The sequence below is a fragment of the Salmo salar genome, chromosome 18, assembly GCF_965601325.2.
Source record: "Salmo salar chromosome 18, fSalSal1, whole genome shotgun sequence".
Taxonomy (NCBI): domain Eukaryota; kingdom Metazoa; phylum Chordata; class Actinopteri; order Salmoniformes; family Salmonidae; genus Salmo; species Salmo salar.
This window is the reverse complement of record NC_138308.1, coordinates 78,730,709-78,859,535: the sequence shown is the minus strand read 5'-3', so window position 1 is coordinate 78,859,535 and position 128,827 is coordinate 78,730,709. Positions and strand designations below refer to the sequence as shown.

The following is a 128,827-nucleotide window of genomic DNA, read 5'->3' as shown; positions in this document are numbered from 1 at the left end:
GTTTAAAAAAAATGTACATACTGCTTTACTCATCTCATATGTACAGTATATACTGTATTCTATTCTACTGTATTTAAGTCAATGCCACTCTGACATTGCTCAATCGAATATTTATATTTTTCTTAATTCCATTATTTTACTTTTAGATTTGTGTGTATTGTTGTGAATCGTTTTTAGATACTACTGCACTGTTAGATATTACTGTCCTGTTGGAGCTAGGAACACAAGCATTTCTCTATACCCGCAATAATATCCGCTAAATATGTGTATGTGACCAATAAAATGTGATTTGATTTGATTAGAGGGGTTAGCTTGGGTGCCAGTTCCTGCTCTCTTGCTAGCTCTTTATGGAAGTGTTGTGCCATGTTTGGGAGTTGGCAAGAGCACAAACAAATCTGGGACTAGGCTATAGTAGTTTCTCTAGTCTGGATGTAAACTAACCATGCTTGTATTGGCAGATTGACTCCATTGTTGGCCTCATTAATTTCCTTGTGAACATCTGTTATTATCTTCCCATGATTAAACTCTACATCCTCTTCTACCAAGCTATACTAATGGCCCATTCTAACACATAGGCTGTGTCTGTAATGGCACCCTTGTCACTATAGAGCCCATAGTGCTCTGGTCAAACATGCATTATATAGGATGCATCCCTAGAGTGATTTATAGAGGTAGAAATGTAAAATTAAAGGATATTTTGGGAGGGTGAAAGAATGGTGCTGAACCTCTCACCACCTGCAGTTTGTCATTTTGACAGAGGGGGGCAGCAGACTGCAGTGTGTACTTCCCTTCCACTGTCATCAGCTCCACCACAATCAGAAGTATGGGAGTATGTGATGGCATTACTGTCACTTTCACTTTGCTTTTCAGCTATTTCAAAAGACCTGAGTACATTCATAAGACATCACAGAGTTGTTCTTTATTCCTTTTATCCTGTGGAGAATCTGAATAAACAATATTTTTGTTTTGTTTCCACAATGATTGTGGTTAAAGATGCTTGCCGTAAAGATACTGTAAGTTAATGTATTATTTAGGAAATACTTATAGCTGTAGTTCACTCTTCAACTATTTTTATAGGATTTTGTCATTTTTATTTTCATGTGACACCTACTATTAATAATTTCAAAAAAGTTGCCCATGTTGAAAGTAAACTGGTACTAAACAACATACTCAAACTGTTACCTAACCTTGTCTTTGCATGCTCCCCCTTCTCTCCTCATCTCTAACCCCACCCCTTGATTACTTTCAAGTGCACGGCTACCTAGCAACCCCTGGACTACACTATGTGCTTTGTAACCCTGGGAGCAGCAGCAGGTGAATGAATGGAGTTGTAAACAGGCTGTTGACGTATCGATACACCATTCTTTGGTCTCAAGAGTTGTTCCTATGAGAACTCACATACCGGTGGCCTATAACTGGCCTCACGTTCAGTTTACTCTACTGTCCAAATATATTTACTGTACATTAATTGGAGGTCCTGTCTTCTCATTGCCAGGTCTCCTTTGAAAGAGAGGTATTTTAATCTCAATGTGACAACCTGGTAAAATGAAGGTAAAATAACAATAAACCAATTGAGGTATAAGAGCATTATGACATTTGAACATACTGTACTTTTCTGTGTAGACAGTCATCAAAACATGTTCTCTCTCCCGTACAGATGATATGGTCAATGGGTCATAGAGTTGAGTACACACATACAGTACTAAAGTGAAATAACATTACCTCTCTCATTACATCATGAGAAAAATGAACAAGACAATGTCCCTAGGACTATCCTGCTGTCTCAGGAAATTAGACAAAGCGAGGGAGAGCAATGTAGAGAGAAATGAGGGAGAGTGGATGAGGACAGAAGAAAGGAGGAGGAGGACATTAGCCCATTGTGGACTGTTGGCTTTTCAGGGAAAGCTTTAGGACCCAGCATGTTTTATTGTTAATGGTTCAGTAGCTTCCAAGGGAGCGTACAGGACTTTAATCACTGCTTTTCAGTCTCTCCAACACCCGAGGAGGGTTGGGGGCCTGCAGGAGAAAAGCAAAGAGGTGTAAGCCTTGCCCTTCTTAAGGGCTGATTTAGCTGGTTTTGCTCTCCCATCGAGCATTGTGCAACGGCAAAAAAAATTACAAGACAAATATGTGTTTACCAGGGGGGAAAAGGTGGTAAAAGAGAACGGGAAGGAGAGAGGGAGAGAACCGTTGATTTTGTGTGTCCTGGTGACTCAGGGGACTCTGGCCCCTAGTTCCAATATGGGCCAATAGGACGGTAGATAAATCACATACTGTAACTAGGAGCAACAGCACTATAGTGATCAGTGCTGAGAGAGCTATTGGTGTTCCATGAAGAGAAGTTACTTACTATCTCTTCCTCCAAGTCAAGCTATACGACTAGAGGACATTCCTTAAATTACAAGGACCTTCTTCCCAGCAACAATGGGCCCTTTGTTGACCCCCTGAGCCCAGCATCGAGGCCCTGGGCTTAGCTAGGAAGTGGCTGAACACTAGCCTAGTTTATACCTGACACTAATATGCGTCCTTTGACCTGATCTTGTCCACATTCTGATTGTGCCCACATTTTCAGAAATATGTCTACACATGGTATTAAAATGTGTCTCATGTCTGTCCACTGTGTCCGCATTATGACCAGATTTCCTGCTCCCTCCCTGTATGCAAATTATTTGATTTTACAGGTTAATGACGATTTAAATGGTTTCACTGTCCATATCCGTCTACATTTGTAAGTAATCCAGACACACTGTGTGCCTGACTACCGCAGGAGGTGGTCAGGAAGATCTGATCACAATCAGATCCCAATGCATCTTTTAATTGTCTATCAGGACAAAGGATGCATGTTAGAACCAGTTATAAAAGGGGCTATTGGCTGAATGGGAGGGAGATGGAGGCTGCTGGTGGAGGAGGGGAGGGAGGGAGGAGATTGAAGGGATGGAGGATTGGGGCAGGATCGCCCCTGCCTTTGGGACATCCTACTGTCTACTGTGTTCTGTGAAAAACAACCATTTGATTGAACTCCAAGAAAACACCATCAAACTCTATGTATTATATACCTTTAATCCACTGGTGGCTTGCAAAAATCCCAGTATTCTGGCACTGCAGAGATCGTTTCCTCCCAGAGTGTCTATGATTATAGCTTCCTCCCGGGGTCTGGCTATGGATCGTGATTTCCTAGCTATGTGAAGTAACACACACTGTGGCGCCAGTCATGTTGCTCTCGGGACAATGGGTAGAAATCAGAAGGCAATGAGTGCCAATCACAACCAGGAAGTGAGCTGAAGTGCTCATTGGATGATTAATTGACCCAGCCAGCGTGACGGATTAAGTACTGTAGGTGGATCATTATACGTGGACAAGTAGGGTAAGAGAGCACTGTCTATGAATTTGAGAGTGGTTTCATTTGTCCAGCCCCATCCCTCATCTGTTTACCAAAACAACAGCGGAGTGTCGCTTCGTTATTTTTTGAACTACAGATTTCAGCTTTAAAGCGGAGTAAGGACAATGTACATCAGTGGCAGTTGGTGTCAGTATGCTGTGATTGCTAGTGTGAGGGATTGAGATGGTTGGTGTACAGTCGAGCTTACATAAATGGTTCTCTACCACGCCAGTCAGGTATTTACGAGGCTAACAGTCTACTGTGAGAAGAGAAAGGGAGAGTGAGTTATGGCCCACGGCTGATCTGTAGCCTACCTTACTGTACAGAAGTAGGTCAGTGGCACTGCAGCAGTTAGGCTCCAACACACATGTGAACGCACACACACACACACACACACACACAGAACTCTAGGTCTTAGTGAGTACAAATAATATTATTCCCCCAAGGATTTTATTCTAGATTGTTAATGAGATATTCTATTGAGGTATATCCTGTTTTTAATTACATAACTTCACAAATAAGTTTAACCTACTGACTTGCTGAACTGTGGACTTGCACAACGCAATCTGACTGTTGAATATTTCGGTATCACTTAAAACACTTAAAGCATCCAGGTATAATGTTATAAGCATGCATTAGCCTTTATAATGTTATTAACAAGACTTATCAAGTTGTCTCTCTGTATAAAAATACAGAAATGTAAAACATAGGAGAGCTGTGGTGATTTTAGCATGTAAATCTTGGTGGGGGGGATGCATGCCAGCAAAGCCACTACACAACACATTAATTGTGCTATAATGTTGACAAACAGTGCCCACAAACTCTTAGGGCCTACATAAAGCTGTCCCAACAGCAGAGTCCCAACAGCAGTCCCAACACCTTACCACTGTTACACCTGGCTATCAGCGGAGCCTTGTCTGGCAGCGAAACAGTTCATTCAGCCTCTTTTACTGCCTTTTAAAAAAACATAGCTGATGTGGCTGACTTGCTGAAACAAATGTGGTTCCTACTGACAATTAAGATGTACAAACTATGGCATAAGGGGACAACAAGCGGATAAGAGGCAATCCGTAATTTTGATTAAGACATTAATGAGCGAGCTAGGACGGACATAGTCAATATAACTATTTGTTCAGCACTTTCGAAATGTACAGAATTCAGAACATGAGCCGTTCTTACAGTGTTCTCCCTGTACACCAAATCAGAACCGTTCGATAAATAAAGGGGGCATATAATCAGACAACGAAAGCTCTTACAACATTTGATGATTACATTTCTCAAAATCAGGGTATAGGCTACATGTGCACCACCAAGTCAGAAGAGTAGGCGAAATTAACCTCTATGGGATCGGTGTCCTTAAACCTGGACAGTTGTTGCTCAATATGCGATAATGTGACTAGAATGACGTTGTAAACAACAGCCAACTTTCTGGGACATAGACATGTCTTATATTGTCAAAAAGCATAAATGACTGATAATCTAACTGCGGTGTCCAATCTACAGTAGCTATTACAGCGAAAAAAGACCATGCTATTGTTGAGGATAGTGCACAACATTAAAACACTTTTATCATGGCAACTGGTTTGATACATTCACTTCGGAAGGTAAATAAATAATATACTTACATTCAGTAATCTTGCTCTGATTTGTCATCCTGAGGGTCCCAGAGATAAAAATGTAGCGGAGTTTTGTTTGATAAAATCTGTTTTTATATCCAAATGTACGAACTGGGTTCTAAAGTTTGACCCCACTGCTGTCTCTGGCTCCACACCCACCGTGCCTGGCCATCTAGATGAGTGAAGGTTAGTGTCTTTTCTGTAGGGAAGCTAATGATCCAACGTGTATGTATGACATTCCTGGGAGTGTGTAGACTTTATTTTTTTATTGCCATAGCATTTTTGTATGTTCTCTATAGTTATGCACTTGAAAATGTATAAATTGACCAATTCAGCACATTTGGGCAAACTCCTGGAAGACTTGATACAAAATATTGTGTAATGATGTAATTCTTCACTGGATCAGTCTGACACTTTGCACACAAACTGCTGCCATCTTGTGGACAACATCTAAATTACACCTAGAATCCTACATCACTGTCTGGCCTTTCTCTTGCATTTCAAAAAGAGAAAACACATGTTTTTTTGCTTGTATTATCTTTTACCAGATCGAATGTGTTATATTCTCCTACATTAATTAAAAATTTTCACAAACTTCAAAGTGTTTCCTTTCAAATGGTATCAACAATATGCATTCAGGTCCTGAGCTACAGTTCAATTTGGGTATTTCATTTTAGGCGGAAATTGAAAAAAAAGTGTCCGATCCTTAAGAGGTTTTAAGAGGTGGAAATATACCAAATTATTAGGGTGCGGTACATGGGCTACTAATAACTTATTCAGCAGTAAAGAAAATATTTTTGGACTCACCTTGTTGTGCTGTGCTCACTTGAACAGGAAGGTGGCCCGTCGATGCTTCGTGGGGAAATTTTGTCATCAAACTTTGTCATCAAAGTCTGGCATTCTCTGGATTTATGGTGCTTTCAAGACAACTGGGAACTCCCCCCAAAAAAGGTTGAATCATGATGACGTCAGTGATCTTCAGGTCGTAGCTCTAGGCTCGAGTTCCGAATTTACAATTCCGAGTTGGATAAAAGTTCAAAATGTATTTTCCCAGTCGTAGCTCATTTTTCCTGAGTTCCCAGTTGTCTTGAACTCACTAGTCATATTTTTCAGTTCTGGGTTAACAGTTGTTTTGAGCATGGTATAAATCATGCTTCATTGACAGCATGGCCAATGTTAAATGTTTATCATTTTAAACTAAGAAAAGAGACCATTAATCTTAGACTTGAGACCACACAGCCACTCCACTGAATAGCAGTCGAATGATTGCTTTGCAATGCTTGCAGTTAGTCACTGATTCCTTCCAAACCACTCATTGTTGAATTTGCGATTTCCAACTTGTTGTGTAATGTTTATATCCAATGGCCGATGTGCACCGATACATTTTATCTATAATTTCTTAAATGTTTCTCTTTATATGACAAGGATTAAAAAGGATTTGCCAGTAGATTGTCAACTTGATTTATGATGATGACTGCAAGCTAAGATTTTGAAAGTATGATGTTGACATGATCAGTCCAATCAAAGCTACTGTAGATATGTAATTTATCTGTGGCCAATGACCTTGAGCCTTCTTGCATGGGCACTTCTAAGGGGCTACAAATTTCTAGTTCTACCCTTGGTGGTGATGTAGTGTCCCCATGAGTGACAGAACACTGAGCCAATCAGGGCATAATGCTCCGTATTTTCTGCTGGCTTGCCCCACCACCACAGAAAGCACTGAGCTAGGCTGAAACACCTGCATTTTGGAGCTGCCTTACTCAAGAAAACAAAAAAGAGACCATGTTTGTATGCTGCTTTATTAACTCAATGATATATATATCTATATATGTATTACATTGTTTGTAAACTGATATGTGACACATATAAATGCCAAAATAACATGCAAAAACAGGAAAGCCCCCCAAAAATATGGGGCTAAAAATGTAATGAAGGGTCTCCTCTGAAGGAAAGGCATCCCTCACTGGAAAACAAGTTCTAAGAAAAAGTTCATTATTGTCATTTGGTCAGTTCTTGAAGGTAAAATATTAACCTGATGTGTCTCTAGACAGTTCAAGGAGCAAATGTACAAACAGTTTAATCTTTTCAAAAATGTGGGGGTGATTTTTTTCAACGGATAAGGCCTGGGAACACCTGTCAGCTAAACAACGCTGGCATTCTGAAACTGAACAAATAGTTACCGTCAGCCCGGTAGGAACTGTACCGTTGTTTTACAGTACCGACTTGCCCGAGAAACAACTGTAGCTTCCCTGGAATGAAGAAGTACCATGGCCAATGGGCGTGACATAACGGTAAGGGCCCTGGGAGGAGGGGATGAGAGAAGAGACCTCTCACGCATCACCGGGCACGATGACTGGACACACACACCCCCTCGCGGGCCCTCATGCAAAATTTAAATCCCCCTTCCCGCAAGCTCAGCACTACAGTATTCAAGGTGCGGCTCGAGCTATAACAGGTGGAAAGGAGATCAAGAACGACAACAAGATTGTGTTTACTGACGCTATTCTGACGCTTTTAATGAAGATAGGTAGATCTACCTTGCAAATATAGACTGCATTAAGAGAACCGTTGTGTGCCTGTGGACACGCACAAAAGGATTCATAGTTTTTTCGCCAACAGAAACTTATTTATTTAGTCATTTAAAAAAGAATCGCCAAAATAATTTTCTTTTTAAAGATGGCAAACTCGGGAATTCAACTTTTAGGATTCGCCCTGTCACTCGTTGGTGTCATTGCACTTATCGTGGGGACCATTCTTCCACAGTGGAAGATGTCTGCGTACATAGGAGACAACATCATAACGGCGGTTGCCATGTACCAAGGACTATGGATGTCATGCGCTTTTCAGAGCACAGGGCAGCTCCAATGTAAAATCTACGACTCGATACTGCAGCTAGACGGTGAGTATAAAGAAGCTAAATATTTATTTGACCGTTATATTTCTATGACGGTATGCGCGTCCTGTGCGCACCTCACACACTGTGAATTACGCATGCATATAGGCTATAGGCTATCTTATTATCAAAGGAGGAATGTCATGGGTATGGTGACTTGTTTCGGGAGAGTCTCATGTTGTACCAGTAAATGGAATTGATTGACGGGATATACAGGTGAGCAGACACCTGAGACGGTCAGTTGAGGTCCCCACCCATTTTCCTATGGAGCAGTTCTTGTTCAATGGAGCACATTGGTGTCACTGATAAAGGCGTCGCCTCGGGACTGTTAGTCGTTTAATTGCCCCTCTCATGGTTATCATTTAGTAGCACCTTTTGTATTATTATACAGTGGGATACTGTTAACTCCTTTCCAGGTGCCACACTCACTGACACTTCAATCACTCTGGATATTACTCTTGAAAAATCAATTAGAAACGTATCTGACGTTTACTCTTATCAGAACCCCTTGTACACCTGGAGTTGTCATTCCTGTTAATGTTCCCTGCAACCTCTCCCCACCTCCCAACCCATTTTCCCCTCTCTGCTGTATATTCTCAAACGGCTGCGCCGGTCCACCCCCAAGGTGGTAAGGCCCCGACTGGCATGCCCCCTGCCTATTCATCACCCACTATACCCTGGCATAGAAAGGTGGCACAGGGAGGGTGCTGACTGGGGCTCCAGATGCCAGAGACGTCCTGGTTCTAACTAAGTAACGGTAAACATCCGAAAGAGTAGCCATTGCAACAGCAACACAGTAACCTGTGCAGGAATTTGACGCCCTTCCCCTCCCTCTTCCTCCCACCTCGGTTTGTCCCAGACCCTTAGGGCACCATGATGAAGAGAACCTGGGTGTAATTTGATACAACTCCCCGTCTACTCTTCTTGGTTTCTCATGTCATACTGGTTAGTGAGAGGGATTTCATTGAACAGAGATGCCTGTTCAGATTTAGAACACTTAAGAGTTCCAGTTTTTACTGGTTGGAAGTGCTGACAGTGAGCAGGTTTGGGGGTTCTAGGAATGGTACAGGGGGGGAGTCAGGGTGGCACCGTGGGGTACAGGGGGGGTCAGGGTGGTACCGTGGGGTACAGGGGGGTCAGGGTGGTAACATGGGGTACAGGGGGGTCAGGGTGGTAACGTGGGGTACAGGGGGGTCAGGGGAGGTACCGTGGGGTACAGGGGGGTTAGAGTGATATTCCATGGTATCCCCAATTTGCATGCCTGGCATGCCCTCATTGTGTTAAGAATATAGCAGAAGAGGAATTTTTCTTCCTTTCTTCCTCTCTCCTCCTCCATCCCTCCATCCATCCCTCCCTCCCTTTCTCAGGGCTGGAGTTTTTTTGTGAGCTCAGGAATGGCCTGGACTGGCACAGACTGGTTTGGGAACGCCTCTGCTTCTCCCTCTCTGTCAGTTTTATGAGATGGGGTGACAGATTAGGGGGTCCTGACAGTAGCTTTCAATCCACCCTCCCCTAAACAACAGCAGACTGTGTGATCATGCTCTCCACAGCCGATGTAAGACCTTTAATCAAATTAAAATCAAATTGTATTTGTCACATGCTGCCAAATACAACAGGTGTAGATCTTACAGTGAAATGCTTACTTAATGCCCTTAACCAATAATGCAGTTTTAAGAAAATACCCACCCCCAAAATTATAATAATAATAATAATAATAATAAGAGAGAAGAAAAACAAATAATTAAAGAGCAGCAGTAAATAACAATAGCGGGGTTATATACAGGGGGTACCGGTTCAGAGTCAATGTGTCAATGTGCGGGGACACATTGTCGAGGTAGTTGAGGTAATTATGTACATGCAGGTAGGGTTATTAAAGTGGCTATGCATAGATGATAACAGAGAGAAGCAGCAGCGTGGAGGGGTGCAAATAGTCTGGGTAGCCATTTGATTAGCTGTTCAGGAGCCTTATGGCTTGGGGGTAGAAGCTGTGTAGAAGCCCCTTGGACCTAGACTTGGTGCTGCGGTACTGCTTGCTTGCCGAGCGGTAGCAGAGAGAACGATCTATGACTTGGGTGGCTGGAGTCTTTGACAAATTTAGGGCCTTCCTCTGCCACCGCCTGGTTCAGAGGTCCTGGATGGCAGAAAGCTTGGCCCCGGTGATGTACTGTGCTGTACGCACTACCCTCTGTAGTGCCTTGCGGTCGAAGGCCAAGCAGTTGCCATACAAGGAAGTGATGCAACCCGTCAGGATGCTCTCGATGGTGCAGCTGTAAAACCTTTTGAGGATCTGAGGACCCATGCTAAATCTTTTCAGTCTCCTGAGGGGGAAAAGGTTTTGTCGTGCCCACTTCACGACTGTCTTGGTGTGCTTGGACCATGTTAGTTTGTTGGTGATGTGGACGCCAAGCTTTCAACCTTCTCCACTACAGCCCCATCAATGAGAATGGTGGCGTGCTCGGTCCTCCTTTTCCTGTAGTCCACAATCCTCTCCTTTGTCTTGATCACGTTGAGGGAGAGGTTGTTGTCCTTGCACCACACGGTCAGGTCTCACCTCCTCCCTATAGGCTGTCTCATCGTTGTCGGTGATCAGGCCTACCACTTTTGTGTCATCGGAAAACTTAATGATGGTGTTGGTGCATTGCCCTCTTCTACGCTGTTGCTACTCTCTGTTATTATCTATGCATAGTCACTTTAATAACTCTACCTACATGTACATATTACCTCAATTACCTCGACACTGGTGCCCCCGCACATTTACTCTGTACCGGGACCTCCTGTATATAGCCCCACTATTGTTATTTATTTATTCATTTTGATCTAACCTTTATTTCACTAGGCAAGTCAGTTAAGAACAAATTCTTATTTACAATGACGGCCTAGCAAAAGGCAAAAGGCCTCCTGCGAGGAAGTGGGCTGGGATCAAAACACACATCACGACAAGAGAGACAACACAACAGCACATAAAGAGAGACCTAAGACAACATAATAGCAAGGCAGCAACACATGACAACACAGCATGGTAGTAACACAACATGGTAGCAGCACAAACATGGTACAAACATTGTTGGTTAAGGGCTTGTAAGTAAGCATTTCACAGTAAGGTCTACACCTGCTGTATTCGGCGCATGTGACAAATACAATTTGATTTGGAAGAGAGAGAGAGAGAGAGAGAGGGAGAGGGAGAGAGAGGGGGAGGTAGAGAGACTTGCTGATCTTTTATTTTAATTTTACATTCTGCAATACATCCCACAAGTCTATAAATTAAAGCTATCTATAACTGCCACACCTCTCTCTCCCTCTATCTCTCACTATCTTGCTACTCCTTTCCCTCCTCTCCCTTTCCTGCTCTCTCTCCTCTCCCTGGTGTGTGTATGTGTGTGCGTGTGTTCCTCAGGCGCTCTCCAGGCCACCCGTGCCCTGATGATTGTTGGCATCATCGTATCCATCGCTGGGCTGGGCGTGGCCACCATGGGCATGAAGTGTACCACCTGCGGAGGAAACAACAAAGTGCGGAAGTCTCGCACCGCCATGACTGGAGGCATCATCCTACTGGTTGGAGGTGTGAGAGAGAGAGAGAGAGAGAGAGAGAGAGAGAGAGAGAGAGAGAGAGAGAGAGAGAGAGAGAGAGAGAGAGAGAGAGAGGCTATGTTAAAGGGGCTATAGAGAGCGATCAGAATAATCACCACAAACATTATCTTTTCTTATGGTCCAGAGTTTTCCTTACATGGTCAAATGACTTGGTCATGAAAATCTCAGGGCCCTACTTTTTTTTTTACATTCTTTCTAAGCTGGTCTGAGATCTGTGCTTATTATGTCACTTGGTCATTCTGGTTCCTAACAGGGGCTATATAGAGAGATCGAGAGAATCATCACAGACATATACTGTATTTTCTTTATGTGTAGGCACTTCTTACATTTACATTTTAGTCATTTAGCAGACGCTCTAATCCAGAGCGATTTACAGTAGTGAATGCATACATTTCATACATTTTTTTTCTTCTGTGCTGGCCCCCCGTGGGAATCGAACCCAACAACCCTGGCGTTGCAAACACCATGCTCTACCAACTGATTTACAGAGAAGGCCATTTAACATTACATGAAAAGATCTGTGTTAGAGGTCACTTGGTTATTCTGGTCCAGCGTTTGAGATCTTAGAGACTACTGTATGTAGGAGGTTTGACCCTCTATCTGGCCACCAGCTGCTCTCCCACTCATCTAAGCCTGACGAAGACCTTCAGGTCGAAACGTTGCACAATAAAAGTCACGAGAGAATGGGGCGTTTTTACTGACTCTGTGGCTATTACTCTGACACTATTCCCTATTTAGTGCATTACTTTTTACTAGAGCCTACAGGGATCTGGTCAAAAGTAGTGCACTATATAGGGAATAGTGTGCCATTTGGGACGCTGGTTGTTACTGTTATATAAGAGGTAATTATTAACTCTCATCAGGCAATGGCAGTAAAATCTAATGGTTAGGGCCTGTTATTCACAAAGGGTCTCAGAATAGAAGTGCTGATCTAGGATCAGTTCTTTATTTTAGATTATAATTAATGGACAGGGGGGACTAGATCTTAGCTCATTTGAAGACTCTTATAGGTCAATGGCAGTAAACAGCTAATGACTGGAACTCAATAGCTAGCCTCCCATTGACTTCTTGAGTGTTTGGCTCCCCTCTCTCAAATACCTCTTTATGATGTCTCGATGTACTGATCTGTCTGTATCTGTTTGATCTTCTCCTTCAGCTCTGTGTGCATTAGTGTCCTGCTCATGGTTCGCTCACAATCTCATCCGGGCCTTCTATAACCCATATACTCCTGTCAACACCAAGTAAGTATCCCTACAAAATGAATGTATTGGCCTTTTCCCTTCTATTGAGTGGTCTTATTTTTAAAATGGTCCAATATGCAGAAATCGTGCTACCATTTCCTGGTTTCTAAAATTCTAATAGTTCACCAAATTTCAGTTTGTGACAAAACAAACAACCCCTAGTGTAGTGCAGGAGTAGGTAGCCATGGTCCTCGTAGAATGCCGCATCCACTTCATGTTTTTTATTTAACTGACCTGGAAGACCAGGTGTGTTGAATTTAGGCAATCACTGAACTGATAAATTAACTCAGTTGGGCAGGTGGGGTGCCTAGTTGGGACAAAGGGTTTCCTAACCCTGGGTTAGAGAATCATTGTACGATCTGAACCACTATGAAATATATTTTCAATAACCAAAAATATTGTATTTTCAGATGTTTGAATCTGGTGTACAAAAACAAAAGTAAATTACACAAAAACGAAACGAGAAAAAAAAGAACGAGAAGCATAGAAATAGCGCACATAGAAGATATCTACCACTTCTTAGACTTGCTTTCAATGCAAATTACAGATCTATAACTACCATTTCTATGTGCAGTAATACATATCAAGCAAAGTTGGCTTGGCGCCGTCTTAAGTCTTTGATTATTGACTTAAAATAATGCAAGGCTGGAGAAAAAATGTGCACACCACATGGCTTTCCAGGAGAATAATGTAAGAACACTGTTCTAGAACAACGTCTCACTCTTCTCTCCATCTCCCCAATAACAGGTTTGAGTTTGGGGCAGCCATCTTCATCGCCTGGGGGGGTTCTTTCCTGGACCTGCTGGGGGGAGCCATGCTGGCATCTTCCTGCCCCAGGAGTAAAAAGCCGGTGCCCAAATACCCTGTCATGAGTGGCGTGAGTGCTCGCTCACCATCCAGCAGCACCAAGGAGTACGTGTGAGCTAAATCATGCTGCCAGATTATAATGAGATTCACAGAAATTGTTGTGAGGTTTACAGATATGCCCCCACCCCACCCCACCCCAACAGGACCGTTGTGATGTCTCTCACCAGCTCCCAAAATTCCACAATTGTTTATTAGTGGGCCTCACAAATACACTATAATTGGTTATTAGATCCCACCTTATATTATGTCTTAGGGTGCATGTTCTCGTATTACACAAACACACACACACTTCTCTTATTACAGCCAAGATGCAGCATCATGGCAAACACTCACCTCCCTGTAGGAAACACTGTCTACTTAAATTAACATTTCCATTGTAATTGAAGGTAGTCAATTAAACTTGTTGTGGTGCTAAGGTCCTACTCTTGGCATACTCATGGGACAGCTATGTATGTAAAATAGGAAACGGGACAAGCACACGACCAATATTTTTACAATGGAGTTTTCTGTAGACATGACCGTCTCCAATTCTGTTCAATGTTCAAGCCAAGTGGAACTTCACACTAGTTGTGAGTGATTGTATACGCTATGGTGAATCACCGGACAATTCACTATTGCACTCCAAAAGGAAGGGGGCTTTTCATACAGGACTGCAATGTACTCTGTCCCATTATAAAATCTCTCAGAACAGTCATTCTCAACAGGTACATTATTACAAGAAGTGTTTATTTTTATTATTGTAATACATAATATACAGTGCATTCGGAAAGTATTCAGACCTCTTCCCTTTATCCACATGTTGTCACGTTACAGCCTTTATCTAAAATGTGTAAAATACATTTTTTCCTCATCAATCTACACGCAATGTCCCATAATGGCAAAGCAAAAACAGGTTTCGAAGTTTTTGCAAATGTATTAAAATAAAAAACAGAATTACCTTATTTACATAACTATTCAGACACTGCTATGAGACTCGAAATTGAGCTCAGGTGCATCCTGTTTCCATTGATCATCCTTGAGATGTTTCTACAACTTGATTGGAGTCCACCTGGGGTAAATTCAATTGATTGGACATGATTTGGAAAGTCACACACCTGTCTATATAAAGGTCCCACAGTTGACAGTGCATGTCAGCGCAAAAACCAAGCCATGACGTCGAAGGAATTGTCCGTAGAGCTCCGAGACAGGATTGTGTCGAGGCACAGATCTGGGGAAGGGTAGCAAACAATGTCTGCAGCATTGAAGGTCATCAAAGAACACAGTGACCTACACCATTCTTAAATTGAAGAAGTTTGACACCACCAAGACTCGTCCTAGAGCTGGCCACCCGCCCAAACTGAGCAATCGGGGAGGTGACCAAGAACCTGATGGTCACTCTGACAGAGCTCCAGAGTTCCTCCGTGGAGATGGGAGAACCTTCCAGAAGGACAACCATCTCTGCAGCACTCCACCAATCAGGCCTTTATGGTTGAGTGGCCAGACAGAAGCCACTCCTCAGTAAAAGGCACGACAGCCCGCTTGGAGTTTGCCAAAAGGCACCTAAAGGAGTCAGACCATGAGAAACAAAATTATCTGGTTTGATGAAACCAAGATTGAACTCTTTGGCCTGAATGCCAAGCGTTACGTCTGTAGGAAACCTGGCACCATCCCTACGGTGAAGCATGGTGGTGGCAGTATCATTCTGTGGGGATGTTTTTCAGCGGCAGGGACTGGGAGGCTAGTCAGGATCGAGGGAAAGATGAACGGAGCAAAGTACAGAGAGATCCTTGATGAAAACCTGCCCCAGAGTGCTCAAGACCTCAGGTTGGGGCGAAGGTTTACCTTCCAACAGGACAACCCTAAGCACACAGCCAAGACATTGCAGGAGTGGCTTTGGGACAAGTCTCTGAATGTCCTTGAGTGGCCCAGTCAGAGCCCGGACTTGAACATCTCTGGAAAGACCTGAAAATATCTGTGCAGCGACGCTCCCCATCCAACCTGACAGAGCTTGAGAGGATCTGCAGAGAAGAATGGGAGAGATTCTCCAATACAGGTGTGCCAAGCTTGTAGTGTCATGACCAAGAAGACTCGAGGTTGTAATAGCTGCCAAAGATGCTTCAACAAAGTACTGAGTAAAGGGTCTGAATACTTATGTAAATGTGATATTTCAGTTTTCAAAATTTCTACAAACCTGTTTTTTCTTTGTCATTATGGGGTATTGTGTATAGATTGATGAGGGCAAAAAAAATGATTTAATCTATTTTAGAATAACGCTGTAACGTTACAAAATGTGGAAACAGTCAAGGGGTCTGAATACTTCCCGAATGCACTGTACATTATCATCAAACTTGTTTTTTTATGTGTTTTATCATTTGTTCATTATTCTGTATGAAGGCATGCTCTGTTCTGATGTCCACACTAGCATTCTACTTAGGATGGACCAATATATTTGGAATGCATTATAGATAGTATGCTAGTTGTGTTCTTAGAATGTAGCCTGTGTTTTAAATGTAGCAGACTACGGTAGTACCATTCCTAAGTGCTAGCGTAGTCCAGTTCAGCCTTGTGTTTTTGCCTTTGGCTTTAAACAGCATAAGGAATATTGGATCTTTGTGCTGCACATTGCGAAAGCTCAACCATCCTGCCTGTGCCTGAAAAAGATGTTCAGCAGAATTTTAGTGCTGGGTCCTTTTGTATTTGTTTGTTGTAAGCATATAAATGAAATTGATAGATAGTAATAGTAACTACATTACTTATTTGTCATATTTCTATGGTTGTAAGATTAAGATGTTCTGAAAGGTTTTTCGAAATGTTTGTTTTAATAAAATGCAGCTTTAGTTTTTTTCTCTATCTAGCCCATTAATTTTAATTATTGAAAAGTTGACTCAGTGTTTTTTCTCATTACAATAGTTGAAATGCAATGTCTTAACTGTCAACATCCCATTATACAACAACCCTGGTAGTAAAATACACAACAGGAATATTATACAGCTTGTGATGTGTTTTTTGTCGTATTTGTCTCGACATGGGGGCTCGTATTTGGCTGTTTAGAAGTTTGACATAGGTTAGCGTAATTCTGGACGATGCTTAGCAATCAAATGTTACATTAAAAAAGAAAAGCTCCTCTTTTATTTCAAATAATACATTATTATGCAAAACTCCTCCCATTTTCATGCAAATGTTCCCAATGCACATTACAATTCCATCCATTTAAGTCATGTGATAATGAAAGCATCACAATGAGCTTTGATATGAAATGCAATGTTTCACTGAAAGACGTGACCAAAGTATACAAGAAAGTTACAGGCTTTGGTCAGGTCAATATTGTCCATATGACATTGAAAGAGTGTGTGTGTCCCAAACAGCACCATATTACCTATATAGTGCACTACTTTTGACCAGGGCCCATTGGTCCCATGTAAGGAATAGGGTGCCATTGGGACTAAGTCATTATTATAATAATATTTACACACCAAAGAAGAAAGTAGCCCTTCTGGACAGGAAAATTGTCCTGACATGTTTTGATGCTTCAATAGAATCTGTACATAGGAATATGTAAAGTTTCATCATTACATACAATTTAACAGTCATTCCCACAAAGTGTACCATTACGCCATAATACGAAAAAAACAACATAACCCATATATTATATAAATTCTTTGAAAAAATCTGCTAAAAATTGTATAAACCAAAACTGTATTTTGTTGTAAATATAAATTATCATCAGTAGCCATCTTTATCATCAGTAGCCATCGTCCCTGCATTCCAAAATAGTGATTATTCAACAGTAACCTGACACTCCACAAGGTGAGAGAAGCACAAATTTAGGTTAAGTCACAACAATTAGTAACCCAATGTTCCATCTGCACGTTACACGTTAACAGGCTTCCTTCCTTCCAAAGATGGTTTCCATTTTATCTTATCATTTAAAGAGTGCAACTTTTTTCAAATGTTGCCCTTCAGAAGCTTTAGAGACAAGCCACACTGTACTTTTCCACGTGCAGATATTACTGCCGTAGTGGACTAGGAGCAGAACACGTTTCAGTACAATTCATTCACAGTATAAGAACAGCTAAATAAAGCACAATATACAAGCTTTAGATGCAAAAGTCTATAGAATCCTACAATTCCGGCAATAGAATTGTCCTATTTGTGCCACGATGACCGTTTCCATCTAATTTGGAGGTCACTTGTAATATTGATGGATTAAGGCCAAATTGATTCAGTTGAGTTTGGCTTCGAAGAACTTCATGGTCACATGTGGTGTTTAGGAGATGGGTGAGAGGATGAGGGTCCACTGGAAAGCGAGCAGTAACATGAGAGTTAAGGTTTAGTAGTTGGAATCTACTCATACAGTTAGTGTTTAAGGTAGATAATATAGGGTGACCATACGTCCTCTTTTTCCCGGACATGTCCTCTTTTTGGACCTAAAGAAATGCGTCCGGCCGGGATTTCTAAATCGCCCAAAATGTGTGCGTTCATTGTGTGCGTTTTTGGGGGTTTGCATTACTTTGACCTTTCTCTTTTGGTCCCGCCTTCTTACACGCCACCATTGGTGGGTCATGTAGGCCTATGCAAACATTGGTCAAACTGCATCTCAATCATTACCCTCACCATTCAACAGCCAAGAGACAGAGCAGCAGCTTGCTTGTCAACAGTGGCACATGGCTCCAGAACAGCGTAAAAATGCCCAAACGCAAATGTACATTCACAGACGATTTACAGAGAACATTCCCGTGTTTTCGTCTTCGTCGGGATCCGTGTGAAGCAGAATGCATGACCTGCAAAGCTAGCACGTACGTGTCAGTGTCAAATAAAGGTGCTAGCGACCTAGAAGCCCACATAAGCTCCGCAAAACACAAAATTGCAGCTAAAGGAGAGAGTTCGTCAGGTAAATTGACTGACTATTTTGTGAGAGCAGGTAAAACAGAAGATGCTGTTACTGCTGCGGAGGGAGTTTTTGCATTCCACAACACGAAGCATCACAATAGCTACAGATCAATGGACTGCACGTCTGCCTTGTTAAAAAAGGCTTTCCCTGATTCCGAGACTGCGCAAAAATGTTCAAGCGCTCGTACTAAGACCGAAGCAATTGTTAACGCTGTGATAGCACCACATTCTGTCGATATAGCTCAGAAAGCACTAGAAGACATACCTTACTGTGGTGTTTCTACTGATGGGAGCAATCACGGCGCTGTAAAAATATTCCCTCTGCTTATTCAGTATTTTGATTGGTAGAATGGTGGCGTGCAAAGTAAATTTATCGAAGTTAAAAACACACCAAATGAGACAGCTGATACGATCGCGCAATACATCAAAGAAACACTGGAAAATAATGGGATTTTTTCCAAATGTATTGCATTTAGTAGGGTGACCATACGTCCTCTTTTTCCCGGACATGTCCTCTTTTTTTTAAACTAAAATATGGTCACCCTAGATAATAGCAGAATCATATTTTCTTCTTATTTGGATAAGATAAAGTTATAAAGTGATGGTTTTAAATGAGTCTCTGATGCAAGATACCCTCTTGTTCTATACTCACAAAAAAAACAGACATTATCACAAAAATACAATATGGTATATCTCGCTCTCAAAATATGTGGGTATACAGTGAGAACATATATCTTTCCACTTAAGGCTACTCACCTTTCTTAGAACGACCAATTTGTCCGAGCTTGGGCTCACGGTGCCCTAGTCTCTGTGGGTTCAGGCTCTCACCGTGTCTGTTCTGTGCTACCACCTGGGTGGAACTGACCTGTCGGACCTGGCTGTCTTGGGCCATTAGGTGGAATCAAATCTAGCATCCGTACATCTCTACTCTACAGCTAGGCGCGCGCTCTTCTCCGTTTCGTCCACTAGATGTCCTCCTTGATTCTCTCTTCTCACGTTGCCGAGGTTTACTTCCACAATGGCATTAAACAGTGTTCTGGGATTGTTTATAAGCGAAATCAGCAGAAATAGCCCGTTGACACGATGGATGGGGAAATTGTTGCCATGAAAACATGGCGAGACTACACGGACACACCTAGTGCCCAAATGGACGATTTAAGAAGTGCAGCTGAGAGTCGCGTGTGGAGACGAATGGATTGGGTTCAGGTTGTCAGTCCTTATAAACCCTTCCAAATTAGTTTATGCTGGCTAGCTGGCAACAACAGCAGCATGGCGCTAGTTACAACTTGAAAGTAAGTTATGTTTATTTCGTTGGGCAAGGGGAAATAACTTTGTAGCCTATTGCTCACCATCTCCAATTTTTTCCATGCCACTTGATTTTATTTCGATTAGGATAGCATCCTACACGATAAATAACATTTAATATCGGTAGTAAACATCTGGATGTCACCATGATACAGTCTATACTGCTCAATGGGTAGAGTTTGCACTGCAAGCCGATAAAACAACAACACCAGACACATTGCCCTTCGCTCCAGCTTGCCGCATGATACAGTACCACAGGATGCCGCGCGGTGAACCACCGCTTCCCATTCATTTCAATGGAAGGGGGGTCTTTGGCGGTGCGAATGCGAAGGTGGCGTGAGAGGTGGTGAAAAATATAAACTTTTCCCAACTTTATGCAAATTACCAGCGGTGACCGCTGGGCGATAACCAATCATATCGAGTGGTTCCCATGACGAATTTGACTGCTGGAGGCTGGAGACTCCAAGGCTGGACACTTTCTTCAGCAAAGATGGCTGACAAAAATACTAGGATGGAAGCAAATGTAAGTGGTTATAACGTCATAATGAATCATGCAAAAAATGTACAGTTGACAGGAATATGGTAGTTAATGTAGAGACAAACAATTATTTATCTTTTTTTATCATAAAGTTAATTTACGAAAATTGCAATTTAGCAAGCTAGCTGACTAGCTAAAATTAGCCAGCTAGCTGGCTAGCTTTGTTGGTGTTGTGACATGAGTATGACATTGTAATTCTGATTGTTTAATGTTTTAGGGACTGTGGGGTTATTTTTCGGTTTTATGCTTCTGCAGATATTGAATGTGCAACTATAATTATGGTTTATAGTACATCAGAATTTAAACAGGACAGCAAAATGGGTAGACAAAGAGAACATTGTGTAACAAGGTGTAGGCAGCTGACTTAGTGATAGAAGGTTGTGAAATCAATCACAAGGGGAGCATGTGAGGAACATATAGAGTGGAGAAACAACTGTATGAGTGAATAACAGGCAACTGAGTGGTTGCTGACTCTTGAGTATACACTAAGAAGATAAGTTCCAACGCCTGGCAACATGTGATGCGCCAGGAGGCTGGGACCAGCCTGTGCGCCTACGATAGGCTGAGTAAGTCTAAACCACACTCAGCCTCTACTCTGACAGGGGCCCGCTCTGAGCGGGAACTATCTCTGTCAGAGTATTAAAGAAGAATTTTGTGCTTAAACAGTTAGTTCTCTGTTTTGCCCTGCGAGGCTGAGTAAGTCTAAACCACACTCAGCCTCTACTCTGACAGGGGCCCGCTCTTAGCGGGAACTATCTCTGTCGGAGTATTAAAGAAGAATTTTGTGCTTAAACAGTTAGTTCTCTGTTTTGCCCTGCGAGGTGTTAAATTCACCGTGAACCCGTATATACGAAAATTGCATTTACCATTTCTTATGCTTGACTAAATTCTATTAATAAACAGCTGAAAATATATTCAGTAGCCTAGTGTTAACTTGTTATGGATAGGGGGCAGTATTTTCACGGCCGGATAAAAAAACGTACCCGATTTAATCTGGTTATTACTCCTGCCCAGAAACTAGAATATGCATATAATTAGTAGCTTTGGATAGAAAACACTCCAAAGTTTCTAAAACTGTTTGAATGGTGTCTGTGAGTATAACAGAACTCAAATGGCAGGCCAAAACCTGAGAAGATTCTGTACAGGAAGTACCCTGTCTGACCATTTCTTGGCCTTCTTTGTCATCTCTATCCAAAACAGAGGATCTCTGCTGTAACGTGACACTTTCTAAGGCTCCCATAGGCTCTCAGAACGCGCCAGAACGTTGAATGATGACTCTGCTGTCCCAGGCTGAAAAAAAGTAGCACATTTGGATAGTGGTCGATCTGAGAACAATGAGACGGGCGTGCGCGTGCACGAGACGACTCCATTTTCAACTTTGAGTCTTTGAACGAAAACAGGGTTTCCCCGGTCGGAATATTATTGCTATTTTACGAGAAAAATCGCATAAAAAAATGATTTTAAACAGCGTTTGACATGCTTCGAAGTACGGTAATGGAATATTTAGAATTTTTTTGTCACGATACGCGCCGGGCGCGTCACCCTTCGTTGCCCTTCAGATATTGTCTTGAACGCACGAACAAAACGCCGCTATTTGGATATAACTATGGATTATTTGGAACCAAACCAACATTTGTTGTTGACGTAGAAGTCCTGGGAGTGCATTCTGACGAAGAACAGCAAAGGTAATCCAATTTTTCTTATAGTAAATCTGAGTTTGGTGAGTACCAAACTTGGTGGGTGTCAAATTAGCTAGCCCGTGATGGCGAGCTATCTACTCAGAATATTGCAAAATGTGCTTTCACCGAAAAGCTATTTTAAAATCGGACACCGCGATTGCATAAAGGAGTTCTGTATCTATAATTCTTAAAATAATTGTTTTTTTTTTTGTGAACGTTTATCATGAGTAATTTAGTAAATTCACCGGAAGTGTTCGGTGGGAATGCTAGTTCTGAACGTCACATGCTAATGTAAAAAGCTGGTTTTTGATATAAATATGTACTTGATTGAACAAAACATGCATGTATTGTATAACATAATGTCCTAGGAGTGTCATCTGATGAAGATCATCAAAGGTTAGTGCTGCATTTAGCTGTGGTTTTGTTTTTTGTGACATTATATGCTAGCTTGAAAAATGGGTGTCTGATTATTTCTGGCTGGGTACTCTGCTGACATAATCTAATGTTTTGCTTTCGTTGTAAAGCCTTTTTGAAATCGGACAGTGTGGTTAGATAAAGGAGAGTCTTGTCTTTAAAATGGTGTAAAATAGTCATATGTTTGAAAAATTGAAGTTTTCGGATTTTCGAGGAGTTTGTATTTCGCACCACGCCCTACCATTGGATATTGGAGTGGTGTTCCGCTAGCGGAATGTCTAGATATAAGATGTTAAATTCTGTTCTGATACCAGATTCGATTGAAGCAACCTAACAGGACTCCTGAAACAACCAGCAAACCAGACTGTCGTCTTGTGAAGCAGTGGATGTAAAGAATCTAGCTAGCTAAAGCATTTACTGCAAATTGAATGTACAATTTTGTAAGCTTGCCTTGCTGATATTTGCCATGCAATGCAGATACAGTTGAATTCCGGAAGTTTACATACACCTTAGCCAAATACATTTAAACTCAGCTTTTCACAATTCCTGACATTTAATCCTAGTAAAAATTCCCTGTCTTAGGTCAGTTAGGATCACCACTTTATTTTAAGAATGTGAAATGTCAGAATAATAGTAGAGAGAAGTATTTATTTAATATTTTATTTCTTTCATCACATTCCCAGTGGGTCAGAAGTTTACATACACTCCATTAGTATTTGGTAGCGTTGTCTTTAAATTGTTTAACTTGGGTCAAACATTTCGGGTAGCCTTCCACAAGCTTCCCACAATAAGTTGGGTGAATTTTGGCCCATTCCTCCTGACAGAGTTGGTGTAACTGAGTCAGGTTTGTAGGCCTCCTTGCCCGCACACACATTTTCAGTTCTGCCCACAAATGTTCTATAGGATTGAGTTCAGGGCTTTGTGATGGCCACTCTAATACCTTTATTTTGTTGTCCTTAAGCCATTTCGCCACAACTTTGGAAGTTTGCTTGGGGTCATTGTCCATTTGGAAGACCCATTTGCGACCAAGCTTTAACTTCCTGATTGATGTCTTGAGATGTTCCTTCAATACATCCACAGAATTTTCCTTCCTCATGATGCAATCTATTTTGTGAATTGCACCAGTCCCTCCTGCAGCAAAGCACCCCCACAACATAATGCTTCCACACTCGTGCTTCACGGTTGGGATGGTGTTCTTCAGCTTGCAAGCATCCCCCGTTTTCCTCCAAACATAAAAATGGTCATTATGGCCAAACAGTTATATTTTTGTTTCATCAGACCAGAGGACATTTCTCCAGAAAGTACGATCTTTGTCCCCATGTGCAGTTGCAAACCGTTGTCTGGCCTTTTTATGGTGGTTTTGGAGCAGTGGCTTCTTCCTTGCTGAGCGGCCTTTCAGGTTATGTCAATATAGGACTCGTTTTACTGTGGATATAGATACTTGTGTACCTGTTTCCTCTAGCATCTTCACAAGGTCCTTTGCTGTTGTTCTGGGATTGATTTGCACTTTTCGCACCAAAGTACGTTCATCTCCAGGAGACAGAACGCGTCTCCTTCCTGAGCGGTATGACGGCTGCTTGATCGCATGGTGTTTATACTTGCGTACATTTGATTGTACAGATGAACGTGGTACCTTCAGGCGTTTGGAAATTGCTCCCAAGGATGAACCAGACACTTTTTCTTGGATGATTTCTTTTGATTTTCCAATGATGTCAAGCAAAGAGGCACTGAGTGTGAAGGTAGGCCTTGAAATACATCCACCTCCAATTGACTGAAATTATGTCAATTAGCCTATCAGAAGCTTCTAAAGCCATAACATTATTTTCTGGAATTTTCCAAGCTGTTTAATGGCATAGTCAACTTAGTGTATGTACACTTCTGACCCACTGGAATTGTGGTACAGTGAATTATAAGTGAAACAATCTGTCTGTAAAGAATTGTTAGAAAAATTACTTGCGTCATGCTCAAAGTAGATGTCCTAACCGACTTGCCAAAACTATAGTTTGCTAACAAGAAATTTGTGGAGTGGTGGAAAAGCAAGTTTTAATGACTCCAACCTAAGTGTATGTAAACTTCCGACTTCAACTGTACATGCAGACACAGCATAATTCAAAGACGGGGATATGATACTCCTGGTATTGGATATGACTGAAAAATAATCTCAAAGACATTCATACCTGAACTGCACCTTTATTTGCTAAGGTGGAGTACATGATCGGTGAATATATTAAATGTACAGGCTACAATATGGGGATCTCATGCGTGGTAATAACTACACATATATATATATAACTTGAATCCTTGGCACAAAGTTATATTATATTCTACTACTCAATCCATAGGCTTCATTAATGTCATTCAGACTGTTTTGAAGTCGATACAACTGGCTATGAAAGCTGAGGTTCATAGCTAGGTTCTGAACTAATATGTATACCAAACGTTTGGGTCCATACACAGATCGGCTAGATAGCTAGCTACACATCCATAAGCATACAGGTGTTTTTATCCTCCACTGCACAATAAGCAAGAACATAGTTAGCTACTTTATTTAATCTATCTGCATTGCATGGCAAATATCAACAAGGCAAGCTTACAAAATTGTACATTCAATTTGCAGTTAATGCTTTAGCTAGCTAGATTCTTTACATCCACTGTTTCACAAGACGACAGCCTGGTTTGCTGGTTGTTTCGGGAGTCCCTAAAACATTAAACAACCAGAATTACAATGTCATATTCATGTCACAACACCAATAAAGCTAGCCAGCTAGCTTGCTAATGTTAGCTAGTCAGCTAGCTTGCTAAATCGCAATTTTGGTAAATGAACTTTATGATTAAAAGAATATGCATAATCGTTTGTCTCTACATTAACTACCATATTCCTGTCAACTGTACATTTTTTGCATGATTCGTTATGACATTATAATCACTTACATTTGCTTCCATCCTAGTATTTTTGTCAGCAATCTTTGCTGATGAAAGTCTCCAGCCTTGGGTCGCATAGCGTCATATTCGTCATAAGAACCATTCGATATGATTGGTCATCGCCGGGGATTTGCATAAGGTTGGGAAAAGTTTATATTTTTCACCGCCTCCCACGCCACCTTTGCACCGCCCAAAGGTCCCCCACCCTCTCCGCTTCTCACTGCTTTCCTTCCATTGAAATTAATGGGAAGCGGTGTTTCACCGCGCGGCATCCTGTGCTAGTGTATCATGCCCGAAAGGAGAGGGAAGTAGACCTACGCTAGACAGAGCCAATATCAGGCCAGGGTGACAGCTCAAGTACATTTATTGATGTGATTTATACCAAAAATGTATAACTACGACATATAATTACTTTTTGCGCAATCCACTGTCTCATCAACCCAGCCAGGCACTTTATAAACTTGATCTCCACTATAAAAAGCATCTAGACATTATCTCATACTTCTTTTAGACTAACATTTAGTTTTCAACAGCGGAGATTTGCATAAACCTTGATATCTGTCTTTTGCAACATTGTTTCACTATTCAAATTCGATCTCCAGCTGTCGCATAGTAATGAAGGTGTCTGGAGTCAGGATGAGATGGACAGGGAGGCATCCAGTCAAAATCATGAATCAGCATTTTTATGGATATATGCAAAGAACTATCAATAGAAAACAGGTCAAACGGAACAAAGTGCAGCTAGTTTGTAGTCTTTCCAGCTTCAGTTTGAAGTGATTGTGTTAGCTGTGTTGTTGGCTAGCTCCTCTGAACAACAGTGTCCTGACAAGAGAACACATTTTCTATGCCAGGTGAAAATACGCCTCATTAGCTTATTGTTATGGTCTATCCAAATAAAATGTCACTAAAAAGCTTAAACAAATGCAAATGCACCTACTTTGCTGTTATTCTTGTGGCACTTTTTGACGTGACTGTAAGTTAGCCACAGTTGACTAGCTAGCAAGCAAGGGATAAGAACATTGCCAGCCAGTATGGCAATGGAACATTTAAAACGAACGACTGGGTCGCATCCATTGATACAGAACAAAAAGACTGAGAGACTGGGCCACGTCTCTGGCAACCGAACCGATAGAACGAACGACCGGCCAGCTTGGGTAGTAACCCTAGATTTGTGTCAGGACTATAGCTTGTGAAAGGATGAAATAGTATGAATACATTAATCAATATAACATTTTTAATGAAAATATGTCAATCATTATTTGAATATGTTGGTAACCCGTTGTATAAAAGTGATAATGCCTTGAAACCAGTGTTTGGAGGATATATTGGTATGGTTTGCCGGCCCTCGACTTCATCTCGGGCCTAACAAAACCTGTGCAAATATATCCTCCGAACACTGGCTTCTCGGGCATTATCACTTAACTAGAACCAACCCGCTCCATCCACTCAATGCATAATGAATTATGCGCAAACTACACAAAATAGGTGACTCATGTGGAGTTAGTTGCTCGTGTTTGCCAGATGCATTGAGGTCAAATGACAACATTTCATGGTAGCCCTTTAGCATCTATAAAGGGTTTGTAAAGGATCTTTAGGCCTATGTAGAAAATGCAATGTTAATATTTCATTAAGAAATACTTTAAAACACAATAATAATAGGCCTAATGTGATCTGATTTCACCGTTTTCATAAGATTCAGAAGAGTTAGGCCCCAATGACCAAAAAAAAAGTTTTAATGTCAGCCAACCATGACTGAATATTCCGGGTAAGTAAACAGATATGATCAGAGTTAAGAAATTGTAGTTTTTACATGTACAGGTCCAGCGTTGTGGAGTAACTGATTACAGTTACATGTAATCTGATTACAAAAAAACTAACTCTAATCAGTTACGTAACCAGCCAAAATATTGTAATCAGATTACAGATACTTAATAAAAACTTTAGGATTACTAATTGGATTATTTTTAAATACATTTTAAAAATATACATCATGATAACTTTCTGTTTTCTCAATGACATTCAGTTCAGTATTGTAAAAAGGCACAAGTTAAAGTTTGGTCTGACCACAAGTCAGAGACCACTATGATGACACATCAAATCCGTTTGATGGATCCTTTTTGTCTTCTTCTAATGCCTCTTAAGGAGAAAGTAATCCGAAAATAACACAAAGTAAACAGATTATATTACTGAGTTGGGGTAATCCAAAAGTTACATTACTGATTACAATTTTGGACAGGTAACTAGTAACTGTAACAGATTGTGTTTAGAAAGTAACCTACCCAACCCTGCAGGCCTATACCTTGCTTTTGAATACTTACAAACTGAAAAACACATGGGTAAAAAAGCAAAAACTTAGCATTGGACAATGATCATCCACCTTGCAGATTGTGACTGTAATTATGGATTTAATCTTTGCCAGATGAATAGAAACACTGCCCCAATCAGGCTCCACAACCACCACAACAACTCTTGAGTTATCGAGGCTGGCCGAAGAAGAGCCCTCATAGGGGTTTGTGTTTCACTTCCTCTTATGCTGCCCTATCTATCTCCCTCATCATCACATATCAGATGTTAGGGCGTGCATGGTGGCAGAGAAAAACAAAAAGCCCCTTAAACCTGTCCAGACTTATCTATCTAGCTCTCTGGCTATAACACAAATAAGACGCATAGAGAGGTGATTATTGCCTGAGATTATAATGTAAAATAAACGGCTACGGAGAGAAAAGAGCAGATGCTCTGAGCTTTCCTCCCAAGACCAAGGCACTACTACTACTATTCCTGTAACAGATTGTGTTTGGTTTACCATTCCACTTGAACACACTGACTCTACATTACCAAGAAAAGAGACACAGCACTGCTCTACTCTGTCCAGTGTCCACGACTGCCATCATCATGTCCAAGCTCATCTGTGTGACTCTCTTACTGGTCTTTCTGGTCTCCATTTGGTGCCACAACACAGGTAAATATGCAGAATACTAAATGTGGATTTACAATATAGGTGATATCAGCTTCATGTCACACTTGAACAGTGGTGTAAAGTACTTAAGTAAAAATACTTTAAAGTACAATTTAAGTCGTTTTTTTGGGTAGCTGTACTTTACTTTACTATTTATATTTTTGACAACTTTTACTATTACTTCACTACATTCCTAAAGAATATAAGGTACTTTTTACTCCATATGTTTTCCCTGACACGCAAAAGTATTAGTTATATTTTGAATGCTTAGCATGATAGGAAAATGGTCCAATTCACACACTTATCAAGAGAACATCCCTGGTCATCCCTACTGCCTCTGATCTGGCGGACTCACTAAACACACATGCTTCATTTATAAATTATATCTGAGTGTTGAAGTGTGCCCCTGGCTATCTGTTCATTTTTTTTTATTATACTGTCTGGTTTGCTTAATATAAGGAATTTAAAATTATTTATACTTTTACTTCTGATACTTAAGTATATTTTAGCAATTCCATTTACTTTTGATTCTTAAGTATATTTAAAACCAAATACTTTTAGACTTCTACTCAAGTATTTTACTGGGTGACTTTCACTTTTACTTGAGTCATTTTCTATTAAAGTATCTTTAGTTTTACTCAAGTATGACAATTGGGTATTTTTTCCAGCAGTGCACTTGAATTAAACAACAAAGTATTTCTTGTCTGCATATTGTCAATTGTGTACAGATAGATTTATCACGCCTGAACATTACTAGGTCAATGACTAACAGATCTTTTACAGTTAATGTACCTTTTGAATGGACTGTTGTTTTCTCAAGGCTTGTTCAGTAATACATTGTTGCAGTATTTCAACATTTATGACAAAATGGGACCAATGATTAAGTTAACTCTTCCTCCACTCTGTGTATAGTCTCTTCTACCAAATGGTCTGTGAGGGACGTGCGTAAGTGCCGGTGCAAAGGTGAGCATGTCTATTTAGTAAGTACTGTAAATGATAAATACCAATGGTAACAGATTCATTGTATTTGTTGACTATAAAGCAATTACTGTAAGTTAACACCACTGCCTAATTAAAAACTTGAACTCAAACTTAAACTTAATTCTGTACAGTCTCCTACAAAGGTTATCATCATCATCAACATCCTCACTTGCATACCTATGATGACTTATTGAATATGCTATGAATATAAAGAGATGTGTGTAATTTAGAACTGTGGATGTCATTCTCTCTCCAGTTCTTCCCAATGGGAGAGAGATCTGCCGCAAGCCACTCTTTCCCAAAAGCCCTGAGGAGACAAAGCAACTGATTAAATGCTTTTGCAGGAAATATAACTTGTATAGTGAGTATACAGTGTGTGTGTGTGTGTGTGTGTGTGTGTGTGTGTGTGTGTGTGTGTGTGTGTGTGTGTGTGTGTGTGTGTGTGTGTGTGTGTGTGTGTGTGTGTGTGTGTGTGTGTGTGTGTGTGTGTGTGTGTGTGTGTGTGTGTGTGTGCAATTGTTTTTTGCTTTCTATAACTTTGTCTGTCTGTCTGTCTGTCTGTCTGTCTTTGTAGAACTCAGTGCAAAGCTGAACTTGGAGACAAAGCGGGACTTGGAGAAATGTTCTTTTATCTGGTCCAACCCCTTCTGAGGATGAGAGGGCAAGGGGGTGAACAAATTATTTTAAATCATTGTTACACCAGCATAATCAGTCTTTTAAACATGTCAATCAAATAAATAAATGATTTTTCTATATAATCAATTCACGTTGTCACGTCCTGACCATGGTAAGCTGTTATTTTCTATGGTAGAATAGGTCGGGGCGTGACAGGGGGGTTTATTCTATGTGTTCTATTTCTATGTTCTTAGGTTCTAGTTTTTGTATTTCTATGTTGGTTTGTTTGGGATGATCTCCAATTACAGGCAGCTGGTCCTCGTTGTCTCTAATTGGAGATCGTACTTAAGTAGGGGTTTTTCTTCCTGGGTTTTGTGGGTGATTATTTTTGAGTAGTGTTTGTTTCACCTCTGCGTCACGGTTTGTTGTTTTGTTTATTCAGTTTATTTATGTATTGCATAGTTTCACAGAGTAAATAAAATGTGGAACGACACACGCGCTGCACCTTGGTCCTCTTCTCCTTATGACAACTGTGACAGATGTTGTGTTTTTATTCATTTTTGTCTATGTGTGTTGCGTGATAGTCATAGTGTGAAAATATAATCACAACTTATTCAATCATATTTTGCATGCAGAGCCCCTATACCTAACAGGTGAGTGCTTACAGTAGGTTTCACAGTGGCGGGTTGTCCCTGCCCTTTTTATACCTGCCGTTAACATGCGTCCCTCATGAAACTGGTTGAGAGAATGCCAAGAGTGTGCAAAGGGTGGCTACTTTGAAGAATCTCAAATATAAGATATATTTTGATTTGTTTAACACTTTTTTGGTTACTACATGATTCCATATGTGTTATTTTATAGTTTTTATTTTGCAATGTAGAAAATAGTACAAATAAAGAAAAACCCTTGAATAAGTAGGTGTCCAAACTTCTGACTGGTACTGTGCATAAATTCCATATATCATATGATACTGTACTTACTATAAAGTCACCTTTGGTCATTCATAACACATACATAAAGGCTTAATGGTGTAAATATACATGTATTAATACTTAGGGAATTATTACTAACAGCTAAAACAAAAAAACATTAAAGACATGTTTTAAACATACATTTCCTTTTATTTGTATTTCTTTTAAACAATACAAATACATAAAGTTTCAATGTCTTCAACCAGGATCTCAGCGATCACTGCCTCATTGCCTGTGTCTGTAATGGGTCTGCGGTCAAATGACCACCCCTCATCACTGTCAAACGCTCCCTAAAACACTTCAGCGGGCAGGCCTTTCTAATCGACCTGGCCCAGGTATCTTGGAAGGTTATTGACCTCATTCCGTCAGTAGAGGATGCCTGGTTGTTCTTTAAAAGTGCTTTACTCAACATCTTAAATAAGCACGCCCCATTCCAAAAATATAGAACCAGGAACAGATATAGCCCTTGGTTCACTCAAATCAAATCAAATCAAATGTATTTATATAGCCCTTCGTACATCAGCTGATATCTCAAAGTGCTGTACAGAAACCCAGCCTAAAACCCCAAACAGCAAGCAATGAATGTGAAAGAAGCACGGTGGCTAGGAAAAACTCCCTAGAAAGGCAAAAACCTAGGAAGAAACCTAGAGAGGAACCAGGCTATGAGGGGTGGCCAGTCCTCTTCTGGCTGTGCAGGGTGGATATTATAACAGAACATGGTCAAGATGTTAAAATGTTCATAAATGACCAGCATGGTCAAATAATAATAATCATAGTAGTTGTCGAGGGTGCAACAAGCACGTCCGGTGAACAGGTCAGGGTTCCATAGCCGCAGGCAGAACAGTTGAAACTGGAGCAGCAGCACGGCCAGGTGGACTGGGGACAGCAAGGAGTCATCATGCCAGGTAGTCCTGAGGCATGGTCCTAGGGCTCAGGTCCTCCGAGAGAAAGACAGAAAGAGAGAAAGAGAGAATTAGAGAGACCATATTTAAATTCACACAGGACACCGGATAAGACAAGAGAAATACTCCAGATGTAACAGACTGACCCTAGCCCCCCGACACATAAACTACTGCAGCATAAATACTGGAGGCTGAGACAGGAGGGATCAGAAGACACTGTGGCTCCATCCGATGATACCCCCGGACAGGGTCAAACAGGCAGGATATAACCCCACCCACTTTGCCAAAGCACAGCCCCCACACCACTGGAGGGATGTCTCCAACCACCAACTTACCGTTCTAAGACAAGGCCGAGTATAGCCCACAACGATCTCCGCCATGGCACAACCCAAGGGGGGGCGCCAACCCAGACAGGAAGACCACGTCAGTGACTCAACCCACTCAAGTGATGCACCCCTCCCATGGACGGCATGGAAGAACACCAGTAAGCCAGTGACTCAGCCCCTGTAATAGGGTTAGAGGCAGAGAATCCCAGTGGAAAGAGGGGAACCGGCAAGGCAGAGACAGCAAGGGCGGTTCGTTGCTCCAGCCTTTCCGTTCACCTTCACACTCCTGGGCCAGACTATACTTAATCATAGGACCTACTGAAGAGATACGTCTTCAGTAAAGACTTAAAGGTTGAGACTGAGTCTGCGTCTCTCACATTGGTAGGCAGACCATTCCATAAAAATGGAGCTCTATAGGAGAAAGCCCTACCTCCAGCCGTTTGCTTAGAAATTCTAGGGACAATTAGGAGGCCTGCGTCTTGTGACCGCAGCGTACGTGTAGGTATGTACGGCAGGACCAAATAACTGACTGCCCTTAACCAGCACAAAAACATCCTGTGGCGTACTGCATTAGCATCGAACAGCCCCCTCGATATGCAACTTTTCTGGGAAGTTAGGAACCAATATACACAAGCAGTTAGGAAAGCAAAGGCTAGCTTTTTCAAACAGAAATTTGCATCCTGTAGCACAAACTCCAAAAAGTTCTGGGACACTGTAAAGTCCATGGAGAATAAGAGCACCTCCTCCCAGCTGCCCACTGCACTGAGGCTAGGAAACACTGTCACCACCGATAAATCTGCGATATTTGAGAATTTCAATAAGCATTTTTCTACGGCTGGCCATGCTTTCCACCTGGCTACCCCTATCCCGGTCAACAGCCCTGCGCCCCCCACAGCAACTTGCCCAAACCTCCCCCATTTCTCCTTCACCCAAATCCAGATAGCTGATGTTCTGAAAGAGCTGCAAAATCTGGACCCCTACAAATCAGCCGGGCTAGACATTCTGGACCCTCTCTTTCTAAAATTATCCGCCGAAATTGTTGCAACCCCTATTACTAGCCTGTTCAACCTCTCCTTCGTATCGTCTGAGATCCCCAAAGATTGGAAAGCTGCCGCGGTCATCCCCCCATCAAAAGGGGAGACACTCTAGACCCAAACTGCTACAGACCTATATCTATCCTACACTGCCTTTCTAAGGTCCTCGAAAGCCAAGTTAACAAACAGATCACTGACCATTTCGAATCCCAACGTACCTTCTCCGCTATGCAATCTGGTTTCCAAGCTGGTCATGGGTTCACCTCAGCCACGCTCAAGGTCCTAAACGATATCATAAACACCATCGATAAGAGACAATACTGTGCAGCTGTATTCATAGACCTGGCCAAGGCTTTCAACTCTGTCAATCACCACATTCTTATCGGCAGACTCAACAACCTTCGTTTCTCAAATGACTGCCTCGCCTGGTTCACCAACTACTTTTCAGACAGAGTTCACTGTGTCAAATTGGAGGGCCTGTTGTCCGGACCTCTGGCAGTCTCTATGGGGGTCACAGGGTTCAATCCTCGGGCCAACTCTTTTCTCTGTATACATCAATGATGTCGCTCTTGCTGCTGGTGATTCTCTGATCCACCTCTACGCAGACGACACCATTCTGTATACTTCTGGCCCTTCTTTGGACACTGTGTTAACTAACCTCCAGACAAGCTTCAATGCCATACAACTCTCCTTCAGTGGCCTCCAACTGCTCTTAAATGCAAGTAAAACTAAATGCATGCTCTTCAACCGATCGCTGCCCACACCTGCCCGCCTGTCCAGCATCACTACTCTGGACGGTTCTGACTTAGAATATGTGGACAATTACAAATACCTAGGTGTCTGCTTAGACTGTAAACTCTCCTTCCAGACTCACATTAAGCATCTCCAATCCAAAATTAAATCTAGAATCGGCGTCCTATTTCGCAACAAAGCATCCTTCACTCATGCTGCCAAACATACCTTCATAAAACTGACTATCCTACCGATTCTTGACTTCGGCGATGTCATTTGCAAAATAGCCTCCAACACTCTACTCAGCAAATTGGATGCAGTCTATCACAGTGCCATCCGTTTTGTCACCAAAGCCCCATATACTACCCACCACTGCAACCTGTATGCTCTCATTGGCTGGCCCTCACTTCATATTCGTCGCCAAACCTACTGGCTCCAGGTCATCTATAAGTCTTTGCTAGGTAAAGCCCCACCTTATCTCAGATCACTGGTCACCATAGCAGCACCCACCCATAGCCCGCGCTCCAGTAGGTATATCTCACTGGTCACCCCCAAAGCCAATTCCTCGTTCGGCCGCCTTTCCTTCCAGTTCTCTGCTGCCAATGACTGGAACGAACTGCAAAACATCACTGAAGCTGGAGACTCATATCTCCCCCACTAGCTTTAAGCACCAGCTGTCAGTGCAGCTCACAGATCACTGCACCTGTACATAGCTCATCTGTAAATAGCCCATCCAACTACCTCATCCCATACTGTTTTTTATTTTATTTATTTTGCTTCTTTGCACCCCAGTATCTCTACTTGCACACTCATCTTCTGCACATCTATCACTCCAGTATTTCGCCACTATGTGTCACGTCCTGACCAGTAAAAGGGGTTATTTGTCATTGTAGTTTGGTCAGGGCGTGGCAGGGGGTGTTTGTTTTGTGTGTTTTGGTGTTTTTGGTTTAGGTTCTATGTTTTCTATTTCTATGTTTAAATCTAGTTTTCTATTTCTATGTTGGGTTTTTGGTAGGACCTCCAATTAGAGGAAGCTGGTTGTCGTTGTCTCTAATTGGAGGCCATATATAGTTGAGGTTTGTTTCACTTGTGTTTTGTGGGTGGTTATTTCCTGTATAGTCTGTGCACCTTATGGGACTGCTTCGTCGTTTGTTTCTTTTGTTTAAGTCTTATTTCTAATAAATTAAGTAGATGAGCACTTTACCCACTGCGCCTTGGTCCAATCCTTACGACGCCCATGACACCATGGCCTATTTATTGCCTTACCTTCCATGTCCTACCTAATTTGCACACATTATATATAGACTTTTTCTATCGTATTATTGACTGCATGTTTGTTGATTTCATGTGTAACTCTGTGTTGTTGTTTCTGTCGCACTGCTTTGCTTTATCTTGGCCAGGTCGCAGTTGTAAATGAGAACTTGTTCTCAACTAGCCTACCTGGTTAAATAAAGGTGAAATAAATAAATACAAATCATTGAACATTACACAGGGCTGTGAATAGTGTAGCTTGTCCCTGAGCTGGCGGACGAACGGTTGTTGCCTCTCTTCCTGCTGGAGGAACTACATGTTGGTTCCAACCTTAAAGTAACAACAAAGAAAGTTAGCAGGTCTGTTAGGAAATGCCTTTGTCACACCATCTGGATAAGGGAATTTCTGTGCTGTGCCAGAAACTGTAAATGTGAAGATGAGAAACTCCATTCAATTCGTATTACTATATTCCTCTTTCATATACAAATCTCATGACGTGACAATGAGATATGGCTGTATCTAGGGGGATTTATATTTAGCTGAGCCTGCTAGCTTGCACAATTTCGGCTAGCTAGCAATTGCTGTGAATTCACCGAAATTATTTGAAATAACGACTGAGGTAGCTACAGTATATCATCTAAAACTTAGCTACAATAAACTCATTTCAATTACAATAAATAAAGGCTAAACTTGTTTTTTGCTGTCCAGTGGCAGCATAACATATTTACACAAGAAGCAACCTATTATCACACAGTCAAACTCTCATTTCATTTAGTAAGTTCACCATTCTGCAGTTCACATCACATGATCAGCATCTCATCAGCAACACTAATAAAGTACTTCTGGGTCACAGAATAGTAGAAAAGTGTCAATAACCATTCATGATATATGAAAAATAATTCTCTAACCATGAACAATTATTCCTATTTGGGTTTTGGGTTTCACATGTCTTTGTGCTTTGGGTTTTAAAACATGTTCCAAGTTCAAATAAATTCCACTAATGCAAACCACTGTATATGGAATACATATTGGCTTAGAGCAGGAACTATTCTGGGTGCTGTCACCTGTCTTTGTACTTGTCTCCACCCCCTCCAGGTGTCACCTATCTTCCCCATTATCCCCTGTGTATTTATACCTGTGTTCTCTCTTTGTCTGTTGCCAGTTCGTCTTGTCTTGTCAGGTAATACCAGTATGTTTTCCTGTCTTCCTGCCTTTTCAAGTTCCTGTTTCCCCGGTTCTGACCATTCTGCCTGTCCTGACCCAGAGCCTGCCTGCCGTTCTGTACTTGGCTGACTCTGACCCGATTACAAACCTCTGCCTGCCCTGACCCCGAGCCTGCCTGCTGTTCTGTACCTTATTGACTCTGCCCTGGATTATGGACCACTGCCTGCCCTGACCTGTCTTTTGCCTGCCCCCTGTTTGGCTCAATTAACATCTGTGATTCTAGCTGTCTGCATCTGGGTCTTATCCTGAGTTCTGATAGGTGCAGCTGTTAAAGTTTTGTAGGGAATACTCAGTAGCGTCTGTAGAATGTATATATGGTGTCATTTAATGGGGCTCTGAACAATACGAAGTGTGGCTGGTCTTTTACTCCACACATTCCATTGGCGGCCGAATCACATCACATGTGCGCTTACTGCACTACAGAAAATCAGCTAACCAAACAACAATGCAGTTTCTTAGATATTTCCCAGACCTCAAAAGTCATCCCTTGATGTGGTTTAAGCATTGTTGTGAACATAGCAAATCAAATGTGGTTGTTTTTCTATAACAAAAAGTGTGAAAAAACTTGGGTTAACCAGAAAATAACGGGGAAATCCGAAACCTGGAAAAACAGAACCAAGAAAACATAATTTGAGAAAAAACAGAAGTAGGCAAAAAATAAAAACAGATTTTAAAACGCCCTTCCACTTTTGAGTGTGTGTCATCCTGCAGCACAGCATTTTGAGGGAAATTGAGATCAGGTCAAATATTGACTAAGCACCCAAGAGGGAAAGAGGTTGGTTCATCCTACAAATGTTTTAATGAAATAAAATATAATATATACAACTTAGCAGACAGTTTTATTCAAAGTGACTTACAGTCATGCGTGAATACATTTTTACATGTGGGTGGTCCTGGGAATTTAACCCAATATCCTGGCATTGCAATGCTCTACCAAGATGCATTACAGGGTTAGAAATGCTTTTTGGGGCCTCAATTGAATATGATTTATAAGACCTATATTAAGCAGTGCTTATGTCACCCTTTATAAAGCACAGGTTTATGTCATATTTGACATAGTGGGTTATGTCACATTTGACATGGGTGGTTATACCACACCCTTTATAAAGCATGAGCTGCAGTTATAGATGATTTGTAACACATTTATGTAGTGTTTATGAAGGATTTATGAAGCCACAAGCTTGATGTAGTCATTGCATGCTATGAATAAGGGACCAAATACTACACTTTTGACTACTTTAATACACATATAAATTAATTTGTCACAATATTTTTGGTCCTCTAAAATGGAGGGACTATGTACAAAAAGTGCTGTTCATCCGATATGGATTAAAATACCTTCAAATTAAAGCTGGCAGTCTGCACTTTAACATCATAGTCATTGTATCAATTTAAATCCAGAGTTCTGGAGTACAGAGACAAAACTACCAAAAATGTGTCACTGTCCCAATATTGGAAGAATTGAATAAACTACCTTTGGGCTATGAGCAAAAGTATGCCTCTGGGGTCAAAATGACCCCAGTCGGTAGCTTGAGGGTTAAACATGTAAATCAAATAAATAAAGGATTTTGCTATATTTTACATATAAGTAACATATGTCTTTTTGTGTTGATCCACATTATTTGCAAGTGGAAAAGCATAATGGTATTGGGTGTGTATATAAATTGGAAAGTAGCAATCACTACCATACTTAAGTCATTTGTTGAATGCATTGTGTCTCAGTCAGCAGTAGTCCCTATACACAACAGAAGAGTACTTAGGTTTCAGTGGTGGGAATTCACACTCTAGGGCTCTCCTGATCTCTATCAACTCTCACTGACATCAGGGTCATCATTATATCTCAATGACAGGTCACACACACACCACTGGACTCTGGTGTCAGTTACATCATCAATCAACAACATGAAATCACAATCTTCAGGTGACAGTTTAATACTGTGAGAAATGTTTAATAGTTCTATTCAACATGGGTGATATACACCTGATTTGATCTAGGATTTACGCTCTTGGATGAATAACAACAGCAAACAAATAAAGGTCTGTATAGAAACAGGTTAGACAGCCCTGTGGAGCCTCAAAAATCTGATCAGCAAGTTTTCTGTAAGCTTTCGTGGGAACGTGAGTCCACTGCTGTTTACTCCATGTGGTTCAGCCATTTTACACTATAAACCCCTGGTAAGGAGGAGGAGCAGAGAGGTAAAACGTGATAGTCCAATAATCTGAGAGGACTGAGCGATGGGTAAACACTGATCTAGAGAGTCCTGTACAGGAACCCAGTCTTCTGTCCTCTCTTCTTCCTTCACACACTCTTAGAAAAAAAGGTGCCAGCTAGAACCTGAAAGGGTACATTGGCTGTCCCTCCAGGTAGAGCTATCTCGGGTTCCAGGTAGAACACTTTCCACAGAAGGTTCTACGTGGAACCCAAAAGGGTTCTACCTGAAACCAAAAAGGGTTCTCCTATGGGGACAGCCAAAGAACGCTTTTGGAACCCTTTTTTGTTTTGCCTGCCTGTTTTACCTGTAAGACTACCAGTGTGGTGGTGGGGTGTCCCTGTCTTCGTCTGCTGGACTGTATCAGTTATGTGCCCCCTCCCTCCCTGGCCAAGACATCCTCTAGCAGGGAGTGATATGGCATAGAGGTAAGGTCAAACTAAAGGCCCTTCTTCATTGATTCATGGTATTACACTAATTAATCAATTGTTTTATTGATATAGTACTATCCGAAAGGCATATTATTATAATATATTAATAATATTATAATAATATACAGTATATCCTCCCACGTCACCATGGTAATGTAATAACAGTCCAACAAAATGGTTTGCCAAAGAAAAACGTCCATATTTTTCTTGGTAAGCACAAATGTCGTTGTTGTTCAGTACCCCTAGTACCTTTACTTTTTGCCGTACAGTGGAGGCCTATCTGAACTCTAATGTAATAACAGTGTAATAAACATGCATCTTGATATGCAGACAACGTGCGCAGACACTAGTAGCTGGTAGGTGTTGTTTGTCAACACAATACCCTGACATGGCGCCTGTTTGTCTCTAGGACCTTTGAAACTGATGATCATCAGCTCACACAGTCTCAGTCACTGACTGCACTTGGCAGTAAGCAATTCTGGGCAACACAGTGGATCAAAAGTATTACATTTCTATGGTCTGACTCCAAGAGATGGTCTCAGCCCACTGCCAGCGCTCATCAGTTCCTCTCTTATCGCTCTTCTTCCTCTCTATCAGAGACATTCAGTTCTGTCATTTTGGTCCGAACATGCCCCTTGGCCCAGGCACCCTCTTTTTGTTGATAAAGTGGCCTGTTGCTACTACTGCAGTCTATAAGCTATAGATACTTTCTGCTAAGCAGTATGTGTCTGAAGGTTTTCTTATGGAGGATCATCTGATTTTCTTGTCATGACAAATAGAAAGAGATTTATTCACCTGCGTCCGCAACATAGCAGATCAAAAACACAGACCAAGTAGATCAAGAGGAGGGCGTCAATGTTCCATGGCCTGTTGGACACCAAACGTGTTCCTAACACATGGAATTATGTCCTAACCATGTGATCTAATCAGAAATCAACTCAAATCAGGACCGCAGTTATGATTACTCTGGGGTGGTCCTGCAGTACACTGCTTCTGTCTGTAGAGAGAGCTGTTTTACTTGTTTCTGCTTGTCACCCATTGATGTTATAGAAAAGCAAGGCAATTAAAATACTTGAAGACTAAGTAAAGATTTGAGCCACGCATGTACTGTATGTAATGTCTGTTGTCAAGATGTGTTCAGTTTGAGCAGTTCTAGAAGTCATTGGCATGTGAACACTAGATTATTCTATGTGATATGTCATGTAGGCTACGTTAACACCCGTAGACAAATTCAGTTAACACCCTACAAGGGCTTGTTTATTGTTTGTTTATAACCACCTACACGGTTTCAGCTATTTGCTACCCTCTCTCTCTCTCTCTCTCTCTCTCTCTCTCTCTCTCTCTCTCTCTCTCTCTCAGTTTCAATTTAAGGGGCTTTATTGGCATGGGAAACATATATATTTACATTGCCAAAGCAAGTGAAGTAGATAATAAACAAAAGTGAAATAAACAATAAACAAAATGTACAGTAAACATTATACTCACAAAAGTTACGAAAGAATAGAGACATTTCAAATGTCATATTATGTCTCAATACAGTGTTGTAATGATGTGCAAATAGTAAAAGTACAAAAGGGAAAATAAATAAACATACTGTAAGTATAGGTTGTATTTACAATGGTGTTTGTTCTTCACTGGTTTCCTTTTTCTTGTGGCAACAGGTCACAAATCTTGCTGCTGTGATTGGGAGTTATGGGAGTTTATCAAAATTGGATTTGTTTTCGAATTCTTTGTGGGTCTGTGTAATCTGAGGGAAATATGTGTCTCTGATATGGTCATACATTTGGCAGGAGGTTAGGAAGTGCAGCTCAGTTTCCACCTCCTTTTGTGGGCAGTGTGCACATAGCCTGTGGCAGCCTTTCTAAATAGCAAGGCTATGCTCACTGAGTCTGTATATAGTCAAAGATTTCCTTAATTTGGGTCAGTCACAGTGTTCAGGTATTCTGCCACTGTGTACGCTCTGTTTAGAGCCAAAAATAATTCTAGTTTGCTCCGTTTTTTTGTAAATTATTTCCAATGTATCAAGTAATTATCTACCTCTCTCTCGCTACCTCTCCTCTCTTTCGCTCCCTTACTCCCCCCCCCCCTTAAACAATGGAGAATGAAGGGATTATGAAAAACAGGGATGATGAGTGATATGCAGTATAAGTGGGTGACTCAGCTTTAAAACCCTTTCCTGCAGTCAAATGAACAAATCGCCCTCTATAGTTGCCTCATGGGTGGAATGTTACTAGTATTTTTCATAACATTATTTCCAAAAACCCGCCGAAAATATGAGTTTGAAAATGTTTCTATGTCAAACGGTTTTGTTACATTTCAGTCTTCTGTGATGTATATAAAGTGTAATATTGGGATGCAAACAAAAAATTGAATACATTTCAACTCTATATATGACAGCTGTGGTACAGCTGTCTTCTTTTTAAGCCCATAACCAGGTGTGTGAGGTGAATACCTGTGCTTCAAAGTAGATTTGTTTAAGACTACCAAGGATCACTCTTTGTCACCCTGATTTAGCCCACTGCAGTATTAAAGTAGCTATAATCAATCATGTTGATGCTGACAACTGGTCTTTCCAGTCTGGGTAAATAAACAGAGAGGGTAATTTCCATTGCTGCTTCTCTTTGTATTCATTCTGTACAACATGCACACAATGGAGTTACCTAAATTATTGCTTGTACGGGCTGTCGTGAGAAGAAGACCAAGGTGCAGGGGAGTTAGTGTTCATCTTGACATTTAATTCAAACAAAGAGAACACTATACAAAAAAACAGGAAAACCGACAGCCAAACAGTACTGACAGGAAACACACTGAACAGAAACAGAAACAATTACCCACAAAACCCAAAGGAAAAACATGCTCCTTATGTGTGACTACCAATCAGCAACAACGAGCTGCAGCTGTGCCTGATTGGGAGCCACACACGGCCCAAAACAAAGAAATACAAAAACATAGAGAAAGGAACATAGAACGCCCACCCAATGTAACACCCTGGCCTAACCAAAATAAAGAACAAAAAACCCCTCTCTATGGCCAGGGCGTTACAGTACCCCCCCCACCCCCCAAAGGTGCGCACTCCGGCCGCAAAACCTGACTCTGAAGGGGAGGATCTGGGTGGGCCTTCTTACGGCGGCGGCTCAGGTGCGGGACGTGGCCTCTGCTCCACCCTTGGCGTCGCCCTCTTAGGTGGCGCACCTGGCCGCGCCGAAGGTCTGGTGGGCGACCCTGACTGTGCCCGGCTGGCGGGCGGCGATGGCTGCGACCGGCTGGCGGGCGACCCTGGTTGCGCCCGGCTGGCGGGCGGTGATGGTTGCGCCTGGCTGGCGATCCTGGTTGCGCCCGGCTGGCAGGCGGCGATGGTTGCGCCCGGCTGGCAGGCGGCGATGGCTGCGCCCGGCTGGCGGTCGACCCTGGTTGCGCCCGGCTGGCGGGCGGCGATGGCTGCGCCCAGCTGGCGGGCGGTGATGGCTGCGCCCGGCTGGCGGGCGGCGATGACTGCGCCCGGCTGGCGGGCGTCCCTGGCGGCTCCAGCGGCACTGACCCAGGATTCACCAGGCTGAGGCGACATGTTAGAGGCCCCGCCCTAGGCGTAGGCACAGGACTCACCGGGCTGGCGGGCGGCTCTGACTGCTCTGGACAGGCGGGCGGCTCTGACTGCTCTGGACAGGCGGGCGGCTCTGGCGGCTCCGGACAGGCGGGCGGCTCTGGCGGCTCAGGACTGGCGGGCAGCTCTGGCTGCTCCGGACTGGCGGGCAGTTCTGGCGGCTCCGGACTGGCGGGCAGCTCTGGCGGCTCCGGACTGGCGGGCAGCTCTGGCGGCTCCGGACTGGCGAGACCCACTGGAGGCCTAGTCCTGGGAGGTGGCACAGGACGGACCAGGATGGGGAGATCCACTGGTGGCCTGGTCCTAGGAGGAGGCACAGGACGGACCAGGATGGGGAGACCCACTGGAGGCCTGGACCTAGGAGGAGGCACAGGACGGACCAGGATGGGGAGACCCACTGGAGGCCTGGACCGAGGAGGAGGCACAGGATAAACCGGGCTGTGGGGGAGCACTGGAGTTCTGGTATGTACGCTCGACATGCTTACTCCAGGCGGAATGCCCACTTTGGCCCGGCACGGGCGGAGAGCAGGCATTGGGCGAACTGGACCCTCCCAGCGCTCTGGAGACACAGTACGCAACTCCGGCGCAGGATAACCTGGACCGAGGAGGCGCACTGGAGACCAGACGCGCTGAGCTGGCACCATCCGCCCTGGCTCGATGCCTGCACACGCATGGCACTTGCGGGGGGCTGGTAAGTAGCGCACCGGGCTATGCACGCGCACTGGGGACACCGTGCGCTCCACAGCATAACACGGTGTCTTACCAGTACCACGCTGCTTCCGGTAAGCACGGGGAGTTGGCTCAGGTCTACCGCTTGACTCCGCCAATCTCCCCGTGTGCCCCCCCCCCAAAAAAAATTTGGGGGCAGCCTCTCGTGTCTGCTGCGCTCCCTTTCCTCATACCAGCGCCTCTCAGCTCTCGCCGCCTTGATCTCCCACTGCGGGCGGCGATAATCCCCAGCTTGAGCCCATGGTCCTTTACCGTCCAGGATTTCCTCCCAAGTCCATGAATCCTGAACGCTCCTCTCCTGGCGCTTCTCCTTCCTCCGCTGCTTGGTCCGTTGTTGGTGGGTAATTCTGTAAGGGCTATCGTGAGAAGAAGACCAAGGTGCAGCGGAGTTAGTGTTCATCTTGACATTTAATTCAAACAAAGAGAACACTATACAAAAAAACTGGAAAACCGACAGCCAAACAGTACTGACAGGAAACACACTGAACAGAAACAGAAACAATTACCCACAAAACCCAAAGGAAAAACATGCTCCTTATGTGTGACTCCCAATCAGCAACAACGAGCTTCAGCTGTGCCTGATTGGGAGCCACACACGGCCCAAAACAAAGAAATACAAAAACATAGAGAACGGAACATAGAACGCCCACCCAATGTAACACCCTGGCCTAACCAAAATAAAGAACAAAAAACCCCTCTCTATGGCCAGGGTGTTACATTGCTACAACAACAATTGTCTCTCAGTGACTCTTTTAACGCCACTTTGGGTGTCATGAGGTGGAGGTGGAATGCAGTCAGTCAATGTTCTACTATCTCTCAGGTTTATGTTTTAGAGGTTGAGATGACCTCCTTCAACCAACAAACCCAGATTCCAGGAAACATGAAAGGAATTGAGTCATTGTCTATCTTTTTCTGAAAAATTACACTGGTCACTCACAAAATGTATTAAGTTAAAATAGACCTCACTTTAGATTATCCCACACAAAAATACTTAACTAATGATTACTAAATGGTTTATAACGACCTATATTAAACATGTTATGAAATCTTATTAATCAAAAATGGTTTATACATGTGTTAATAACTAGCTTACTAACATTTACAAATGTAGGAGAAAAGATTAATGAAGATTATGAATCAACTATTTACTAACCAATTAGAAATACTTAATAATTATGATTAAGGGTTCTTATTGGTGTTAATATAAGGCGCTACCAGACACATTTCTTCAATATTTTAATTGTTAAACATTTTTGGCCCCAGACTTTTGCAAGAAGTGGGACAGCCAAGGTAAGCACTGATCTGTTTGCGTACAGTATAGCACATTATTTTAGGTGATTCTAGAGCAGGGTTGTTCCTGGAGAACTAATCTTGTAGGTTTTCGCTCCAACCCGCAGTTGTTACTAACCTCATGCAGCTGATCAACCAGCTAATTATTAGAATCAGGTGTGGTAGATTAGGGCTGGAGTGAAAACCTACAGGACTGTACCTCTCCAGGAACAGGGTTGGAGAGCTCTGTTCTAGAGAAACAGTAGCACTGCAAGCTTTTTGGAAGAATCTTGATAAACTACAATGCTAACATACAGGGAGATCATATCTTCAATGCTACCAGATATCATAATTGCTCATTAAAATAACTTGCGTGGTTTGTCAAGCTAAACTTGTTTGGACACAAAAAAGGCTTGATGGTAATGATTAGGGCCCTGACATTTTCCTGACCATATGACCTGACCAGGAGAAACTGTGCATATAACAGTACGTTACAGTGCCCCAGAATTTCGAATTTGTCGTGGTCAGGTCAGTCTTTTGAGGTGTGGAGCTTATGAGGATAGCCTGTGTCTGACAGTCTCAACTATTTAGCCAAACTGGATGAACCAGTTAATAGGTGAAACAGTGGTTTGTAAGAAATCACAACTGTGTCTGTGTGTGTGTGTGTGTGTGTGTGTGTGTGTGTGTGTGTGTGTGTGTGTGTGTGTGTGTGTGTGTGTGTGTGTGTGTGTGTGTGCGTGTGCGTGTGTGTTGAGCCTTTCCTACTTTCCCTGCCCCTACATATAGCATGCCATACTTCTTGCTTGGTTTCAGTCACTCAGCATTCCTCTTCACCATCCTCTTCTCTGAAGCTAACTCGGGTAAGACTATGTCTATGAGCAAAGACCAGGAAGCTTAGTCCCTTTATACGGAAAATCAATATTTGTGAAAATATGAAATATCTTTTGGCTATATTTTATATTTCACATTTATTTAGAAATATAAACATTTGCCAAACGTATATTGAATATTTACACATATATTAAAACATGTATTTATTTTCTGTATGACATAAGGAATGAAAGGGAAAGGGGAATTGCATACTGCTGAATGTAATGATAATTTACAAGCCTGGTCTCACCAGATGTAACACTGTAAACATAAATCAGGGACTCTCAAATTAGAATGATATGTTCCGTATAGTATGGTTACATAAGACAGAAGGTTACTTGTAGGGTGGTTGGTCATGGTGAGAGGGTGTATAACGCGAACATCTAGCAACCCCAAAGGGTGCGGGTTCGAATCTCATCACGACAACTTCAGCGCTTTAGTGAATAAGCAACTACTTACTACTTTTGTAGCTTTTTAACATTAGTGTTAGCCACCTAGCCAATTAGCTAATGTTAGCACAACAAATTGGAATTCGTAACATATCATATGTTTTGCAAATTCGTAACATATTGTACAAATTGCAATTCGTAACATACACTCTTAAAAAAAATAGAGAACCTTAAAGGGTTCTTCGGCTGTCCCCATAGGAGAACCCTTTGAAGAACCCTTTTTGGTTCCAGGTAGAACCCTTTTAGGTCCAATGTAGAACCCTTTTAGGTTCAATGTAGAACCCTTTCCACTGAGGGTTCTACATGGAACTCAAAAGGGTTTTACCTGGAACCAAAAAGAGTTCTACCAGGAATCAAAAAGGGTTCAACTATGGGGACAGCTGAAGAACCCTTTTGGAACCCTTTTTTCTATGAGTATATAATACGAAATGGGTGACGGACATCAACAAATGAATACATACCATACCATACAAAATGTAACATGTCATACTAATTGGAGTGTTATGGATTTACAGTTTTACTCTATTACGTCTACCCCTGAGTCCAGGTTGAATTTACAGTTTGAGTTGGACTATGACTGCTTCTAGCTCATGTTCAAAGGAGCAGTTGTAAAGCCTCGGGACAACTAAGCTCTAAACACTAGGCTCTCTGTACAGCATACAGCATTTTGAATAACTTCAACTCATTTTGAAGAATTTCACAAACTATCTTGAACTAGTTCTGGCACCATAATTGTGAAGCATGAAACATCACCCTGTATTGATTTGCTGGTGGTGTGACTTCTGTAAAAAAATATATATATATATATTCACTGGGCCAATTGTGCGCCATATATATATATATATATATATATATATATATATATATATATATATTTATCCTAACAGAAGACGCCACCATGGCAAACACGATGGTCATCCAGCAGCCCAAGCCCTTTGTTCAGGCCATTACCTCAAACCAATGGAGCTCCGACATCTGTGACTGCACCAAGGATATGTCTTCGTGTAAGTGTGTGTGATCGTGTGTAAGTACGAGCATGTTTGTGTGTGTAGATATATTGATCGTCTTTGAACAAGGCCTCTGTTACCGCTCAATTCCATTCAATGGGGGGCAAACTTGTTTCAATCAACAACATAACACATTCGTTTAGAGTTTGGGCCCCCGAGTGGCGCAGCGGTCTAAGACACTGCATCTCAGTGCAAGAGGTGTCACTGCAGTACCTGGTTTGAATCCAGGCTGCATCACATCTGGCTGTGATTGGGAGTCCCATAGAGTGGTGCACAATTGGCCCAGTGTTGGCCGGAGTAGGCTGTCATTGTAAATAAGAATTTGTTTTTAACTGACTTCCCTGAATAAATAAATGTCAATAAAAAATTATCCCATGGGTAAATCACTGTCATTTCTTGTCCTCTATCTCCCTTTATAGGTTGCTTAGCATTCTGGTGCTTCCCCTGCTTTGCCTGTATAACGGCAAGGGAGGCTGGGGAGTGCCTGTGTCTGCCCCTGCTAAACGGCTTCGGCCTTATCCCCCCCGCCACCATGTCGCTGAGGGTGGGGATCCGCCAGCGCTACGGCATCGAGGTAAGGACACACAGAACGCCATGACCTTGTCTAAAGTCATGACGTTTGGTATAGACCTTAGCACAAATCAAATCAAAGCAACGTTTATTTGTCACGTGCGCCGAATACAACAGGTGTAGTAGACCTTACAGTGAAATGCTTACTTACAGGCTCTAACCAACAGTGCAAAAAAGGTATAAGGTGAAAAATAGGTAAGTAAAGAAATAAAAACAACAGTAAAAAGACAGTGAAAAATAACAGTAGCGAGGCTATATACAGTAGCGAGCAGAGGTGGGACCAAGTCATTGTTTTACAAGTCCCAAGTCAAGTCTCAAGTCAAGACAGGCATGTTCGAGTCAAGTATCAAGTCAAGTCTCAAGTCCTAAACCTTGAGTTTCAAGTCCTAAACAAGTCATAATGTGCTCTTCAACAAATGTAATACCATTTCATATTTTTAACAAGAGTAATAGTTAGTATATTACATTTACGCAAATCATGAACGCTTTTAAAAATATCAATATATTTATTACTTTCCAAATAAACGTTATATTTCCATGGAAATACATGGGTAGCCATGAGAAAGACCCGTCCCCCCCCCCCCCAATAGTGCTCGACTATCGCTATGGGGCGCAGTAGACTTGTACACAATCGCCCAACCTTAACTCTCACACACACACACACACACACACACTCTGTGTGGTTACAGTAGGCTAACGTATGTCAGTGGTTTTAGGAACAGCAGTAACATCAGGCAGGATTTAGGCTACCAACTGCCTGGCCAGTTGTAGCTCAATCTTGGGTGCAATGATCACGTTCCCGCACTGACTGACTGTGTGGAGGCTCATTGATTTAACGTCACGTTAGCCTACATGATACACTAGTAAAGTAATAAAATATATAGCTGTCGGCTATATTAGCCACGACTTACCGTTCTTTGTCGAACAAAGTTGGAAATTGTTGCGCCTCCGTCTGTAATTTTCTTCCCGCATGTTTTGCAACTTGCAATCAATTTTTTTGCTGATACAGCGTCGTCTTTATATCCGAAAATAATAATTTGGGGTATCATCTTTCCAAGGGCTCCATCTGAATTCACCCGCCGACATTCCTCTGCACTGCCACACACAACGTTTTCTCAACTGGCACAATTTGATTGGCTGCTGCCCGATTCAAACTGTAATCTGTTAGATGAAGAGTTGATGCGCTGTACACTTTTTTTAATAGCATCATTTTTTATATTTGGGCTTGGGGAGGGTATCAAGTCAGGTCGAGTCATAAGGCTCAAGTCCAAGTCAAGTCACGAGTCATTAGTGTTAAAGTCAACGTCGAGTTGCAAGTCATCATATTTGTGACTCGAGTCTGACTTGAGTCCAAGTCATGTGACTCGAGTCCACACCTCTGGTAGCGAGGCTATAACAGTAGCGAGGCTACATACAGGCACCGGTTAGTCAGGCTGATTGAGGTAGTATGTACATGTAGATATTGTTAAAGTGACTATGCATATATGATGAACAGAGAGTAGCAGTAGTGTAAAAGAGGGGTTGGCGGGTGGTGTGTGGCGGGACACAATGCAGATAGCCCGGTTAGCCAATGTCCCGGAGCACTGGTTGGTCGGGCCAATTGAGGTAGTATGTACATGAATGTATAGAAGAACACGAGTCATAAGGTTTGGCATGCCTTATGACTAGAGTTTTTCCTGATCACAGGATCTGAGCAGAAAAAACTCTGGGCTTTATAGTCCTAGGCCATAATTATTGTTGAAGATGTAGTATTATTTAAACATTTTGTGAAAATAGTGCATATGATTACAACGTCCATATTGAAATGCTTACTTACAAGCCCTTAACCGACAATGCAGTTTTAAGAAAAATACCTTAAAAAAGAAAGAAATATAAGTAACAATGTTCACCTCACCTTCTAATCTGATCTCAGAACTCTCCTAACCAGTACTAATGACCTAGGTTTCAGGACTACCTGTGGCCCAGACCATGCCCACATTTTTTCTGGAGTACTCAAAGTCTGTTTCAATACCTGCATACTGAGGGAGTTGCCTGTGTACCAGTCTGTCTGTGTTAAAATTCCTCTCCTTGCCAATCCTAGTCATGCCAATCAATGAGTTGTAGAGCAAACTGATCGAGGACCAGGCTACTCAGGGAGTAATGCATAATGTTCTGAAGATGGCACAGTGCTGATCACTCCCATCAGATAGTCTATCTCCTCTAATTGATTAATTGATTAATGTAGTCAGTGTTAACTGATGCTAGATCAGGTGTAATGTGATGTATCTCTGTCTCCTCCCTAAAAGGGCACCATGTGTAATGACTGTGTCTATTCCTTCTTCTGCGGGCCCTGCACCTGGTGTCAAATGTCAAGAGAGATGAAGACCCGCCTCCAACCAGTCACTCTCATCAACCACATGTAAGATAAGGACAGACCTCGTTCTTCCTCATCCTCTTCTTCGTCATCATGCACCATCATCATTACTCATCATCATATATCCCTCCTCTTCATCCTCTTCCTCCTCCACCTTCATCATAGTCATTAGACTAATAATAATCAACATCATCATCATTAGACTCATGTTAATGGAATAGTAACAATACCAAGCCTTATCGCGGACTGCACTTTCTACTACAGGAAGCTGCTGATGGGAGGACGGCTCATAATAATGTCCGGAATGGAGCAAATGGTGTATTTGATACCATTCCATTCATTCCGCTTCAGCCATTACTACGGGCCCGTCCTCCACAATTAAAGGGCCACCAATCTCCTGTGCTTTCTATCCTCTGTTGACTCTTCTATCACCGCTCACTGTCACCAAACTCGTCACCATTGAACGTCACACACGTGTACACCTGTACTGTGAGCCACCCAAAACTGTTCTCCATTCAGTTTCAAGCAGGTCTGCAATAGTATCCTGTTCTTAGGTTGTTCACATTCACTTCCACCCTGCTGACAGCTGAAATAGTTTACTCTGTATCTGTAAAGGCCCTTTAGATTTTTTGGGGTGTGTGAAAGATGTATAAATACATTTCCAAAACCCTTTGGAAAACTGGACCTTTTTATCTACCACTATGCTAAATGTATAAAACATGTCCAAATGTATTGTAGAAACATATGAGAGAAATAGGTGTGACACATTTCCAAACAACAAAACATACATTCAGATATATCTTTCATGTTTGCAGTATAAATGTATCTGAATAAATGATTAAAAGATGAGTGTCTGTCCTTTCTCTGTGACGTTAATACAGAGGATACTGCATGTCACTGATCTTTAGTGAAGGTGTTGAATCCTATGCAAACCACACACATGCAAATAGTGACTGTTCTAGTTCCTGAATGATATGGCTTTTAATGCCACCTCTGGTCCGGAGATACCTATCACAAACCTGGATACAGCCAGGCAGAGCTGTCCCTTTCAGGTGAGTATATTTTATTAAGAGTCATAATTCAATAAAACAGGACTTAGATTGAACATACCCCACTACTAGAATTATAGGCTGCAATGATTTGTATTTGATGGGGAGACTTATACGTAGACTACATAGACTTAAACGTTTTAACATCAGGTTAATGGTGAATACTCTATAGACTACAGTTTGGAAATAAACAGTACCAGAGTGCACACAGTAGCCTATTGGTTGTTAAGTGAGGATTGAAGGGGCTCCACTTGTAAGACGTGAATTAGCCACTTAGAATAGAAGGAAGTGCAGAGCTATTAAAGTGCATTTCGAAGCCAGGTGAAAGATGTGGGGGGGGGGGGGGGTATTTCATATTTGATTTCAGCAAGTTGGCATTGGGGAGGCAGATAGAGCCAAAAGTTAGGAAAAAGTAACAATCCATTGATGTTTGTTGTTGCTTTTTGTTCAAGTTCTTCGTCCTTAGTCGAGTGGCCGGCCAGTCACCATGGCAACGAGTGTGATAATCAACAACCAACATTCTCAGCCTCCTCAGCCCCAGACACCAGCTTTCATAGCTGTCCACTCTAACCAGTGGAGCACTGGCATTTGTGACTGCTTCGACGACTTGCAAGTCTGTGAGTCTGTCTATTTGTTTGTCCATTTATCCAGTGTTCAGCGAATCATTCACATTTCTCTGCAAAAATGTGAATTCAGGGTTCACTATTCATTTACATTGTGTATTTCGGAATACCTTATTAAAACATTGTTTTATAAAAAGCACATATGTTATACATTACATTGTTCCGTTTTGACTTACGCCGTGTTTGGAATATTTTGAGACATCAATGGAGTATTATAGCCCATACAGTCAGGTCCATAAATATTTGGACATAGTCCAAGTTATTATTATTTTAGCTGTCTACCACAGCATATTGGAGTTGAAATTAAATAATGAATGTGAGCTGAAAGTGCATACTTTCAGCTTTAATTTGAGGGTATTTACATCCAAATCGGGTGAACGGTGTAGGAATTACAGCACTTTTTATTTGTGGTCCCCCCCCCCCCCCCTTTTTAAGGGACCAAAAGTAATTAGACAAATGGCTGCTCAGCTGTTCCATGGCCAGGTGTGTGTTATTCCCTCATTAGTTGATTTACAAGTAAGCAGATAAAAGGTTTAGAGTTGTGTGGCATTTGCATTTGGAATCTGTTGCTGTTAACCCTCAATATGAAGTCCAAAGAGCTGTCACTGCCAGTGAAGCAAGCCATCATTAGGATGAAAAACAAAACAAAACCATCATAGAAATAGAAAAAACAGTAGGTGTGGCCAAATCAACCATTTGGTACATTCTTAAAAAGAAAGAACGCACTGTCGAGCTCAGGAACACCTAAAGGCCTGGAAGACCACGGAAAACAACTGTGGTGGATGACAGAATAATTTTTTCCCTGGTGAAGAGAAACCCCTTCAGTTGGCCAGATCCAGAACACCCTTCAGGAGGTAGGCATATCTGTGTCAAAGTCAACAATAAGAGAAGACTAGTAAATAGAGGGTTTATCACAAGATGTAAACCATTGGTAAGCCTCAAAAACAGGAAGACCAGATTAGAGTTTGTCAAAAAACATCTAAAAAAGCCTGTATAGTTCTGGAAAATCATCCTATGGACAGATGAGACAAAGATCAACTTGTACCAGAATGATGGGAAGAGAAGAGTTATGGAGAAGGGAAGGAACTGCTCATGATCCGAAGCATACCACCTTATCTGTGAAGCATGGTGGAGGTAATATTATGGCGTGGGCATGTATGGCTGCCAATGGAACTGGTTCCTTTGTATTTATTGATGATGTGACTGCTGACAAAAGCAGCAGGATGAATTCTGAAGTGGTTAGGGCTACATTATCTGCTCAGATTCAGCCAAATGCTTCAAAACTAATTTGACGGCACTTCACCGTGCAGATGGACAATGACCCGAAGCATACTGTGAAAGCAACCCAATACTTGTTTAAGGCAAAGAAGTGGAATGTTCTGCAATGACCAAGTCAATCACCTGACCTGAATCCAATTAAGCATGCATTTCACTTGCTGAAGGCAAAATTGAAGGCAAAATGCCCCAATAACAAGCAGGAACTGACCACTGCAGTAAAGGCCTGGCAGAGCATCGCCAGGGAAGAAACAGCATCAAGTGATTTCTATTGGTTCCAGACTTCAGGCAGTCATTGACTGCTAGGGATTTCCAACCAAGTATTAAAACTCACAATTTCATTTATGATTATGTTAGTTTGTCCAACAACTTTTGAGACCCTAAAATTGGGGGGCTATGTATAAAAATAGTTCTAATTCCCACACGGTTCATACAATAAATTTGACAAACCTTTAAATTAAGGATGAAAGTCTACACTTAAAACACATCTATTGTTTCCTTTCAAATCCATTGTGGTGGCGTGCAGAGCCAAAATGATGCAAATTGTGTCACTGTCCAAATACATATGGACCTGACTGACAGCGTTACTAGCCACTAATCAAAGTGAGTGAGATAAGTGTCGTAATCAGTGTTAACAGATCTCTTCCCTGACCTGCGCTTTGCGACCCTATGATCAGGTTGTTTTGCCTACTGGTGCTTCCCCTGTTTCGCCTGCACCACCACCTCAGAGTTTGGAGAGTGTTTCTGTCTCCCCATGCTGGATGTCTTATGGTCCTCCACCCAGCTGGTAGGGTTGCCAACTTGCACTCCTCCTGTGTCCATGTCCATGAGGGTGGCTGTACGTCACCGCTATGGCATTCAGGTGGGTTAACGAATGTCAATCTGAACACCTGAATAAAGAAACTAGACAAGGAAGACTGTTAGAGTAGGCCTACAGACTGTGTAAACGTGAGGCCGTACATACAACACAGCAAATCAAAAAAATTGAAATATTCGTCACATACACGTGTTTAGCAGATGTTATTGCGGGTGTAGCGAAATGCTTGTGTTTCTGGCTCCAAAAGTGTGGTAATATCTAACAAGTAATATCAAACAATACACACAAATCTAAAGTAAAGGAATGGAATATATTAACAATATATAAATATTTGGGCGAGCAATGTCAGAGCGGCATAGAGTAAGATACAGAAGAATAGGATAGAATACAGTATATACATATGAGATGAGTAATGCTAAATATATAAACATTATTAAAGTGGCCAGTGATTTCAGGTCTATTTATATAGGGCAGCAGCCTATAATGTGTTAGTGATGGCTATTTAACAATCTGACCTTGAGATAAAAGCTGTTTTTCAGTCCCTCGGTCCCCACTTTGATGCACCTGTACTGACCTCGCCTTCTGGATGATATCGGGGTGAACAGGCAGTGGCTCGGGTGGTTGTTGTCCTTGATGATCTTTTTGGCCTTCCTGTGACATCGGGTACTGTAGGTGTCCTGGAGGGCAGGTAGTTTGCCCCCGGTGATGCGTTGGACAGACCGCACCACCCTCTGGAGAGCCCTGCAGTTGCGGGTGGTGCAGTTGCCGTACCAGGCGGTGATACAGCCCGACAGGATACTCTCAATTGTGCATCTGTAAAAAATTGTGAGGGTTTTAAGTGCCAAGACAAATTTCTTCAGCCTCCTGAGAGCTTCTGTCCAGTTAATACAACAGCCCAGTAGTCGATGTAATCATACAGTATCCCAGGTTTGAAACCTCTGCTGATACCTCATTGCAAGTAGAAACAAAATCCTGGGTGGAACATTCAGGCAGGAATAAGCAAGAAATCCAAGAATCATCCAAACTGGGATTTCTAGAAAACATGGAATTTTGGGATCATAATCCTGTCTATATGTGTGTTCAGGGTGACATGATGGCGGACTGTGTGTACTCCACCTTCTGCAACGTCTGCTCCTGGTGCCAGATGGCCAGAGAGATCAAGAGACGCAGACAGACCTTCACCGTCATCAACACCCAGCCCACCATGCTGCCCGGTCAGCCCATGTTGATGGCCTCCCAGCCTGGGGTCATCACATCTCAGCCTATGATCACCTCTGCCCCTCAGGCCATCTTGAGCACTAGATTCATGTAACCTTTGACCCAAGACACACAAACCTCACTGGGTTAGCCACGCCCTCTGGTGGTGATTTCATAGAGGTGATGTAATGGAGGTGACGCACAATGTATAGACGTATAAGACTTGAGGCATTGGAATTCATGTAAAGTCTTGCACAATTCCAGCATTTACTGTACATAAGGATAGCTGTGAAATGTAAGTATCTACTCTTTTAACTATGTCAATCACCCAATGCAGATTGTTATATAATAATGAACATTTGGTGGGTGCCTATATTTGTCCTATTTCACATGTGCAGGTGTGTATTGTATACATGTGTGAATTGGAAATGTACAATTTGCATATCCCAACTCCCCCTGAGACACCCTCTGAGAGTGCGGTCACGGCCAGGGTCTGCCATTATCAACGGCGACCCTGGAGCATTTAGGATTAAGTGCCTTGCTCAAGGGCACATCGATTCACACGATGTGACGTAAGTAAGCCTTCTGTTACCTTGAGAGCCAGACAGTTGTTAATGTCTGTGGATAAGGCCAGTATCAGAGGGAGAGGGGGGGGAGAGAGAGAGAGAAAGCAGGAGTGAGAGGGAGGGAGAGTAAGAGAGAGAGAGAGAGGGGAAGGCTGTAGCCCTCTCTGATAGGACTGTGCTAACAGTCACAGTGACTCATGTTCATCATTAAAGCTCACGTTTATTTTTACACTGCGGTGACCTCCCTCCCTCTCTCCCTCTGACTTTCCAGAACAGTAAAGGACGTTACTGTACGTTAGGGAAGAGAGGAGTCCATCTCTAATGTCATGGATGTAATGTCGAATATGTTACTGTATGGTCCTATTGCATTTAAAAATGAAAACATCATCTATACAAAAATAATGTTCATGTGAAATGTTGCTTTGCCTGAAACGTGTATATTCTTAGTTAAACTCAATAAACATTTAACGAAACTTGTATTTTCCAGTCTGCTTATGAAAATGTTCCAATATAAACAATTTGGCAATATATTACGCATCAAGACACTGTCAGTTAACAAGCTCACTCCAGCTTGGTCTTTCACCTGGAGCTCCTGCAGCACAGTCTGCTGCAGACAGAAACTGAGGCCCAGAGAGAGGCCCCGCTGAGGGCCAGGAGCAGCGTCGCCACATCCAAGCTGTGGTTGGAGTACCAGGACATGCTGTAGGCTTCAGTGTGCAGCTGGGACAACGTTCCTCATCACGTACTCAAACCAGAAGGTGGCGCTGGCGAGAGGGGACAGGGGCGTGTTGCGGTACAGGCCAAAGATCTTCTGCATTCTGTGGCAGTAGGAGGGATTCTCCAGGACGTCCCTTAGGGCCTCCAGGAAGTCCCCTGTGGTGAGAGTGGCAGCCTCCAGACATTGCCAAACTGGTCAAAGAGAAGCGGCAGGCCCAGCACAGGGACCCCATTGTAGATGGCCTTTTCCAGGCCATTGGTGCCTCCGTGAGCCACGACGCAGGTTTTGGGTTGGCCCAGGAGGTTGCTCTGAGGGAGCCAGTGCAGCAGCAGGGTGTTGTTCCCCAGGGAAGAGGGTCTTTCCTGGGGATCCTCCACGACACCTTGTGGGGCAGCAGGGCAAAGGCTTGGGCCACCGCCTCGGTCCCCTCCTTAGGCAGGGTGGACACCAGCATTCCCAGAGACATGACCACCACCACCACGTGCTCTGCATGAAGGTCTCCAAGGCCTCCAGGTCAGCAGGGAGCGGCCTGGTCGGACGACACTAGAAGCCTCCCATATAGACCACGTTGGGCATGGTGGGCCACAGGACCTCAAAGACAAAGTCCACCCGCATCAGCCACACGTCTGCTGAGCACTGCATGGAGAGCAAGTCAGCAGCAGAGGGGAAGTGACGTTAGAGCAGGTTGGCGTACCAATGATTAATGAAGAAATATTGCGCCACCACACTATAGACATAATGCAACATGTTAGTGAAGTTGGGGGGCGGCAGGGGCAGCAGGGTAGCCTAGTGGTTAGAGCGTTGGGCTAGTAACCGAAAGGTTGCAAGTTCAAATCCCTGAGCTGACATGGTACAAATCTGTTGTTCTGCCCCTGAACAAGGCAGTTAACCCACTGTTCCTAGGCCGTCATTGAAAATAAGAATTTGTTCTTAACTGACTTGCCTAGTTAAATAAAAGTACAAAGAATATTTAAAAAAAAAATTCTGGTTCTCTAGAGGAAGTCCATGTGGTCATAGAGCTCTTTGCCCGACACGGGGACGTAGGACAGTGGCGAGGGGGCGAAGGGGCGAAGGCGAAGTGACCCTCTCCCGTGTTGATCCAGGGCAGGTTGAAGACCAGAAGCAGACGGAGGTAGTTGGCTAGGAGGATCCCTGTGGGCAGAGCAGGGTCAGTCAGCACCAGGTCAAACCGAGCATACCAGAGCCGAGCCATGTACGCTGGATTGCCATGAACGCTGGATCATCTGCGCCAGAACGTCCTCTCTGGCGCAGACCTTGTGGCCTGTCGGCTGCATGGATGTGATCTCGTACTGATGGTGGAAGGACCGCAGGAAGGGCGGCAGGGTCCGGATTACCAGATTCCTTTGCAGCATCTTGTCATGGAAGTTCTTGTCCATCTCGTCCTCCAGCATGAGGACGGTGATGGAGCTGTAGAGAGGGAACTTCTGCAAGATGTACCAGCTCTTGACAGAGCGCAGCACGGTGAGGTCGTGTCCTCGGGAGTGGAGCTCATGGAGGATGACCTCCATGTTGACCCAGTGGCTGCCATCCACCGGGACCACCAGAATCTTCCTACCGCCTGCGCTACAGTGGCAACCATTGCCGGGCGATAGAAGCAGGAAGTAAAGGGCAGCCAAGAAAGGCGATGTCACTCTTCTCATCATAGCTGTCTGTGGAGAAGTCATACAACAGATATGGAATTGATTAAGGAGGTCCAATCCCACAAAACAAATAAAGAACGTGTGTGTAAACCAGAGCCAGCTCTGGCTCATGTATTTAAATTGTTTTATTTATTTAACCAGGCAAGTCAGTTACTTACAATGACAACCCACTGTTCCCCGGTAGGCTAACTGCCTTGTTCAGGGGCAGAACGACAGATTTTTACCTTGTCAGCTCGGGGATTCGATCCAGCAACCTTTCGCTCTAACCACCAGGCTACCTGCTCCATGTGAGCTAATGCGAGCTAGTACTTTAGATGAGACTACAATACTTATCAAAGTGTGGTAATGCATCAACAAACAGAAAGTGTTGTATTATTTAATAAAACTCAGAAAGCAGGCTACTGAAATACCATTTCAACCCAACTTCACTAAAGTCCATAGTGAACTTTAGTTTAATGAACCTTAATAACACTGTCCTGGAACAACACGATTAGGTTGGGTATGCTCTACAGAGGGGGCATTGTATCATATCGGTCTGCTTAGTCTGCTAGAGAGCCAGAGGCAGGGGACTGGAATATTAAGTAGTGAAAGGCTTCATGGATCCTGATCCATGACATGGAAAATAAAATATAGACTTGCAAAGTTTACATGTAGAACAATGAATATATATACACATATATATCAATCTGGGTTCCCAAACTCCACACATACACACGCTCTGTTCTTTGCAGAGTGCAAAGGTAGTGTTGCAGTATTCTATTTGCATTGACAGAGGTACAGATGGTTTGATACACTGAGTGTACAAAACATTAGGAACAACTTCCTAATATTGAGTTGCACCCCCTTTTGCCCTCAGAACAGCCTCAATTAGTTGGGGCATGGACTCTACAAGGTGTCTACAGCGTTCCACAGGGATGCTGGCCCATGTTGACTCCAATGCTTCCCACAGTTGTGTCAAGTTGGTTGGATGTCCTTTGGGTGGGGTACCATTCTTGATACACACGGGAAACTATTGAGGGTGAAAAACCCAGCAGTGTTGCAGTTCTGGACACCGGTGCGCCTGGCACCTACTACTCACCTTCCAACAGGACAACGACCTTAAGCACACAGCCAAGACAACGCAGGAGTGGCTTCGGGACAAGTCTCTGAATGTCCTTGAGTGGCCCAGCCAGAGCCCGGATTTGAACGCAATCTAACATCTTTGGAAAGACCTGAAAAAAGTTGTGCCACGACGCTCCCCATCCAACTTGACAGAGCTTGAGAGGATCTGCAGAGAAGAATGTGAGAAAGTCCGCAGATATACAGTAGGTGTGCCAAGCTTGTAGTGTCACACCCAAGAAGACTCAAGGCTGTAATTGCTGCCAAAGGTGCTTCAACAAAGTACTGAGTAAAGGGTCTGAATACTTATGTAAATGTAATATTGAATTTTTATATATATATATATATTAGCAAAAGCACTTGTTTTTGCTTTGTCATTATGGGGTATTTTTGTGTAGATTGATGAGGATATATATATATATTATCCATAATGCTGTAATGAAACAAAATGTGGAAAAAGTCAAGGGGTCTGAATACTTTCCAAATGCACTGTAGGGCCAGAGAACAACACAGACAGTGAAACATGGACAGACAGTGACACATTCAATACCGCCTTGCACACTCTTGCCTGCATATAGCTGATCTAGGGTGAAATCATTAGTCCAACAGTTGCAAACAAGTGTTTCTATTGGACAAATTCTGGTATGTTTATCCCCGTTTCGTTCCGTTTGCTTCCGTTTAAGAAACGTTTTTCAACAGAATCAGATGAATGAATACACCGATGAACACAAGTAAACACAGTTCACTTTCATAGCAGCCATGTTGTATTCCTTCTCGGATCTATGCGCTCTCCTCCTCTCACCTTTTCCCTTCACTTGTGGATTTCAATGTACAACACACCAGGCGAAAAAACCTTTCCAAACCAAACCATATCATAACTGCTACACACATCCTACATCATTGTCACCATATTAGCTGAAGTAACGTCATAGTCAACATATCTAATAGAACTTACACGTTAGTAAACCCACTACAATCACCTAGTAACATTAGTGTACAGTCAGTAAGCAGTTCAGTAAGCAGTTTAGCAGTTACACCGGCAGGCCCCGGTGGCAATAGATTTGTCAAACCAAAAGTTTACCTTGACTTGGAAGAGTTCCAGTGTTGTGTTGGATAGTCATAGCCAGCTAGCTAACATAGCATCCCTCTGTTTGAGCCAGGTGTTTGAGTAGCCTAAACTAGCTAGCTAGCTGCATTTGCTAGCTAAGTACATATTAAGTGAAAGTGAATACATTTTTGAATAAATTAATTTGTTAAACTGTTAAACCATTGTCTTTCTCTCTTTTTGAGTCAACTACTCACCACATGTTATGCACTGCAGTGCTAGCTAGCTGTAGCTTATGCTTTCAGTAATATATTCATTCTCTGATCCTTTGATTTGGTGGACAAGATGTCAGTTCATGCTGCAAGAGCTCTGATAGGTTGGAGGATGTCCTCCGGAAGTTGTCATATGGAGGGGGGTGAGAACCATGAGCCTCCTAGGTTCTGTATTGAAGTCAATGTACCCAGAGGAGGACGGAAGCTAGCTGTCCTCTGGCTGTTTTAATCAATTATTTGGTGACGTGAATATATTTAGTATAGTTTTATCTAAAAAGGATAACTTTTTCAATGTTTTACTATTTTATTTTTATAAGATTCACTGAGGAGGATGGTCATCCCCTTCCTCCTCTGAGGAGCCTCCACTGGTTCAAAGGCAATTAAATATTTTTAACCTAGGTAATTCACTCTATTAATGGCACACATACAGTACACACTCCATGTATCAATAGTCTCATGGCTTAAAACTCCTCCTTTAACCTGTCTCCTCCCTCCTTCATCTACACTGATTGAAGTGGATTTAACAGGTGACATCAATACGGGATCAAAGCTTTCACCTGGATTCACCTGGTCAGTCTATGTCATGTTTTGTACATTTGGACATTTCTTTCATATAGAGAATTGACCTGAAAGTCTCACCTATGTGATGTTGGGTTGAACAAAGTAATTAGAGAGATTCCACATGGATTTTGGCATCACGGTAGGTACTCTTTCGCTCTTCTGTCCATGGCTGGAGTGTCCTTGTTGCTGTGCGCATAGTTGGTCAAGGTCCATTTAGAACAACACCCTGTGTCACCTTTAACCATGTTGTTCTTTGCTCTGTGTTAACTTTCGCTATCATGCTAAACTGAACCCTACTGTGCTGGCTCAGATGTTTTCTTTTCACATTGTCCTTTCCAGTAACTATAGTATGGTGGACGCGTAACCTGGCAAGTAGGCTTACAGTGCAGCTTAGCTTGGCTCAGTAGAGTGAAAAGAGTATTTGTGTATGCAACATCTTAGACATCTTGCCAGTCAGACATTTAACTTTGAAAAGGCATTGTTCCTTAGATATTTAAGTAATTGCCGTGTATAGATGATGAAATAGAGTTGTGAGTTATAAGACACAAATTTGACGTGACAACATTTTTACAACTTTGCACTTTATTGAACGTGAAATGGATAACCGTGATGGCTGACTCAGACTTTAGCAGTGATAGTTCAACGCTTTCAGTAAATACCCCTCCATACAATTTGATCTTCAATTATGACTTGCTAAATTGTGATATAGTATGCTAAAATGAATGGATGTAGTAAAAGTGTAACAAAATATTAATTGGGAATTGAATTTCTTTCATACTGCATTTCCTCAATCAGTGTACACATATTTGAGGTACCAGTAGGCCTACAGATATAGTAACTGCATAAATTAAACATCTTTATGGTCTACTACTTCTACAATGGTTCTTAGTGAAACAGTTAAAACCATAAAAAGCTTTCTAATGGCTTCCATGTGAAATAAACAAAACACTCAAAGTTGATTCCTATTTAATGGGCAACCCTACAAATCCCTTCCACCGTGGGGGGTGAGGAGCTCAATGTTCTTTACTCGGCTGCTTAGAATACAAACTGTCCCCCAGGATGTCCGAACACGGCATTCTTCCCTCATCTTCCTTATCTAACTCAGAGGAGGAGTTAGTTGGTTGTTTGTTGGTGTGATGCTTGATTATAAAAACCAGTCCATCTGGGATCTTGTGTATTAACTAGCGACGAGGAAGCGGACAGGGTCAGTCTTTGTGTTACAGGTCACAGTGAGTTTATCATGACTTTCACTAAACACTAACTGGGCTTCTCAGTGAAACTGAGACTGAGACTGGCTATCCGTGCACACTGCTGCTACAGTGATATGATGACAGTGCACTTGAAGAGGTAGGAGATAGATATATTGTATCGCTCTATGTATTGTATCTCACTATATGTTTTGTAAGTTTGGATTACCATAGTTTCTATTGCCTTGTCAGGCAAAAACATCACATAGTTACCATATATTGATGAAATAAAAAATATTTGAATAAGAATCTTTCAAAAAGAAACCAATATGCATGCATTTTGCTTTACGGAAATATGTACATTTTTAAACTGATCATTTTTCAACTGGATATTAGCATAAAATATGATAAAAGGCTGGACGCTCCATGACTTTTAGAGATAATGAAATAACCACACATAACCATAATAACCGTCCAAAGTAATATACTGAATTGAGGGGAATCATTTCTAAATGATGCACAGCATACTGTGAGAGAGTGGAGCCAGTTGATGCTGATGGATTCTAGTTCAGAACCCTGTGTAAACCTCCAGTACATCAACAGACTATCAACAGCTTATTGTGAAATAGACACAAATTACTTATTTGAAATTCGTGACAGGCACATGAAAAAGTCTACTTTTCGTGTGTATTAGACAATGTTCATCCTAACATTACACTATTTTCTTTCTTCATAATGCATTTGTGTACATTACACAAATTTCAATTTGTTGTGGCTAACGTTAGCTAGGCTAGCTAGGTGTCTAATGTTATCTAGGCAAGCTAGGGGGGTAACGTTAGCTAGGCTAGGGGTTAAGGTTGGGGTTAGGTTTAGGGGTTAGGGGTTAAGGTTAGGTAACCTGCTGGCTAAGTAGTTAAAGGGTTAAGGTTAGTGTTAGGAGTTAGGTTAAAGGATTAAGGTTAGGGTTATGGGAAGGGTTAGCTAAAATGCCAAAGTTTTCCGTAATGAGATTCAAACACACAACCGTTGGGTTGCTAAACGTTCACATTATACAGCCATCTTTTCTGTCATAAGTAACCTAATGTCTTTATCTGTGCAATGTATACAAAATCGTGTACTACACATGAAAAAATATACTTTTTCATGTGCCTGTCACGAATTTCCAATAAGCAATTTGTGTCTATTTCACAATAATCTGTGATACTGGGTTGAGTACATGGTGTTCTATAGTCTAACTGTGATGTCTTGCAGCAGGGAAGGGCAGGAGATAAACATGATAAACCAATGACCCGTGGTGAGGTCAGTAGCTGGGTAAGCACTGGCTATTATCAAAGCCAGATTTACTCACAAATAAACAAAGTTCACCATACAACATATAACTTCAACAACCAGAGTGACATAGGCTATAATTAACTGATATTGACAAACAATTTTCACCAAATGTAAATACCAATGTAGCCAAGATACACGAGAAATAGCCTCTGATGGCCTCTGCCACACTGCTCAACTCAGCTCAGTCATAGACCAATGTATCATCCACAGTTACAACTGGTAGGTGGCACTAAAAGACCAATGTATAGACACATTTCATCTGAAGAATTGGCAATGCAAACTCCATAGCGTTCCACAACTGATTTACAATGATTCCAATGTGCGGCGCAAGCAAACAAACACACACACAATAATTGTACTATGTGAAATATGCTTACACTCTTACAGTGCATTCGGAAAGTATTCAGACCCCTTCACTTTTTCCACATTTTGTTATGTTACATCCTTATTTTAAAATTGATTAAATATTTTTTTGCACCTCATCAATCTACACACAATATCACATAATGACAAATCAAAAACTAGTTTCTAGACATTTTTGCAAATTAATTTAAAATTCAAAACTTAAATATTACATTTACAGAAGTATTCAGACCCTTTACTCAGTATTTTATTGAAGCACATTTGGCAGCAATTACAGCCTCGAGTCTTCTTAGTTATGACCCTACAAGCTTGGCACACCTGTATTTCAGGAGTTTCTCCCATTCTTCTCTGCAGATCCTCTCAAGCTCTGTCAGGTTGGATCAGGAACGTCACTGCACAGCTATTTTCAGGTCTCTCCAGAGATGTTCGATCGGGTTCAAGTCCTGGCTCTGACTGGGCCACTCAAGGACATTCAGAGACTTGTCCCAAAGCCACTCCTGCATTGTCTTGGCTGTCTGCTTAGGGTCGTTGTCCTGTTGGAAGGTGAACCTTTGCCCCAGCATGAGGTCCTGAGCGCTCTGGAGCAAGTTTTCATCAAGGATCTCTCTGTACTTTGCTCCATTCATCTTTCCCTCGATCCTGACTAGTCTCCCCCTGCCACTGAAAAACATCCCCACAGCATGATGCTGCCACGACCATGCTTAACCGTAGGGATGGTGCCAGGTTTCCTCCAGATATGATGCTTAGAATTCAGGCCAAAGAGTTCAATCTTGGTTTCATCAGACCAAAGAATCTTGTTTCTCATGGTCTGAGAGTCCTTTAGGTGCCTTTTTGCAATCTCTAACCGGGCTGCCATGTTCATTTTACTGAGGAGTGGCTTCCGTGTGGCCACTCTACCTTAAAGGCCTGATTGGTGGAGGGCTGCAGAGATGGTTGTCCTTCTGGAAGGTTCTCCCATCTCCACAAAGGAACTCTAGAGCTCTGTCAGAGTGACAATCGGGTTCTTTGTCACCTCCCTGACCAAGGCCCTTCTCCTCCGATTGTTCAGTTTGGCCGGGCGGCCAACTCTAGGAAGAGTCTTGGTGGTTCCAAATTTCTTCTGTTTATGAATGATGGAGGTCACTGTGTTCTTGGGGACCTTCATTACATTTACATTTACGTCATTTAGCAGACGCTCTTATCCAGAGCAACTTACAAATTGGTGCATTCACCTTATGATATCCAGTGGAACAACCACTTTACAATAGTACATCTATATCTTTTTTTTTGGGGGGGGGGGGTTATAAGGATTACTTAATCCTATCCCAGGTATTCCTTAAAGAGGTGGGGTTTCAGGTGTCTCCGGAAGGTGGTGATTGACTCCGCTGTCCTGGCGTCGTGTGGGAGCTTGTTCCACCATTGGGGTGCCAGAGCAGCGAACAGTTTTGACTGGGCTGAGCGGGAACTGTGCTTCCGCAGAGGTAGGGGGGCCAGCAGGCCAGAGGTGGATGAACGCAGTGCCCTTGTTTGGGTGTAGGGACTGATCAGAACCTGAAGGTACGGAGGTGCCGTTCCCCTCACAGCTCTGTAGGCAAGCACCATGGTCTTGTAGCAGATGCGAGCTTCAACTGGAAGCCAGTGGAGTGTGCGGAGGAGCGGGGTGACGTGAGAGAACATAGGAAGGTTGAACACCAGACGGGCTGCGGCGTTCTGGATGAGTTGTAGGGGTTTAATGGCACAGGCAGGGAGCCCCGCCAACAGTGAGTTGCAGTAATCCAGACGGGAGATGACAAGTGCCTGGATTAGGACCTGCGCCGCTTCCTGCATAAGGCAGTGTCGTACTCTGCGAATGTTGTAGAGCATGAACCTACAGGATCGGGTTACCGCCTTGATGTCAGCGGAGAACGACAGGGTGTTGTCCAGGGTCACGCCAAGGCTCTTAGCACTCTGGGAGGAGGACACAATGGAGTTGTCAACCGTGATGGCGAGATCATGGAACGGGCAGTCCTTCCCCGGGAGGAAGAGCAGCTCCGTCTTGCCGAGGTTCAGCTTGAGGTGGTGATCCGTCATCCACACTGATATGTCTGCCAGACATGCAGAGATGCGATTCGCCATCTGGTTATCAGAAGGGGGAAAGGAGAAGATTCAATGCTCCAGACATTTTTTGGTACCCGGACAATTCCTTTGACCTCATGGCTTGGTTTTTGCTCTGACATGCACTGTCAACTTTGGGACCTTATGTGGTGTGTGCCTTTCAAATCATGTCCAATCAAGGGAATTTACCACAGGTGGAATCCAATCAAGTTGTAAATATATCTCAAGGATGATAAATGGAAACAGGATGCACCTCAGCTCAATTTCGAGTCTCATAGCAAAGGGTCTGAATACTTATGTAAATAATGTATTTTTTTATACATCTTTATTTAATTTGAAAACATTTCTAAAAACCTATTTTTGCTTTGTCATGGGGTATTGTGTGTAGATTGATGAGGATTTTTTATCTATTTAATCAATTTTAGAACAAGGCTGTAACGTAACAAAATGTGGAAAAAGTGAAGGTTAGACCTAAATGAATACTTTTCAAGTGGACTTTATATTATAAATAAGGTTTGAACAAATATTCCATATCAAAATCTTTAAATAATAAAAAAATGCAGGTCAAAGCGTCAAAAAGTATCACATTAAAATGCAATTCTAGCTTGATAAATCAAATGCATTCACAGGGATGTTGTCTATTTTCATGATTCAACAGAAGCATAATCCACAAATTGCAAAGGAACATGCATTTAGGTCTACCTTTACCTTTAAATTAAGTCCATTCGTCGGTCTTTCTCTCTCAGTGACAGCAGTCACAACAGAAGCCCATGTCCATTATTTTATTCTGCATGCACACAGCAGGGAAGCCACACATGTAGAATGAGTGTAGTGCAATTAGTCACATCCATTTTGTAGAAGCCAAGGCTCAGGCACCCATAAAGTGGCTGGAGAAGCACCATTCCCACTGTATATACAAAGCAAAAGTACATGTCCAAGATGTCTAAAAGTCAGGATAAAAACGATGAATTTGTTATTGTTCCTCACCTCGCTCATCAACTCATCCTTGACCGCTGGCTACGTCCCTTCCGTCTTCAAGAGAGCGAGAGTTGCACCCCTTCTGAAAAAACCTACACTCGATCCCTCCGATGTCAACAACTACAGACCAGTATCCCTTCTTTCTTTTCTCTCCAAAACTCTTGAACGTGCCGTCCTTGGCCAGCTCTCCTGCTATCTCTCTCAGAATAACCTTCTTGATCCTAATCAGTCAGGTTTCAAGACTGGGCATTCAACTGAGACTGCTCTTCTCTGTGTCACGGAGGCTCTCCGCACTGCTAAAGCTAACTCTCTCTCCTCTGCTCTCATACTTCTAGACCTATCTGCTGCCTTTGATACTGTGAACCATCAGATCCTCCTCTCCACCCTCTCCGAGTTGGGCATCTCCGGCGCGGCCCACGCTTGGATTGCGTCCTACCTGACAGGTCGCTCCTACCAGGTGGCGTGGCGAGAATCTGTCTCCGCACCATGCGCTCTCACCACTGGTGTCCCCCAGGGCTCTGTTCTAGGCCCTCTCCTATTCTCGCTATACACCAAGTCACTTGGCTCTGTCATATCCTCACATGGTCTCTCCTATCATTGCTATGCAGACGACACACAATTAATCTTCTCCTTTCCCCCTTCTGATAACCAGGCGGCGAATCGCATCTCTGCATGTCTGTCAGACATATCAGTGTGGATGACGGATCACCAGCTCAAGCTGAACCTCGGCAAGACGGAGCTGCTCTTCCTCCCGGGGAAGGACTTCCCGTTCCATGATCTCGCCATCACGGTTGACAACTCCCTTGTGTCCTCCTCCCAGAGTGCTAAGAACCTTGGCGTGATCCTGGACAACACCCTGTCGTTCTCCACTAACATCAAGGCGGTGACCCGATCCTGTAGGTTCATGCTCTACAACATTCGCAGAGTACGACACTGCCTCACACAGGAAGCGGCTCAGGTCCTAATCCAGGCACTTGTCATCTCCCGTCTGGATTACTGCAACTCGCTGTTGGCTGGGCTCCCTGCCTGTGCCATTAAACCCCTACAACTCATCCAGAACGCCGCAGCCCGTCTGGTGTTCAACCTTCCCAAGTTCTCTCACGTCACCCCGCTCCTCCGCTCTCTCCACTGGCTTCCAGTTGAAGCTCGCATCCGCTACAAGACCATGGTGATTGCCTACGGAGCTGTGAAGGGAACGGCACCTCCATACCTTCAGGCTCTGATCAGGCCCTACACCCAAACAAGGGCACTGCGTTCATCCACCACTGGCCTGCTGGCCCCCCTACCTCTGAGGAAGCACAGTTCCCGCTCAGCCCAGTCAAAACTGTTCGCTGCTCTGGCACCCCAATGGTGGAACAAGCTCCCTCACGACGCCAGGACAGCGGAGTCAATCACCACCTTCCGGAGACACCTGAAACCCCACCTCTTTAAGGAATACCTAGGATAGGATAAAGTAAGCCTTCTAACCCCCCCCCCCCTTAAAATATTTAGATGCACTATTGTAAAGTGGTTGTTCCACTGGATATCATAAGGTGAATGCACCATTTTGTAAGTCGCTCTGGATAAGAGCGTCTGCTAAATGACTTAAATGTAAATGTAAATGTTATGATATTTCAAACAAGTCTACAGTGCAGTACTCACTGTTCGTCTGCCCGACAGCTAGCAATGAGGGAGATGGTGGTTGCCTTGACTGTCATGAATAAAGCCACGTCTTGTATATTGTATGCTGCCTCTGTCTGGTCTTAACTTTCATTATATTTGACGTTCCACTCTTCGAACCCTGCAAAAGGCACATTACATGATGATTCCAACTTTGAAAATGATTTGAGGCGTCCATTTGTCAGGTTGTTTTTGCTAGCTACAGTTGAAATCGGAAATTTACATATGCATTAGCCAAATACATTTAAACTCAGTTTTCACAATTCATGACATTTAATCCAAGTAAAGATTCCCTGTCTTAGGTCAGTTAGGATCACCACTTTGTTTTAAGAATGTGAAATGTCAGAATAATAGTAGAGATAATTATTTATTTCAGCTTTCATCACATTTCCAGTGGGTCAGAAGTTTACATACACTCAATTAGCATTTGGTAGCATTGCCTTTAAATTGTTTAACTTGAGTCAAACATTTCAGGTAGCCTTCCACAAGCTTCCCACAATAAGTTGGGTGAATTTTGGCCCATTCCTCCTGACAAAGCTGGTGTAACTGAGTCAGGTTTATAGGCCTCCTTGCTCGCACATGCTTTTTCAGTTCTGCCCACACATTTTCTATAGGATTGAGGTCAGGGCTTTGTAATGGCCACTCCAATACCTTTACTTTGTTATCCTTAAGCCATTTCGCCACAACTTTGGAACTATGCTTGGGGTCATTGTCCATTTGGAAGACCCATTTGCGACCAAGCTTTAACTTCCTGACTGATGTCTTGAGACGTTGCTTCAATATATCCACATATTTTTCCTCCCTCATGATGCCATCTATTTTGTGAAGTGCACCAGTCCCTCCTGCAGCAAAGCACCCCCACAACATGATGCTGCCACCCCCGTGCTTCACAGTTGGGATGGTGTTCTTCGGCTTGCAATCTTCCCCCTTTTTCCTCCAAACATAACGATGGGCATTCTGTCTAAACAGTTCTATTATTGTTTCATCAGACCAGAGGACATTTCTCCAAAAAGTAAGATCTTTGTCCCCATGTGCAGTTGCAAACCGTAGTCTGGCTTTTTTGGGGCTGCTTTGGAGCAGTGGCTTCTTCCTTGCTGAGGTTATGAGGTTTCAGGTTATGTCGATATAGGACTCATTTTACTGTGGATATAGATACTTTTGTACCTGTTTCCTCCAGCATCTTCACAAGGTCCTTTATTGTTGTTCTGGGATTGATTTGCACTTTTTGCACCAAAGTACGTTCCTCTCTACGAGACAGATAGTCTTTCTGAGCAGTATGACGGCTGCGTGGTCCCATGGTGTTTATACTTGCGTACATTTGTTTGTACAGATGAACGTGGTACCTTCAGGCGTTTGGAAATTGCTCCCAAGGATGAACCAGACTTGTGGAGGTCTACATTTTTTTCTGAGGTCTAGCAAAGAGGCACTGAGTTTGAAGGTAGGCCTTGAAATACATCCACAGGTACACCTTCAATTGACTCAAATGATGTCAATTAGCCTATCCGAAGCTTCTAAAGCCATGACATCATAATCTGGAATTTTCCAAGCTGTTTAAAGGCACTGTCAACTTGGTGTATGTAAACGTTTGACGCTCTGGAATTGTAATACAGTGAATTATAAGTGAAACAATCTGTCTGTAAACAATTTTTGGAAAAATGACTTGTGTCATGCACAAAGTAGATGTCGAAACCGTCTTGCCAAAATGATAGTTTGTTTAACAAGAAATTTGTGGATTGGTTGAAAAATAAGTTTTAATGACCCCAACCTAAGTGTATGTAAACTGCTGACTTCAACTGTATCTAACTTTGTTCATTTCAAGGGATGCAAGCGCCAAAATATGTAGACACGCCCAAATATGCACAGCTTACCCCAGGCAATACCCACACAACATGTTTAAGCAAAAGCATGCAAAGCAGTGACTGGAGTCAGGAAAGTCTGTGTGTCAAGGATTTGAATGGATGGAAAGAAAGGGTCGTGAATACCTTGGGGCCTTTCCTGAAGTTTTGTTGCAGGTTTAGCAAATGTTTAGATTTTTTGCATAAAACCCCCAGAATCATAATCATTAGATTATCACAAAGGAACCACAGCCTACCCTGAATAACCTGATTGCACATCACTGTAATAAACATTCCAGGTCAGGTCACCCATGTCCAGTGTCTGCTGCACCCATCCAGACTGCAGTTCTGCAGATCCTGATGGGACCACAGTGTAGAGTCAGGTTCTATCTAGGGTTTCAGCCCCAGAGATGTGATGTCATTGCACCAATGTCCTTTTCATTAGGCACCAAATGCAACAAAACAGTCTCAAACAAGGAGGTACTATCTGGACTTGTTCAATTAGAAACGCTTGTTTTCGTTTCCCTTTGCAAAATGTTTTGCTGCAGTGTGTGCCCTAATTAATGCAACCCAGATCCAGCTAAATGGCCGAAGCTAAAGGGTGTGTGGACCAGTGGAGGCTGCTGAGGGGAGGACGGCTCATAATAATTGCTGGAACGGAGCGAATGGAATGGCATATTGACGTATTGGATAATATTCCACCTATTCTGCTCCAGCCATTACCACAAGCCCACCCTCCCCAATTAAGGTGCCACCAACCTCCTGTGGTATGGACTGTGTAGTATCTGTGTCTACTAAGCATGTAGTATTTGTAATGCATGTACTGATTCAGTACTGATGCATCAGTGAATCGAGAGGGTCTATATCGTGGGAGTGGAGGAAATTGATTGATAAGGTCCACTGTACTGTGTTCACCCAGGGTCATCTCTGTATTTCATCCAGATTGAAAAAGTGGCTGTTTCCAACCATACAGTTATATTGTGTGGTAACTTAGGGAACCAATCTGTCCATAGTGGTACGAAGTGGTGACAACTCTGTTGAGAATACATCATATCGTGCATCAACTGTGTGGCTTGAAGCTTCACTCTCACAGTAGCATAACATGGGAATACTGTTTCCACACAATGTCAGAAAATGACCCCCTCCCTTCCTTCATAACAGTTTTATCTAGTGATTCAGCATGTACAGCTTTAGATAATAACCCAGTGGACATTTGGACATCTGCCAATTTCAGAGGCTGACATGTCAACTATGGAATTTATTTTGTACAGAAAAGACAATACCTCGATAAAGCTACTTTATAGTCAGACCATGTAATCTCTTTCTCAGTCCTTGCATTCTGTATGCTAAAACTGCTCATGAAAATCAAACAATTTCTATTGTATACTTTTTCTAAATATAATATATACTATCGTAGAGAAGAGAGAACATTTTCCTGAGATCGTAAACAAACATGTTGTTATTTTCTTGTTTGTTCCCAGCTCCAATGATGTAATGGGCATGTGCGGTGGAACAGCGGCGGTCCTTCGACGAATCCTCTGCCTCCTCCTCCTCCTCGTCTTCGTGCGGGGTTGCCGCAGTAACGGCAGCGGGGGAGGTAGAATCCTGGTCTTCCCAGAGGATGGCAGCCACTGGCTCAACATGGAGGTCATCCTCCGAGAGCTCCACTCCAGAGGTCACAACCTCACCGTGCTGCGCTCTGCCAAGAGCTGGTACATCCCCCAGAATTCCCCTGTCTACACCTCTATCACCGTGAACCCTGCTCCTCCTCCGGCGGGCGAGGACCTGGGTCCTGACTTCTACACCATCCTGATGCAGCGCTCACTGAAACTCCACAGGATGTTACCGGTCCTCCGTTTTCTGGAGCAGCAGAAGGACACGGCGGCCATGTTGATGATGTTTCACGGCGAGGCACTCTGCATGATCTCCACCATCTTGGATGACTCTGTCCTCGTCGCCAAACTGAGGGTTTCCAGATTCGACCTGATGCTCACCGACCCTGCCTTCCCTGCTGGAGTGCTCCTGGCCCAATACCTGGGCATGCCCATGGTTTATAATGTTCGCTGGCTCAACGCAGGCGAGGCCCACATGACTGTCGCCCCCACGCTGCCCTCCTATGTTCCGATGTACAACTCCCTGTTCAGTGATAATATGGACCTCCTGCAGAGGACAGAGAACTTCCTGCGTTACCTGGTCATCCTCCTCCAGGAGCACCTGGTCATCCTGCCACTCTACGTCAACCTGCTCAAACGTCACTTCCCCCCTGGTGCTGACCTGCTCTCCATGCAGCGCTCAGCAGACGTGTGGCTGATGCGGGTGGACTTTGTCTTTGAGTTCCCGCGGCCTACCATGCCCAACGTGGTCTATGTGGGGGGCTTCCAGTGCCGTCCGGCTGAGCCACTTCCTGCTGACCTGGAGGCCTTCATGCAGAGCTCTGGAGAGCACGGGGTAGTGGTCATGTCTCTGGGAACGCTGGTGTCTGCCCTGCCTAAGGAGGTGACCGAAGCGGTGGCCCAAGCCTTTGCCAAGCTGCCCCACAAGGTGGTGTGGAGGTTCCTGGGAGAAAGACCCTCTTCCCTGGGGAACAACACCCTGCTACTGGACTGGCTCCCCCAGAACGACCTCCTGGGCCACCCCAAAACCCGTGCCTTTGTGGCTCACGGAGGCACCAACGGCCTGTATGAGGCCATCTACCACGGAGTCCCTGTGCTGGGCCTGCCGCTCCTCTTCGACCAGTTTGATAACGTCCTGCGGCTGCAGGTGCGCGGGGTGGCACGGGTGCTGGAGGCCGCCACTCTCACCACAGAGGACTTCCTGGAGGCCCTAAGGGATGTGCTGGAGAATAAGTCCTACCGCCACAACATGCAGAAGCTCTCTGGCCTGCACCGCGACACGCCCCTGTCCCCGCTCGCCAGTGCCACCTTCTGGATTGAGTACGTGATGAGGAATGGTGGAGCGTCCCATCTGCGCACTGAAGCCTACAGCCTGCCCTGGTACTCCTACCACAGCCTGGACGTGGCGGCGCTGCTCCTGGCCCTCAGCGGGGCCTCTCTCTGGGCCTCAGTCTATGTCTGCAGCAGGCTGTGCTGCAGGAGATCCAGGAGGAAGACCAAGCTGGAGTGAGACATGAATCTAAAGATGGGCATTTTAGAGGTTGTACGTATTTGACCATCAATTGGCACTTTTCTGTCAACGATTTAAAAAATTGCTCAAACGAATCTTGAGAACATTTTTACAACTTCATAAAATAACTCCAAAGTCCACCATAAATACGTAATAACATTAAAGGGAAGTACATACATGACTCAATAAAAACTGATGAAAAGTTATTTATATTCAGCCCGGCCTTAGGGAATGTGGTGCCCTGGATTTCAGTCTGGTGAGGGAAAGTACAAGATGACAAAGATAACACTCTCCTTTCTATGATATCATGTGTTAAAAATACAGCCTAGCCAACATTGTCTCACACTCCCATTCTCCTCAAACAATTTGAATTGTGTAGTCATAGCTTTTCCCTGTGCCTGAGCTACAAAGTAAACTTAGGGTAAATTATGACTATACTGTATACCACAGTCGTACACAGTCAACAAATGTGTTTGTTCAAAGGAAAAAAATATGTCATACTCATACTTTTCCACCTAAAAGCCCCAGTAAGAAGTCTCAATAAAGATGTAATTACCGTCATCCGAATAGAGTCAATTGACATTACACACTCTCCTTTTTCTGTCGAGTGTTCAGTGGTGTGCGGTGCGCGTTGTGTGTTGCATTTACACTGTCTCTTTGTTAGGCTGTAATCTCAGCCTGTCAGTTGCTTCCTCCTCCTTCTCCTGTGCAGAGGTTGATCCTCTCATCACATATCCTCTGTGGCCTGTTATCTCTGCTTTCTGACACAGAAACACACACACACACACACACACACACACACACACACACACACACACACACACACACACACACACACACACGCACACACACACACACGCGCAGTGAGAGACACCCATTGTTTAAGAGAAGACAAAGGGGAAATATGTCATGTTACAGGATTTTTGTTTCGTAAATGTTTTGCCTTATTTTCCCCAACAAATTGGTCACACATTCATAGATTGTTACAAGAATATCATCCATAAAGCATTTAGAATTTTTCCCTTCTTTCCCTGCACTCATAAAACCCATCTCCTTCTCACTCACTTTTTTTCCTCCTCTAACGGTGAGAGGATGAGGGAGAAAGAGGGAGGAGAGGAGTGAGTGTTTTTGTTCAGGAAAAGAAATGGGTTCTCCTGCGGTTCTCAGGATGTTGCCCTTAAAGCCTGGAAAAAAGTGGGCTTCCTGTCCAGGGTAACAATCAGAGAATAGACAAGGCCCTGAGGATTAAGACGCTGTGTCCCTTCAGCACCAGACACAGTCACTTTGTGTTGCACACTAAGCAGCTGGAGGAAAGAAGAGGTTTGTGGAACGATTTCTACTGCATGGATTTTAGAGCTGTATGGGTGAGGTGAGTGAAAACATTCTCAAAATAAGTTGTTTTCTTGGGCATTTCTTTTCTTCTCTTTTTTATGCTTTAGTTGTATGGGTTTGACTTTTAATCTCATGTTCCAATGCAACTGTTGACATAATTTTAGTGTACAATACTGTACATGCTTGTGTAATGTTCTGATTTAATGTTGTAGAAATGTTGTTATGATGCTCCTATCATCTTCATCCTTCTCCTCCTCAGGTTTTCCACCAGGATTTGAGATCACTGGATCCTTAGCAGAATGAAATTTGTGTGACGGACACCTGCCTCTGGGAGCCAATAGAAACAATATGGACAGATCACGTGCATATGAATTGATAGATTTCATGAATGATTTGGATTAGAAAACTTCCTCTGTCAAGTGCATCTATTTCCACCTTTTCTATCGGAAGTATTGCATTTATGAATGAATTGAATGGATATAAATCCAGAGACTGTCACACCACTGTCTCTCTCTGGGAATATAGATTTGCACCAGAGGGTGAAATAAGCACCTGTGTACTGTAGTACCTGGTTTCTTGTCAAAGGACTTTGAGGGTATCCCCCCTCACCCAGAGACTGTCAGAGACCATGTCCAACAGCAATGACAGCTGCAACCTCCCCCTGAACACTGACACACTTGGTCTCACCTACATCTACAGCCTGGCCTTCTCACTGGGTCTCCCTTGCAACCTGCTGTCCCTCTGGGGACTGTACCAACTGGGCCGGTCCGGCGGGGGTGGCTGTCAGCTGGTCTACATCCTCAACCTGCTGCTCTCTGACCTCCTCCAGCTCCTCACCCTCCCTCTCTGGATCCTCTATCTCCAGGGGGCGCACCGCTGGCCCTACGGCCGCCCCGCCTGCGAGTTCGTGGGCTATGTCTTCTACGTCAACGTCTACGCTAGCGTGGTGTTCCTCTGCATCATCGCACTGGACCGTTGCCTGGCGATAGTACACCCGTTGAGTAGTCGTGGCGTTCGGACGGTGCGGGTGGCGGCGGTATTGGGGGTGGCGGTCTGGACGCTGACCTTTCTATTCTGTTTGGGCGGGCTTCTTCCGTCAGTGTTTGATGCAGAGAGGCTGTTATGTCTGGAGCAGTACCCCGTCAGCCTCAGATATGCTCACTTTAAGATTGCTACGGTTGTCATGGGGTTCCTGCTGCCCTGTGGTATACTGGGGTGAGTGGGAAACTGAGTATGAAGTATGCTTGGCTGACATGTATGTGTGATTGCATAAAAAAATGGAGGAGTGTGGCCTGCACTCTGCATCTACATGTGTCCGTCGATAATGCTTTGATAAATATGAAGTGAACACTATTAACAACTTTATATTAACATGTTGTCACATTACATGCAAAAGGATGTGTCAATGAGAGGAGTCTTGTTAAAAAGTCACATCTAACACGTTTATCTGACATGACCTTTGACCTTGGCCTCTGTATCTCTCTCCCGAACCCTCCCCTCACAGCTACACTTCCGCCCGCATAGGCGTGACTCTCCAACACTCGCCATCCGTCTCCGACCAGGGCCGTCACAAAATCACAGGCATCCTCGTTGTCATCACCGTCATCTTCATCGTCGTCTTCGGACCCTACCACCTCGTCGGGGGGTACCGTTTCGTCTCCTTGCTCCTCATAGATGACCCCTGTGAGTTGGAGCGGTCCATCTTCCTGTGTTACCGGCTGTGCTACGGCCTGACGAGCCTCAACACCCTGCTGGACCCTCTGTTTTACATATTCCTGTGTCATGACACCCGTCTGGAGCTCCGCAGGTCACTGACACCATGTCTGGGACAGGGGCACACAGCCCCCAAACAGGTCAGACTCAGTCTCAGAGAGCATCCTGATCAGAGCGACAGTGTGTAGAGAGACTGGATTGGACACATTTTTGAGTTTCCTGTTCCTTTGACTCTGAGGAAAGAATAATCTGGATAAACTGTATTATGTTACATGTTTCTTGTTCTTTGATGGTCCTGAAGTGGAGAGGAGAGGACACATTTTGTGGTGACACCAGCCATACACTACAATGCAGTGTTTTCATAGACTTGCTCAAGGAACTGAGTCCACTGGTTTGGCTGCTGAGAAATGGTGATGGAAAAAAGCAGCGATTATGCCACCTAGTGGGGAGAGCATGTATGCTGTTGGCTGACATAGGAAATGGTGTTCCATCTACTTTACCTTTCTGCTGAGTCTTCTCTACCTTCTAATGCACTGCAATAGCTGCCTCAGTTAATACAGCCATATGAATGCAAGTCATGGGATATGAATGACTATCAGTGGATATCAACAATAATGTCAAATATGTCTTGATTATTTGCTTATTGTATTAAATAAAGTCATTTTACATACCTTATTTATTCATTTGTATGAGAAACTCCAAAATATCTTTCTAAAAGAGCTTATCATAACCAGACATACTAAACATACATCAGACACTAAAACATATTAACAAACACATACTCCAGAGACTAAAACAGACAGTCAGTCTTTATGTGCCATTTACTGAGGAGTGGCTTCCGTCGGCCACTCTACCATAAAGGCCTAATTGGTTGAGTGCTGCAGAGATGGCTGTCCTTCTGGAAGGTTGTCCCATCTCCACAGAGGAACTCTGGAGCTCTGTCAGAGTGACCATTGGGTTCTTGGTCACCTTCCTGACCAAGGCCCTTCACCCCCGATTGCTCAGGTTGGCCGGGCTGTGTTCTTGGGGACCTTTTAATGCTGCAGACATTTTTTGGTACGCTTCCCCAGATCTGTGCCTTGACGCAGTCCTGTCTCGGCCCCCTATAGGGAATTCCTTCAACCTCATGGCTTGGTTTTTGCTCTGACATGCACTGTCAATTGTGGGACCTTATATAGACAGGCGTGTGCCTTTCAAAATCATGTCCAATCAATTGAATTTACCACAATGTACTCCAATGAAGTGGTAGAAACATCTCAAGGATGATCAATGGAAACAGGATGCAACTGAGCTCAATTTCAAGTTTCATAGGAAATACTTATGTAAAAAAGTTCTGTTTTTTTTATATTCAATACATTTGCCCAAAATTCTACAAACCTGTTCTTGCCTTGTCATTATGGGGTAAGGTGTGTAGATTCCTGAGGATTTGTTTTATTTAATCCATTTTAGAATAAGGCTGTAATGTAACAAAATGTGGAAAAAGTCAAAGGGTCTGAATACTTTCTAAAGGCACCGTAGAGACTTACAATGGGGATCTAGCTCAATTTGGGCACCTCTCAAGGTACAGATACGCAGGTCTTTAGGATAAATTTCACAAGACCTGAAAAAAAAGAAAACTTGGTTTTATCAACATTTAGCACTAATTTAAGATCGGTGAGCGATTCTTGAATTGAATCAAATCCGAGGGTCGTGAACGGCCTGCTGCACTGATGGGGCACATGAATAAATAACGAATCCTCATAGAGATGTAAGCCCGTTATTATTATTATTCAGGGACAAACATTATTAATGTAAATAGTGAACTGTAAAAGGCATAGTATTGAGCCTTGTGGCACTCCTTGGTTATGTTAAAAAAAAAAATAGACTGAACTCCATCAGCATATAGACACTGAGTGTACAAGACATTACAAACACCGGCTCTTTCCATGCCAGCCTACCAGGTGAATCCAGGTGAAAGCTATGATCCCTTATTGATGTCACTTGTTAAATCCACTTCAATCAGTGTAGATGAAGAGGAGGAGACAGGCTAAAGAAAGACTTTTAAGCCTTGACACAATTGAAACATGGATTGTGTATATGTGCCAATCAAAGGGTGAATAGGCAAAAGAAAAGACTTCAGTGCCTTTGAATGGAGTATCGTAGTAGGTGCCAGGCACACCGGTTTGTGTCAAGAACTGCAACACTGATGGGGTTTTCATGCTCAACAGTTTCTTGTGTGTATCAAGAATAGTCCACCACCCAAAGGACATCCAGCCAACTTGACACAACTGTGGGAAGCATTGGAGTCAACATGGGCCAGCATTCCTGTGGTACGCTTTTAACACCTTGTAGAATCCATCCCCCAACGAATTGAGGCTGTCTGAGGGCAAAAGAGCGTGCAAATCAATATTAGGAAGGTGTTCCTAATGTTTTGTACACTCAGTGTACATTTACTTCTGTCGTGCAGATCATTTTTGAACCAGCTACAGGCCAGTTGGTCTATACCAATTTCGGATAGCCTCCGTAGCAGGAGTGCATGACCGACCATATCGAATGCTTTCGACAGATCAATATAAAGGGCAGTGCAGTGCTGTTTCCTATCTATTGCGTTAACCATATAAAGCAGCCAAGATGGTGATCTGTCCTGGCCTAAAGCCTGACTGGTGAGCATTCAGAATACATTTTCCATCTAAAAAAGGACAGCAGCTGAGAATTTACAGAGACTTCTAATATCTTCGCTAGACATGAAAGTTTTGAGATTGGGTGATAATTACGAAGATAGCAGGGATCACCACCTTTGTGGAGTGGGATATCAAGGGCCACCTTCCACACCTTAGGAATAATACCCAAGAGAATGGATAAATAAAAAATATGTGTCAAGGGTTCCACAATCATATGTACAGCAAGTTGTAGAAGACATGGGTCAAGCATGTCTGCCCCAGTGGACTTTTACCATCAATAACTAAGAGAGTCCAGAATTTCCTTAGTAGTGACTTGCCGAAGCGAGACCAGTGGGTCACCATTTACATTAGCAGGCAAGTCTGCAACTGAACAGGGGTGCATCAGAGCCAACTTGGAATGGGTACCGTAAAAAAGCAACAAGCAAATATAAAAGCATACTAGCACATTGCTGAGCCTTTGGTTTAACACTACTGAAACCATTGCAAAACACACAAGATATATCCCTCAATCCTTCTGGGTGTATGCTGTACATAACACGGATTCAAAATGCAATGATTTCTAAACGGATCATTATGTATCCCACTGTTGCAGAACCTAGACGCGAACCTGGCTTTGGCACCGGAACCTTCATTGACACAACACCTCCTTCTCAGTTAGCAGGGTGTGGTTCCTTCGTCTTCTGTGCCGTCTCCTCCTCCGCCCTAGAGTCTCTTCCTCTCAGGCTGGGGACATTCTTGAGGGACCTCCTCCCCCTCAGCAGCAGCTCTGAGGTACTGATGGAAGATCTCTGCGTGCTTTGTCGCCGTGACCACTCCCCTAGGTCCTCCGCCAGCACGCTCTCCATTACTGCCGCAAGGGACTGCCTGATCTTATGGCACAGGTCCGGGCAGCTGAACACATAGAGGATGGGGTTTAGCACACTGTTGAGGAAGGCTAGGCTGGCGGTGGGGGGCAGGCCGCTGGCCACGAGGCCCCGGAGGGAGGGTCTATACTGAGCTACAGCCTCCAGGACACTGAAGACGTGGTATGGAGCCCAGCAGACCACAAAGCTCATCAACACCGCTACCACTAGCCGAACGAAGCGGAAAGGGTGCCGGTTGCGGCCACGACGCGCGATACTAATGGTCACTGACACATAGCTCCACACAATGACCACCAGGGGAAGAATGAAGGCCAGGAGGAGCTTAGCGAAGGCCAGGGCATCCTGGCGTGCCTCACACAGCTCTTTTAGGTCAAACTTCCTAACAGGGAGATACTGGGCGTAGTTATAGTAACACATGACCCGCCCGTCATGCCGATGAATAGTATCCCGGAACAGGTAGTACGGTACCGTACAGAGCACAGCCAGGGCCCAGATGATTCCACATACCCTGCCGACCAGCCGCACATTCCTCCGGTTGTGGACCCAGACGGGCTTGTGAACCACCAGACAGCGGTCTAGAGAGATGGCCGCCAGCAGGAAGGCGCTGACGAACATGTTGAGGAAGAAGACGGAGGAGTGGAGTTTGCAGAAGGTGGTGCCCAGGGTCCAGGTGCCTCCGCGGGCCAGGAAGATGGTGAAGAAGGGGAGTGACGCCGTGGCCAGGAGGTCCGAGGCAGCCAGGTTGAGAATCCACACGCTGATGACGGTACGGCGGACACGGAAACCCACGACCCCCAGGATGAGGATGTTCTCCAGGATGCCGAAGGCGGAGACCAGGCCGTGGAGACACACCGTGGCCAGGCTCAGAGCCCCCACCTCAGCCGAGGAGTTGGAGGGTACGCTGGCGTTCACCATGGCCTGGATGAGAGGGCAGTAGCCGGGGCTGCTGCTAGAGTTGGTCATCTTGACAGTTGAGATTCTGCTTCTGACACTTTGTCCACTTTGGCTCTGAATTCCTGTGTACAACACTGCAAAGAAACAAGGCAAAGAGGCATTACGAATTAGGACTCTACTCATTCCGTATCTTGGAAATTCAGAGTTACAGCATGATTGAAATTTAAGAGAATATTCCATCAACGTTACACCAAACATACACAGAACATGGTTGTCGTGTTCTCAGAATATAAAATATGAATGTTCTAGACATGTTTCATGAGAATGTTGCAAAAACATTCCTTTGTATCAGTTGTCAGGAGATCGCCTGATCATCAAGCTTTGATTATTTGAATTAGCTGTGTAGCGCTAGGGCAAAAAACTAAATGTCCACCCAGGTGGGACCCCAGGACCGAGTTTGGGAAACCCTGAGTTAAGGGAACATTCTACTGTATATACGTTAGCAATAACCTTCAGAGAACATTCTTAGCATGCCTCTACTTCTCTGCCTCGCTTCCTGACGCTTTAATACATCGTAAAAGCCATCTCCAAAGTGGCAATTGTTTTTTATTATTAGCCATGGTGGTTTCTGTCTAACATGACTGAAATGTCAAGTTTGCCTGAAAAATTTCAACTGCCACTACCATCTCAAGTTGTTAAGAGCGTGAGATGGCTTATCTCTCCACATCCTCCGTGCAAGTTTGCCTTGTCTATACATGTGAAAGCCATTGCACAAATAGACAACTTCTGTTCTAGCTCTTTGCTAGTCTCCTAATACAGAACGTTGTGTTTGTGTTGATGGAAATGTACCCTATAGTAGGGGAGAGTGGGGTAAGTTGAGGTTTTTTACATTCAGCATCACTCTGTCAGGGGAAATAAAGATATCTACATATATTTCAGGATGTTGTGTATTCATGGGAATAATCAGAATTCATGTAAACATAAGTTAAATTGAGCTGTGGGTAAGTTAAGCCACCTACAAATTCCTTTTAAAACCCTGTCTATCTTTATTTTCCAAACACAATTCAACACAATCACTTTGTCTTTTAAAGGGATACTTTGAAATGTTGGCAAGGAGGCCATTTAACTCATGGATACCATTCCCATGTCAGGTATGAAGTTGCTAGCAGATACGCATGCGGTTTGCAGTATGCCTTCAACATATTTTAAGCATTTTTAAACACAGGCTTAACACCTAACAAACACTTTGTACTTATTTTTATTTTTTTACACTTCTAACATAGACTAGGCCCTGTTGTTACCTCATATCCCAGCGATAATTAATTGCATTACGCCTGGGAAGAAAATAATTGCTCAACCATTGGCTCAACTTACCCCAAGGCAAACATTTGGACTTTACAGTGCCTTCGGAAAGTATTCAGATCCCTTGACGTTTTCCATATTTGTTTTGTTACAGCCAGGTGTTTTATTTATTTATTTCACCTTTATTTAACCAGGTAGGCAAGTTGAGAACAAGTTCTCATTTACAATTGCGACCTGGCCAAGATAAAGCAAAGCAGTTCAACACATACAACAACACAGAGTTACACATGGAGTAAAACAAACATACAGTCAATAATACAGTAGAAAAATAAGTCTACAATGTGAGCAAATGAGGTGAGATAAGGGCGGTGAAGGCAAAAAAGGCCATGGTGGCAAAGTAAATACAATATAGCAAGTAAAACACTGGAATGGTAGATTTGTTGTGGAAGAAAGTGCAAGGTAAAAATATAAATAATGGGGTGCAAAGGAGCAAAATAAATAAATAAATACAGTAGGGGAAGAGGTAGTTGTTTGGGCTAAATTATAGATGGGCTATGTACAGGTGCAGTGATATGTGAGCTGCTCTGACAGCTGGTGCTTAAAGCTAGTGAGGGAGATAAGTGTTTCCAGTTTCAGAGATTTTTGTAGTTCGTTCCAGTCATTGGCAGCAGAGAACTGGAAGGAGAGACGGCCAAAGGAGGAATTGGCTTTGGGGGTGACCAGAGAGATATACCTGCTGGAGCGCGTGCTACAGGTGGGTGCTGCTATGGTGACCAGTGAGCGCAGATAAGGGGGGACTTTACCTAGCAGGGTCTTGTAGATGACCTGGAGCCAGTGGGTTTGGCGACGAGTATGAAGCGAGGGCCAGCCAACGAGAGCGTACAGGTCGCAGTGGTGTGACAAGCTTGTAGCATCATACCCAAGAAGACTTGATGCTGTAATAACTGCCAAAGGTGCTTCAACAAAGTACTGAGTAAAGAGTGATATTTCAGTTTTATTTTATTTTTTAATTTACAAAAAAACAGTTTTTGCTTTATCACTATGGGGTATTGTGTGTAGATTGATGAGGATTTAAAAAAAAACTTTCTTAGAGTAAGGCTGTAACCTAACAAAATGTGGAAAAAGTCAAGGGGTCTGATACTTTTCAAAGGCACTGTATTAGCCCACACAGCTACAAGGATGCTAGGTTTAGGACTTCATATTGAAGCTTAGAGAGAGCCCAACGGATCTATAGAACAATCAGAACATTATCTACTTTGGTTAGATACAAGCATCACATAACTTCTAATAAATTCATTTGACTTGTTGAAAATCCGTTTTTTTGGACCTAACTAGCTAACTGCTTCTTCCTCCACAGACTCCGTGAAATGATAACCTCTTTCTAAATACTTGGTCAAACGACACATTTTGGTTTCCGAGAAGCAAGGGTGGCTCAACTTTCCTATCTAAAATTACATGACAGCTTTTTTGTAAGCCTACATTTCTCAGTTAAAGTGAAAAATACAGAGCCAAAACTTAGAGTAATTTATTCTGGATCTCATCTGTTTGTAGTGCACATACAAAATGTTTCTAAATTCCAAAATAGTTTTGAATAGATTACAAATAAAAACGCACCTTAACTGAGAATTTTCTCTCCACTGCTGAGTCCACGTTGGGAGACTTGTTGCACTGGTTGTGATCAGTGTAGTTATGATTGGTGGGTATTCAAGCACACTGACACGCCTGCAGTTACACCCACGAGTCAGTTGAACTGGGGATGAAAAGCATTTGACAGATTAAAGATAAGTTTATCTCGCCTTGTTAATACACTGACTACTGATTATTGGTGATATAGCCGAGGAAGAACTTTCAGAAAAAACAAATTAAAAGGACCTCAACCTAACCCAAAATGTGTAAAAACATTTTTTTTAAAGTGGACCTGGGGAAAAAGCAGTTTGTATCGTCATTCCTTAATGCAATCTTATGGTTTTGATACGCGCTGCGACTCTTTTGATGCAATATATTTCTCTCTCTCACACACACAAGCTGTTTCTTTGCAGTGCTGATTAAGAGATTGCTGACGACCACAAAAATATGCTCGAATACCACACTCAGCTGTGGAAACTTCAGATGTGAGTGAACCATTGCTTAATTCATCAACAAGTGAGAAAGCATCCAGTCACACAACATTCACACAAAATAACTACTCTTTACTCAACCCGTTTCCACTTGCATGCATGGTATGTATGGCAAAGCATCATTGACAGTAAAACAATAATCCAAGCACAACAATTGCATCACTAATTAGACTTGCTTCAGTGACAGGTTCTGTAGAACAGGAAATTCAAAGTCCTCTTGGGCAAGATATGTGATGTGCCATTGTCCATCGGCAGTTTATTGCCTGCAGTTCTAAAAATGGGTAGGCGATCTTTGCATAGGGAATGCAAATGATTCCACTCAACATAGGCTTTTGGTACTAAGGCACAGCAACATAAAACATTTCAAATGATATCTCAAAGGAAATCTTATTTAGTGACTGTTGGAAATATATTCTGTTCTCACAGACTGATAAGGGCCTAGTTAGAATACTATTCAGGTGTTTCCAGAAACAGACTGGCCATAGTGCTAATAATGGGCCAGTATGGGAACCTCAAGGAGAAAAATGGGCTGGTGTGTTAGTAATGCCTGGGCCTATTTGTCTGGGGATCCCAATCCATACCTAGGTATTGCAGAACACCAACCTGGTCATAGAGCAATTCGTATGATTCTGTACGTAAATCCAAGACACTGTATTTAGTATGATACGTTACAGGGTTAAGGTTAGAGGAAGGATTGTCCGTGACAACATTCGAACTCACAACCTTTGAGTTGCTAGACATTCATGTTATACAAAGTGCACTAGTTTTGACCAGAGCAATAGGGTGACATTTGGGATGTAGCTCTACAGTCCACACTGATCTGTGGGTTACAACAGCGTACTTTCAGTCCTGTCCATCAGATCCTGTGCCACCCATTTGTATCAATGTTTATCCTATCAGTTTAGATTCACAATTTATACACATATTAACGACAACTACGTTAAAATGTCAAAGCCTAGCAGCTGATGTTTTTCAAACGGGTGTACGGACTGACTGCAAAATGTGTTGAGACAGTGGTGTACCTCTTCCTTCCTCTGAGAGCCTCAGATAAACTGTCGAAACTCATTCTATTATGAACAGGTTTACCCTTGAAATGTACACTTGCCCCCTGGTGGACTAATTGCAGTCTGCCACCTAACTGCTTTAAAACAAAACGTATAGGAGGTAGTGTGTAACACACAACCTACTTTACTCAAATCTGGGACAGACATTTTCAACCTTCGGACTAGACAAAGTTTCATGAATAATTATACCTGACAATTATCTGCACACACCTGGACCAGGTGTAAATCAGTCCCTGATAAGACGGGAACAAAAATATGCAGTGGAACTGGCTTCAATGTCCAGAGCGGCATTTGAGGCATATAGGGAATAAGGTGCAATTTGAGACCCAGGGTGCCCTGCTGCCTCTGGATCAGCCATGAGTCACTCTAGAACAGGGCTCTCCAACCCTGTTCCTGGACCACTATCCTTCTGTAGGTTTTCAATCCAAACCCAGTTGGAAGTAACCTGGTTCCGCTTATAAACAGGCTAATTATTAGAATCAGGTGCACTAGATTAGGGTTTCAGCCTAATGTACAGAATGGTAGCCCTTCAGGAACAAGGTTGGAGAGCACTGAACTAGACAGCTAAATGCCCAGTGACAATATTAGGAGGACTGAAAAGAGGGTTTAGCTCTGTGCGTTTGTAGAAACATTATCAGCGTAGGCTGCAGTAATAGACAAATGTAGAATTTTAAAAGGTTGGAATTAATCTAGACTATTCAATCTATATTACCATCATCAGATGAGTGATAACAGTCAATACTTGGTTATCAGTAGGGGAGGTTTGTATTTCAGAGACTCCTGATTTAGCCAAAGGGACAAATACATAAAAATGTATCAAACAATGAAAAGTCCTTTATTGCCATCAGAACATGAGTGAGAAGACCAGAGACAACCTGACACAGAGTGAAGAGTTGACAGTACCTAAACAGTACTACTAGCATACACACAAACACACGTCAACATTCTTCCCAACCAGAAAGACACAGGGATACAGGGAGCCAAAAGAGGGAGATACAGTAGACACGAGTGAGGTATACGTTTCACACAAACAATACATTAAGTGCTCAAATCGGTCTCTTAATCCCACATGCAGGCATGCACAACTGAATTCATTATTTGAAATAATCAGTGCTCTGCTCTCATACCATGACACAGAAGCAGACAGTTTAACCAAAAGGGGGTCAACACAATCCGGGTGATTTTAATTCAGTAAACACACATCCCAATTTAACCCACTCAATACTTGTGGCTTTGAGAACACTGATGTTCCAGGTTTGTGTTTAAAACGTATTGTAATACTTAAGAGTAAGAAATGGGGCTTATTCTATTCTCAGTCATAACAGTAAAAAGGCAGCCATCTTGTGGGTCAATGAGTGGTGGAAAGGTAGTCAGAGAAGCCACTACAGTACTAAAGTGTCTAAGGCAGGGCTCTCCAACCCTAGTTCTGGAGAGCAACAGTCTGGTAGGAGCAAAAGCCTGCCTACAGGATGGTAGCTCTCCAGGAACAATGTTTGAGAGCCCTGCTCCAAGGTATGGATTCTTAAACACATTCCATGTGGACATAAGCAGCAGTTCTAGTAGTGGATGAAGTAATGATGAAACTGAAACGTGACCCTCTCCCTCATGCAAAGCTACTGCTAAATGATCATGCAAATTGGCTTGTTTATCGATTTAGAAAAATAGAGCGCAAACTCAGACAGAAGAAATCAATCAGTTCATCTCAGACAGTTGTTGATTTCACTTCCATTTTATTTCACATTTTCTATGATGTGGAAAGAACAAAAGTAGTTGAGAGAGGTAACCAAGACGACAGTAACAACATGAGCCCACAAGCCAATAAGAGTTTCTGGGTCTCCTCCCTCACACCCCTCGCCCGCCACCTTTTAAGAACAGGACAACCACCTTGCTTATAGTTAGTTAATCTCAAAAACACTCACGTCTCCTCCGACCATAACGTGGGGTAACCACACTGACTGCACCCCACCGCCCGTGACTGAATTGCAACAGTGTCGTGTTGCGGTTGCAGTTTGTGCATCTGTGTGTACAGTGCGTGTGTATGGCTCTACTGATCTCTTTTGAAGCTGCGCTCGTCACACAGTCAGTCTCCTCTCCCCCCCACGCCACACAGACCCTCTAGAAGGGTGAAACAACGTGGCCAGCCTACCTCCCTCCATCTCGTGGTCACCGTGGCGTGTGCGTTGGGACTCCCATGCTGCGGTTCACCCAGGCGTTTTTAGTGTGGCTGGGAGCTACAGTGCCATGTTACCCTACCTCCCTATTCCACACAGCCAGTAGGCCCGGAGAAAGAGGCACTGAAGTTTTGTTTACAGTCTAAATCCATCGACATATCAAGTACTCAATCTATTTCCTTGTCTGTCAGTCTGAAAGGCTGTGTGTAGGACCAGCCCTGGACACGAGCGTCAAGCAAGGGAGAGGGGAAGTGACACAACACCTCTTCCTATCCTCCCAGCCAATAGTGGCCTCACCTGCCATTGTGAACTCACCACTGACCCAGGGTTGCCAGCTCTCAACTGTGCACACGTACAAAAACACACACACAGCCCAAACGCTGTCCAGTCCACTCTTAGGGAGGACAAGCGCCTTGAATTTCTCGTTTGGCACCAGACTCTCTGGCCAGTCATTCGTTCCCTCGTTCTTTTCTGTATTACCACAGTTAATACCTCTGCAATCATTTAACTCCCCCTTCCCTCGCTACTGGTCTGTTCTCTTCTCAAAGAAAAAACCCTTTCCTATGAAACAAAAACAAACTCGTTTTTTTTTTTTTTTTTCAAATTCAAGGCACAATGTCTATCAATAATCACATCTGTTTGACTTTCTGTCCATCATCACCAACTGACATTTAGGCCAGGGTACGTAATGTAACACTCCTGACACTTGTTCTTCACCTCTTGGACTCATCCGCCCATCCCTCCTATCCTCCAGCTAGCATCATCTATCCTCCGGACCTTTTAAGACTGGTAAAAGACGTCTGTTTGAATGGGAGAGCGGCCAAAAGTCCAAACCAGTGATAACATCAAAATAAAACAAAAACTTGCAAAAAAAATAAAAAATAAAGTCCCGTCCTGTTTGTGTTATTTCTTTAAAAATCAAGTCGTATCCACCAGCTATTTCCTGGCAAGCTAGTTGTTTTTTTATTTAAATAAGCACTAAGTACTGATAGATAGGATAACATACACCATTACTTGTGTTTTTAAGATGCTTTTGTCGTTTTATGTACTTTCTCTCCCCCCTCTCTCTCATAGTAGTATGAATCTGGTATTTTGTCGTTTTTCACTCATCTGTTTTAAGGTTTAAGTAAATGCAAGCAGGGACAGAGTTTGCCATGAAGTCTTGCTCTAGACGTGGGTATTTAGGGGGCGAGGCCTAGTCCTCTACGAGACGCCGTTGACAAGGGTCTCGCTGGGTGTGGCCATGCCGTTGCTAGGGGAACGCTTGGAGGGGGCCATGTGCTCTTCCCTCTTGGCACTGCTCCCGTTCTCCTGAGGAAGGAGAGCAGGGGATGGAAAGGGTCAGTTTAACAGTTTCACTAAAAGCTGACATCGTGTGTGTGCGCGTGCACGCACATACCTTGAGCTCGGGAGCAGCGAGTGTTTCCTGGGGAAGGGTCTGTCGGCTCTGGGACTCGGCGCGGGAGATGTAGTCTGCCACGGTCACTGCAGAACCAAACAACCCAGAGAACAGTGATGTAACCAGGGGATCCAGTACAATGACAACCCCAGCGCTACACAGTGAGGGGATCAGACTAAGGAAGGACAGGGTAGAGAATAGAAAACTATCCAAGGTCCAGACTGACAACATGGAGGGACGGTCTGACACACTACTCACCCTCAACTGGCAGTCTGTCACAGCTGGCAGATCCTCCCTCTGGGTGGTTGCCGCGGTTACGGCGACGGCGGCTCCTGTTGCGGCGCTGGGGTCTGCCCTGCTCATCTGGTGAAAAAAAAAATATATATATATATATAAAAAGAGACAGGAAGTCTGAGAAAATAAACGTTATACTTCAACCTAGTCTCACAGCATGGCCATCTGGCGTTCTACAAAATTAACTCTCCAGGCCTCCTACCCAGTCCATTCTCGTTGGGTCCGGCCTGGCTGTCTGACTCTGTGGCAGCGGCATCCATCACACTGGGCTCCTGGTCATTGCGGCGACGGCGAGAGCGTCTCCTGAGGTCTACCTCTCCCACCCCCTCGCTGGCATCTGTGTCACCCTGCTCACTCTCACCCTCCAGCAGGGAGAACGGGTTGCTGTCAGGGTCCCTCAGCACTGGACAGGGGAAAGAAAGAGGGAATGTGAGAGAGATGGCGAGATGAGGCCTACAATATCAAACTGCACCACCTTCCAGTTATGAGAAACAACTAGACCATGGGATTTGACCTGGAAGATGCCTGTATCACCCAGGTCCTATTCATTAGGGCTAACTGTAGAAAAACAATTTGCTACGGAATACGCAAACGAGCGTTTCTCATTGGAAAAGTTCAGGCAGGACTTCCCTAATTCCGTTAGTTTTCTTCCATTTGGTGCTTAATGAATACAACCCAGAACCCTAGCTTGGACTACAACCCTGTGTTGTACCGGAGCTGATTGAGTTGGAAGATCGTGAGGCTGGTCCTCCGCGACCCCGTCCGGTGTTGGATCCACGGCCCCTGCCACCCCGGCGGGAGCCCCGCTCATCTCCACCCACGCCCCGAGGCCGCTGGTCACGCTCATTGAGGTCCTCAGACTCAGAGGCGTTGGACTGCTCAGAGTTGGTACCTGTAACACATAGACAGAAACATACAGCATAAAAACAATGGTATAGAACAAGGGATGAGCAAAAACAGAGGATAAAGAGAAGAGGAAAGAGGAAGATGTGGGGGGGATGGGGTCTATGTCAGATAGAGGGTGCTTATATTTGTCCTGTTTCACACATGTACAAGTGTGTAACCTGTACAGTGTGTGGTGTAAAATGGAGGATTTTTTTTTGTATATATTCCACTCAGCCAGGGATCAGTCATTATTGACAGCGACCCTGGAGCAATTAGGGTTAAGATCCTTGCTCAAGGGCAGATCGACCGACTTTTCATCCTAGTCGGCTCGGGGATTACTAGTCCAACGCTCTGAACGCTGTTACCTGCCACCATACGTGGGATGTTCTACTGGTTGTCTAAGTATGTACTAGTCAACTCATCAACAAACCCATGAGAAAGGGTGTTCTCCTAGTAGAGTCAGACTGGTTGGTGTTCACTGTAGCAAAGCTCAAAATTTAACCAGATCATCGTCCCTGAAGACTATTGACAGAGTGTAGCCTGCAAACAACTAATATCACACAGAACCAACAACCCATAAAGGCAATTGAATTATTCCGATAAGAAGCATGCCAGGTTTGTTAAGTCAGAATCTGTCATAAACAGAGAGGGATCAAAGGAGTTGTCTAGTCACCATATCCAGAGTATTGGCTGTTGGAGGGCCTGCGTCCTCGGCCGCGGCCTCCATAGATGCGGGAGGTGTGGAGGTTGGTGGAGTTGCTGCTCTCGTCCGTCAGGTAGCCCTTCTCCCTGTCCCCGGGGCCGGTGCCCCCGACCCGACTAGGGGGAGCACGATAACCCACCCCGATCTGACGGAGCTGCTCGTCAATCTGCAGCCGCTCCAGACGCAGCTGCTCCACTTCCTGTTAGACAGAAGTACATGTTATTGGGCAGAGTACATGTTTGAACATACACTACCGTTTGGGGTCACTTAGAAATTCGCTTGTGTTTGAAAAAGCACTTTTTTTTGTCCATTAAAAAATCCAATTGATCAGAAATACAGTGTAGACATTGTTCATGTTGTAAATGACTATTGTAGCTGGAAACAACAGATTGTTTTTAATGGAATTTCTACATAGAAATTCACACGTGCTGAGAGACCCAGACAGCAACCCGTTCTCCCTGCTGGAGGGTGAGAGTGAGCAGGGTGACACAGATGCCAGCGAGGGGGTGGGAGAGGTAGACCTCAGGAGACGCTCTCGCCGTCACCGCAGGCCCATTACCAGCAAATATCACTTTTGTGTTCCAATGGCACGTTGTGTTAGCTAATTCAAGTTTATCATTTTAAAAAGGCAAATTGATCATTAGAAAACCCTTTTGCAATTATGTTAGCGCAGCTGAAAACGGGAGGCAATAAAACTGGCCTTCTTTAGACTAGTTAAGTATCTGGAGCATCAGCATTGGTTGGTTCGATTACAGATTCAAAATGGCTAGAAAAATAACTTTTCTGAAACTGTCTTCTTCTGAGAAATGAAATTGCCAAGAAACTGAAGATCTTGAAATAAGAAATAGTACCCGCAAAACACCAGTCTCAACATCAACAGTGAAGAGGCGACTCTCTAGGCAGAGTTGCAAAGAAAAAGCCATATCTCAGACTGGCCAATAAAATAAAAGATTAAGATGGGAAAAAGAACAGACACTGGATAGAGGAACTCAACCTAGAAGAACAGCATCCCGGAGTCGCCTCTTCACTGTTGACGTTGAGACTGGTATTTTGCAGGTACTATTTAATGACGCTGCCAGTTGAGGACTTGTGAGGCGTCTGTTTCTCAAACTAACACTTATGTACTTGTCCTCTTGCTCAATTGTGCACTACTTCTGCTTAGAGCCAGTTTGAGCTGTTCTGTGAAGGGAGTAGTACACGGCATTGGCCAAGAAACTGAAGATCTTATACATTTCTCGCATGGAATAGCCTTCATTTCTCAGAACAATAATAGACTGAGTTTTAGAAGAAAGTTCTTTGTTTCTGGCCATTTTGAGCCTGTAATCAAACCCACAAATGCTGATGCTCCAGATACTCAACCAGTCGAAAGGACAGTTCTATTGCTTCTTTTATCAGAACAGTTTTCCGCTGTGCTAACATAATTGCAAAAGGGTTTTCTAATGATCAATTAGCCTTTTATAATGATAAACTTGGATTAGCTTACACAACGTGCCACTGGAACACAGGGGTGATGGTTGCTGATAATGGGCCTGTGTAGAAATTCCATTAAAAAAGAAACTGCTGTTTCCAGCTACAATAGTCATTTACAACATTAACCATGTCTACACTGTATTTCTGATCAATTTGATGTTATTTGAAAGGAGAAAAATTTGTTTGTTTTTTTCAAAAAAAGGGACATTTCTAAGTGACCCCAAACTTTTGAACGCTAGTGTACATCCTAGACACATTCCTATAGGGCAGAGCACGTTAGAACATATGCTGCCTGAGGAAGACTAGTTGAAACGCGTTGCAGTTGTGGGTCCTGATGCACTGACTGCTCCCATATGTATTCTTATGTAAATATATCCTGTTAATAGTCCACTGAAGTTTATTGAAAAGTACTGGCCGCCTACTCGTCTTCTTTCATTACAACATAGACGGAAAGAATATCTTGTGGGCAAAGAGCCTGGACCTCTGTGGGCTGGCAAACATTTATTTTGAAACATACAGGGCCCATCCCAAAATGGCATCACATTCCCTATATTGTGCACTACTTTTGACGAGAGTTCTATGGGCCATATTGCAACAGTTTGACATGAAATTTCAGTATCTGGAGAAGGAAAAAAGCCTTTTCTAGACTGACATCTCTTTTTCAGTTCTGCAGTGTGGGCAAGACTGTGGGTAGCCGGATCAGTTTAGGAGTGTAAGGGCTGGGGATCAAGTACACAGACAGCAGTTCACTGGGGCCTTTTGGTTAGGTGAGGTGGCTGAGGGTGTCACTTCAGAAGGCAACAGCTGCTGAACAGCTGACCCTTGAGGGAGGTGGCTGACAAGGAGCAAGGGGGTGCAAGGATGGGTAGAGGCGTTATTTTGGGAGGCTACGGTCCAGATAACCTGTAATCTACACCGCTACCCCCTCTTCCCAACCCTGAGCAGGGGACTATTTATAAAAGCACACAGGGTAAGGGCGAAACGGAGCTACTCTCAGCAGCTTTCACATGAGGTGAAGGGTGGATGGAGGGGGGACTGGGGGGGACGGGGATAGGTGACCAATCTGAAATGATCTGGCACCCCCACCCACCCCACAAGTCCCCATACAGTGTACAGTACACAGAACATCACCTATTGAAAGACACTAGTTTCCACATGTTCACAAGTAGGTAGATTAGAACTTGCTCCTGATTCAGAGTCAGATATTAATTTCCTTCTATGGTTAAGGTTATGATGGGGGAGGGTAATTTGATCCTAGAACTGTGGGTAAGGGAACGCCTACCATACGTGTATATTCAGGCCATTGGCCAGTTATTCAGTGCCTAGGCTTACTCTAGATATTCAGAGGCATATAGGGTCAACATATACAGTGCCTTGAGAAAGTATTCATACCCCCTCGACGTACTCCGCATTGGTCTGTTACAGCCTGAATTCGAGCTACACACAATACCCCATAATAACAAAGTGAAAACATGTTGAGACATTCCTGCAAATTTATTGAAAATGAAATACAGAAGCAGAATTTACATAAGTATTCAAACCCCTAAATCAATACAGATTAGAATCACCTTTGGCAGCGATTACAGCTGAGAGTCTTTCTGGGTAAGTCTAAGAGCTTTGCACACCTGGATTGTACAATATTTCCACATTCTTTAAATTATTCAAGCTCTGTGAAGTTGGTTATTGAACATTGCTTGACAGCCATTTTGAAGTCTTGGGTTTAAGTGATTTAAGTCAAAATTATGCCACTCAGGAACATAATGTCGTCTTGGTAAGCAACCCCAGCGTACATTGGCCTTGTGTTTTAGGTTATTGTCCTCCTGAAAGGTGAATTTGTTTCCCAGTGTCTGTTGGAAAGCAGACAACCAGGTTTTTGCCTGTGCTTAGCTTAATTCTGTTGCTTTTTTATCCCCCCCCAAAAGAAAGTGTAGTCCTTGCCGATGACAAGCATACCCATAACATCGCAGCCACCACCATGCTTGAAAATATGAAGAGTGGTACACAGTGATGTGTTGTGTTTGCCACAAATATAAAGTTTTATACCAGGACATTGAGTTTAATTTAGTGCAATTTTGCAAAAGGATGCATGTTTTGGAACATTTTATTCTGTACAGGCTTCCTTTTCAGTCTGTCATTTAGGTTAGTATTGTGGAGTGACTAATGTGGACCAAACCTCAGTTCTCCCACATTAAAACAGTGATTTTAATGGCTGTAAAGTCAGCATTGGCCTCATGGTGAAATCCCTGAGCAGTTTCCTTCATTTCCGGCAACTGAGTCAGGAAGGATGCCTGTATCTTTGTAGTAACTGGGTGTATTGATACACCATCCAAAATGTAATTAATAACTTCACCATGCTCAAAGGGACATTCATTATCTGCTTTTTTTTATTTTTACCCATCTACCAATAGCTGCCCTTTGCGAGACATTTGAAAACCTCCCTGGTCTTCGTGGTTGAATGTTTCAAATTCACTGCTCGAATGAGGGACCTTACAGATAATTGCGTGTGCGGTACAGAGATGAGGTATTAAAAATGTTAAACACTATTGCAAAGAGTCCATTTAACGTATTAAGCCATAACAAAAGGGGTTTAATATGTATTGACTCAAGACATCTCAGCTTCCCATTTTCAATTAATTTCTAAACATTTCCAAAAAAAAAATCCACTTTGACATCATTAAATCTCAATTTAATACAATTCAGCCTTTAACAAAATGTGGAAAAAGAGGAGTGAATACTTTCTGAAGGCACTGTAGCTGACAGTACGGAACCTAAAGGGTCTGTCAGGCCACAGTGATATCGTAAAAAAGGGATCCGAGGTTTGATTGACATGAGCAGAGGGCTGAGTGCCTATTATTTGTCTGGTGGTCTCTGTACAGGTTTCTGCCTGTGTGTCTCACCTGTAGGTAGGCCACATGGTACTCTAGCAGGGCCTGGGCATTGCTGATGTTCTCCTTAGTTCCCACAAAGACGAAGGGGACCATGCCCTGGAGAGGAGGAGGAGAGGAGGATGTAAGACAGTAGACTGGTAGAGCAGACTTACTAGTGGAGAGCGCGTCATGAATTTGAGGAGGGCGAGTCCTGCTGTTTAGTCATGGACATTTGTACATTTTCGCAAGGGCCAAAGAACCGGTGTATTTACGTTGACGTAGAAATACGCTGAATGAAAGAGGGTTCTCTTTGAAGGAAACATTTTAGAAAACTTGCGTGTACGCTCACAATCACAAGAAAGCACACTGAACAACACACAAACACCAACCGATGAGAGACCCCAGCCAACCCCTCTAGAACGGGTGACGTACAGTACAGACATGCTGTGGAAACTGAAATGGGACAACTGGCAGCCTATAGACAGAGCTTATGGTTGTACAGAAATCCCAGTTGAAGGACTGCTGGATTTCCTGCTTATTCTCTCCTAATTCCAGAAATCTTCCAACCAGAATCTCTGGAAATGTTGGGAAAGCTATCAGAATTTTGACAGAGACGATGGTGGTGACGGTGAAAACATAGAAGCGGTAATTAACACCATGGTACGGTTATTGTTAGAGCGGTCGCAGCGATCCATTCACCTCTTGTTTAGGGGCAGTGTCTTCTCTGCCAGCCCCCTGCCTGCCTACCTCCTCCCGGGGAAGCTTTTTGTCGTTGTCCCCCTCGATCCGGACCCGAACCACACCCGACTTGTCTACGATCTCCTGGATGACTTTTCCGTTCTTGCCGATCACTTTGCCTGGGAGAGGAGAGGAGGGGGGGGGGGGGGGGGGGGAAGAAAAGGTGGACATTTGGAGACTAAGGAATAGTTGGACGAGTCTGGTTTATATTAAAATTATAAAAGACGGCACAATTGAGATCGTATCATTGTTTCTCAATACATGTATATATACATTCACAGGACATTTTGTGATTGACTAAATCATGGGTAGGTGCTTTAACTCACCTACGAGGTTCCTGGGCACCTGGAAGTAGTCTTCTTTGAACTCCAGGAAAACCCTGGCCAGTTTGACTGCTTCTGGAGTCTGCAATGCAAACGAGCCATTATACATAGAGACAAAGACTGACACACACCAAGACCCCTCTCTCACCTAAACACACGCACAAACACGACCACACACACCTCTCCGTAGATCCTGAAGGTGCAGCTCTCCTCCTCCAGTTCGATGGCGGTGACGCCGGGCACCTTCCTGGCCTGCTGGATGTTGGCACCGTGGGAGCCGATGGCCAGACCCATCAGGTCTTCCCTTACCTTCACCTCCTCCTGGTATGCTGACGCCAGCTGCTTACTGGTCTGGGGGTGCAAAGAGAAAAGGGTGTATGTCTCGACATTTTGACGGTGGTCTCCAAGTTACATTTTAATTGAATGAACATGATGTGCATTTGTACCTCAAGGTGTTTAGTGGCTTCTTCGTTGCGGGACATGAGCATGAGCTTGGTACGGATGCTGCGGAAGTGCATGTCGCTCAGGAGAGCAGCACGCTTTACTGACGTCTCGTTCGTTGACTAGAGAAAGAGAGAATTAGCGTGAGAAAGCTACTTTTACAGGAAAAAAAGGACAAAACTAGGGTCCGTATTAAAAACATGTCGGAGTAGTTGTGCTGATATAGGATCAAGCCCCCAGTCCATATAACCTTATGAATTACCTAAAAAGGCTAAATTGATCCTAGATCAGCACTCCTACTCTGAGAAGCTTAGTGAATACAGGCCCTGGAAGCAGTATTTGTTGTGATACTGACCAGCACGGTGAGCTCGTGTGAGGCTGCACTGTAGAAGATACAGTTGGCTCCGATGGCTTTCCTGAAGTCTTTGTGGATGTTGTCGTTCGCACAGCTGTTGGTCCAACAATAAACTCTGGGTGAATCCACAGTTACTCACAACAATAACAACGCACTATGTAGCTACTGAGAAAGAGGCCATTGGCCTGCCCAAACACGACAAAGCTCAGATGACATTTCAATGTAACAAGAACCCCCTCACAAATAGCACCCTATAACCTACATAGTGCACTACGTTCTATAAGTGAGTATATGTAGCCTTGCACGGGCCTTGACTTGCGCGAGACAAAACGGTCAAAAAAAATAGTGCACTAAATAGGAAATAGGTTTGCCATTTCATGTCAAAGCAATATACTCCAGTGATAACTGGAGTAACACCCGTAGACGGTCAGTCTGAGTGCAGTGCTACGGCGCCACCAGTGGTGAGGCTGGTGTAGTGCAGTGCTACGCCGCCACCAGTGGTGAGGCTGGTGTAGTGCAGTGCCAGGGTCAGACACTCACATGTCCCGGAGGTCTTCTGGGACAGCGATGGGGACCTTGTGGAAGGAGTTTCGGGAGGAGGGGCTGTTGGGGTTGACGGGCCGGATGCGTTCGTGCGTGACGATCTCGTTGTATGTGGCATCGCAGGCTGCGTACTCGATGACGTAGAACTGAAGGGTTCAAAGAGAGAAGGGTTCTCAGAAGAAGAAAAAATGGCAAGAGAAATAAAAGTAGTGCTGAAGAGTATTTAATCAATAGAGACAGACCCATATGAATATATGGGCCAAATAGTAAGGGGAGGGCTATATTCAGTCAGGCTAGACACGTTAATACTACCCAACTACCTAGTGGGCAAACACCGCAACAAATCTAAAACAGACCAAGACTGCATTCATACCACAGACAACTTATTTCTCCATCACATTGAAGATTAATAGGGGTTTTAGGGAAAGTAAATCAAAAATGGCACTTCTCTTTAATATTTCATCCAGCTTAGGTTTTATTCATTTGATTGATGAACCAAGTCCTTTTTCTAGTCCACTCTGACTCAGAATGAGAGCGAGAAAGAGGGAGGAGAGAGAGATGGAACACACCATGCTCTAAGGCCAGTATTAAAACCATCACTAAACAAAGCGGACATTCCAACAGGCCTTCATCACGGATCCAAATGCAATTGTCGTATCTTGCGTCACACAGCACGAGGCCTCAATAACTAACGCCTCCTCAGTATCACCCTACTGACCCATAGTGTACCTGTTTGATTCCCATAGAGCTCTGGTCAAAAGTAGTGCACTATATAGGGAATAGGGGGCCGATTCAGGAAGAAAACACCTAGCCACTCCTGAAGATGAGAGGATTGAAGAGGTATAAAACAAATGGTAGTTGCTTCAGTGTTCCTTCTCATAGACTAGGTGAAACTTCCCCCATAATTGCACCTAGCAAATGCTTTCTGATCTACAGAAGTGCGTCAGGTGTAGGGGTCAATATGGAATCTAGAATCTGTATATAGTCTGGGTGGCCCTACAGTATGGGCCAGCCTGCTTTAAACACACCATGCGCTTCCTGCTGCCTTAGCTGACCCTATTAACCTACATTAGACTGCTGTCGGTCGGTCCAGCCAAGGAATGACTGAGGGATATCCCATAGTAGATGAGGAGGGTGTGTAAAAAGCTGATTCATCACACAACATGCACATGACACGAGGGTGCACCAAATGGCGACCTGGACTGATCTTGATGTTGAAAAGAGGACTAAATAGCTAAAGTATTGGTTGAGATCGAGCTATTCTTCATGCCTCCGTTCACATTAGAGTGAAACTCGACTCCTTACGAACACACACCGTGCCCCCGCACCGACCCCATGCCGGCCCCAGCGTGCACCCAACCCCTAACTCACCAGTCCCTGACTCACCTCTCCCTTCATCATTCTCACCCGGGCCAGCCACCAGCCACATGGCTCCTGCTCGTTGGCCCTGGAGTAAACCTGGGGAGGGGTAGAGAGGAGAGATGATTAAAGCTGGACAGAGAGAGTTTATACCTGCAAGGGATGCAAAATCCCACTATGTCCCTTGTTAAAAAAATAATAATCTAGATTTCCTGTTTAGGCCCATTTTCTCCTGTATACAGGAATCTTCCAAATCAAGATTTCTAGAAAACCTGGGAAAGTTCCCATAATTTTGCAACCCTAATACCTGCTTAGGGACGCATACAGCAAGGATGGTACCAGAGCAATGAGAGGAAAATAACTGGGCAATTACAAAAAGAGGGAATATTTCTTCACAAATCTATGTAACATAAACCATCACTTTCAGGTGTGAAAAACCTATAGGAAAGTCATAATTGTGAATGTAGGAGATATAAATAAATATAGACAATGAGATGAGTTTGTCTCAATGGCAATAATGAGTGCTGCTGTGATGAATGGAATCCTAGCTGGCTAATCATGTCTAAATTGGACCGTGGTTAATCTCCCTCTACATCACGCTGCCGTGGTGAACAGGACTCCGGGTAATCCCTTGACTAGCAGGGAACTGCCGCATGGGTAGTAATCTCCAGCTATGACTGGAATCATTGCGGAGGAAGCAAACTAAACCGTTGATAGTGATATGGATTAATGTATGGTACGGGACCATGTATGACATCACAGTTTACTGGGGGAAAACCGGGATTTCTGGGGGGGGGGGGGGGGGGGGTGGAAGATTCCTGGAACTTCTCTAGATTCGGTTTTGCAACCCTAGAGGGAGATAGTGAGGTCTGCGACATGACATGAACAGCCTGGCGTACCTCAACCTCCTCTCCCTCGCCGATGTCCTTGTGGTAGTCGGCTGGGGGCGGCAGCCGCACGTCACTGAAGGGCAGCTGTCTCTCTGGTTGCCAGCTTTTTAGGGGGACAGGGAGAGAGGCCAAACAATCAAACATACACCGGTCAGCCATCTTACAAACTGGAGAAACCTGAAAAGACTACAACATCGGCTGACTCCCTCTTCATGTCATGTGATTTATAACAGGAAACAAGTCCACTACCCTTAACACTTTCTCTTGCATCTGCATGCGTGCAGGGCTCTACAGTGCGGCCATTTTACTCACATATGCACTGAAATATTTTGCTGTGAGACCGGGAATTTCGTATTTTTCATTGTGCTCCTAAATGTCTGTGGGCATCTACATTTTAACTTAGGGACACACGTGCTCCTTGTAAAAAAAGGTCAGTGTGTAGAGCCCTAGTGTGTGTGTGTGTTTCCAGAACATAGACTCTAATGAAAGAACTACTAAGAAACACAGGAGACAAGACCCAAGAGTGTCAACCCCTAACATAAGGCTTAATAGTCCTGCTGCCTGACAGACAAATCTCATGGTGACAGTCAGTGAAGGCCAGGGAAAGAGAAAGGGAGTAATGTACAGTTGAAGTCAGAAGTTTACATACACCTTAGCCAAATACATTGAAACTCAGTTTCACATTTCCTGAAATGTTATCCTAGTTAAAAAAATAAAAAATAAAAAGATGTTTTAGGTCAGTTAGGATCACCACTTTATTTTCAGAATGTGAAATGTCAGAATAATAGTAGAGAATGATTTATTTCAGCTTTTATTTCTTTCATCGCATTCCCAGTGGGTCAGAAGTTTACATACACTCAATTAGTATTTGGTAGCATTGCCTTTAAATTGTTCAACTTGGGTCAAACGTTTCAGGTAGCCTTCCACAAGAAGTTAGGTGAATTTTGACGTATTCCTCCTGACAGAGCTGGTGTAACTGAGTCAGGTTTGTAGGCCTCCTTGCTCGCAAGCGCTTTTTTAGTTACGCCCACAAATTTTCCAACTTTGGAAGGATGCTTGGGGTCAATGTCCATTTGGAAGACCCATTTGCAACCAAGCTTTAACTTCCTGACTGATGTCTGACATAATTCTCCTCCCTCATGATGCCATCTATTTTGTGAAGTGCACCAGTCCCTCCTGCAGCAAAGCACCCCCACAACATGATGCTGCCACCCCCGTGCATCACGGTTGGGATGGTGTTCTTCAGATTCGAGGAAAAAGGGGGAGGCTTGCAAACATAAAAGGTCATTATGGCCAAACAGTTCTATTTTTGTTTCATCAGACCAGAGGACATTTCTCCAAAAAGTACAATCTTTGTCCCCATGTGCAGTTGCTCACCGTAGTCTGACCTTTTTACGGCGTGTTTTGGAGCAGTGGCTTCTTCCTTGCTGAGCGGCCTTTCAGGTTATGTCAATATAGGACTCGTTTTACTGTGGATATAGATACTTTTGTACCGGTTTTCTCCAGCATCTTCACAAGGTCCTTTGCTGTTGTTCTGGGATTGATTTGCACTTTTCGCACCAAAGTATGTTCATCTCTAGGAGACAGAACGCGTCTCCTTCCTGAGCGGTATGACGGCTGCGTGGTCTCATGGTGTATATACTTGCATACTATTGTCTGTACAGATGAACGTGGTACCTTCAGGCATTTGGAAATTGCTCCCAAGGATGAACCAGACTTGTGGAGGTCTACAATTTATTTTCTGAGGTCTTGGCTGATGTCTTTTGATGTCAAGCAAAGAAGCACTGAGTTTGAAGCTAGGCCTCGAAATACATCCACAGGTACACCTCCAATTGACTCAAATTATGTCAATTAGCCTATCAGAAGCTTCTAAAGCCATGACATTTTCTGGAATTGTCCAAGCTGTTTAATGGCACAGTCAACTTAGTGTATGTACACTTCTGACCCACTGGAATTGTGATAGTGAATTAATCTGTCTGTAAACAATTGTTGGAAAAATTACTTGTGTTGTGCACAAAGTAGATGTCCTAACCGACTTGCCAATACTATAGTTTGTTAACAAGAAATTTGTGGAGTGGTTGAAAAACGAGTTAATGACTCCACTCTAAGTGTGTGTGAACTTCCGACTTCAACTGTATGTTTGCTGTGGGAAAAGCCATAAACTTAATGAGTGTAACTCAATTACATTTGGTAATGATCCTAAGATGGCACCTATAATCTACAGTAGATAAATTATCTACATTGTGTGTGTGTGTGTGTGTGTGTGTGTGTGTGTGTGTGTGTGTGTGTGTGTGTGTGTGTGTGTGTGTGTGTATATAAAGGCAAAGTGAGCGAGACGATTAGAATAATCATCAGAAACGTCAGTGGATTACAGAACTAGTATATCGGGGAGGTAGTGTGTGTATTTATCTAAAACACTAAAAACGAGAGCTCGGTCTAAAAACAGCTCAATGGACTGCAGCTTAGTTCAACCTACTGGCATCAAATTCACAGAAAGATACTTACGCTCACTAAGTGAGGGGGTTCATGATCATTTTAATATAGGCTAGCCCTCAAATAAAATAGGGTTGAACTGTACACAGATTGAGGACAGTGGTGAAAATATGAACAAGACATTCTTAAAAATAGTATCTAAGTGCCGAAGCAGGCACTCCTAGAAAGCACAGGTTTCAATCAGTCATGTAGTATCTCACACAAACAGCTCCTCCTCCACAAGCAAGGGCAGGGGGGGGTGATGGAACAGCAGAACCATCCCAAGAATGTCAGGGGCCACTGTCCAGTGCGCCTGCCTGTACACCTCAGAGGACTATATTTAGGGACACCACAGACGACAGAGTCAACTAGAGAAAGAGGAATGGGGGGGGGGGGGGTAGGAGTTACTATAAAGGGTTTTGTGGACAGCCGTGTGCCGAGCACAGGTGGTGCTGAAATGGGGATTTGAGGAAGAGAGTAAAACAAACCCAAGGGACTGGGGGAGAGCGATGACTTGAGCAGCGTGGGTAGACTGGTGTGTGTGTCTAACTAGGATAAACCTGTGACTCACAAATAGAGGGGCTACTACCCGTCACGAGTGTAAATAACAACTTACTTGTTCTCAAATACTATTGTGAGTGAGTCTTCGTGGACATCTTTGATGAACCCCTGAAAAAGAGGAGAAAAGGTTGATGCGTATGCCTGTCAGAGGGTAAAAACAGCTCTCTAGGGCTGGTACGGTTATGGATGAAGAGTCCTGAAAATAAAATAACCAGCATAACTGTTTAAAATAATAAATTGTGGAACAAACAGCTGACTGAAGAGGGGGCGGCGGGGCATTCGTGCAGTTGAGTCCTTTTCTACAGTAACATGGACTCAACGTGATGAAACGTTGCACCTTGCAAAAATGTATAATGTTCATCCAAATGGACTGTTTGTCATGTTAGTCGAGTTGAATAAACAAATCACGGCACATTTAAGGTTACACGTCCTTTAACCTCCTGGTTTGCTCCCATGCGTACACTTGCAATGGTCGCCAGTCTACTCATTATCGTCTCTGACTTGAATGAGGACTCCCATATTATTCATTTCATTTTTATTGCAGTACATGCAGTCAGGAGCGGAGGAGAAAACGTGAGTAAAAATGTGTTGCTGTTCGAACGGTTATTACGGTGACCGCAGTAATTTGGCTGGCCAATTACCGTTATCCACAATTCCATGACCGTCACAACCCTAGGTCCGACTGCACAAGCGTGCACGCAGATCAAAAGTGCACAACACGACCCACCCCACTGGAGAAAGTTAGGTGATACTGGATCAACAGCAATTACAAGAGAGACGACTCCTCCAAATCTGTCTCCCATCCATCAGTCAGCCCTCTACAGATCTGTCACACTGTGCCATTAACTCCCCACTAGGGTGGGAGTTGGGAGTAGTGGAGGGAGGTTGCCATGGTGCTCAGTGTTACACTGCCTTATATGGGGCCAAGAGGTCACTGGCAGTAGGGCCTGAGAGGGAGAGTGATTGTCAGAGCTTCACCTGCTGGAAAGGAAACCTAAGGTTTGGAGAGGCAGCGCAGGCGTTATACATACTGAAAGCCCTTACAAGTGATAGCATCAGATTCCCTTATACTACACAATCTAACAATAACTTCAGTTCTACTGCTGCCACTTTTAGGCAGAGAGAGACAGCCCCAGAGAGACGGCCAATGAGCCAGAGGGACGCCAGATTGTGTTGTGACAGTGCAATTCAAACTGCCACTGTCTGTGTTGCTGTCACTCAAACTGCAGGCTAGTGCCACAGAGACTAGCTAGCTAGTAGTTACCAGAGGGGGGGGGGGGGGGGGGGGGGGGGGGAGAAAAAACCCCACTTTGGATAGCTGCCTTGTTTGATGATAGGAGACGGGCATAGTATATTCCAATACATGGCTTACTGAAGTAGTTCTAATGAATGGTGTTCATTTTACAACCAGGTCAAAGGTCAGGCAAGCCTTTTGGCATGAGAGCACAGAGGTTAGAGTGTCATTCCCGGTGGTACAGTGAGGTCACTCCTTCTCCAGCCATGTGCTGCACTAGGAGAACTCCCCACATGGCCAAAGACGGACCACTCAGGCGTGGGGGTGCCAGGTCTACTCTACACAACCCTGGTATAGGACGACGTCCCTGTAAGCACCTGTGTAAGGACGTTTTTTTTCTGTTTTAATATTGTTGGACATAAGACTACAAATACCAGCAAATCCACTCCAAGTGACTTGAATTTTGGAAATCTGTTCCAAAGTATTCACACGCATAATACTATAAACAGCCTACACTCTTCTGGGAAGGCTTCCACTAGATGTTGGAACATGGCTGCGGGGACTTGCTTCCATTCAACCACAAGATTATTATTGAGGTCGAGCACCGATATCGGGCGATTAGGCCTGGTTCGCAGCCGGCGTTTCAAATCATCCCGAAGGTGTTCGATGGGATTGAGGTCAGTGCTCTGTGTAGGCCAGACAAGTTCTTCCACACCGATCTCGACAAACCATTTCTGTATGGACCTCACTTTGTGCAAGGGGGCATTGTCACTCTGAAACCGTAAAGGGCCTTCCCCAAACTGTTGCCACAAAGTTGGAAGCACAGAATCGTGTACAATGTCAGTGTATGCTACATCGTTTAGATTACCCTTCACTGAAACTAAGGGGCCAAGCCCGAACCATGAAAAACAGCCCGAGACATTCTTTCAAACTTTACAGTTGGCACTATACATTGAGGCAGGTAACGTTCTCCTGGCATCAGCCAAACCCAGATCTGTCCATCGGACTGCCATATGGTAAAGCGTGATTCATCACTCCAGGAGAACACGTTTCCAATGATCCAGAGTCCAATGGCAGCGAGCTTTACGTCACTCCAGCCGACGCTTGGCATTGCGTATGGTGACCGTCGGCTTGTGTGTGGCTGCTCGGCCATGGAAACCCATTTCATGAAACGCCTGACGAACAGTTCTTGTGCCGACATTGCTTCCAGAGGCAGTTTGAGAGCTCGGTAGCGAGTGTTGCAACCGAGGACAGATTATTTTTGACACGCAAAGCGCTTCAGCACTCCGCAGTCCCGTTCTGTAAGCTTGTGGCCTTCCACTTGGCGACTGAGCTGTTGTTGATCCTAGATGTTTACACTTCACAATAACAGCACTTACCGGGGCAGCTCAAGCAGGGCAGAAATTTGATAGACTTGTTGGAAAGGTGGCACGTTGAAAGTCACTGAGCTCTTCAGTTTGTTTGTTTATGGCGATTGCATGGCTGTGTGCTCAATTTTATGCACCTGTCAGCAACGGGTGTCTCTGAAATAGCCGAATCCACTCATTTGAAGGAGAGTCCACATTATTTTGTATATATAGTGTACATGTGATCGTATACAAAATGTAAGCAAGGTTTAAAATTATTGTTTCAGTCAAATATATCCATTTGGGCTTCTTGTGGTTAAGTTGCTGTCCACAATTTATTTGGCCCCATGACTATCCGCTCAAGAAAAACAGATCTATAGATCTCTATATATCTAAACTCAAAAGAAAAAAAAGAAACGTCCCCCTTCACAGATCTTCATTGTAAAGGGTTTAAACACTGTTTCCCATGCTTGTTCAATGAACCATAAACAATTAATGAACATGCACCTGTGGAACGGTCATTAAGACACTAACAGCTTACAGACGGTAGGCAATTATGGTCACAGTTAAGAAAACTTAGGACACTGAAGAGGCCTTTCTGCTGTTTATGAAAAACACCAAAATATGCCCAGGGTCCCTGCTCATCTGCGTGAACATGCCGTAAGCATGAGGACTGCAGATGTGGCCAGGGCAATAAATTGCCATGTCCGTACTGTGAGACGCCTAAGACAGCACTACAGGGAGACAGGACGGACAGCTGATGGTCCTCACAGTGGCAGACCACGTGTAACAACACCTGCACAGGATCGATACATCTGAACATCACACCTGCGGGACAGGTACAGGATGGCAACAACAACTGCCCGAGTTACACCAGGAATGCACAATCCCTCCATCAGTGCTCAGACTGTCCGCAATAGGCTGAGAGAGGCTGGACTGAGGGCTTGTAGGCCTGTTGTAAGGCAGGTCCTCACCAGACATCACCGGCAACAACGTCACCTATGGGCACAAACCCACCGTTGCTGGACCAGACAGGACTGGCAAAAAGTGCTCTTCACTGACGAGTCGTGGTTTTGTATCACCGGGGGTGATGGTCGAGCGTTACACCGAGGCCTGTACTCTGGAGTGGGATCGATTTGGAGGTGGAGGGTCCATCATGGTCTGGGGTGGTGTGTAACAACATCATCAGACTGCCTGCAATGACATCAAACTCAGTCTCAACGCTGTGCGTTACAGGTAACACATCCTCCTCCCTCATGTGGTACCCTTCCTGCAGGCTCATCCTGACATGACCCTCCAGCATGACAATGCCACCAGCCATACTGCTCGTTCTGTGCGTGATGTCCTGCAAGACAGGAATGTCAGTGTTCTGCCATGGCCAGCAAAGAGCCCTGATCTCAATCCCATTGAGCACGTCTGGGACCTGTTGGATCGGAGGGTGAGGGCGAGGGCCATTCCCCCCAGAAATGTCTAGGAACTTGCATGTGCCTGGGTGGAAGAGTGGGGTAACATCTCACAGCAAGAACTGGCAAATCTGGTGCAGTCCATGAGGAGGAGATGCACTGCAGTACTTAATGCAGCTAGTGGCCACACCAGACACTGGCTTTTGATTTTGACCCTTTTGTTCAGGGACACATCATTCGATTTCTGTTAGTCACACGGCTGTGGAACTTGTGCAAACAATGTTCTTCCCCAAAAACATAGCAAAACGACAATCTAGCTAACTATATAGCTGTCATCTAAAATATAAATTGGGGTTAAGACAATTCTTATTTGATTAATGATGGCTGGACCCATCTATGTTAAGCTAGCCAGAATAAGGATTAGCCACAATAGTGGACTTTGCGGTTGGCCTTCAAAATAAAAGTATGGCATAATTCTACTATTTGTATTCATTTGCGTCAGTCATTGACAAACTGCAAATTCCACTATTGTGCCTATGCCTTAATTTGGCTAACTTCACAACACATAACCCGGTCCGGTCGAGCCTCACTAGCCAGGTGAAGCAAGCTGGCGACTTATAACGTTAGCTTTGGGAAACAGGGTTAGGTAGCTGGCAAGCTATTTATTTTCACGAACTTTAGTTCAATTTCAATAGGCGAACAACAAGTGGCAACCTATCCAATACTTACTCACAAGGATTCCTAAATCATTGCTAAGAATAATGAAAATGGCTGCAGTTTTTACTGGTCATTGTTTTCAGGCTGGTTGAATTGGTGCTAGCGAGGTATCAAGCTAAAGCTAGCTACCCCAGAAGTTGCGGTCGAACAAATTGCGCTTTATTACCAACGTGGTATTGTAAACACATCGCTCGTGGCCAGTGTTTGCTGACTTTTTTGTACAGCTTTGACAGTGCTACTCTATCTTTTTTGACACAAAGACCTAAACAGCATTCAATAATATGTATGTCATGAAGCTAATAGCAGTGACACTATTACTGTGTAACTCCGGTAGGACAACATCGGAAAAATAGTGCACTTGGTAGTGTTAACCGGTGCTCGACCAGTCGGCGAAAGCCAACATCACCCACGACAGAAAGGTTGATTGTCAAGGGCAATGAAATCCATTATCTTGGCTTTAATGAACTTCGCCTTTGAGTTGTCTCGCTAAAATTGTTACTCTTTCAAATTATGTGGCGTCATTACGTCATGTACCTACATTATTTAGGTATGCAAGTCAGCTTTGACATCGGTGTTGCACATTGGCCGACACAGATGGTGGCATTTTTAGCGGATATCGGCCGATACCGATATGTTCACCGATATATCGTGCATCCCTAACTTTAGGAATACACAGGGAGAGACTATGGAAGCCTATTCCCGCCCCTAATTATTATATTTTTTTCACGTTCTCTCAAAATGGACTAAACAATATTGAGAAGTTAATTGAGAAGGCCAGCATCCCGAAGTCGCCTCTTCACTGTTGACGTTGAGACTGGTGTTGTGCGGGTACATTTAATGAAGCTGCCAGTTGAGGACTTGTGAGGCATCTGTTTCTCAAACTAGACACTTATGTACTTGTCCTATTACTCAATTGTGCACCGGGGCCTCCCACTCCTTTTTCTAATCTGGTTAGAGCCAGTTTGAGCTGATCTGTGTAGGGAGTAGTACACAGCGTTGGCCAAGAAACTGAAGATCTTGTACATTTCTTGCATGGAATAGCCTTCATTTCTCAGAACAATAATAGACTGATGAGTTTTAGAAGAAAGTTCTTTGTTTCTGGCCATTTTGAGCCTGTAATAGAACCAAAAAATGCTGATGCTCCAGATACTCAACCAGTCGAAAGGACAGTTCTATTGATTCTTTTATCAGAACAGTTTTCAGCTGTGCTAACAATTGCAATAAGTTTTTCTTATGATCAATTAGCCTTTTAAAATGATAAAACTTGGATTAGCTAAGACAACGTGCCACTGGAACACAGGAATGATGGTTGCTGATAATGGGCCTGTGTACGCCTATGTAGAAATTCCATTAAAAAAGATACTGCCGTTTACAGCTACAATAGTCATTTACAACATGAACAATGTATTTCTGATCAATTTGATGTTATTTTAATGGACAAACTTTTGAACTATAGTATATGTATGCATGTTATTTTTTATTTAACTGGGCAAGTCAGTTAGGAACAAATTATTATTTACAATGACGGCCTAGAAACCGTGTTAACTGCCTTGTTCAGGGGCAGAATGACAGATTTTGACCTTGTCAGCTTGGGGATTCGATCTAGCAACCTTTCGGCTACTGGCCCAACGCGCTAACCACTAGGCTACCTCTCACCCCAATAAATACATAACCAGTCAAAAGCTTGGACATGCCTGCTCATTCAAGGGTTTCTCTTTAATTTTACTATTTTCTACATTGTAGAATAAGTGAAGACATAACTATGAAACAACATATGGAATCAGTTAGGAAACAATAAAATGTTCAATCAAAATATATTTTGATGTTATATTACTCAAAGTAGCCACCCTTTGCCTTGATGACAGCTTTGCACACTTGGAATTCTCTCAACCAGCTTCAAGAGGAACGCTTTCCCAACAGTCTTGAAGGAGTTCCCACATATGCTGAGCACTTGTTCCCAAACCAATTTGGGTGAGGTACTCACACTCACACACTGATGGGATGGCATATCGCTGCAGAATGCTGAGGTAGCCATACTGGTTAAGTGTGCCTTGAATTCGAAATAAAATCACCTTCTGCGTCACCAGCAAAGTAGCCCCACACGATAACACAACCTCCTCCATGCTTCACGGTGGCAACTACACGTGCGGAGAGCATCCGTCCACCTACCCTGCGTCTCACTAAGACAAAGCAGTTGTAACCAAAAATCTCAAATTTGGACTCAGACCAAAGGACAGATTTCCACCGGTCTAATGTCCATCACTCGTGTTTCTTAGCCCAAGCAAGTCTCTTCCTATTGATGTCCTTTAGTAGTGGTTTCTTTGCAGCAATTCAACCATGAATGCCTGATTCACGCAATCTCCTCTGAACAGTTGATGTTGAGATGTCTGTTACTTGAAATCTGAAGCATTTATTTGGGCTGCAATTTCTGAAGCTCGTAACTAATAAAACGTTTCCTCTGCAGCAGAGGTAACTCTGGGTCTTCCATTCCTGTGGCAGTCCTCATGAGAGCCAGTTTCATCATAGCGCTTGTTGGTTTTTGCGACTGCACTTTTAGAAACTTTCAAAGTTCTTGAAATTTTCCAGATTGGCTGACCTTCATGTCTTAAAGTAATGATGGACTGTCATTTCTCTTTGCTTATTTGAGCTATTCTTGCCATAATATGGACTTGGTCTTTTACCAAATAGGGCTATCTTCTGTACTACTACCCCCCCCCCCCACCTTGTCACAACACATTAGCTCAAATGCATTAACGAAATAAATTCCAAACGTTTAACAAGCAACACCTGTTAATTGAAATGCATTCCAGGTGATTACCTCATGAAGCTGGTTGAGAGAATGCCAAGAGTGTGCAAAGCTGTCATCAAGGCAAAGGGTGGCAACTTTGAAGGTCAAATATATTTGTTTAAAACTTTTTGGGTTAATACATGATTCCAAATATGTTATTTCATAGTTTTGATGTCTTCACTATTATTCTACAATGTAGAGAACAGTAAAAACAAATAAAAACAATGTAATGAGTAGAGGTGTCCAAACTTTTGAATGATACTGTATATATAAAGAAGTCAAAGGTGCTGCTCTCACAGGTTTCCTAGATAAATTAAGGGATGTCGAAAACGCACTCATGTGCTTGATATGAACAATAGTGAGAGGAGATTAGTACAGTGCCTTTCGGAAAGTATTCATACCCCTTGACTTAAAGTCAACATGTCTGTGTTACAGCCTGAATTCAAAATGGATAAAAAGCGACTCACTCATCTACACAAAATAACCCGTAATGACAAAGTGAGATTTGTTTCCTCACCAAAATTGTTTCAAACGAAACACAGAAATCTTATTTACAACCGAGTCAATACTTTCAAGCACCTTTGGCAGTGATTACAGTTGAGACTCTCTGGTTAAATCTAAGAGCTTTCCACACCTTGATTATGCAAATATTTGCCCATTGTTATTTTTTTTAATCATTCCTGGACAACCATTTTCAGGTCTTGCAATAGGTTTTCATGTAGATTCAAGTCAAATCTAATTTGGCCACTCAGGAACATTCACTGTCTTCTTGCTAATCAACTTAGATTTGGCCTTGTGTTTTAGGCTATTGTCCTGCTGAAAGGTGAATTAATCTCCCAGTGTCTGGTGGAAAGCAGACAAACAGATTTTCCCAATAGGATATTCCCTGTGCTTAGCGCCATTCCATTTTTTTATCCTGAAAAACTCCAGTCCTTAACAATTACAAGCATGCCCACAACATGATGCAGCCAGCACTATGCTGGAAATTAGTAGAGTGATACAAAGTAATATACTGCTCAAAAAAATAAAGGGAACACTAAAATAACACATCCTAGATCTGAATGAATGAAATAATCTTATTAAATACTTTTTTCTTTACATAGTTGAATGTGCCGACAACAAAATCACACAAAAATAATCAATGGAAATCCAATTTATCAACCCATGGAGGTCTGGATTTGGAGTCACACTCAAAATTAAAGTGGAAAACCACACTACAGGCTGATCCAACTTTGATGTAATGTCCTTAAAACAAGTCAAAATGTGGCTCAGTAGTGTGTGTGGCCTCCACGTGCCTGTATGACCTCCCTACAATGCCTGGGCATGCTCCTGATGAGGTGGCGGATGGTCTCCTGCGGGATCTCCTCCCAGACCTGGACTAAAGCATCCGCCAACTCCTGTACAGTCTGTGGTGCAACGTGGCGTTGGTGGATGGAGCGAGACATGATGTCCCAGATGTGCTCAATTGGATTCAGGTCTGGGGAACGGGTGGGCCAGTCCATAGCATCAATGCCTTCCTCTTGCAGGAACTGCTGACACACTCCAGCCACATGAGGTCTAGCATTGTTTGCATTAGGAGGAACCCAGGGCCAACCGCACCAGCATATGGTCTCACAAGGGGTCTGGAGATCTCATCTTGGTACCTAATGGCAGTCAGGCTACCTCTGGCATGCACATGGAGGGCTGTGCAGCCCCCCAAAGAAATGCCACCCCACACCATGACTGACCCACCACCAAACCGGTCATGCTGGAGGATGTTGCAGGCAGCAGAACGTTCTCCACGGCATCTCCAGACTCTGTCACGTCTGTCACATGTGCTCAGTGTGAACCTGCTTTCATCTGTGAAGAGCACAGGGCACCAGTAGCGAATTTGCCAATCTTGGTGTTCTCTGGCAAATGCCAAACGTCCTGCACGGTGTTGGGCTGTAAGCACAACCCCCACCTGTGGACGTCGGGCCCTCATACCACCCTCATGGAGTCTTTCTGACCGTTTGAGCAGACACATGCACATTTGTGGCCTGCTGGAGGTCATTTTACAGGGCTCTGGCAGTGCTCCTCCTGCTCCTCCTTGCACAAAGGCGGAGGTAGCGGTCCTGCTGCTGGGTTGTTGCCCTCCTACGGCCTCCTCCACATCTCCTGATGTACTGGCCTGTCTCCTGGTAGCGCCTCCATGCTCTGGACACTACGCTGACAGACACAGCAAACCTTCTTGCCATAGCTCGCATTGATGTGCCATCCTGGATGAGCTGCACTACCTGAGCCACTTGTGTGGGTTGTAGACTCCGTCTCATGCTACCACTAGTGTGAAAGCACCGCCAGCATTCAGAAGTGACCAAAACAAAAGCCAGGAAGCATAGGAACTGAGAAGTGGTCTGTGGTCACCACCTGCCGAACCACTCCTTTATTGGGGGTGTCTTGCTAATTGCCTATAATTTCCAACTGTTGTCTATTCCATTTGCACAACAGCATGTGACATTTATTGTCAATCAGTGTTGCTTCCTTAGTGGACAGTTTGATTTCACAGAAGTGTGATTGACTTGGAGTTACATTGTGTTGTTTAAGTGTTCCCTTTATTTTTTTGAGCAGTGTATGTTGGATATGCCCCAAACATAACACTTTGTATTCAGGCCAAAAAGTGAATTGCTTTGCCATATTACTTTATTCTATACAGGCTTCCTTTTCACTCTGTCAATTAGGTTAGTATTGTAGAGTAACTAGAATGTTGTTGATCTATCCTCAGTGCTCTCCTATCACAGCCATTAAACTTTGTAACTGTTGGCCTCATGGTGAAATCCTGGCGCAACCGCTCATTCCTCTCCTGCAACAGTTAGGAAAGACACCTGTATCTTTGTAGTGACTGGGTGTATTGATGCACCATCCAAAGCGTAATGAACTTCACCATGCTCGAAGGTATATTCAATGTGGTTTTTTTGCACCCATCTACCAATGGTGCCCTTCTTTGCAAAGCATTGGAAAACCTTCCCAGTCTGTGGTTGAATCTGTGTTTGAAATTCCCTACTCGACTGAGGGATCTTACAGATAATTGTATGTGTGGGGTACAGAGATGGGGTAATTAAAAAATCATGTTCAACACTTATTGCACACAGAGTGAGTCCATGCAACTTATTATGGTCCCGTGTGGCTCAGTTAATAGAGAATGGTGTTTGCAACGCCAGGGTTGTGGGTTCCATTCCCACGGGGGACCAGTACGGAGAAAAAAAATGTATAAAACGTATGAAATGTATGCATTCACTACTGTAAGTCGCTCTGGATAAGAGCGTCTGCTAAATGACTAAAATGTAAATGTAATTATGTGACTTGTTATGCATATTTTCACTCCTGAACTTATTTAGGCTTGCATAACAAAGGGATTGAACACATATTGACACTTCAACTTTTCATTTGAATGAATTGGTAAAGATTTTGAAAAACATAATTCCACTTTGACATCATGGGGTAGTGTGTAGGCCAGTTACCCCAAAAAATCTAAATTTAATACATTTTAAATTAAGGCTGTAAGGCAACAAAATGTGAAAAGTAAAGGCGTGAATACTTTCGAAAGGCACTGTAAAGGTGAATGGATTGTGTACTTTCAGGCCGTAGAGCCAAAATGTCACAAAGTTAACAGAACAGGTGTGAGGGACAGAAGGAGAGTAAACATAGTCCAAACCAGGGGTATTAAACTCTTACCCTATGAGATCCTGAGCCAGTTGGTTCTGTTCTACCTGATAATTAATTGCACCCACCTGGTGTCCTAGGTCTAAATCCGTCCCTAATTAGATGGAAACAATTAAATAAATGCAGTGGAACTGGCTTCGAGGTCCAGAGTCGAGTTTGAGGGGTCTAAACCACAAGGGGAGAACAGAGCTAGAGAAAAAACCAGGACAGAGTGAATGAGAATTTGGACTGGCAGAGTGCTGAGATTAGGATCACCTGTTCCACCAACACCTGCTTCAGTTCTTCAGTTACTGTCAGGCAGGCTCAACTGAGCCATTCAACCCATAGCAAATCACTAGGGCCTATTCAACTGTCTGCAAGCACACAAACTGTCTGTTTTACTAAACTACAGCAAGCATTTGCACAGGGACTTCTGCCTTACTGACGTTAAATGTAGTCATTTGACTCAACTTGAGTCACTGAATAAAATAACTGACATCCTCATAATGAATGCATTGACTCCCTTATGTTGAGTCACCTAATTTGGTTATGTCACTGTAGTGTGATGTTTGGAAACAGGCATGATATGACTGACTATCAATGTAAATAATTTGATTCACTGTAATAACGTAGGCTGACTCAGCCTCCTCGTTTGAACGAGAAATATGACGAAAAAACTAGTTAGGAAACAATGTGCGAAAGTGGAAATAATTTGACAGCTTTATGGTAGGTACATGCTTAGAAAGACGAATCAAATACATTACGTCAGTTAGGCTACTTACTTTGCTGTGTCTCACCCGGGACAGTAAACAAACAGGTCGAGATCTCATAACATTTTAGATTTGCCATCCTTCCACCGCCCTCATTCTCGCTAGCAAATGTGAGTGATTAGCTAGCAACTCCTACCAAAGAAAGGAGTGCCCCGAGAAGATGGTTAACTGACTAGCTCAAGACAGCCAACAAAGTGTAAAATAGACATTTGGAATTTACCAAAACCAGGCCACTACAAGCGTGCTCCACAATGGCCAACAGTGACCTGATGAACAAAACAAAAATCTAGGAATAGCGATCTTAACATTTTTTGGGCCTACTCTCAATGAATGATGCTGCTAACCAAATCTGCCAGCTAGTTAGTTAACGTTACCAACGCTAGCTTGGTATTTGTTAGCTAGTTAGAACAAAACTGTCGACATCCATATTTGCACTTGTTTACCAGTTGTGCATCCTTAGCTAACGTTAATGACTGCACTATTTCATTTACCTTGTAGAAGGCCCCGTTCGAACCGCGAACCTCCACCGCCAGCCCGTCCATAGTCGTCGGTAGGTCCCCACGACTGGGCTTCTCTGATTGAGCCGCTACGACTCCGTGCGGTTCCGGTACCACCCCCAGCTTCTCTGCCGCTGGCCCGTCGCCGCTCTCCGGCCGCTTGTGGATTTCCAGTGTTTCGGGAGGTGGAGGGAGAGGGGTGAAGGGATCGGGGAGTTGGGTGTTGATTATGGGATCAACGAATAGCTAACGTTAGCGTCTCCAGCGGTCAACTTGACGTTAGCTCACTACCTAGCTAACGTTAGCAAACTATCGACGATACCTTTGTTAGCTAGCGTGCAACGGCACTAGCAAGGTGCTGTCCTGCGTTGAGGGGGCCCGCGGCGGTCTCGTTGCAATGTGCTTCAAAGCTAATGATGCTATGTGAAAGGGAGATGTTAGCAAGGAGCTAGCTATCACCGACACCTTGATTCCGTCACTTGCGGGATGCCAAAACAGGCGTATACATGCAGCAGTCGAAGAGAAGTTACTGTATTAAGTCATCGCTGGGATTCCTTTTGTTGTTTTTGAAGTATAATTTAGCCAAAAAGTCTCCTCCCGAACTAAGCGTTTGTGGTGCACTATCGCCCTACAACTCCTTATACTCCAACCGCCCGTCCCTCAAACGCACGCCGACAGAGTATATCACTGAGGTACTGAATGATCTCGATAATCCCACCCCTCATTCTTCAAAGATACACCCAAAATAGCATACTGACTTATCATTGGTCAATATGACCGCAAATCAAATATAGATATTTTTCATTGGTTTAACAGTTAGAGGCCGGTCTGTGTTTCATCCAATAATTGAGCCAAATATCTATTTTAGGCATCTCTATTGGAGATACTGCCTGTCAGTTATGTTACCCAAATTACTGGCTCCTATAGCAAGCTAATTTTGTGGACCTCTACATTCCCATCGTTAGTGTGATTTAATTGAGTCCAGGGGTAGTCTATGAAAAATTATCAAATCCCGTTCATAAATGTGCAGACCACATTCATATTCATATTCATCTAAAATAAATATTTGTGGAAGAACAACAATGTACACTTTGCATGGTTTTTCTTTTAGATCCATTAGTAGGCTACCGGGTAAATAAAAAATTGAAAATGCAGGTATTCACATTTGCAAGGGAAGTGACATACTTTCAGAAAAATGGCCTCAATGTCCAGTCCTAGTTATTAAGAGGTATTTTTTATACAATGACGGCCTACCCCTGCCAAACTTGTAAAGGAGCGCTTGTAACAACTGACTGAGCCCTCTACCAATCACTGCCCAGTCAGTTGGTACATTATGCAAGGACCAAAGTTACAAAACCCCATCTGAGGGACCATGAATGAATATTATGGACCAGGGTGCCTATTCAAAACATGTCTCGGAGTGGTAGTGCTGATCTGAATAATTTAAAGAGGTTAATCAGCAGTTGCTACATCCATCTTTGGACTTTGAAATTAATGCTATAATGCTATACCAATTGAATCTGGAAGAATATCACTTATTAATGCAGCAGGAGCTTAGTTCAACTGTCGCACTCCATCAGAACACAAAATATAAGCATGCTTTACTCCATTGTTTGTAAACAATCCAATTGTAAACAAACATTGCATAGCTTTAAAACATGGTTAAAACTATACATTTTAATATAATAGATGGTCTGTCCTTGCATCCATAGCTCTTTCTATGAATTTGAGAGTAGTTACATTTCTCTAGTGCTTTCCCTCAGCTTTTTACCAAAAACAGCGGTCTGGTGGCCTCTTTGTTATTGTTTGAACTGCAGGTTTCCCCTTTAAGCGTGATCTGGAGGACCAGGGGGAAGTGTGGTCCCGGCCCGGCCCGAGGGGTCAGCTGTGGTGACCAGACACTAGGTTTCACAGGTCAAGAATAGTGACAGCTATAATGACTTTGCCACATGGGTCTGACAGACCTATGGTGACATAAACCATTTAGTTGAAAAAGAGCAAGAATGGGAATGTCATTGGTTGATCTTGCTCTTTGTTAACATTAACATCTATCATGCTGGCTGAGTGCTGTGACTGCTCTGTCGTTGGCACACTTGGATTTGGGGAGTTTCTCCCATTCTTCTCTGCAGATCCTCTCAAGCTCTGTCAGATTGGATGGGGAGCATTGCTGCACAGCTATTTTCAGGTCTCTCCAGAGATGTTTGATCGGGTTCAAGTCCAGGCTCTGGCTGGGCTACTCAAGGACATTCAGAGACTTGTCCCGAAGCCACTCCAGCGTTGTCTTGCCTGTGTGCTTAGGGTCGTTGTCCTGTTGAAAGGTGAACCTTCACCCCAGTCGGAGGTCCTGAGTGCTCTGGAGCAGGTTTTCATCAAGGATTTCTCTGTACTTTGCTGCGTTCAACTTTGCCTCAATCCTGACAAGTCTCCCAGTCCATGTTGCTAAAAAAACATGATGCCACTAAAAAGCATGATGCTGCCACCACCATGCTTCACCAAAGAGTTCAATCTTGGTTTCACCAGACCAGACAATCTTGTTTCTCATGATCTGAGAATCTTTAGGTGCCTTTTGGCAAACTCGAAATGAGCTGTCATGGCCTTTTACTGAGGAGTGGCTTCCATCTGGCCACTCAACCACAAAGGCCTGATTGGTGTAGTTCCTGCAGAGATGGTTGTCCTTCTGGAAGGTTCTCCCATCTCCACAGAGGAACTCTAGAGCAATGTCAGAGTGAACATCGGGTTCAAGGCCCTTCTCCTCCGATTGCTCAGTTTGGCCGGGCGGCCAGCTCTAGGAAGAGACTTGGTGGTTCCGAACATCTTCTATTTAAGAATGGAGGCCACTGTGTTCTTGGGGACCTTCAATGTTGCAGAAATGTTTTGTTACGCTTTCCCAGATGTGTCTAGACACACTCCTGTCTCGGAGCTCTACGGACAATTCCTTTGACCACATGGCTTGGTTTTTGCTCTGACATGCACTGTCAACTGTGGGACCTTATATAGACAGGTTTGTGCCTTTCCAAATCATGTCCAATCAATTTAATTTACCACAGGTGGACTCCAGTCAAGTTGTAGAAACATCTCAAGGATACAGAAAATACACGAGCTCTGAAGCAAGCTTCCAGAAAATTGGAACGGAAATGGCGCCACACCAAACTGGAAGTCTTCCGACTAGCTTGGAAAGACAGTACCGTGCAGTATCGAAGAGCCCTCACTGCTGCTCGATCATCCTATTTTTCCAACTTAATTGAGGAAAATAAGAACAATCCGAAATTTATTTTTGATACTGTCGCAAAGCTAACTAAAAAGCAGCCTTCGCAAATGGAGGATGGCTTTCACTTCAGCAGTAATAAATTTATGAACTTCTTTGAGGAAAAGATCATGATCATTAGAAAGCAAATTACAGACTCCTCTTTAAATCTGGGTATTCCTCCAAAGCTCCATTGTCCTGAGTCTACACAACTCTGCCAGGACCTAGGATCAAGGGAGATACTAAAGTATTTTAGTACTATATCTCTTGACACAATGATGAAAATAATCATGGCCTCCAAACCCTCAAGCTGCATACTGGACCCTATTCCAACTAAACTACTGAAAGAGCTGCTTCCTGTGCTTGGCCCTCCTATGTTGAACATAATAAACGGCTCTCTATCCACCGGATGTGTACCAAGCTCACTAAAAGTGGCAGTAATAAAGCCTCTCTTGAAAAAGCCGAATCTTGATCCAGAAATTATAAAAAACTATCGGCCTATATCGAATCTTCCATTCCTCTCAAAAAATTTTGAAAAAGCTGTTGCACAGCAACTCACTGCCTTCCTGAAGACAAACAATGTATACGAAACGCTTCAGTCTGGTTTTAGACCCCATCATAGCACTGAGACTGCACTTGTGAAGGTGGTAAATTACCTTTTAATGACGTCAGACCGAGGCTCTGCATCTGTCCTCGTGCTCCTAGATCTTAGTGCCGCTTTTGATACCATCGATCACCACATTCTTTTGGAGAGATTGGAAACCCAAATTGGTCTACATGGACAAGTTCTGGCCTGGTTTAGATCCTATCTGTCGGAAAGATATCAGTTTGTCTCTGTGAATGGTTTGTCCTCTGACAAATCAATTGTAAATTTCGGTGTTCCTCAAGGTTCCGTTTTAGGACCACTATTGTTTTCACTATATATTTTACCTCTTGGGGATGTCATTCGAAAACATAATGTTAAATTTCACTGCTATGCGGACGACACACAGCTGTACATTTCAATGAAACATGGTGAAGCCCCAAAATTGCCCTCGCTAGAAGCCTGTGTTTCAGACATAAAGAAGTGGATGGCTGCAAACTTTCTACTTTTAAACTCGGACAAAACAGAGATGCTTGTTCTAGGTCCCAAGAAACAAAGAGATCTTCTGTTGAATCTGACAATTAATCTGGATGGTTGTACAGTCGTCTCAAATAAAACTGTGAAGGACCTCGGCATTACTCTGGACCCTGATCTCTCTTTTGAAGAACATATCAAGACTGTTTCAAGGACAGCTTTTTTCCATCTACGTAACATTGCAAAAATCAGAAACTTTCTGTCCAAAAATGACGCAGAAAAATTAATCCATGCTTTTGTTACCTCTAGGCTGGACTACTGCAATGCTCTACTTTCCGGCTACCCGGATAAAGCACTAAATAAACTTCAGTTAGTGCTAAATACGGCTGCTAGAATCCTGACTAGAACCAAAAAATTTGATCATATTACTCCAGTGCTAGCCTCCCTACACTGGCTTCCTGTTAAGGCAAGGGCTGATTTCAAGGTTTTACTGCTAACCTACAAAGCATTACATGGGCTTGCTCCTACCTATCTTTCCGATTTGGTCCTGCCGTACATACCTACACGTACGCTACGGTCACAAGACGCAGGCCTCCTAATTGTCCCTAGAATTTCTAAGCAAACGGCTGGAGGTAGGGCTTTCTCCTATAGAGCTCCATTTTTATGGAATGGTCTGCCTACCAATGTGAGAGACGCAGACTCGGTCTCAACCTTTAAGTCTTTACTGAAGACTTATGTCTTCAGTAGGTCCTATGATTAAGTATAGTCTGGCCCAGGAGTGTGAAGGTGAACGGAAAGGCTGGAGCAACGAACCGCCCTTGCTGTCTCTGCCTTGCCGGTTCCCCTCTTTCCACTGGGATTCTCTGCCTCTAACCCTTTTACAGGGGCTGAGTCACTGGCTTACTGGTGTTCTTCCATGCCATCCATGGGAGGGGTGCGTCACTTGAGTGGGTTGAGTCACTGACGTGGTCTTCCTGTCTGGGTTGGCGCCCCCCCCTTGGGTTGTGCCATGGCGGAGATCGCTGTGGGCTATACTCGGCCTTGTCTTAGGACGGTAAGTTGGTGGTTGGAGACATCCCTCTAGTGGTGTGGGGGCTGTGCTTTGGCAAAGTGGGTGGGGTTATATCCTGCCTGTTTGGCCCTGTCCGGGGGTATCATCGGATGGGGCCACAGTGTCTTCTGATCCCTCCTGTCTCAGCCTCCAGTATTTATGCTGCAGTAGTTTATGTGTCGGGGGGGCTAGGGTCAGTCTGTTACATCTGGAGTATTTCTCTTGTCTTATCCGGTGTCCTGTGTGAATTTAAATATGCTCTCTCTAATTCTCTCTTCTCTCTTTCTGTCTTTCTCTCGGAGGACCTGAGCCCTAGGACCATGCCTCAGGACTACCTGGTATGATGACTCCTTGCTGTCCCCAGTCCACCTGGCCGTGCTGCTGCTCCAGTTTCAATTGTTCTGCCTGCAGCTATGGAACCCTGACCTGTTCACCGGACGTGCTTGTTGCACCCTCGACAACTACTATGATTATTATTATTTGACCATGCTGGTCATTTATGAACATTTTAACATCTTGACCATGTTCTGTTATAATATCCACCCTGCACAGCCAGAAGAGGACTGGCCACCCCTCATAGCCTGGTTCCTCTCTAGGTTTCTTCCTAGGTTTTTGGCCTTTCTAGGGAGTTTTTCCTAGGGAGTTTTTCCTAGCCACCATGCTTCTTTCACATGCTTTGCTTGCTGTTTGGGGTTTTAGGCTGGGTTTCTGTACAGCACTTTGAGATATCAGCTGATGTACGAAGGGCTATATAAAAATAAATTTGATTGATTGATTGATGATCAATGGAAACAGGATGCACCTAAGTTCAATTTCAAGTCTCATAGCAAAGGGTCTGAATATTTATGTAAATATTATTTTTAACACATTTGCTAAAATTTCTAAAAACCTGGTTTCAATGTGTCATTATGGGGTATTGTGTGTAGATTGATGAGAAAACAATTAATTTAATCAATTTTAGAATAATGTAACAAAATGTGGAAAAGGTCAAGGGGTCTGAATACTTTCCGAAAGCACTGTATATATAAAACTCCCTGTCAACAAACAATACATCACACAATAGTCTTCTGGCTCATCAAAACTCTGCAATGATATGAACAACTTATTTTCAAGTGTCTCATTTCATCCATCATACACACACGATGCCCAGAGGGCTGCAGGCAGAAGTTTACCCAGATCCAGGTCACTCTATGAAGTATACAATGACAATGTCATGAGTGACAGTGACACACACACACACCACAGCTGTGACCAATGATATTATCTCCACACACACATACATTCAATACAATACATTGACAAGCGCGCACACACAAACACCAACACATACACCAATGATATTATATCCAAGGTACCCAGTGGGCTGCAGGCAGGAGTTTAGGGAGATGACCCAGATCCAGGTCACTCTATGACAGTATGATAATGTCATGAGTGACACTCACTCACACGCACGCACGCACACACACACACACACACACACACACACACACACACACCACACACACACACACACACACACACACACACACACACACACACACACACACACACACACACACACACACACAGGTTCCTCCCTCCACACAGACACATGTGGTTGCCAGACAGAACCTAAGGTACACACTCTCATTAGTTGTGTGTTGACCCATCCATCCGTGTGTGAATTTGACTCTGTGTATCCAGTCTTGTTTTCTGCATCTCCAACCCTTCGAGACATGGAGTAGACCTGACCATCACCATCACCTTCAGAAGCAGGTAGACTGTGAGATGTCTTTTGTGGTTCTTCGATGAGAAGTCATTCTTTTTTATGCTGTATGCTATTTTTATGTCATACCCGGAAACAGAAAACTAAAATGGTTATGTGGAACCGTTCAAGCAGTAAAGGCGCAAAAAGTTCTAAACATTGTGTGGGTTAAAAGCACTATCATTACCATTAATGCTTTTATATCACAATCAATACAGTGCATCCTGGAATTTGTATGTGAAATAAATCATGAATTGTGTGCTTGCTTTTTAAATAATAACTTTATATTCAGCTCTAGAGCAGATGATAAGTTATTAATAAGAGAATAAAAGCTGTCATTTCATATAATAATACATCTAAGCAACTGCCAAAGTTATCGTAGCAGAAAATGTTACTGACATGAATTTCATACAACAGTTACAATAGATCGGAACATGAACCGTCGTTGACCCATTCTGTAAGTACCTAAACCCGTTCACCAACCAAACCAAAATTGAACCACAAGTGCTCTAAGAGCTCAGTTCCCTAGTCTCTTTAATCCCAGATTTAAAGCAACACATAAGCAACATCACTTGTGTGCGTTGCCACATTGTTCATGTGGGAGGCAACCCGTCTGCCTAGGGAGACTACCAGTAACCTAGAGATGAATTGAAGGGGAGGAGATGTCCTTTCTTATTCTGTTTACTGTGAAAAGACCAGACCAGCCCCTCTGATCCGAGCAGACATATCAAAACCAGCCTGCTACTAGAGTTTCAGATGGGACTTATGATTGCAACCAATAAACACTGTGGTATTAGCTACTGACCTAGTCCCTCTGGCAGTAGTGAAAGAAGATGTATTCTTTGCGACCTCAGAAGTTGAAAGACCAGTAGTGATGATGTTGAATCTGTTAACTTGTTTTTTATTTTATTATTATTGTTATTATTTAACCCCTCCCTCTTCAGAGGACAAATATCTTCGTTTTTTTTTTTTTACAGCTTTTTTGCTACATATACATACATTTTACCTGTACATTTTACATACACATTTAACATATACATTTTACATATACATTTTACATACATGGTACTTTTATATATAACAACAATACATTACCAAACAAAATCTTTAATCCCAACCCTCAGCCACTCTCAGCCCATTCCACCTGTCTCCATAGACCGCCCTTGTTTGGTTTCCATGTGCCATTTATTTTTCAATTGTGCTGTGATGTTTTACAAAATGTTTGAATCTTTCTAATCGTATATTATCAACAGATTGTGAGCTGCAGATGAAAACCTTTCCTACGAGTATTATTATATTATTTATTGACTGGCTATGGCTTTCCAGATCGCCCAACACTGCTATTTGTAAGGTTCATTTTAAGTGCACGTAGTGATTTTTTTAACCATTTGTGAGGGATTAGCCGGATCAAGTGGTCCGACTGCGCTCTCTCCTGGAGCTGCTCCGCATTTACAGCCACTACTGATGAGCTCACCTGAGGCCAATTGACTGATTATTGGTTGTGTTCTCTTATTAAGGACCTGACTGAAAGGGAGAGAGTGATTATGAGCTGGAGACTATGCTGAATTCCAGGACAACAGGCTGCCCTGTTACAGGTTCCGCTCAAGCTGCTGGAGTGGCGTTGGGTACCATCTGTTAGTTTATTTTTGGGTTTTTTGTTTGGATAGCCATTACCCTGGCCTTTGTTTGTACGGTACCTGAGAGAGTTGAAAGAAGAACTCCCAGGACAGTTTCCTTATTTTTGTTGAAGTCATGTCTCTGAGTCTCATTTCGTGCTATCCCGCCTAGGATTTCGTCAGTGAATAAATACGGCCTTTCACACATTCCTGAACCTGTGACCAGAAACAAGCTATATAGGGGCATTACCAGAATAAGTGATCTATTGATTCTGTCTCTTCGCAACAAAATCTACTAACTTGAGATTGTTGTATGTCCCATATATATATAGTATTCTGTTGGTGGCAAGAATTTTATATAATCATTTAAATTGAAAAACTCATTGTGGAGTCAAGTGTAGTTTTTCTTTGTACCAGTTCATAAACCATGTGCCAGGGAATTGGTACATCAAAAATCTCCTCCAATTTACTTTGCAACCTGTATGGCGCAGCTCTCGACATTTTTGTCCTCAGATGAAACTGGTATATTTTTCTATTTATGCCAGTTCCTTTCAGCCAATTTGTATCTTTAATATATGGCAGGCAAACAAGTTCCCTACCTTCTCCCTTTTCCACTTGCCTCCTCCATTTTTGCGGTAGTGCTGCAATCAAGTGGTTGTAAATTTGGATTGAGCAGATATTCCCATATATTTTCGATAACTGCATATGTGACATAACTCCTCCATTTCTATTCATAATATCATTAGTAAATAAAAAATGTAAACATGTATTTCCATAAAGAATGTTTTTTTATGAGTCAATATATTTGAGTTTAACCATAACATTTGTTGTAATATTTGTTCTATCTTTTCTGGAGGATAAAACTGAAATTCTAACCAGCTTTGTACGGCTTGTTTAAGAAAGGGCGTTACTTTAAACAAAATGTAATTTTCAATTAGTCGGAAATGAGAAGTTGTAATCTGTAGAAGGGAAAAAAAGCTATTTTTGAACAAAGGATGAGTTTTTCTTAATAATCTACTGGAGAACCATTTTCCAGCTTCCAGATTGTAATTCCTATGGCTTCCCCTAGATGTCAACAGTCTTTGATCAAGGTTTCAGGCTTGTTTCTTCCCAAACGAGGAAGAATTTTGAGTTTTGGCACAGGGAGTCACAGTTGGAAATCAGTCTGCGGGCTTGCAACGAAGAGGACGTGCACTTGCTAATTTTACTTTTCTATTGAACATACTTCTTTCCGTATGAAATATTATAGTTTAATTACATTTTAAATGTACCTGAAGATTAAATAGAAACGTAGTTTGACTCGTTTTAACAAAGTTTAGCGGTAGCATTTTGGATTCCTTTGTCTTCATGTTGAAGAGTGGATTACTCAAATCGATGGCTCCAACTAAGTGATTTTTTGGATCTAAAGAAGGATTTTATCTAACAAAAACGACCATGCATGTTGTAGCTGGGACCCATTAGATTTTGATAAAGTAAGTGATTATTTAATCGCTATTTGTGATTTTATGAAGCCTGTGCTGGTTGAAAAATATGTTGATGTGGGGCGCCATCCTCAAACAATCGCATGGTATGCTTTTGCTGTAAAGCCTATTGTAAATCGGACAATGCAGTTAGATTAACAGGAATTTAAGCTTTTAACCGATATAAGATACTTGTATGTTCATAAATGTTTAATATCCATAATTCTTATGATTATTTATTTGAGTTGCACGCCCTCCAATTTCACCGGATGTTGTCGACAGGTCGCCTAGCCTTATTAATAATTTTAGCCCCCCAAACTCATATTCATTATATAAATAGGCACGTAAAATTTTGTCTGGCTTAGCATTCCAAATAAAATTAAATATGTTTTGCTCATATGATTTAAAAAATGTGTCATCTGCGGTAGGCAATGCCAATAGTAAGTAAGTAAACTGTGATAGGACCAAAAATGTTAATCAATGTCTTTATGGAAAAATTACAAGTATTTACCTCCGCATTGTTGCAAAATCTTATCTATTTTTGTTAACTTTCTATTGAAATGAATTGTAAGTTAAATTATATTTTTTGAGTTGTGAATACCAAGTACAGTTGAAGTCGGAAGTTTACATACACCTTAGCCAAATACATTTAAACTCAGTTTTTCACAATTCCTGACATTTAATCCTAGTAAAAATTCCCTGACTTTAAAAAAAATTAAGATTTAACCTTTATTTAACCAGGTAGGCAAGTTGAGAACAAGTTCTCATTTACAATTGCGACCTGGCCAAGATAAAGCAAAGCAGTTTGACACATACAACAACACAGAGTTACACATGGAGTAAAACAAACCTACAGTCAATAATATAGTAGAAAAAATAAGTCAATATACAATGTGAGCAAATGAGATGAGATAAGGGAGGTAAAGGCAAAAAAAGGCCATGGTGGCGAAGTAAATACAATATAGCAAGTAAAACACTGGAATGGTAGATTTGCAGTGGAAGAAAGTGCAAAGTAGAAATAGAAATAATGGGGTGCAAAGGAGCAAAATAGATAAATACAGTAGGGGAAGAGGTAATTGTTTGGGCTCTATTATAGATGGGCTATGTACAGGTGCAGTAATCTGTGAGCTGCTCTGACAACTGGTGCTTAAAGCTAGTGAGGGAGATAAGTGTTTCCAGTTTTAGAGATTTTTGTAGTTCGTTCCAGTCATTGGCAGCAGAGAACTGGAAGGAGAGACGGCTGAAGGAGGAATTGGCTTTGGGGGTGACCAGAGAGATATACCTGCTGGAGCGCGTGCTATGGGTGGGTGCTGCTATGGTGACCAGCGAGCTTAGATAAGGGGGAACTTTATCAAGCAGGGTCTTGTAGATGACCTGGAGCCAGTGGGATTGGCGACGAGTATGAAGCGAGGGCCAGCCAACGAGAGCGTACAGGTCGCAGTGGTGGGTAGTATATGGGGCTTCGGTGACAAAACGGATGGCACTGTGAAAGACTGCATCCAATTTATTGAGTAGGGTATTGGAGGCTATTTTGTAAATGACGTCGCCGAAGTCGAGGTTCGGTAGGATGGTCAGTTTTACGAGGGTATGTTTGGCAGCATGAGTGAAAGATGCTTTGTTGCAAAATAGGAAGCCAATTCTAGATTTAACTTTGGATTGGAGATGTTTGATGTGAGTCTGGAAGGAGAGTTTACAGTCGAACCAGACACCTAGGTATTTGTAGTTGTCCACATATTCTAAGTCAGAACCGTCCAGAGTAGTGATGCTGGACGGGCGGGCAGGTGCAGGCAGCGATCGGTTGAAGAGCATGCAGTTAGTTTTACTTGTATTTAAGAGCAGTTGGAGGCCACGGAAGGAGAGTTGCATGGCATTGAAGCTCGTCTGGAGGGTAGTTAACACAGTGTCCAAAGAAGGGCCAGAAGTATACAGAATGGTGTCGTCTGCGTAGTGGTGGATCAGAGACTCACCAGCAGCAAGAGCGACATCATTGATGTATACAGAGAAAAGAGTCGGCCCAAGAATTTAACCCTGTGGCACCCCCATAGAGACTGCCAGAGGCCCGGACAACAGGCCCTCCGATTTGACACACTGAACTCTATCAGAGAAGTAGTTGGTGAACCAGGCGAGGCAATCATTTGAGAAACCAAGGCTATTGAGTCTGCCGATGAGGATGTGGTGATTGACAGAGTCGAAAGCCTTGGCCAGGTCAATGAATACGGCTGCACAGTATTGTTTCTTATCGATGGTGGTTAAGATAGGTCAGTACCTGACTTAGGTCAGTTAGGATCACCACTTTATTTTAAGAATGTGAAATGTAAGAATAATAGTAGGGAGAACTATTTATTTCAGCTTTTATTTCTTTCATCACATTCCCAGGGGATCAGAAGTTTACATACACTCAATTAGTATTTGGTAGCATTGCCTTTAAATTGTTCAACTTGGGTCAAACGTTTCAGGTAGCCTTCCACAAGCTTCCCACAATAAGTTTGGTGAATTTTGGCCCATTCCTCCTGACAGAGCTGGTGTAACTGAGTCAGGTTTGTAGGCCTCCTTGTTTGCACACGCTTTTTCAGTTCTGCCCACACATTTTCTATGGGATTGAGGTCAGGGCTTTGTGATGGCCACTCCAATACCTTGACTTTGTTGTCCTTAAGCCATAATGCCACAACTTTGGAAGTATGCTTGGGGTCAATGTCCATTTGAAGTGTCATTTGCGACCAAGCTTTACCTCCCTGACTGATGTCTTGAGATGTTGCTTCAATATATCCACATAATTTTCCTACCTCATGATGCCATCTATTTTGTGATGTGCACCAGTCCCTCCTGCAGCAAAGCATCCCCACAACATGATGCTGCCACCCCGTGCTTCGTGGTTGGGATGATGTTCTTCCGCTTGCAAGCCTCCCCCTTTTTCCTCCAAACATAACGATGGTCATTATGGCCAAACAGTTCTATTTTTGTTTCATCAGACCAGAGGACATTTCTCCAAAAAGTACGATCTTTGTCCCCATGTGCAGTTGCAAACTGTAGTTTGGCTTGTTTATGGTGGTTTTGGAGCAGTGGCTTCTTCCTTGCTGAGCGGCCTTTCAGGTTATGTCTATATAGGACTCGTTTTACTGTGGATATAGATACTTTTGTACCTGTTTTCTCCAGCATCTTCACAAGGTCCTTTACTGTTGTTCTGGGATTGATTTGCACTTTTTGCACTAAAGTACGTTCATCTCTAGGAGACAGAATGCACCTCCTTCCTGAGCGGTATGACGGCTGTGTGGTCCCATGGTGTTTATACTTGCGTACTATTGTTTGTACAGATAAACGTGGTACCTTCAGGCATTTGGATATTGCTCCCAAGGATGAACCAGACTTCTTTTGATTTTCTCATGATGTCAAGCAAAGAGGCACTTAGTTTGAAGATAGGCCTTGAAATACATCCACAGGTACACCTCCAATTGACTCAAATGATGCCAATTAGCCTATCAGAAGCTTCCAAGCTGTTTAAAGGCACAATCAACTGAGTGTATGTAAACTTCTGACCCCCTGGAATTGTGATACAGTGAATTATAAGTGAAATAAGCTTCCGACTTCAACTGTATGTCTACTTCA

General features: G+C 43.3%; 7 protein-coding genes, 2 long non-coding RNA genes and 1 pseudogene across 16 annotated transcripts; 6 read left to right on the top strand and 4 right to left on the bottom strand.

Moving 5' to 3' along the window:
- Nucleotides 1-7,362: 7,362 nt before the first annotated feature.
- Nucleotides 7,363-14,583, top strand: LOC106577694 (claudin-7-A). The gene is made up of 4 exons (XM_014156023.3): nucleotides 7,363-7,894; nucleotides 11,283-11,447; nucleotides 12,633-12,717; nucleotides 13,465-14,583. Exons 1-4 carry the CDS (start codon nucleotides 7,672-7,674, stop codon nucleotides 13,637-13,639), a joined length of 648 nt encoding a protein of 215 aa, XP_014011498.1. The 5' UTR covers nucleotides 7,363-7,671; the 3' UTR covers nucleotides 13,640-14,583.
- Nucleotides 14,584-28,013: 13,430 nt separating this feature from the next.
- On the top strand, nucleotides 28,014-30,356 carry LOC123728742 (uncharacterized). The gene is made up of 4 exons (XR_006760493.2): nucleotides 28,014-28,270; nucleotides 29,180-29,230; nucleotides 29,505-29,609; nucleotides 29,823-30,356. It is a non-coding gene; the product is annotated as an uncharacterized LOC123728742 (long non-coding RNA).
- A 14,901-nt stretch (nucleotides 30,357-45,257) lies between these two features.
- On the top strand, nucleotides 45,258-50,641 carry LOC106577692 (cornifelin homolog B). Of its 3 annotated transcripts, none has more exons than XM_082965172.1 (4): nucleotides 45,258-45,403; nucleotides 46,750-46,866; nucleotides 47,289-47,443; nucleotides 49,793-50,641. In XM_082965172.1, exons 1-4 carry the CDS (start codon nucleotides 45,331-45,333, stop codon nucleotides 49,844-49,846), a joined length of 399 nt encoding a protein of 132 aa, XP_082821298.1. In that variant the 5' UTR covers nucleotides 45,258-45,330; the 3' UTR covers nucleotides 49,847-50,641. The 3 variants fall into 3 exon arrangements, with proteins under 3 accessions (XP_082821298.1, XP_045557359.1, XP_014011497.1); XM_045701403.2 differs by having other exon boundaries at nucleotides 49,725-50,641; XM_014156022.3 differs by having other exon boundaries at nucleotides 45,350-45,403; nucleotides 46,753-46,866; nucleotides 49,725-50,641.
- Nucleotides 50,642-50,834: 193 nt separating this feature from the next.
- LOC145861765 (uncharacterized) lies at nucleotides 50,835-60,863 on the bottom strand. The gene is made up of 3 exons (XR_014381412.1): nucleotides 60,753-60,863; nucleotides 54,131-54,369; nucleotides 50,835-53,642 (listed from the first exon to the last, which is right to left on the bottom strand). It is a non-coding gene; the product is annotated as an uncharacterized LOC145861765 (long non-coding RNA).
- On the top strand, nucleotides 51,329-55,792 carry LOC123723677 (placenta-specific gene 8 protein). Its single transcript, XM_014156021.3, has 3 exons — nucleotides 51,329-51,458; nucleotides 53,417-53,601; nucleotides 54,641-55,792. Exons 1-3 carry the CDS (start codon nucleotides 51,329-51,331, stop codon nucleotides 54,866-54,868), a joined length of 543 nt encoding a protein of 180 aa, XP_014011496.1. The 3' UTR covers nucleotides 54,869-55,792.
- LOC106577727 (UDP-glucuronosyltransferase 2B31-like) lies at nucleotides 55,780-57,698 on the bottom strand (annotated as a pseudogene).
- On the top strand, nucleotides 60,609-73,785 carry ugt5g1 (UDP glucuronosyltransferase 5 family, polypeptide G1). 3 transcript variants are annotated; one of them, XM_045701401.2, is made up of 2 exons: nucleotides 60,609-60,683; nucleotides 71,583-73,785. In XM_045701401.2, the coding sequence occupies exon 2, from the start codon at nucleotides 71,596-71,598 to the stop codon at nucleotides 73,222-73,224; it is 1,629 nt and encodes a 542-aa protein (XP_045557357.1). In that variant the 5' UTR covers nucleotides 60,609-60,683; nucleotides 71,583-71,595; the 3' UTR covers nucleotides 73,225-73,785. The 3 variants fall into 3 exon arrangements, with proteins under 3 accessions (XP_045557357.1, XP_014011492.1, XP_014011491.1); XM_014156017.3 differs by having other exon boundaries at nucleotides 60,611-60,813; XM_014156016.3 differs by lacking the exon at nucleotides 60,609-60,683 and adding an exon at nucleotides 61,129-62,021.
- A 202-nt stretch (nucleotides 73,786-73,987) lies between these two features.
- LOC106577691 (G-protein coupled receptor 4) lies at nucleotides 73,988-76,939 on the top strand. The gene is made up of 3 exons (XM_014156018.3): nucleotides 73,988-74,593; nucleotides 74,816-75,771; nucleotides 76,061-76,939. Exons 2-3 carry the CDS (start codon nucleotides 75,185-75,187, stop codon nucleotides 76,455-76,457), a joined length of 984 nt encoding a protein of 327 aa, XP_014011493.1. The 5' UTR covers nucleotides 73,988-74,593; nucleotides 74,816-75,184; the 3' UTR covers nucleotides 76,458-76,939.
- A 146-nt stretch (nucleotides 76,940-77,085) lies between these two features.
- Nucleotides 77,086-85,846, bottom strand: LOC106577689 (prostaglandin D2 receptor 2). The gene is made up of 2 exons (XM_014156015.3): nucleotides 83,603-85,846; nucleotides 77,086-80,820 (listed from the first exon to the last, which is right to left on the bottom strand). Exon 2 carries the CDS (start codon nucleotides 80,753-80,755, stop codon nucleotides 79,580-79,582), a length of 1,176 nt encoding a protein of 391 aa, XP_014011490.1. The 5' UTR covers nucleotides 80,756-80,820; nucleotides 83,603-85,846; the 3' UTR covers nucleotides 77,086-79,579.
- Nucleotides 85,847-85,983: 137 nt separating this feature from the next.
- LOC106577688 (FMR1 autosomal homolog 1) lies at nucleotides 85,984-115,743 on the bottom strand. Of its 4 annotated transcripts, none has more exons than XM_014156011.3 (17): nucleotides 115,047-115,743; nucleotides 102,696-102,748; nucleotides 99,617-99,710; nucleotides 98,730-98,816; nucleotides 97,356-97,504; nucleotides 96,816-96,909; nucleotides 96,466-96,582; nucleotides 96,200-96,370; nucleotides 96,023-96,101; nucleotides 95,658-95,815; nucleotides 94,989-95,075; nucleotides 90,592-90,820; nucleotides 89,746-89,925; nucleotides 89,236-89,436; nucleotides 88,998-89,102; nucleotides 88,740-88,825; nucleotides 85,984-88,651 (listed from the first exon to the last, which is right to left on the bottom strand). In XM_014156011.3, exons 1-17 carry the CDS (start codon nucleotides 115,095-115,097, stop codon nucleotides 88,544-88,546), a joined length of 2,049 nt encoding a protein of 682 aa, XP_014011486.1. In that variant the 5' UTR covers nucleotides 115,098-115,743; the 3' UTR covers nucleotides 85,984-88,543. The 4 variants fall into 4 exon arrangements, with proteins under 4 accessions (XP_014011486.1, XP_014011488.1, XP_014011489.1 ...); XM_014156013.3 differs by having other exon boundaries at nucleotides 95,706-95,815; XM_014156014.3 differs by having other exon boundaries at nucleotides 95,706-95,815; nucleotides 98,745-98,816.
- Nucleotides 115,744-128,827: the final 13,084 nt, after the last annotated feature.

Coding starts and splice junctions, on each gene's coding strand:
- LOC106577694 (XM_014156023.3), top strand. CDS start 7,672: ATGGCAAACTCGGGAATTCAACTTTTAGGATTCGCCCTGTCACTCGTT. Junction 7,895..11,282: donor CTCGATACTGCAGCTAGACG/GTGAGTATAAAG, acceptor TGTGTTCCTCAG/GCGCTCTCCAGGCCACCCGT. Junction 12,718..13,464: donor TATACTCCTGTCAACACCAA/GTAAGTATCCCT, acceptor CCCCAATAACAG/GTTTGAGTTTGGGGCAGCCA.
- LOC106577692 (XM_045701403.2), top strand. CDS start 45,331: ATGCCATACTTCTTGCTTGGTTTCAGTCACTCAGCATTCCTCTTCACC. Junction 45,404..46,749: donor CTTCTCTGAAGCTAACTCGG/GTAAGACTATGT, acceptor TTATCCTAACAG/AAGACGCCACCATGGCAAAC. Junction 46,867..47,288: donor CACCAAGGATATGTCTTCGT/GTAAGTGTGTGT, acceptor CTCCCTTTATAG/GTTGCTTAGCATTCTGGTGC.
- LOC123723677 (XM_014156021.3), top strand. CDS start 51,329: ATGGCAACGAGTGTGATAATCAACAACCAACATTCTCAGCCTCCTCAG. Junction 51,459..53,416: donor CTTCGACGACTTGCAAGTCT/GTGAGTCTGTCT, acceptor CCCTATGATCAG/GTTGTTTTGCCTACTGGTGC. Junction 53,602..54,640: donor GTCACCGCTATGGCATTCAG/GTGGGTTAACGA, acceptor ATGTGTGTTCAG/GGTGACATGATGGCGGACTG.
- ugt5g1 (XM_014156016.3), top strand. CDS start 61,999: ATGATGACAGTGCACTTGAAGAG. Junction 62,022..71,582: donor ATGACAGTGCACTTGAAGAG/GTAGGAGATAGA, acceptor GTTTGTTCCCAG/CTCCAATGATGTAATGGGCA.
- LOC106577691 (XM_014156018.3), top strand. CDS start 75,185: ATGTCCAACAGCAATGACAGCTGCAACCTCCCCCTGAACACTGACACA. Junction 75,772..76,060: donor CTGCCCTGTGGTATACTGGG/GTGAGTGGGAAA, acceptor CTCCCCTCACAG/CTACACTTCCGCCCGCATAG.
- LOC106577689 (XM_014156015.3), bottom strand. CDS start 80,755: ATGACCAACTCTAGCAGCAGCCCCGGCTACTGCCCTCTCATCCAGGCC.
- LOC106577688 (XM_014156011.3), bottom strand. CDS start 115,097: ATGGACGGGCTGGCGGTGGAGGTTCGCGGTTCGAACGGGGCCTTCTAC. Junction 97,505..98,729: donor GAGAGGTGAGTCAGGGACTG/GTGAGTTAGGGG, acceptor TGAACCCTTCAG/TTCTACGTCATCGAGTACGC. Junction 96,102..96,199: donor CCTTCAGGATCTACGGAGAG/GTGTGTGTGGTC, acceptor TTTGCATTGCAG/ACTCCAGAAGCAGTCAAACT.